The sequence below is a fragment of the Chiloscyllium plagiosum genome, unplaced genomic scaffold, assembly GCF_037043375.1.
Source record: "Chiloscyllium plagiosum isolate Xiang-an unplaced genomic scaffold, Cpla_swu_hap1 HiC_scaffold_35, whole genome shotgun sequence".
Lineage (NCBI taxonomy): Eukaryota > Metazoa > Chordata > Chondrichthyes > Orectolobiformes > Hemiscylliidae > Chiloscyllium > Chiloscyllium plagiosum.
Window position 1 is genome coordinate 55,854,731 of NW_028270173.1, and position 144,175 is coordinate 55,998,905.

A 144,175-nucleotide genomic window follows, 5' to 3' on the forward strand; every position below is an offset into this window, starting at 1 on the left:
GAATGTGGCTGGTGGGGGGGAGGAAGAGAGACTTGGGGGATGAAGAGAGCCAGACTGGGGAGGGACAGAGATTGGGGAGGGACAGAGATTGGGGAGGAAAAGGGCTTGGGGAGGGACAGAGATTGGGGAGAGGCAGAGACTGCGGAGGGACAAAGACTTTGGAGGGACAGAGACAGGGGAGGACAGAGATTGGGGAGGGACAGAGACTGGGGATGGACAGAGACTGGGGGAGGACAGAGAATGGGGAGGGACAGAGACTGGGGTGGGACAGAGATTGGGGTGGGACAGAGACTGGGGAGGGACAGAGATTGGAGAGGGACAGTGACTGGGGAGGGACAGAGACTGGGGAGGGGCAGAGATTGGGGAGGGACAGAGACTGGGGAGGGACAGAGACTGGGGAGGGACAGAGATTGGGGAGGGACAGAGACTGGGGAGGGACAGAGATTGGAGAGGGACAGTGACTGGGGAGGGACAGAGACTGGGGAGGGGCAGAGATTGGGGAGGGACAGAGATTGGGGAGGAAAAGGGACTGGGGAGGGACAGAGATTGGAGAGGAACAGAGACTGGGGAGGGACAGAGATTGGGAGGGGGCAGAGGCTGGGAAGTGACAGGGGCTTGGAATGGAAGATAAATACTGGGGATGGGGGAAGAGAGAGACATTGGGGAGGAACTGGGAAGTGAGGGAGACTGGAGAGCATGGAGGAGGGACACTGAGGTGTGGGGAGATATTGTGGAGGGTTTGGAAATGAAATAAGGAAAGTCAGAGGTGAAGAGGATGTGGACAAGAGACTGGTATCTGGAGGAATAGAATGGGAGAGGTTACACATCGGGAAGGAGGAGAGACGGGTGTAAAAGGCAAAGGTATTGCAGGGGAGGGAAAGGGATTGGGAGGAGCAAAGGGAGTGATGAGGGGGAATAAAGACTGTGAAGGAGGGGGAGAGAGAGATTACACAGGACAGAAAGAAACTGGGATGGGGAGCAGGGTGGAGGGGTTGAGACCAGGGAGGGAAATGAGACTCTGGGGAAGGTTGGAGGGGATGGGAAAGAGGCTGAGGGTGAGGGGGGGATAAGAGCTAGGAGGAGATGGAGAGACTCAGGAGGAACAGAAAGGGAGAGAGAGAGGGAGAGGTAAGAGAGAGAGAGCAGTGGGAAGGAAGAGAGAGAGATTATCCGGAAAAAGAGAGAGATTTGGAAGTTTGTTCAATAATTCGGTTGATATTTCGTAGTTCTGCCATTGGATGTTAAAAATGTCCAATTTCGCTTCATTTATCCCTGTCATTTAAACAGGAGCTGTGCCACATCATTTCATTCGGTATTCGAACTGGGGTTTGCTTCATTAATCCATGCATTGTTTTAATTCTACTGGCCGATCACACAGCTCTGAAACACTCACATCAATCCCTCTTCTAACACTGCAGTGTGTTCTCCAGGAACACTTTATTGAGGAGAAGACAAACTGCCTACAGATGTGTGTCTCTCAGGGTAGAAGACACATGATCAGAGCAAGTAGGAAGGACATTTCTACATTGTTTAATCCAAACAAATGGGATGGGGTTTGGTAAAATATGTTCATGGTTAAAGGTCTGTTATTTCAATATGAATTTGATATTCTGTTTTCATTGTATGGGTGATACACTGGAAATAAAGCACCACTACTCCCAGAGCCATCACAACAGTTAAAGGGTTTTTTAAAACAAAATGGGCAAAAATCACCAAATGTTCAGTCCCAGATTAATTGCGATCACAGTCCAGGTTTCTGTACTTACCAAGAATGACCAGTATTACTGTTCATTATGTTCTCGCTGCAGGTAAGCAATTAAACTAAAGCCAGGAAACTCTTCAAACTGAAGCTTGAAAGCTCCTTGAACGCCTCCTCGCTATCTCTCTCTCTCTCTCTCTCTTTCACTATCTCTCTCACACACACGCACACACAGACACACACACACAGACACACACATGCGCACACACAGACACATGCACAGACACACACAGACACACGCACACACAGACATAGACACACACACGCAGACACATGCACAGACACACACACGCGCACACACAGACACAGACACACACGCACACACACACAGACACACACAGACACACACACACAGACACACACATGCGCACACACAGACACATGCACAGACACACACAGACACACGCACACACAGACATAGACACACACACGCAGACACATGCACAGACACACACACGCGCACACACAGACACAGACACACATGCACACACACACACGCACACATAGACACAGACACACACACATAGACACAGACACACACACAGACACACATACACACACAGACACACACAGATACACAAGCACATGTGCACACACACACAGACACACACACATAAACAGGAAAGAAGCACACAGGCAGAGTGAAAATAGTTCAGTAATGTTTTGCTCACAAGATCTATTGGGTTCGTTTTTGCTGAAATGAAGCTTTCCCCTCAAACATCCCTTTCTCAAATGCAGCTACTGGTTTACATATGAGAGCTCTCGGACATATTCAATTAAAGACCACAATTTGCACATTTTGCTGAAGGAAATATAAGGTGGTTTTCTTCGGGTTTCAAGTGGCTTACTGCAGAGAACTGAGAGACAGAGGCAGCTGCAGACCTGCTGGCCTCTCTTGTTCTCTGAACTGGCTTCACTCTGGAATCCAAGTATGACCTTCACAGAGCCATGAAGACAGCCAAGGACCAATACCAATCCAAACTAGAGACCCAGACAGACACCCAGCAACTATGGCAAGGACTGAATGATATCACATGTTCTAAAAAGATAAAAATCACACAACATGAGGTTATAGTCCAACAGGTTTAATTGGAAGCACACTAGCTTTCGGAGCGACGCTCCTTCATCAGGTGATCTCCGAATCAGTTCTAAAAAGAGACAGTTTAAGTTAGTAGACATTGACACATCCCTCCCAGATTGTCTCAACACCATCTATGCTCGCTTTGAGCAGAATTTCGGGAGAGAGGTAACACCTACCTGACAAGTCCTCACCAACCTATCCTAACAGTCACTGTATCAGAGGTCAGATCAGTTTTCCTTCATGTGAATCCAATGAAAGCGATGGGACCAGACAGAGTACCAGGCTGTGCATTCAGAGCATGCGCAGATCAACTGACAGAGGTCTTCTTGGACACCTTCAACCTCTCCCTGGAGCAGGCCACTGTCCCTGCCTGTTTCAAGAGGGCCAACATCATCCCTGTGCCTAAGAACACTCATGCTACATGTCTCAGTGATTACCGCCCAGTGGCCCTAACTTCGGTGATCATGAAGTGCTTTGAAAGTTTGGTCATGGCATTAATCAACTCCAGCCTCCCCACAATTCTTGACCCACTCCAATTTGCCTATCGAACCAACAGATCCACATCAGATGCCATATCACTTGTCCTTCACTCCTCCCAAGAACATCTTGACACCAAGAGCAGCTATGTAAGAATCCTACTCATTGACTACAGTTCAGGCTTCAACACTATTATCCCCTCGAGACTGATGACTAAACTTACTGATCTCGGACTAGGCCTCACTCTCTGCAACTGGATCCTCAGTTTTCTGACCAACAGGCCACAAACAGTGAAGATTGGGGACAATATTTTATCTTCACCAACACTCAACACTGGAACCAATACCCCACACCCCCACACCTCCCCCCACAACACACACACACCCTAACCTCAGGGGTGCATACTCAGTCCCCTACACTACTCACTGTATACCCATGACTGTGTCGCCAAATACCAGACTAATGTCATTTACAAGTTCGCTGATGACATCCACCATAGTCGGTCGAAACTCAGATGGCAATGATACAGACTACAGACGGGAGGTGGAAGACCTGGAAAAATGGTGCACTGAGAACAGCCTAGCTCTCAATGCCGGCAAAACCAAGGAACTCATTATTGACTTTTGGTGGGATGTTACTCATGCCCCCCCTACACATTAACAGCACAGATGTGGAACGAGTGGAGAGTGTCAAGCTCCTGGGAGTGGTCATCCACAACAAGCTTTCTTGGACTCTTCATGTGGACACACGGGTGACAAAGGCCCAACAACGTCTCTTCTTCCTCAGGCAGCTGAGGGAATTTGGCATGACGCTCTGCCAACGTTTATAGGTGCGCCACTGAGAGCATTATGTCTGGATGTATCACTACCTGGTATGGCAACTGTACCATTCAAGATCGGAGACGGTTACAGAGAGTGGTGAACTCAGCCCGGACAATCACAAAGGTCAACTTCCCATCTATGGAATCCATCTACCAGGCCCGCTGTCAAGGAAAGGCCACCAGCATTCTTAAAGATCCATCCCACCCTGGCAATGTTTTTCTATACCCTCTGCCATCAGGGAGAAGGTACAGAAGCCTGAACACATTCACCAGCTGGTTTCAAATCCGTTTCTACCCGACTGTTGCTAGAATACTGAATGGACTCACAAACTCGTAGCATTTGCCTGTACCTGTGTTTTTGTTTTGCTGCTGTTTTAATTATTATTTGCTTATCTATGCTACTTAACTCTGTGATCTGCCTGTATTGCTCACAAGACAAAGCTTTTCACTGTTCCTCAGTACACATGACAATAAATTCAATACAATTTTGCTGTCAGCCCTGAGCTGTTCAGTTCCCTGACAACCAATCACCTTGCTGTTGGCGGGCAGAGGACCCCTGTCATTACAACCGGCTATGAGGCCACAAACCAATCAGCTTCACTTTAAACCACCCCTCAGCCCCAGTTTACTGGTGTACTGATCCGTATGATATCATTCAGATTTACCTCATCGAATATGAGTTCCCTGATTATGGCTGTTAACTTAATCCAATCAGGGAACCCCAGCTGACAGATATAAACAGGAGGGTTGCCACCGGGCGGTGGGGATCCCCAGTGGAGGGCTCTCTACGCGGGAGTCCTCCCCCTTTCTCTCAGGGATCTGGGGTGGAGGGTGCTGCACGCAGCAGTCCCCTGCAACCGCAGATTACGGTGGTTCACAGACTCCCAGCCCAACTGCTTGTTCTGTGGCGCTGTGGAGTCCGTGGACCATGTGTATATTGGGTGTGGGCGTTTGCACTCCCTTTTTGATTTCCTGAAAAACCTTCTCCTCTGTTTTTGGCTGCACTTCAGTCCCACGCTCCTGATCTTTGGGCACCCGGTACGGAGGAAGGAGGGCAGGTCTGAAGACCTCCTCGTGGGTCTGCTCCTGGGCCTGGCCAAACTGGCCATCAACAGGTCCAGGCAGCGGGCCGTGGAGGGGGTCGTTAGGGCCGACTGCCTGCCCCTCTTCCGCGGTTATGTTAGAGCCCGAGTGTCCTTGGAGAAGGAGCACGCGGTGTCCACCAACACCCTGGAGTTGTTCAGGGAGAGGTGGGCGCCGCAGGGAGTGGAGTGCATTATTTCCCCCTCCAACTCTATTTTGATTTAGTCCCTACCCTCCCCTTCACTGTTTTTGATCACACAGCACTGCCCTTTGATGCGAAGGGCAGTGTTTGTCACTGGCCACCCGGGTGTTTTCCTATCTTCCTGGTGGTGGAAATTGAATAAAGATTGGTGCACTTTGTGTCTTCCACTGTGTCTCACACCTGCACACACACACCATGGGTGCTGGGGATAAAATAAGCTCTACCGCACTTAGGTGGTAGTGTGGGGGTTAACAAAGATATGGGGATAAAGAAAAGAAAAAAATAAAATAAAAAAAAAAAATAAATAAATAAATAAATAGGGAAAAAAAAAATAAAAAAAATAAAAAAATAAAAAAAAAAGATAAACAGGAGGGTTGCCACCGGGCGGTGGGGATCCCCAGTGGAGGGCTCTCTACGCGGGAGTCCTCCCCCTTTCTCTCAGGGATCTGGGGTGGAGGGTGCTGCACGCAGCAGTCCCCTGCAACCGCAGATTACGGTGGTTCACAGACTCCCAGCCCAACTGCTTGTTCTGTGGCGCTGTGGAGTCCGTGGACCATGTGTATATGGGGTGTGGGCGTTTGCACTCCCTTTTTGATTTTCTTAAAAACCTTCTCCTCTGTTTTTGGCTGCACTTCAGTCCCACGCTCCTGATCTTTGGGCACCCGGTACGGAGGAAGGAGGGCAGGTCTGAAGACCTCCTCGTGGGTCTGCTCCTGGGCCTGGCCAAGCTGGCCATCAACAGGTCCAGGCAGCAGGCCGTGGAGGGGGTCGTTAGGGCCAACTGCCTGCCCCTCTTCCGCAGTTACGTTAGGGTCCGGGTGTCCTTGGAGAAGGAGCACGCGGTGTCCACCAACACCCTGGAGTTGTTCAGGGAGAGGTGGGCGCCGCAGGGAGTGGAGTGCATCATTTCCCCCTCCAATTCTATTTTGATTTAGTCCCTCCCCTCCCCTTCACTGTTTTGATCACACAGCACTGTCCCTTGATGTGAAGGGCAGTGTTTGTCACTGGCCACTCGGGTGTTTTCCTATCTTCCTGGTGGTGGAATTTGAATAAAGATTCGTGCACTTTGTGTCTTCCACTGTGTCTTACACCTGCACACACACACACACCATGGGTGCTGGGGATAAAATAAGCACGACCGCACTTAGGTGGTAGTGTAAAAAAAAAATTTAAAAAAAAAATAAACAGGAGGGTTGCCACCGGGCGGTGGGGATCCCCAGTGGAGGGCTCTCTACGCGGGAGTCCTCCCCCTTTCTCTCGGGGATCTGGGGTGGAGGGTGCTGCACGCAGCAGTCCCCTGCAACCGCAGACTGCGGTGGTTCACAGACTCCCAGCCCAACTGCTTGTTCTGTGGCGCTGTGGAGTCCGTGGACCATGTATATATTGGGTGTGGGCATTTGCACTCCCTTTTTGATTTCCTTAAAAACCTTCTCCTCTGTTTTTGGCTGCACTTCAGTCCCACGCTCCTGATCTTTGGGCACCCGGTACGGAGGAGGGAGGGCAGGTCTGAAGATCTCCTCGTGGGTCTGCTCCTGGGCCTGGCCAAACTGGCCATTAACAGGTCCAGGCAGCGGGCAGTGGAGGGGGTCGTTAGGGCCGACTGCCTGCCCCTCTTCCGCGGTTACGTTAGGGCCCGGGTGTCCTTGGAGAAGGAGCACGTGGTGTCGACCAACACCCTGGAGTTGTTCAGGGAGAGGTGGACGCCGCAGGGAGTGGAGTGCATCATTTCTCCCTCCAATTCTATTTTGATTTAGTCCCTACCCCTCTTTCACTGTGTCTTTCACTGTGTCTCACAAAAAAAAAGAAAAAAAGAGAAAAAAAGAAAAAAAAGAAGAAAAATAAAAAAAAAAATAAACAGGAGGGGTCCAACTCTATTTTGATTTAGTCCCTACCCTCCCCTTCACTGTTTTGATCACACACCATTGCCCTTTGATGTGAAGAGCAGTGTTTGTCACTGGCCACCCGGGTGTTTTCCTATCTTCCTGGTGGTGGAATTTGAATAAAGATTCGTGCACTTTGCGTCTTTCACTGTGTCTCACACCTGCAAAAAAGAAAAAAAAAATTAACAGGAGTGTCACCGTGGGCGGCACGGTGGCACAGTGGTTAGCACTGCTGCCTCACAGCGCCAGAGACCCGGGTTCAATTCCCGCCTCAGGCGACTGACTGTGTGGAGTTTGCACATTCTCCCCATGTCTGCGTGGGTTTCCTCCGGGTGCTCCGGTTTCCTCCCACAGTCCAAAGATGTGCAGGGTCAGGTGAATTGGCCATGTTAAATTGCCCGTATGTTAGGTAAGGGGTAAAAATGTAGGGGTATGGGTGGGTCATGCTTCGGCGGGTCGGTGTGGACTTGTTGGGCCGAAGGGCCTGTTTCCACACTGTAATCTAATCTAATCTAAAAAAAAAGAAAAAAGAAAAAAAAGAAAAAAAAATAAACAGGAGGGTCAGGGGTTCTGTCCACTCTTGGAGCTGGCTCCATGCTAGCTGAGTCACTGTCATGTGCTATGTACCTGTAAATAAAGGGTGACTCCCATTTGGGGGGAGAAAGTGGAGTCCCACACCAATGTTCTAGAATTAAACATAGGAATTTACATAGGCATGAGGACAGGTTTGGCCCATGTAAAGATTGGGTGGGAAGGCTAAAAAGTAAGACAACGGATGAGCAGTGGCAGTTGGTTTATGAGCCACTCAATTCCTCACAACTAAAATATATCCCAGTGAATAAGAAAGGTGGTAAGGGCGGTGTGGGGGAGGGGGGGTGGGGGAGTCAAAAACATCCATGGCTAAAAAAGGAGGTCAAGGACAATATAAAGTCAAAAATGAAGGTCTACCATATTTTTAGATTTTTAGATTACATTACAGTGTGGAAACAGGCCCTTCGGCCCAACAAGTCCACACCGACCCGCCGAAGCGAACCCACCCATACCCCTACCCCTACATTTACCCCTTACCTAACACTACGGGCAATTTAGCATGGCCAATTCACCTGGCCCTGCACATCTTTGGACTGTGGGAGGAAACCGGAGCACCCGGAGGAAACCCACGCAGACACGGGGAGAACGTGCAAACTCCACACAGTCAGTCGCCTGAGGCGGGAATTGAACCCGGGTCTCTGGCGCTGCGAGGCAACAGTGCTAACCACTGTGCCACCGTGCCGCCCACGGTGGCCCATTTCAAAGGCCAGTGGCAGGCTGGAAGCTTGGGAAACTGTCAAACATAAGTAAAGGGATACTAAATAATTCATAAAATGAGCTAAGGTAAATGATGAAAGAAAATTGGCACAAAAAACCAAAAAGGATAGCAAAAGCTTCTATAAGTGTACAAAAGGGAAGAGAGTCGCTGATGTGAATGTTGGTTCCCTTGGAAGGTGAAACTGGAGAGTTAATCGTGGGGACAACTGAAATGGCAGAGATGCCAAAGCAATGCTTTGCCCCAGTTTTCACAGTGAAGGACCATTCTTATTGGTTCGAGTCAGAGGCAATAGAAAGGGTAGAACATAAAACAATCAGCATTGATCAGGAAAAGGTACTCAGCAAACTATTAGGATTGAGGGCAGACGAGTCCCCCGGGCCAGATGGCCGAGAGCCGAGGGTATTAAAGGAAGTGACGGTGGAGATCATGGATCCATTCATTACAATATTCCAAAATTCCCTCGACACAGGAAAAGCTCCCATGGATTGGAAAAATACTAATCTTGTTCAAAAATTACAGACCAGTTAGTTTAATATCTGTTGATGGGAAAGTGTTAGAATCAATTATTAAGGAAGCAACATCAGGACAGGTGGCAAGTCAGAATGCGGTCCATCAGAGTCAGCATGGGTTTATGAAGGGCAAATCATGTTTGACTAATTTGCTGGATGGCTTTGAAGATGTGAGGAGCAAAGTAGATACTGGGGATCCTTTAGGTGTAATGTATCTGGACTTTTGGCAGACATTTGATGAGGTGCCGCACAAAAGGATAATTCACAAAGTTGGATCATATGGGATTATGGGTAATTTATTATCTTGGGCAGATGACTGGCTAATGGACAGAAGACAGAGAATCGGGATAAATAGGGTTTTTTTTCCGGATGGCAAGAGGTTACGAGTGGGGTGCCACAGGGTTTGGTCCTTGGGCCCCAGTTTTTGACAATCTATATTCACGACTTGGAGATAGGGAAGGTTGCCAAAAATAGGCGGGATGGTAAATTGCAATGAGGAAACAGGAACCTTACAACAGATAGGGTAGGGGAGTCAGCCAAAATGTGGCAGATGGAGTTTAATACGGATATGTGTGAGGTCATGCATTGGGGTCAAGCAATGGGAAGGTGACCTTTTATCTACATGGGAAGAGACTTGTGATGCTGAGGTACAGAGGGAGGTGGGTGTCCTCATTCATGAGGTACAGAAAGCTCGCATTCAGGTCCAGCAGATAGTAAAGCAAGTGAATAAAATATCAAGGGAAGGCCATAATTTTGCAGCTATACAAGGCATTAGTGAGACCGCACCTGGAGTATTGTGCACAGTTTTGATCCCCTTATTTGAGGAAAGATGTAATGGCATTGGAGGCAGTTCCCAAGAGGGTTCATGAGATTGACCCCAGAGATAAGGGGTTTGTCACATGAAGAGAGATTGACCAGTGTAGGCCGATACTGTCTGGAGTTTCGAAGAATGTGGGGAGATCAAATTGAGGTTGTCAAGATGATAAAAGTCATGGATAAAATGGATCGGGAATGGATGCTTCCCCTTGTGGGGCATCCTCGGACGGGAGGTTGTAGGATGAGAGGGAGCAAATTTCAAACAGAGTTGGGGAGAAGCGACTTCTCCCAAAGGGTTGCGAATCGGTGGGATTCATTCCCCCAAAGTGCGGTGGATGCTGGGACAGTGAGTAAATTTAAGGAGGAGTGAGACAGATGTTTAATTGGTAATGGGGTGAAGGGATATGGGGAGAAGGCAGGAAAATGGGGGTGAGGAGCAGAACAGCCATGATAGAATGGCAGAGCAGATTTGATGGGCCGAATGGCCTAATTCTGCTCCTAGATCTTATGAACATGTGACTTGGTGACAGGATCCCAGCCTTGGTGGAGATATTTCAGCTGAAACCAACAGCTACACAAACAGGGTTCACAAAAGGTATCGAATTCCTTACTTCCAAAATGTGCAGCCATCCTTGTAAATCCCTGCTGGAAAACAGGGCTTTCCCATTTCAGTCCACAATATTAAAAATCACAATAAAAATACACTGTTTTTACACATTTCAAACTGAGGGCCATCCACACCACAGCTCACATTTTATTATTGACAGAGACAAAGAAACTGCAGGTGCTGGGAATCCAAACCAGAGAGGCAGGAGGCTGGAAGAACACAGCAAGCCAGGCAGCATCAGGAGGTGGAGAACTTGTCGTTTTGGGGATAACCCTTCTTTAGGACTGGGGGTGGGTGTGGGGGGAGCTGCAGATAAAGGGGGTGGCCCCTCTTGTCCTCACCTACCATCCCACCAGTCTCCACATCCAGCACATCACCCTTAAACACTTCTGCCAACTCCAACTTGACCCCACCTCCAAGAACATCTCCCCCTCCCCAAAGAACATCTTCCCCTCCCCACCCCTCACTGTTTCCAACAAGGACCATTCCCTCTGCCAGACCTTGCTTTGCGCCACTCTCCCCACCGAACCCCCCCGAACCCCCAGGTACCTACCCCTGCAACCAGACAGGATGCAAAACCTGCTCAACACACCCCTCACCTCCATCCAGGGCTGCAAACCCTCCTTCCAGGTGAGATAGAGATTCACCTGCCTCTCTTCCAACCCAGTTTACTGCATCAGGTGCTCCCGGTGGGGTCTTCTCTACATCAGAGAGGCCGAATGTAAACTGAGGGAACGGTTCATCGAGTATCACAGCCGGGTCTGTAGGGGCCGATCGGACCTCCCAGTCACCGCCCATTTCAATTCTCCCAACCGCTCCCTTTCCAACATGACCATCCTCCCAGTCACCGCCCATTTCAATTCCCCCAACCACTCCCTTTCCAACATGACCATCCTCCCAGTCACCGCCCATTTCAATTCCCACAACCACTCCCTTTCCAACATGACCATCCTCCCAGTCACCACCCATTTCAATTCCCCCAGCCACTCCCTTTCCAACATGACCATCCTCCCAGTCACCGCCCATTTCAATTCTCCCAACCACTTCCTTTCCAACATGACCATCCTCCCAGTCACCGCCCATTTCAATACCCCCAACCACTCCCTTTCCAACATGACCATCCTCCCAGTCACCGCCCATTTCAATTCCCTAACCACTCCCTTTCCAATATGGCCATCCTCCCAGTCACCGCCCATTTCAATTCCCCCAGCCACTCCCTTTCCAACATGACCATCCTTGGCCTCCTTCATTGCCAAAACAAACCACAGCTCCTATTGGAGGAACACCTCATCTTCCGCCTGGCACCCTACAGCCCAGAGGACTCAACATTGTATTCTCCAATTTCAAATAACCTCTCTCCCCATCCCCCGACCCCCTTCCCAACCCCTCCCCCTCCATTCCACTGCTCCCTGCCACCAACCGGATAGATTTCTCCCATTGACCAACCAGGTCTTTACCTATCCCCACTTCATCACCCTGCCCCCACCACCCCTTTTATCGGCAGGTCCCCCCACATCCACCCCGAGTCCTGAAGAAGGGTTATACTTGAAACATCAACTTCTGCACTTCCTGAAGCTGCCTGGCTTGCTGTGTTCTTGCAGCCTCCTGCCATCTACTTTGGATTCCAGCATCTGCACTCTTTTTTGTCTCTAACCAATGTTTTAGCCAGACATGGCTCATCCACTAATTCTCAGCCATTTACAATTTGAGTATTTATGTCATCTACCTTGTTGTGAACATTTCGTGCATTCAAGCAGGATACCCTTAACTTTGCCATTTTGATGTCATTCTGCTATTTAGATTAGTGAATGACTGGGTTATGTTCCCTGCCTTCTAATTTGCCTTCCAAACTTTCTCCTTTCCATTCACATCTTCTGTCCTTCCAGTGTGAGCTACTTTTCAGTTCACAATCTATTGATAAATTAGTATAAAACCAGCACAACACCAGTAGAAAATCCCCCTGAGGATGTCAGTCAGGGTTTTGGAAGGTGTAATCTGGCCAACCTTTGTAACTGTTACCCCATCCCATGATATGTCCCAATGCTTTAGAAATCTGATGTCATATCACATGCACCTTTCCTTCAGCTATGTTCAATCGATCACCTCCTTCTCCTATGTTTATGAACATAGGGAATTGGGATTAATCCTGATTTTGCTTCTCTTGAGGTCCTATCTTTTAATGTCCTCCCTTATGATGTTCCATGAAATCCTGAGAAAATCTGTACACAGTACACCATTTGCAGACTTAGCTAAGTGCTTATCGTCCATTGTTATGCGCCACACCTTGCAAGGACAGGACTGCATTTGATGCTCCTTCCAAATTACTTGCTATAACAGGAGTTAACATTTTTGTTTCATCTTCAGGGAGACCAAAATAAAAGCTGCTTCACATAGTTTAAGCTTGAAAATGGCCAAGTGTTTTCAAAGAATGATTGTGGATAAAAACAATACTCATGAAAAAGTATGAGTTTAATTAAATACAACTGGCTTGTAATTATTAAATCAAAATTATATTTCACAAATTTCATAAATTTCTTGAAGAGCTGATGCATTTAAAGCTACTCAATTTAACCATGGAGCGGAAATGACGAACAACTATCCTTGGCTGAGGGAACTGCACAAGCTAACACTTCATTCTCAATGAATCCCAGTCGGTATTTATGGGGTCATATATCTTTTTAACCTGATTTTTTATCATGTTAAAATTAGCTGTATATAAAAGGCGAGGTATGAGATTCTGGACAAACATATCAGTTTAACTCAGGATACTCCAAACACTGAGAGTACACATTCTGGATTAATGGTGCTGGAAGAGCACAGCAGTTCAGGCAGCATCCGAGGGGCAGTAAAATTGACGTTTCGGGCAAAAGCCTTTCATCAGGAATCTGGTTTCCAGCATCTGCAGTCATTGTTTTTACCCACTGAGAGTACACAGTATATTTTTACAGCGTGTTTTGTGTGTGGAATGAAATTCCTGAGGAAGTGGTGGGTTGTGCGTACTATTACAGCATTTAAAAGACGCTTGAATAAGGCCATGAATAGGAAAGGCAGGGATATGGGCCAGGGCCAGGCAGGTGGGACTAGTTTAGATTTCGATTATGGTCAAAATGGCCTGGTTGAACCGAAGAGTCTGTTTCGGTGCTGCATGACTCAATGACTCTGTGACTTCCAGAGGTTTTTCTCATCCCAGTACAAAGCTTGAAGTGGAATTCCCAAGAATTCAATGTTCTAAATGTTTTTTACTTCTGATGACTGAAACTTTGGGTACATGGATCAACTTAAATGTTTGAAGATGTTATAAAAATCTAAAACACAAGGAACTGTGAGGAGAATTGTGTATGAATCTTTAACATGATTAAAATAATTTTGAGGACCGGCGAGAAGACTTATTGCTCGAGAGGACAGAAAAGGACAGTTTAACATAAAGGATAGATCAATAAGCAATGCTAGGCAGCATTCCCATGATGCTGATGTGAGGGTATGCTGAAATTAAAGCCCCATTATTCTGCAAGTGGTCAGAAATATGCACATAACCACATAATCTCTCATAGTTTAATGTGCTAGCAGTTGGTTATCATCTCAGTATGAGAAACTCACAAACATTTCACCAGCAAAAATAATCAATATTATTTATATTCACAAATTTATCAATTAACAAGTGGCAAAATGGTGTTTACTGATTAATATGTAAATTCACAGTGTATTAGGAATCCAAAACCCAAGTATAAGACAAAGTGCATGTCTCTTAGTTCTCAGGGGAAGAAATCGCCTTTGTTTTGATTATAGCAGTTCTTCAATTCTCTGTTTGGTCAAACAGGTGTCGATCTTTGCTTGACTTTGAAGAACTTTCCCCCTTCCCTTCAATGTCTTTTAGTGCTGGTTTAGAGGGAGGGAGAAAAACAGAGACCGATTTTGGTTTGGGGTTTCTTGTGCTGCAGAGGGAATGTCCCGAACTGAATTGAAGTTTAACTTGCTCTGGTAGGTCTGTAGTAATACCTTTGAACAAGTTGATGAAAAATAGCTATTGTTTTTTTCTAAAAAGTAAAATAAAAAGTTTGCATTGTCAGAGACAATATACGAGTTTGTTTCAATTGAAGCATTCAAATGGGAATGACATCAGGTATTTGATAAAATGGAAAAATGCAACATCATGGGGAGTAGGCCCAGGAATATCACTAAGTGAAATGGCAATTTGCACAGATGGTGCAGTAATGAGGGGACAAATCTCCTGTTTCTCCATTGCAACAGGCTTGTGATTCTGTCGGAATGAGCAGAGATGTGCTGAATGAAAGTTCATGCAGGGAGGATGAAGCTTTTTTTGTGGGAAGAACACAACAGATGTAACTTTACACATCAAAAGAGGGGGGCAAAGAAGGGATCTGGTTGACTACTCTGTATAAATAGTTAAAGATGCCAACGTGGGCTGAGAAAGCAGTCAATACCATGTGCAAAATCTATCCTAAGAGTTTGAAGAAGACAGGGAACCAAATTGTTTAAACATTGGATACAGCTCTGATTCAGACTTAATTGCATATTTTATGTAGTCCTGCTGCTCCAGTCCAAGCAGAATTTGAAGGCTGCCGTTAAGAATTGTTTCAGGGACGAGGAGCTTCAGGAACAGTTCGGCTTGTTTATGCTGGAGAAGGGAATGTTAACAAAATATTAGTGAGTCACATTTGACATCATGAGGAAATATGAACAGAGTCAAAAGGGAGCAAATCTTCCCATTGCTGGAGGGATGAAGAACCGATGGCACTCTGATGGAATGGAATTGGCAAAACTAGCTGTGGGGAAATTCGAGAAAAAAACAATTTATGCAGCAATTGGGAATATTGAATCAAGCATGCAAGATAAATTTAGATTAATATTTGCAAGCTTATAACAGGTAGAATTAATTGGAGAAGGTGGGGGAATTTCCCTAGTGAGACCCAGCCCAAACATGACTGAGAGAATGGGCACTTCCTGTGCCATAGCCATTCTGTAGTTATTTGATTTCACAGATCTGAAGCAATTTAGCTCAGTAGGAACAGCTTGGTTTCATTTCTGAGTTGATGGGAGGTGAACAAGTCGAGCGATAGGAGTTGGAGGAGTGAGCAAGTCTCTTCATTCAATGTGGTGGGGGCTGAGATATAGGAGAAAGTGAGGACTGCAGATTCTGGAGATCAGAATCCAGAGAGTGCTGCTGGAAAAGCACAGCAGGTCAGGCAGCATCCGAGGAGCAGGAGAATTGACATTTTGGACATCAGCCCTTCATCAGGATTCCGCCCATTCCTGATGAAGGACTTTTGCCTGAAACGTCGATTCTCCTGCTCGTCGAATGCTGCCCAACCTACTGTGCTTTTCCAGCACCAGACTCTCGGGCTGAGATATAGGTCCTGCATCTGTTGTTTCTGGACTTGCAAATGTTGCCTTTTGCCCTACAGCACAGAAGTTTGGTTTGTTGGATTCTTCTTGCTTGTGTAACTCGTGCTCCAGATACATTTCTGTCATTCACAGCTCTTTTGGGTTTTGTACACATGTACACAATTTCCTTCTTCTTCCTCAGCGGCCACCTCTTGTCTCATAGGCAAAAGTGTGGACTGCAGATGCTGGAGATCAGAGTCTAGATTAGAGTGGTGTTGTAAAAGCACAGCCAGTCAGGCAGTATCCGAGGAGCAGAAAAATTGATGTTTCGGGCAAAAGCCATTCATCAGGAATGAATCTTGCCTCTTACTTAGTTATCATATTCTCCAATCTCAGCTCATCAATTCTTTCTGGTCTTTAACTTGTCAGATCTTGCTCCTCATACATTGGATCATAGGATGCTCTAAGATTTCTGATAATTAATTAAACGAGTGATAGATTTAATTGGATATTTCATTGCAGTCTTGAATTGATGTCTGAACTTGGACTGAGTCACCACATAAATAAATGTGTTCGTGCAGCAGCTCAGGTTCCGCAGCATATATCCACATTGCTCAAAGATATAAAAAGAATTGTAATCAAAGTGATGTGTAATATTAAAGAAATACAAAACATTTACAAACCACAGAAATATGAAGCTGCCAGATATGGTGAAGAGTAACACAATTGATTTCCTTCTACTTTCTATCTCTGGATCACCGTGATTCTGCCCATTAGTCTGACTCCTCAGTGCCACACGGGCTTGATTGGCCAGTAAAATATATCTGACTGTCAAAACGTTGAGCAACAAAATTAAAGTGAATGGGATCAATGGGGTTAAAAGTTTATCGATCATCTTAAAACCAATCCATCCAGGGTCACTAAAATAGTTTGGCTTATTCGAACAGAACCATGGCACGTTGTTGATGAACATTTTAGCTTCAAATCTAAAGTAAAAGGGAACATTTTTGGAACAAAGCAGAATGCAGGTTGTCGCTAGTACTGTAAATGAAGTTTTCTGGTGGCAATACTTGATTGTAAACTTTCTACAACAAATAGCTACAAATCGGTCAAAGGAGAATGTGACAGTGAACCAGACAGAACAATCAATGGCTGCACGATGCAGGACATAGAGAACACTGCACAGAGGAGTAATGTCCAGGAAATGCAGGATTAAACCACCGTTCCTGTAATAATAATAACGAAAACGCCTCAGTATAATCTCGGTCAGAATGACCATGAGATCCGCTGTCGCCATGGCCACCAGATAGCAAGTTGTACAGTTCGAGAGGCCACACTTTCTTCGGGACAGGATGCCTATCGCCATTAAATTAACTGTAAGACAGAAATGTCAGCATAAGCTTAAAAATACTGATCACATTTTCTCAGTGTCCATACACAGCCATTGGAGCTGTTTATTTACTACTCAAAAATTATTGATTGGAATGATTTCTGAGTTTGCATAATCACAACCATAATATTCATCCATGTCTATTCTGTTCCTTTCCAATGTTAACAAATGGGAGAGCAGGGAAGTTAGGTTATTAATATTGAAACAATGCTGAGAGATTTGGATGAAACACTGAATGCTAGTAAAGACCAATTGGATTCTTAGACATGGTGCAATAATATGCAAGAATAATGACCAATCTGCAACAGGATAATGGATTGTCTAGTCATAAAATTGTAATATTATACAGTACATAAATGGCTGTTCAGCCTATCGATTCTGGACCTTAAAAAATTTCTAAACCTGTACCAGTAACCAGAGCCACAAATTTTATGTGTTGCCTGTGAACCACCAAGTTTGAACTATCTGCACCGTGCTACGTCTCAGCCATAGCTCTGCCAAGGATTGAACACTCCCACACCATCTAGATTCTGCACAATGTCCAGGGGAGGCAATGGCCTAGTGGTGTAATCGCTGGACTATTCATTCAGAGACACAGGTGGTTTGAATCCCACCATGACAGATGGTGGAATTGGAATTCAACAAAAACCTGGAATTCAGATGATCATGAATCCATTATCGATGGTTGGAAAAACCTATCTGGTTCACTAATATCCTTCAAGGAAGGGAACTGCCATCCTTGTCTGGCCTGCATATGACTTTAGACCCACTGCAATGTGGTTGACACTTAACTACCCTGTGGGCAATAAATGCTGGCCTAGCCAGTGATGTCCTCATGCCCTGAATAAAAAAAAGTCACTTTCCTTTTGCAATCTTCTTGTCCCTCATGTTGCTTTTAAATCTTTCCCTTCTCGCCTTAAGCCACTGCCTTTGTGTTTTGGACTCCCCAACCACGGGGAAGAGACCTTGGCTGTTCGCCTTATCTATGCCCCTCATGATTTTATAAACTATCATAAGGTCACCTCAGCCTCCTATGCTCCAGAGATGAAAAGAACTTCCCTGCGTATCCAGCCTTCCCTATAACTCATACCTTCCAGTCCCGGTAACATCTTTGTAATTTTTTTTGGACCCTTTCCAATTTAATAACATCCTTCCCAGAAAAGGGTGCCCAGATTTGTACACAGTACCCCAAACGTGGCCTCACCAATGCCTTGTACAGCTGTCTTGTACAGCTTTAAAGTTGGACTGTACTGTCTGAGAACACAGCTGTGGATGGTAAAAGTAAAACGCTGTACTGAGCCGCAAGGGAATCCAATTGAAAAAAAAATGAACATACAGAGAATTAACAAATCACTCAACAGTTTGGGCAACTTTTTACAACAGAAAAAAGTATCTGATAATAATGACAGGAAATGTTAGTAAAGGCAGTTTCAAGCTAATCATACAATCAGAGAAACAAATAGAGGGGAAGGAAAGAACGGCGGTGATTGAAAAGCCCAACCCTAACACGAACTCAATAACAAAACAAGAAGAAGGAAAACTATAATGGGAAAGTCGACATTGTCCTACCAGGCTGTACTCTCACTCAAGACAGAACCGATGGTGGTTTAACCTGAGGGTCACCACACCTCAGACATGGATAGAGGTTCCAAAGGAGAGTCCTTCATGGGAACTCAGCTGGTGTGAGAATAGAATTCAGGACGTTGGAAGTACTCTGCTTTTCAAAAAACTTAATATGACTGTGAAATAAATAAAAAATGAAGTTGTAAATGCTGACCCAAGAGCAGGTTGGGGAATTCTGGGAAGCCATGGGTACCCTGGCCAAAAGGAGAATGCTGCTGTATGACAGAGAACGTTGGGTCGACCCCAAATGGTCTTGGTCGGCCTGTCAGTTGTGCTGCAACTGGGGCTTCACCCTTCCAAATGCAGCCTGTGCCAACCCCACTGGCAATCATCCTCTCTGACCTCACCCAGATTCACTGAAACATGCCATCGAGTGAATTCGGAGCAATGGTTGTAAACTGAAGCTTTTATTCTCGTGCTGTGTCCAGCAAATATCTGATGACAAATGGATAGTTATTCTTTATTGGGTTTAAAGGTTACATAGTTTCAGAGGCTGAGGAGATGGAGGACGTATTTAAACTTACAAGGAAAATGCAACAAAAGTAAAGGCTGATAATTGCAATTAAAGGAAGGGTTCAGCAAAACAAAAATCATACTATCCTCAGAATACAACAAAGTGAATTGTGGGTATTCAATATGCTCACGAAATATGAAGAAATGAACCAAATTACTGTTTATCTGAAAAGACTGTTTCAGCCTCTGAAAGTGGACAGAAATATGGGATCAGGGGTGTCTTGTACTTCCTTTCATGTATTGGACTGAATTTGGAGAGTGAGAGAATAAACCAGGATGTTGCATCTTGATGTGGACAGAAGGCAAGGTGTGGGCTGGTGCCTTTAGCTGAAAGTGGTGTATTGCATGAGGAAGCGACTGGAGTGAGTTCAATAGAATCAATGACATCAAGTTGGCAATGGAGGAGATTGATTGAGAGGACAGGCACCTGGAAACTGGCATGCTGGGCAACCAAGCAACTATACTCCCTGGGAATAATCGGTGACAGTTAAAAAAGAAACACTCAGCTATATGTCAGAAAGTAACAAAATATGTGAATGGCAACGTGCTTCTTGATCAGAAACGTAAAACTAAATTGAATTAGGAACACGATTAGAAAACTGTTTAAAATTAATCAAAACACAGCAAGCTAAGATTGACTTACCTACAGCCACCTGACATATATGAGAAAGGATATCAAGATAATGGAGAAGGCTGTCATTTGATTTTTGTTTGCAGTAATTAAACCAGAATTGCGAGATTATAACGATCAGTTATAAAATGGAATATTGTTGCCCACGAAGAACCCAGATATCTAATGAAATGTTAAGGCGACTTTCCAAGAAAGTGAGACTGAAAACAAAATTTCTCATTGGGTGGAAATGAGAATATTTATCTAAAGTACCTGACCCTTGTTACTTGATAACTACGTAATTGATTAATATAGAAATCTCCACAGAAAAGTCGTGTAAATTGTCTTGTGAGAGGCAAATCTCGTTCAGAAATGCAATGATCTCCTCACAGTTGAAAAGGGATGACCCTGCCATACTGTTAGTTAGCTGCAGATGCCTTAAGGGAGAGACAAGGTTTCAAAATCTCCCATGCTGCCCTGGGTCTCGTTATGTCATGGGGTCATACAACACGGAATCAAACCCTTCAGTTCAACCAGTCTGTCTGCTCCTGGTCCAAACTCACGTATTTATCCAAGTGCCTTTTAAATGTTGTAATTGTACCAACATCCACCAATTTCTCAGGAAGTTTATTCTACAATAGAACCAACCATTGTGTGAAACATTGGTCCCTCATGTGTTTACTAAATCTCTCTCCTCTCACCTTATCATTTCAGTTAGTTCCAAAACTGAGAACAGCAGTTCCTGCCAATTCTGCTCTGTATGGGACATTGGATGTTACAGGCCAAACCAATGAAACTCTTGGTCTTAATTTATATGTTGGTCATTTTACTTTCCCACTTCGGATCCAGGAAGCTCGAACTGCAGCCCAAAAAATGACCTACCTATGTTGACCGTGGACTGCAACATTCCAAAAATGTCCTTCAGCATGAACTTTGAAAGTTCAAGTAGCGAATGAGAGATGTTAATGTTTCATTAATGCCTGACAAACAGTGAGTAGATACAAACAGTAAAATTGGGTCAGTTGTGTTGGGTGGCTTGCTTCAGTTCATAAGCTCCACTCAGTAGAACTTATAATGACAGGTACAATCAGTAACAGTTGGGCACAGGGTAAATGTTTCAATGCTGGATTTTTAGCGTAAGAAATGCTCAACTTACTCCAATACCTGTATGAAGTTGTTTGAAGCTTTCTTAACATTATACGACGACCCATCAAAGATGATTGGCTCTAATCCAGGGTATTATTAAACTGAGATATGATAAAGCATCAGCGATAACTCTGGACAGTTGCTTTCAGAAAATGATATCGGCCTCTGTATAACCGTCACTGCTGTTTCATTGTGATATACCATCAGCCCCAGATCCAATCCAGATGCAGATAAAATTACACAATCCTATGGTGAAAGGCACTTACCAGGGACACCAATGGCAGCTAGAGCCGTATAGTATGTCTTCCTGATGCTGTTAAATGGTTCAAGCATTTCCACTGTGAAGTGATTTGCTTATTCGTGCTGAAGAGATCTCTCGAGTACAACTCCGAGACAGTTTATTATCAGAACTCTTTAATTTATTCTCGACAGGATCTCCACTGGGACACTGATGTTACCACATTGTTCGCACTTATTTTTAAAGGAGAGCATGCAAATGACGACACCAAATTGAGTCCAAATTCTGACAGAATATATTTTAGCTTTTTGAGACTGAATTGCAATACTTTAATCGCTGATACTTTGGAAACTACTGAAGATATATATAGATGTTAAAAATACATTTTATTCCCTAAAGAAAAGATCGTTAAATATGCACAATAACCACGTAACATAAGGCCCAATTTTGTTTTGTTGATGTTCTTACCACAATTACAACCATTGAAAACATCGAGTGTCACAATGCCTCTCTGATGTTTTCGGAATCAGGCTGCACATTACAGAGTAAAATGTTTCTCTTTCCCTCTTATGTCTCTCTTTCTCTTCCTCTTTCACCTCACATTTCCCTTGCTCCATGGGGATCCATTCTCTCACCTGTGTTGCCCAAAGGTTTGCACCACCCCCAAATTGTGCTTCCCGCAGTTTTACATCCCAGGTTTTTACCCCCTAATTTTGTCCCACCCCATCACAGTTGCCTGTCTGATGCTCCCTGACCGGCCTCCATTGATACACAATCCATGGGGACACCCAGTCCACAATGCACTGCCCTATCATATACTTTGGATTCTCATGCTCTCATAGTGACCTTGACAAACTCTCCCTTGTCTCCCTCTAGCCCTGAGATACACTTCCTGTTCAAACCCTCTTTCCCCTCTCTCTCTCTTCCTGTCCGACTTACATCCACACTCTGACCAACTCTCTCCCCTTTCTCTGTCCCTTCCTAAATGAACCCAATCTCATCACAGTCAGACAAAATATGATTCCAGTCTCATCAGATTCTCACTCAGTCTCATACTCCACTCCTCAGACTCACATTAACAAAGATCCCAGTCTCAACAGAAACTGAGTGATTACTATCTAGTTAGATTCACACTCGGCGATTCCCTTCTAGTCAGATTGAGATAAAGAATGATTGCAGTCGAGCCGGGCTCACAGTCAGAATCATTTTGTGCTCATCAGATTGACTTTCAGAATATTTTTGGTCCAGTCAGATTTCCACTCAGAATGATGCTGGTCTAATCGGATTCAAATTCAGAATGCTCAGCGTGTACTCACATTCACACTCACTAGGATTCACACTGTCTCGTGTACTCACATTCAGAATAATTCCTGAACTAGACAGATTCAGACACAGATTGATTCTGGTCCACTCAGATTCACATTCAGGATGACTGCAGTTTTCCAATCAGAGTCAAATTCAGAATGATTCCAGTGTAGTCAGATTCATACTCGGAATAATCCCGGTCAAGTCGTATTCTCCCTGGCACATTCCAGAAGGAGGTGTGTGACAGTCTTGTCCCCCCCGCAGCCGCTTCGAGGGCAGCGTGCAGTGCGGCTGGGTCCGGGCGTGCATAAAGGATCTCACAGGCAGAGCCCTTCTCACCACCAGCCAAGCCATGTCTTGGGGCTTGTTGGAAAGTTCTGGTGATGAGGCATTCTGCCAAATGGCTTTGACAGTCTGCTCAGGGAACCGCTCGATAGGATCCGCCCTCTCCTTTTCCCGAAGGGTCTCAAGGACACTACGTGCTGACCACTTCCTGATGGACTTGTGGTCAAAGGTGTTTTTCTTCATAAACTTCTCCATGAAGGACAGGTGATACGGAACGGTCCAACTACTCGGAGCGTTCCGCGGCAGCGAGGCCAGGCCCATCCTTCGCAACACCGGGGACAGGTAGAACCTCAGTACGTAGTGACACTTGGTGTTTGCGTATCGGGGATCCACGCACTGCTTGATGCAGCCACACACAAAGGTGGCCATCAGGTGAGGGTGGCATTGGGTGTGTTTTTTCCCTTGTTGTCCAGATCTTTGTATAGCGAGTCCCTTTGGACCCGGTCCATCTTTGACCTCCATATAAACTGGAAGATGGCCCGGGTGACTGCAGCGGCACAGGTTCTGGGAATAGGCCAGACCTGTGCCACGTATAACAGCAATGACAGTGCCTCACACCTGATGACCAGGTTTTTTCCCGCGATGGAGAGCGACCGTAGCTTCCATCTGCCCAGTTTCTGCCTCACTTTGCTGATACGCTCCTCCCAAGACTTGGCGCACGCTCCGCCCCCCCGAACCAAATACCCAGCACCTTCAGGTGGTCGGTCCTGACGGGGAAGGGGATCGAGGATTGGTCGGCCCAGTTCCCGAAGAGCATGGCCTCGCTCTTGCCTCGGTTTACCTTGGCCCCCGAGGCCCCGTTCGAACTGGTCATATATGCACATGAGTCTGCGCACGGACAGCGGATTCGAGCAGAAAATGGCGACGTCATCCATGTACAGGGAGGCGTGGACCTGCAGGCCCCCGCTGCCAGGAATAGTCACCCCTCTCAGGCTCGCATCCTTCCTGATGGACTCGGCAAATGGCTCTATACAGCACACAAACAAGGTGGGAGAGAGAGGGCAGCCCTGTCTGACTCCAGATCTGACTGGGAAGCTATCTGATTCCCACCTATTGATTGAGACTGCACTGACAATGTTGGTGTAGAGCAGTCTGATCCAATTGCAGATTCCCTCCCCAAAGCCCATTTTGGAGAGAACATCTCTCATATACCTGTGTGATATCCTGTCAAAGGCTTTCTCCTGGTCCAGGCTGATCAGGCAGGTGTCCAACCCTCTGTCCTGCACATAGGCGATCGTATCCCTGAGGAGTGCGAGACTCTCAGCGATCTTCCTGCCCGGAACAGCACAGGTTTGGTCAGGGTGAATCACCGACCCCAGAGCAGACCTGACCCGGTTGGCGATTACCTTTGACAGAATTTTGTAATCCGCATTCAACAGTGAGATTGGTCTCCAATTTTTGAGTTCCTCCCTCTCCCCCTTCCGCTTGTAGACGAGGGTGATGATGCCTTTCCTCATGGATTCACTCATGGTACCTGCCCGAAGCATACTGACATACACCTCTGGCAGGTCCTGGCCAATCAAGTCCCACAGAGCGGAATAGAGCTTGACCGGTAAGCCGTCGCTTCCGGGAGTTTTATTCTTTTCGAAGGACTCGAGGGCCTTGGTCAGCTCGTCCAGAGATAGCCGCTGGTCCAGCCTCTCCCGTGTTCTGTCGTCTAAGACCTCCGTGATAGAGGACAGGAACGACTGGGAGGCCGCGCTGTCGGTCAGCTTTGCTTCATACAGACTGGCATAGAAGGATTTACTGATCCTCATGACGTCAGCCTGAGATGACGTTACCGAGCCATCTTCTTCCTTCAGGCTGCTGAGCACAGAGATCTCTTTGTGCACCTTCTGGAAGAAGAAACATGAGCACGTCTCGTCCTGCTCCACCGAGCGGACCCTGGACCGGAAGATTATCTTGGAGGCCTCCGAAGCAAAGAGCAAGGCTTGCTGGCCTTTCACCTCCTTGAGGTCCTCCATGGCATCCACCCCCCTTATCTGCAACAGGAGCAGGTTCTGCATACTTTCCTGGAGCTGGGACAGTTTTCCCCGCCTCTCTCTCGCCTCCTGAACACCTTTGAGGATGAAGAACCTCTTGATGTTCCCTTTTACTGTTTCCCACCAGTCCGCTGGGGACTCAAAGAGGGGCTTCACGGTTCTCCAACCTGCATAGTCCCTCTTGAGCTCCTCAATGTTTCCTGGGGTCAACAGCTTGGTGTTCAACTTCCACATTCCCTTACCAGCCCGCTGCTCGTCCTGTAGGTGACAGTCGGCCAGCAGGAGGCAGTGGTCGGAGAAGAACACCGGCTTGACGTCGGTGGATCTGACCGAGAGCGTTCGGGACACAAACAGGTAATCTATCCTTGAGCGGATAGACCGTCTGCCCGTGACCAGGTGTTTCACACTTAGGGTGATTCTAGTTTCCTAATGTTCCCATTTCAAATGCCAATCGCCTGGTCAGACTCATACTCAGAATGATCCCGGTTGAATCAGATTCAAACACGGCCTCAGACTGTCCTGGTCGGATCACGTTCAGAATTATTCCAGTGTCGACAGATTTGTACTAATCACGGCTGGTCACATTCACACTCAGAATGATTGTGCTCTGGTCTGATTCACACTCAATCATTCGGCACTAGTCAGACTCACTATCAGAGTGATTCTAGAGGAGTCACATTCACACTCAGAATGGGAACCATCTCATCAGATTCACACTCAAACTTCATCCAGTTTTATCAGACTGAGCCGAAGAGTGATTCCAATCTGTCAGAGTGCCATTCAGCATCATTCTGTGATCCTCAGATCCACTCTCAGGATGCTGCAGGCCTGTCAGATTGACACACAGATTGGTTTTCTGTTCAGGTCATAGTTAATCCAGTGAATCAGATTCACATTTGGAATGATTCCAGTCTACTCCGATTCACACTCAGCTTGATTCGGACCAAGTCAGACTCACACTCGGAATAATTTTGCCCAAGTTATATTCTCACTGTGAATGTTTCTGCTGGAATCATGGTCTCACTGAGCATGATTCTGGATGAGTCAGAGTGAAACTGGGAATGTTTCCGATCCAAAAAAAACAAGTTGGAAACCTGAGACAAAACCAGAAATTGCTGGAAGATCTCAGCAAGTACTTCAGCATCTGTGGAGAGAAATCAGAGTTAATATTTTGGGTCCAGTTACTCTTCTTCAGAACTGACAGTAGTTGGGAAACAGACCCTTCCTTTCAACTCATCATGCCAACCAGATACCCTGAACTGATCTAATCCCATTTACCAGCATTTGACCTGTATGCCTCTAAACCTTCCTGCCCATGTGCTGGTCCAGATGCCTTGTAAATGTTCTATTTTCACACATCTCCATCACTTCCTCTGGCTGTTCATTCTATCCACCGAACACACACTGAGTGAAAATGTTGCTGTTCAGGTCCCTTTTCAAGCTTCCTACTCCTCCCTTAAACCTATGCACCTCGAGTTATGGACTGCACCAACTTGGGGAAAAATTACTTTGGTTATTCATCCTATCCAAGTCTCTCATGATTATATGAGCCTCCATAAAGTCAATCCTCAGCCTCTGACTCTCCAGTGAAAAAAGCCTCAGCATATTCAGCCTCTCCCTGTATCTCAAAGCCGCCTCAATCCTGGCAACATTCTTGTAAATCTTTTGTGAACCCTTTGATGTTTGATAACATCCTTCCTGCAGCAGGGAGACCAGAATTGAATGTAATATTGTAAAAGTGGCCAAGCCAATGTCCTGTACTGCCACAACATGACCTCCCAACTCCGATACTCAATGCTCTGACCAATAAAGGAAAGCATACCAAATGCCTTCTTCACTATCCTATCTACCTGCGTCTCCACTTTCAAGGAGCTATGAACCTGCACTGACAGCATCCTTCCTATAGCAGGGAGAATTGAATGTAATATTGTAAAAGTGGCATAACCAATGTCCTGTACAGCCAGAAAATGATATCCTAACTCCGAAACTCAATGCACTGATCAATGACGGCGGGGTCTCCCAGTGCCTTTTCCACCACCCTGTCTCCTCGTGACTCCACTTTTAAGGAACTGAACTTCCAGCCCTCAGTCTCTTTGTTCAGCAACACACCCCAGGGCCCTAACATTATCTGGATAAGTTCTCTGCTGATTTGCCTAAGAAAAATGCAACACCTCACATTTACCTCAAAACGACCTTGTCATTTGTGAGGACAGCGTGGAACAGGCGGATACACTTGAACAGGTTGGTGTAAAGACTGAGGATATGCTGGAAAGTTTGAAAAACATGAGGCGAGGTAAGTCCTCTGGGCCAGACGGGATATACCCAAGGTTACTAGGAGAAGCAAGGCAAGAGCTTGCTGTTCCTTTGGCGATGATCTTTGCACCCTCACTATCCACTGGAGTAGTGACAGATGATTGAAGGATGGCACAAATTATTCCCTTGTTCTAGGAAGGGAATAGGGATAACCCTGGGAATCAAAGAGCAGTCAGTCTTATGTCGGTGGTGTGGAAAGTATTGGAGAGCATCCTGAGAAACAGGATTTATCATTATTTGGAAAAGCACAGCTTGGTTAAAGATGGTTAGCATGGTTTTGTGAGGGGCAGGTCATGCCTCACAAAAATAATTGAATTCTTTGAGGATGTGACAAGAATGAACCAGGCCAGGTGTTAGATTTGGAAGTAGGTGAGCACTTTGGTGATAGTGACCACAATTTATTTACATTTACATTAGCGATGGAAAGGGATAGATATATAGCGCAAGGCAAGCGTTATAGTTGGGGGAAAAACAATTATAAGGAGATTAGACAAGATTTAGGATGTATAGGATGGCGAAGGAAACTGCAGGGGATGGGCACAATTGAAATGTGGAGCTTATTCAAGGAACAGCTACTGCATATCCTTGATAAGCATGTACCTGTCAGGCAGGGAGGAAATGGTCGAGCGAGGGAACTGTGGTTTACAAAAGAAGTTGAATCTCTTGTCAAGTGGGAGAAGGAGGCTTCTGCTAAGATGAGGTGTGAAGGCTCAGCTAGGGTACTTGGGAGATACACGTTAGCCAGGAAGGAGCTAAAGAGGGAGCTAAGAGGAGCCAGGAGGGGACAGGAGAAGTCATTGGCAGGAAAACCCTCAAGCTTTTCAGAGGTATGTCAGGAAGAAAATAATGACTAGAGTTAGATTAGGGCGAGGTGAAAATGAGGACAGCAGATACTGGAGAATAGAGTCGAGGGTATAGTGCTGGAAAAGCACAGCAGGTCAGGCAACATCCAAGGATGGGCGGCACGTGGGCGGCACGGTGGCACAGTGGTTAGCACTGCTGCCTCACAGCGCCAGAGACCCGGGTTCAATTCCCGCCTCAGGCGACTGACTGTGTGGAGTTTGCACGTTCTCCCCGTGTCTGCGTGGGTTTCCTCCGGGTGCTCCGGTTTCCTCCCACAGTCCAAAGATGTGCAGGGTCAGGTGAATTGGCCATACTAAATTGCCCGTCGTGTTAGGTAAGGGGTAAATGTAGGGGTATGGGTGGGTTTCGCTTCGGCGGGTCGGTGTGGACTTGTAGGGCCGAAGGGCCTGTTTCCACACTGTAATCTAATCTAATCTAATCAGGAAAATCGGCGAAAACAATTAATCAGGACTGAGGCTGGGAGTCTCGGGGCTGGAGAAATAAATGGGAAGGAGGGTGGGGCTCAGGGAATGGTAGCTTACAGTGCAATTGGTGGATGGAGGTGGGGTTAATGGTGACAGGTCGGAGCAGAGGGTCGAGCAGATAGGTGCGAAAGAAGATGGACTGGTGGGACAGGTCATAGGGTGGTGCTGAGCTGGAAGGTTGGAACTGGAGTAATGTGGGGGCAGGGGAAAGGAGGAAATTGGTGAAATCCACCAAGGCAGAAGATGAAGCGTTCTTCCTCCAGGCATCGGGTGGTAAGGGAGTGGCAATGGAGGAGGCCCAGGACCTGCATGTCCTTGGTGAAGTGGGAGGGGGAATTGAAGTGTTTGGCTGCAGGACAGTGGGGTTGGTTGGTGTGGGTGTCCCGGAGATGCTTTCTGAAGCGTTCTGTGACTTGGCGTCCTGTCTCCCTAATGTAGGGGAAAGCACATTGGGAGCAACAGATACAGTGAATGACATGTGTGGAAGTGCAGGTAAAACGCTGATTGATGTGGGGCCTTGGACAGGGGTGAGGGGGGAGGTGTGGGTGCAGGTTTTGTACTTCCTGTGGTGGTAGGGGAAGGTGCCAGGATGGGAAGGGTGGGTTGTTGGCGGGCGTGGACCTGGCCAGGTAGTCGCCACGGTTTTTACAAATCCATTAAGGACAAAAGGGAAACTGGGGAGAGAATAGGGCCCCTCAAAGATCAGCAAGGTGGCCTTTGTGTGGAGCCGCAGGAGACGGGGGAGATACTAAATGAGTATTTTGCATCAGTGTTTGTTGTGGAAAATGACATGGAAGACATAGAACGTAGGGAAATAATTGGTGACATCTTGAAAAATGTCCATATTACAGAGGAGGAAGCTCTGGATGTTTTACAACACATAATAATGACCCGATTAGGTGTGTCCTAGAGCTCTGTGGGAAGCTAGGGAAGTGATTGCTGGGCCTCCTGCTGAGATATTTGTATCATCGATAGTCACAGGTGAGGTGCTGGAAGACTGAAGGTTGGCAAACGTGGTGCCACTGTTTAAACAGGGTGGTAAGGACAAGTCAGGGAACTACAGACCAGTGGACTTGACGTTGGTGGTGGGCAAGTTGTTTGAGGGAATGTTGAGGGACAGGATGTACATGTATTTGGAAAGGAAAGGACTGGTTGGGGACAGTCACATGGCTTTGTGCGTGGGAAATCATGTCTCACAAACTTGATTGAGTTTTTGTGAAGAAGTAACAAAGAGGATTGGTGAGGTCAGAGCGGTGAGCGTGATCTATATGGACTTCAGTAAGGCATTCAACAAGGTTCCCCATGGGAGACTGATTAGCAAGGTTAGATCTCATGGGGTACATGGAGAACCAGCCATTTGGATACAGAACTGGTTCAAAGGTAGACGGCAGAGGGTGGTGGTGGAGGGTTGTTTTTCAGACTGGAGACCTGTGACCAGTGGAGTGCCACAAGGATCGGTGCTGGGTCCACTGCTTTTCATCATTTATATAGATCAGTTGCAGATAGGGGTGAGGAATGGTAGATGGAGTTCAATCGAGGTAAGTGTGAGGTGATGCGTTTTGGGAGATCAGATGTTAAGGAACAGGATACAGTTAATGGCAGGACTCTGAACAGAAGGATCTTGGGGTTCAAGTCTATAGCTCCCTGAAAGTGACCACCCAAGTAGAGAGGGTGGTAAAGAAGGCGTATGGCATACTGGCCTTTACAGTCGGGGAATGGAGTAAAAGAGTCAGGATGTCATATTGCAGCTTTGTAAGATTGCTGCACTTCGGCCACACTGAGAGTATTGCATTCAATTCTGGTCGTCACATTACCAGGCCCCTCTCCCTGTTCAGGCCTTTCCTGCACCATTACATCAAACAGGGTGTCCGTTAACTGAACTTTAACTCCTTCATCTTTCTCTTTAGTTTTTCCTTCGTGCTATGAATTATGATGGTGGGATCTTGTTACTACACAGTCTGGGAAGTTTCCAGGGTATTTTTCTTTTAACTCCTCAGTTCCCTGGTCTTCCTTTGGTTTCTCCACAACAAGGGGTGTCACTCCCACCTTGGATCCTGCTAGATCGTTCCCAAGAACAATCTATATTCCTGGAACTGACACTCTGTCAATCACTCCCACTGTTACTTCCCCAGTCTTGATTTGGCTCTCCAACCTGATCTTACACTGGAGAACACGAAATGTCCATCTATTCCACAAATTACCACTGTCTCAGGTCACATGTCAGAAAGAGCACAAATACAGTCATCTCTTTCTATTAGAGTCTGATTGAATTCCTTATCTTTCAAAATTTTAACATCTTTGCCTTCTCCCCCCTTCTTTCTGAATAAACTTTACCCATGGAGGTGATGTCTTTATAGAGATCAGGCACTAACTCAGTCCCCAGCCCGTGCCTAGGCCGTGCACTCTCCTGCAGATCCTCGACTTCTCTTGGGGTTTCCTTCACTACTTTCACTAATGCCACTGGCTTCGCCTCCTTTACCACATTTTTTCCCACAGTGCCTTCCTTCAACAAACAGCACTGTGACTTTCCATGTCCCACCTTCCCATGTCCCGCCTTTCACCTCCTTTCCACCCTTTTGGGCTTCTTTTTTCACCTGTGGTAAACTATTCCCAGTGTGCTCTACTCTTTGTTGTGTAGTGTCGGATCTCCCCTTCTCCCAGTTTCTATCCCTCACAGGATGAAATGCTTGCTGGAAGCTGAAATTTGTCGTATGTACCAACGTACATTCATCTGCCATCTCTGCTGCTCTTCTCACTTTTTGCACTCTCTGTTCATCCACATAAATTCTTATCATCTCTGGACATGAGCTTTTAAACTCCTCCAGCAAAATAATCTCTCTTACAGCCTCACAGGTCTTATCTATTTTTAAGGCCTGCACCAATCTATCAAAATGACCATATTTAATTATTTTGAACGCAGTGTAAGTCTGACCTGGTTCCTTCTTTCTGTTTCTGAACCACTGTCTATATGTTTCTGGTACCAATCCATGACCTCTCAAAGTAACCTGTTTGCCATCTGCATGATCTCTTGACCCATCATCTGACAGCGTTGCCTATATCTCACTCAAACTGCCTACCAGCTCAGTCTGAACTAGCATTACCCACAAGTTCTCTGACCACTCCATCCACCACACTAATTTTTTTTAATGAAATAAAGACAGCTTCAACATCTTTCTCACCAAAATGTAGCAATGTTTAAACACTTTTTAAAACTCCATTTGCAGGATTTGGGTGTTGCTGGCTGGGTCAGCATTGATAGCTCATCCCTATTTACCCTGGAGAAGGTAGTGGGGAGCTGCCTTCTTGAATCGCTGCAGTCCACGTGCTGTGGGTTAACGCACAATGTCGGTAGGGAGGTAATTCCAGGATTTTGACCCAGTGACTGTGAAGGAACGGCAGTATATTTTCCAAGTCAGGATGGTGAGTGGCTTGGAGGGGAACTTGCAGGTGGTGGTGTTCCCAAGTACCTGCTGCCCTTGTCCTTCTCGATGGAAGTGGTCGTGGGTTTGGAAGGTGCTGTCTAAGGGTCTTTTGTGAATTTCTGCAGTGCATCTTGTAGATGGTACACACGCTGCTACTGAGCACTTGTGGTGGAGGGATTGAAGGTTTGTAGATGTGGTGCCAATCAAGTGGGCTGCTTTGTCCTGGATGGTGTCAAGCTTCTTGAGTGTTGTTGGAGCTGCACCCATCCAGTACAAGTGGGAGGATCCCATCACACCCCTGCCTTGTGCCTGTAGATGGTGGATCGACTTTGGGGTGTCAGGAGGTGAGTTACCTGCTGCTGTGTCACTTGTCTCTGACCTGCTCTTGTAGCCACTGTGTTTATGTGGTGAGTCCAGTTGTGTTTCTGGTCAATAGTGACCCCAAGGATGTTGACAGTAGGGGATTCAGTGATGGTAATACCATTGAATGCCAAGGGGCAGTGGTTAGAGTGTCTCTTATTGGTGATGGGCATTGTCTGGTATATTTATATGATTTCGGTTACTTGTGGTTGGTTAAATTAAAAGTGAGGGAAATGGCTCTTAAGAATTGCAGAAGAGGTTTGTCCTTCCACTATCTTTCTAAATGGTGCGAATGTTACTTGTCACTTGTCAGCCCAGCCTGAATATTGTCCAGGTCGTGTTGCATTTGAGCACAGACTCCTTCAGTACTTGAGGAGTCGCGAATGGTGCTGAACACTGTGCAACCATCAGCGAACATCCCCCCTTCTGACCTGATGACAGAGGGAAGGTCATTGATGAAGCAGCTGAAGATGGTTGGGCCGAGGACACTACCCTGAGGGACTCCTGCAGAGATGTCCTGGAGCTGAAATGACTGACTCTCCACAACCACAACTCCATTTGTATGTATCACTACCTTTTCTCTGCATCTCCATCCTTTTAATTTGATTTTCCTAATTCGCAACTTCTGAAGTTCAAATTCTCTCTCCTTTCTCTTCCTCTTTGCTCAGCTCTTTCTTTCTTTTTCCTCTCTCTCTCTCTCTCTCTCTCTCTCTCTCTCTCTTTCTTCTCTCATGGCACTTCTTCTCTTCCTTTATCATCTAACTCCATTTGTCTCAATTGCAATTTAAGTTTTTCTAACTCTACTGCACTGGTCTGTTTCTCTGAGACACCAAAGTGCTTGACCAACTCCATGACAATTTCAGCCTAACTTTTGTCCCTGGTTAAACCCAATTCTAACCTACTTGCTAATTTTTAAAATATGTCCTTCCACTATCTTTCTAAATGTTTTTGGCAAATTTGGGAAACAAGTTTTCTTCAAACCCCAGAACCTCCTCTGCAATTCTTAAGAGCCATTTCCCTCACTTTTAATTGAACCAACCACAAGTAACCAAAATCACATAAATTGCCTCACGTACCATTTATTTAAAAATCCAGGAGATTTTTAATCCAGCAAGTGGTTAAATCTGCTGGGATCTTTCAAACCCCAAATCTGTTCAAATCTGTCCTAATCTCAGACTGGATTTGTCTAAACCTGTCCAAATCACAGACCCAAGCCCCCAGACTGTTAGGACATGGGGTAAACTCTTCTGCTAATTAAACCAAACACACAGAAAAGCTCATCTCACCCTGTAATCTGTTAAAATATGAGTGACAGAGAACTCACAAATTTCACTATTTAAAGAAAATAACGTCAGTTTATTTTTTTAATTCTAAAAGTGAACATTAACCAACAACTGTTCACAACTCTGAGCCCCCCTTTCTCATATCTGTTTATTACTTGTTTCCAACTGTATAACAATATACTGTCCCAGTAAGACACTTATTAAAATTACATCAACTTAATTTCAAAACCACACAACAGCTGTCGTCATCGGTGTCTTTCTTCTTCTGGATGAAGATCTCCCTGGGTCATCATCTTTCTTTATCCTTTGATCATGCTTCATATGAAAAGGTACCTTTGATAGATAGTGTTTCTGAATTTCTTGGATCTGTGTTGATGGCAGTTGCTCTGTCTGATTTTCAAAATGCCTGCCTTTTTTATATTCCCAACATTGGATCGTCTCATTGGGTCAACGTTCGCAAGACATTAAATTGAAATTTGATTATGTTTTAGTATCCTGGGGCATAATTTAAACTGATTGGTTAAATTCAAATTGCTGTCAAAACAGCAATCGCACAGCTAATTGATGCATGTTTCAATTTGAGAACTGCCTGTAATATGCATCTGCTTATTAACTTGGTCTCTGTGTTAAACGTTAAGCTTAGATAAGCACTTTATCTCTTAAAGGGACCACGCACTCTTTTCTCCTATCATTTTAACAAACAAATTCCATTCCACTTCAGGAGAACTCTACACAACTTCATAACAATATATTTGTAATTATTTCTGATACCGGCACTTGGAATTCAGACGATCTGCCTAATTTTGTCCAAAGGCCTGAAGGCACAGGACCAGAACTAGATCATCCAGCTCATTAGTTCCTGCTCCATGATTTGATTAAATCGTGGCTGATCTGATAATCTTACAGCTGCATTTTCCTTCCTGACCCTGACTGATTAAAATCTGTCTGTCTCAGCCTTGAAAATGCTTAATAAACAAGCCTTGAAAGCCCAATGTGGTACAGAATTCCAAGGTTCATCCCCCCAAAAAACACTCCTTAAATAGCTAACCCCTTACTCTGGGTTTCAGCTCTCTTGTCTTCAACTCTTCTACAAAAAGAAATAATCTTTTCCCATCTCCCCGTCTAATTTCTAAAAACATTCTGGTGATCTGACTACTGACTGATGCCAGTGCCATTCCTGAAGGACATTCTTCATTTGGCCAAGCACTGTCAGCCTGGAGATTTCCTGACTGCTTTCTGAGATCTTCCCCGGCCATGGCATACAGGGGACATTTTGTGTCCCACTTTGTGGACAGGTACCTGGAGGCCCTACTGAGCAGGGTGATGCAGAGGAGGGGTGTCCTCTTTCCTCAGGACCACAGAGAATGCTATGGGAACAGATCCTGCCAGTCTGCCCTGACATTGCCAGTCAGGTCAGTGCAGTGTCGGCTGATTGGAGGAATGTCCAGCAGTGTAGGAAGGGGGTCAGTGACAATGTCCACTCAGACAGTGTGGGGGTCACCATTTCACTCCAACACCTCACATTCACTCTATCTCTGTAACTGGACCCAGCTCCCACCAAGGCTAAATTCCACCCACCCTCACTTTTGCATGCAACATCTTCCCCCAGTCATTCCCACCGACCCCAACATCAGAAACCCTGAATGCCTCCTCTGCGCTGCCTGCTCAGTGCTTGGGACAACTGCCCACTTGCCCCCACCTGCACCAGCACCAAGAGCTGTACAACCCCCTTCTATCTCCTTTAATAACTCCCTTTCTCCCATCCCCAGGGTAAAACGCCCACTGTCGGGCAGGAAGAACCGAGACAGGCAGTGGCCTGTCTGACATTCAGTTCCTCACCCTTCATGAGGAAAGTATCTGACGGACTGAGTATACTTCACGGGGAAATCAGGAAGGCAGAAAGGGGACATGAGGAAGCTTTGGCAAACGGGGGTTAATGACAATCTAAAGGGGTTCTGGAAATACATTAAGGAGAAAAGGAGAGAACAGAGTCCCTCAAAGATCAGCAAGGACACCTATGTGTGGAACCACATGAGATGGGGGAGATACTAAATGAGTTGTATCAGTGTTTATTGTGAGGAAGGATATGGAAGATAGGGGACATGAGGAAATAAGTAGTGACAACTTGAAAAATGTTCATATTATATCCTTCCGACAGCAGGGAGACCAGAATTGCACACAGAATTTCATAAGTAGGCTAACCAATGTCCTGTACAGCCACAATGGGACCTCCCAGCTCATGTACTCAATACTCTGACCAACACGGCGAACATACCAAATGCCTTCTTCACTATCCTATAAACTTGCAACCCCACATTTGAGGAACTATGAACCAGGACTCCAAGGTCTCTTTGTTCAGAATCATTCCTCAGATCATACCATGAAGTGTATAAGTCCTGCCCTTTCCAAAATCAGCACCTCGTATTTATGTAAATCAAGCTCCATCTGCCACTCCTCACCCCACTGGCCCATCTGATCAAGACCCCATTGTACTCTGAGGTCACCTTCTTCACTGTCCACTCCACCAAAACTGTTGGGGTCATCTGCAAACTTACTAACCACACCCTGCGATGTTCTCTTACCATTTTGGGAATACTCGACACACCCCTTTTTCCTGACAAAGTGGGTAACCTCCCATTTTCCACATCCCATTCCTTTTCCTTCTGACTTTCCTCAGATATTCCCATTCCCAGTCATGGTTGCCATGTAATCATTGTTTCCGTCATTTAGGTCATTCCAAAGCCTTCAGTTGAGCCTTCCGTTGTTTACCTCATTGTGAGTGTTACATACATCCAAGTGGGGACACCTGAACTTGCTCTTTTTGACACCATTCCATTTCCCAAGCACACTGGATGCTCCACTTTCTTTCCTCGGCCTTCTAGACTTCCTCATGGCTTTTTAACTCACTGTCACCAACTTTACTTCCTTCAGTTTGGTTCCCATCCATCTGAACTCATCTCATCAGCATCAGTAAATCTCCACACAGGCATTTCACTTCCAGTCCCAATAGGGTGTAACCAAGTGGTAGTGTCCCTACGCTAGACCGCGAGGCCTGGTTCCAGTCCTACCTGCTCCAGAGGTGTGGAACAACATTCATTAGGAAAATGGGTAAAATAAAACAAAAGTTCCCCTTGGCAAGTCTCACCTGCCCCAGGATTAGATTGAATTCCTCGGAAGTCTCATGCCGTCCCTCAGCATTGCTTCTCTCACCATGGATTGAAACAACTGATCCTCCTGTTCTTATAATCACTTCTTACTTTGGATTGTTTCATGTCCTATTCTTTAATCAGCCGAAACCTCATGCTACAACGATCACCGTCCTTTAAACATTCCCAGCTAACTTGGTGCCTCCCTCATTCCTGAGAACAAAGTCTCACAGTGTCTCCTCTCTGACTGAACTGGAAGCAAGTCAGAGTCAGAGAGTCACAGAGATGTACAGCCTGGAAACAGACCCTTCGGTCCAACCCGTCCATACTGACCAGATATCCCAACCAAATCTAGGCCCACCTGCCAGCACCCGGCCCATATCCCTCCAAACCCTTCCTATTCATGTACCCATCCAAATGCCTCTTAAATGGTGTAATTGTACCAGCCTCCACCACTTCCTCTGGCAGCTCATTCCAGGCTTGATGTGAATTTGTATTATTTTCTCTCGTTATTTGGAGATAGAATACAGTTGTGTTGTTTAATCATTGTGTATGAATGCCAAAAGGAAATCAATAGCTAACTGTTGAAATAAATAGACACTGTACCAGTCTTCTGTGTAACACAGACAGGTAAAACAAAATTTTAACATTTGTACAGGGCTATTCAAACAGATTTATTAACATTTTACAGGTCTTATGTTTTCTCCAAATTAGTTTGCAGATTATCACTGATGTCACGAGTGCCCAATAAGTGGACAATATGTGACCTGTGACAATGTTATCTTGTTAACCTCGGAAATCATTATGCAAAACAATTTGACAGCAATTATTCAAAATTCCAATTCCAGTCAACAAATCCTAAATGGCTACAATTAGTTAAACATTCTATAAGATTTACAGTCAATTTTCTGTGTCCTCTTAGTTACTGAAACGGAATTAATTTTATTCAGTTGACAATAAAATAGCTTATTTCATTCAGTTTATTTTGATCTTTGCAAACAATTGAATTCCTGAATAAAGCAATGCAGAGTCAGGCTTGTGGTTTTGGGTGAGTCAAAAATGATCAACTAACAACTATAATAACTCTTTTTTTTATTCAGACTGTTTAATTGGCCAGTTTAATTTTTTACTAAATATAGTAATTGGTTTCCTCTGTGGGCAGTATCTACATAGACAGAAAATCTATTGAAATTATGTTTAAAATTATTTAATGAACCAACTTTGATTCTACAGGTATTGAACAAGAATCTTACCAAAGGTCCTCACTAAATGTTTAGATTTTTTTTTAGATTAGATTACAGTGTGGAAACAGGCCCTTCGGCCCAACAAGTCCACACCGACCCGCCGAAGCGAAATCCACCCATACCCCTACATTTACCCCTTACCTAACACTACGGGCAATTTAGTGTGGCCAATTCACCTGACCGTGCACATCTTTTTGGATGGTGGGAGGAAACCGGAGCACGCGGAGGAAATGTGCTGAGGGGCTCGGGTGAGGATTGAAAACATTGGAGGGCAGAGGAGGTGGGAGCCATAGCATTTGCAAGGGAGTGAAGGAGTGCAGGCTTAGAAAATCAGCAAATACAATCAATAAAGTTGAAAGTTAGGAATATGAGGATAAGGAAAGGAGATGAAGGAGCAGCGGTCGAAAGCTAGTGCTTCCAAATATACATGTTGGACGATAACCTGGTGTTGTGCAATCTTTTAGAATGGGTTGCAGGTTTCAGAGGGTCCCAGACTGTGGGCCACAAAATCTTCTTGATGGAGCAACACCACCACCTGCTGCCTAACAACGGGACTTCATGTGTTTGTTCATCTCCTGCATTACCGGCGGTGGACAGTTGGTGGTGGTATTGTCCATCTTCCACCATCCAAACCCACACAATGGAGTTAATGTACTTCTTTCAAGCCACCGCGCTGCCATCGTTGATTACGATGCATCTCTCTAAACACAATTTGTCAAATAAAAAACTTTTCTGTTCTACAGACATGATCCTGAACTTCCAGTCACATTGTTTTAATGAAGGACTGGGCCTGTCGTTCCAGGACAGTGGGAATGTGAGCGCTGGAATTCTGACCCGGATCAGAGAGCCCGTTCCTTATCTGCTCCAGGTTGAGGGGTGAGGCAGCCACTGGAGAAAGGGGCAGTGCTGCCTGAGTCTGGGACCCTCTGACTGCACAGGCCCTGGGGATTAGCACCATGTGTCACCCCCCTCACCCTGGGCCTGATACAGGATCCCCATTCACCTTTGATCATATTGTTTCGCAGTTTCAGTTAAGAATTAATTATTGATCATTGATTCTTATTGGGTTAGTGACAGGAATTCACATCTTTCAATGGTTTATTACTGTTGAGGTCAGTGATGGTGGCTCTGTGAAGGGATCGATGAGATTTGGAGCCAATGGAAAGGATTATATCAGTTTAGACCCAGACAGAATGAGATGGATCGTAACCAATCACTTTGCAGTGAAGACAAAAGAGGAATGGGATTCCGATGAATCCTGGAACAATTACTGGGAAACACAGCTGCATGGACAGTTAGTTGAGCATTTAAAGAGGTATCTGGAAGCTGGAAAGGATTATTTCACAATGTTTCTGTCTTGTCCAGGATTCTAGCACCAGATCTTTCACAGCCCCAGAAATGGGATCTTCAGGAATGACTCTGAAGAGTGAAGTCAGGTGTGGGTCAAACCAACATTTCAACCAATTCCATCAATTCCCGGTGGGCAAGGCCAGTTAAAATTGTCCCCAAATAACACAGACCTGGGAATGGATTTGGGAACAGAGACAATCTTGATGTTATTCGAATATGTTTCAGAAATCCCAGAAAACAATGTGGGACATTTCCATCTCTTACCTGTGCTTGTATTAGACACTGCAATGGCTGCAATATTTGGAATAATTATCTGGAAAAGGCCGTGGAGAGGTAAGAAACAAGGAGTGGAAAATGTCAAACTGAGGGGTCAGGGTGGTTGAGGGGAATATCCAGGATACAAAACAAAGTGAATGAGTTGAGTTTGTAGCTCAGGTTGAAATCAGTAGGTATATGGTTCTGGGCATCATAGAGACATAGTTACAAGGAGATCGGGGTTGGGAATGAAATATCCCAGAAACAAGTCCTCCCAATAAGATAGACAGGTGGGCAGAGGAGGCAGGATTGCCTTGTTAATAAGAAATGAAATTCAATTTACAGCAAAAAGCAACATATGGACAGAAGGTGTCGAATCTGTCTGTATACAGGTCAGGAACCACAACGACATAATAACCCTGATGGGAGTTGTGTACCGTTCCCAGCAGGAATCAGGGTGTGGGGCAGAAAATAAATCTAGGGATAGAAAAGGTCTGTAAGAAAAGGCACTATTACAATAATCATGAGGGACTTCAATAAGAAGGTGGTCTGGGAAAATCAGCTCGGCAGTGGAGCCTCAGAAATGAGCTTGTGTGGAATGTCTATGAGATGTCTTTTGCAGCAGCTGGTGGTGGAGCCCCCAGGGAACAGGCCGTTCTGGGTTTGATGATGTGTAATGAGGCAGACCTGAGGTGAAGGTGAAGGAACCCTGAGTCGTCAGTGATGATAATATGAAAAGTTTCACCTTGCAGTTTGAGAGGGAGAAGCTTGAATCAGATGTTACAGTATTACCATTGAGTAAAAGGTAACCACAAAGACATGAGGGAGGAGCTGGCCTGAGTGAATCGGAAGGGGAGCCCAGCAGCAATAAGAGGGGTTTCTGGGGGGGAGGGGGGGGGGGGTGATCCAGGAGATACACCTAAAACTCATCCCAGGGAAGAAGAAACATACTAAAGGGAGGATGAGGTAACCACGGCTGACAAGTGAAGTCAGGACAGAATAAAAGTCAAATGATAAAGGATAGAGTGTGGTGAAAATTGGGATAACTTTAAAACCCAGCAGAGGACAATTGAAGAAGCAATAAGGGGGAGAAGCTGAAATTTAAGTGAGGCTAACTAGTAATATGAAAGAAGGTTGCAAGAAATTTTTTGATGACTAAAAATGTGAGAGACAAGAGTGGCCTTTGGATCACTGGACGCTGAGGCTGGAGAAACAGTAATGAGGCACAAGGAAATGGTGGGGGAACTGAATAGATACTTTGCATCAGGCTTCCCAACGAAAGGCTCGACCCTCTCCACCTCAGCTCTGTTAATGTAGATAAGGGCATGACCTCCTCCCTGCTTCAGGAAGTCAATGATCAGCTCATTAGTTTTGCCAACATTGAGAGAGGGAATGTTATCATTGCACCATGGCACTGAGCACTCTAACTCCTTCCTGTGTTCGGACTCCCCACTGTTTGATACCCATCCTACCACGGTGGTGTCATCAGCAAATGTGCAGATGGTGTTTGTTGGGAATTTGGCAACACAACTATGGGGGTACAGGGAGTATGGTAGAGGACTGAGTACGCATCATTGTGGGGTGTCAGTGTTAAGGATTATCATGGAGGAGGTGCTGTTATCTATCTTCACTGATTGCTGTCTGTAGGTCAGGAAGCTGAGGGTGGGGGCGAGACCTAGGTCTTGGTGTTTTGAGATCAGACTGAAGCGGGTTATGGTGTTTAAGGAGGAGCTATAGTCATAGGTGTCCTTACTGTCCAGATGTTCCAGGGATGAGTGTCGGGATACGGAAATGCATCCGCTGTGGATCTGTTTTGCTGGTAGGAAAATTGGAGGGGATCAAGGGGAAGACTAGAGTTGGTGTGAGTCATGACCAGCCTCTCGAGCACTTCATGATGATGGAGGTCAGAGCCACTGGGAAGTCCACATTAAGGCACATTGTGTGGGTTTTCCTTGGCACTGGGATGATGGTGGTCTTCTTGAAGCAGTAACATGGGTTCGGAAATGGTTAACAGTCCACACGGCTGCAGGGTTCCCAAGCAGAAAATGAAGTGCTGTCCTTCAAGCTTGTGCTGAGCTTCACTGGTGCACTGCAGCAAGCCTGAGACAGAGATGTTGGCCAGGGAACAGGGTGATGTGTTGAAGTGCTAGGAACTGAAATCTCCAGGTCGTTTCTGCGACACGAGCATGGGGTTGTGTGGAGCAGTCACCCAGTGTACGCTTTGTTTCCCCAATGGAGAGGGGACCACAGTCTCAGCAGTGAATACAGTCGCCGGGATTGAGTGGAATGCTTCACCTGGAAGGTGTGTTTTGATTCTGGGATACGGAGGACAGTGGAAGTAAATGGGTAGGTGACACACCTTCTGCCATTGCAGGGAAAGGTGCTGTGTGGCTGTGGGGAGAAGGGGATGCGGAGGTCAGTGGGGAGATTGGGGAGGGGGTTGGGAGTGAAGAAGGAATGGACCAGGGTTTCCCAGAGGGAATGGTCCCTGTAGAAGGGAGGGAAGGGTCAGGCAGTGGAATGTGGGTTTGGTGCTGGCATCCTGCTGGAGGTGGAAATGGCAGCTAATGATCCTCCGGATGTAGATGTTGGTGGGACGGTGGGTGAAGACAAGGGAGACCCTATCACTGTTGTGGGAAGAGAGGGGGGGTGAGGGCCAATGTGTGGGAGATGGGTCAGACCCGGCCAACTGCCCTGTCAACCACGGTGTTGGGAATTCCTTGGCTGAGGAAGAAGATGGACATTTCTGAGGCCATCTTATCGAAGCTGGCATCATTCAAACAGATGCAGCGGAGACAAAGTCGCTCAGAGAATAGAACAGTGTTTACAGGAAGCAGGATGTGAGGATGTCCAGTCAAGGTACCTGTGGGACTCGGTCGGTTTGTAGTGGGTATTGTCACCAGGCTCTCCCAGAAATGGAAACAGGTGTTAAGGAAGGGAAGGGAGGAGTCAGAGGTGGACCAAGTGAGGGTGACAGCAGGGTGGAAACTGAAAGGGAAATTGATAAACTTGATAAACCAATTCTGGACAAGGGAGGGAAGCAGCATTGGTGATATCATTGACCTACCGGAGAAACAGTTGTGATGGAGGCCAGAATAAGAGTGGGACAAGGAATGTTCCAAGAGGCAGGCATGTGGATATGTCTGGTACGCATACCTTTGACCTGAAGAAAGAGTTGAGAGAAGTTGTAAGGATGGGCTTGGCCAGGAGGAGGGTGGTGATGGATGGAGATGGTTCAGACCATTTTACCAAGAAGATGGGGAGAGCCCTGAGACCATCCTGACTGGGGATAGATGTGTAAAAGGGGATAATACATCCAAGGTGTAGAGGAGGTAGCCAGAGCCCATGAACTGGAAATTCTAAACTGACATAAAGCAGAGGAATGGCAGGTGTAAGGGGGAAGGGACTGGACAAGGGCAGATCACAAAACAAAGTTGAGGAAGGATAAGATGGTTCCTGTGCAGCTGGAGCAGTGAATCTGCCCAGGCAGCCCTGTGTGGGGATTTTGGGAAGGAGGTAGAAGTGAGATGTATGGAGTTAGGATACTATGAGCTGGGATACACAGAGGGTGAGATTCTTGGATGAGATGAGGTTGGTGCCCAAAGTGGACACAATGCACTGTTGTGCCAATGGTAGGGTCATGGGTCAGGGGGAGATAGGAGGAGGGACCAGAGAGCTGGTGCTCATCCTGTGCAATGTAGAGATCAGTATACCAGGCAACAACCACAGGTCTGAGCCAGCATGAGGCGCTGCTGTTGGACAGAGGTTGAGAATGTGCATATGACGATGTATGCCACTGAGTGTGGATCTCAAGAAATGATGAGAACAGCTGTCAGGGGCCCGTTGAACAGCACAGAGATCCCTGTGATGCTGGATGGATTCAACACAAAGGATGGAACTGGAGTTGGAATCCACGTGGGGGGAGTCTGAGCCGGAGGCAGTCTCTGAGAAATATGATGTGATTGTGGATAGAGGTTTTCACAAATACCTTGTCAAACACCAGGAGTGACAGCAAAATTAACAGTGGTGAACAAGAAATAAGAAAGATTGGAATGGAAATCCTGTCAGAGAGAGGAGCAGCACTTCTTCAAATTGGCCACACCCAGAAGAGACGTGGCAGTGAGTTAAACAGTTAACAAAAACCTGAATTAACTGTGTGCGGATGCTGGAAATCCAACAAAAACAGAAATTGCTGGGAAAACTCAGCAGGTCTGACAGCATCTTTTGAGATAAATGTTATGGGGGATGGGGATGGGGAAACAAGAGGTGGAAATAGTCTAAAGAGAGAGTTATACAGTTAGACAAACAAAGGAGTGGATAATGGTTAGTCCGGGAACATTAATAGCTGCTACTGGGACTATTTGCATCTGACAAAGGATTATGTTCAATAGCAGCTGATGTGATAACAAGGCCTGGTATGTGGGGGTGGGGAAAAGTGACATTTAGCTTGGATCCATTTATGTATCTGAGACATTTTCACTCTCAGAACCCTGTTTCACCCTCCCAGACTCTTAAACCTCTCAAAATAATTCCCCCCGAAGTGATTGCCTCGTGTCTGTCCAGGCTGGTTGATGTATTTTTTTTGTCTTTACTGCACATTGACAGAATGCATACTGGCTGCAAGTTATGTGACAGTCCTTTAATGACTGTCCATTGCTTATGTAGAGTCATGCCGTTTATTGTATTTTTCAACTTCACCAAAACTAATTTGGAACTCAGGTTTTCATAATTTGCTTTATGTGAAAAATTAACAACCTTGCTAGAATGCTACCATGATTTTAAAGATTATATAACATTCTGTCGTTTTCAGATCACTCATTCTTGAAGTTTTTTTTAAAATAAAAACAAGATTATTAATTAATCATTTCTTCTTACAAAATACTAGATCTAGAATAACACATCCTCTCATTGGCCCTCCAACACTGTGTTTGAGAAAACCATCCGATAAAGACTCCACAATCTCGTTCTTCACAGCTTCGGCGTTCAACTGTGTTGTGTTTTCTCATTATATATGCGGATAGAAGTCACCCTTGGCAACTTAGATGTCCATGTGACATAACACTCTCATGTCCTGATGAAAATCATGCCACACACCCCCACCGCTATTTGGTGGCCTCTAAATGAATCTAACTAACGTCTGCTGCCCCCCTGCTATCTTTTAGCCACGTCTGAACAGATTCCACATACCGCTCCTGATCCGAGCTATTCCCTTGGTAATCCATTCATCGCATCCCGTAACACTGTTCTAACACAACCTCCCTTTACAACTCATCATCTGTTCCAAATCTTCGAATTTCCTTGACTATTCACTTCCCAGTTCTGCTAAACATGTGACCTTTGTTTGTGTAATAGCAATTAGCTCATAGTGAGCTCTATTCGAGCCTTTTGCTTGGTTGCCTTGCTGGGAATGTTCCATCCATTCAGGGGGAGTGCTGTTAACTTTATCTTTTTGACACCATTTCACTTTCAGACCATGCTCGATGTTCAGCTCTCTGTCCTGCCTTCTCGTCTTCCTTGCCTTTGTTCTGCTTCCTGTTATCAAACTAACTTCCTTCCAATTAGGTTTGTATCCCCTAATGAGCTGGTTTAAACCCACACCAACAACTCTCGGAAATCTCGCTTTCGGGATATCAGATCCGGCACTGTTAAAGGAGTAATCCGCCCAGCAGCTGCTCGCGGAACATTTACACTTCATTGTTCTTTACACTACCGCTATTCAAGTATAATTTGGTTCCAAATTTTATTAATTAAAAACCACCATCTCCCTGCCCACACTCCATATCCAACGAAGAGAAGTTACACAGCAATGGCTGGTCTACCTACCCAGAAATCCCCGCGGTTGAGAACTTCCCCTATACAGGCCACAACAGGGAAGTACGCAGACGCAGTAACGCCCTCACTCTGGAGCATGCGCATTGTGACAGAGGGCTGGGTGATGCTGGTGGTGAGGATGTGGGAACGAGAAGGTGAACCTTGGAGCCGGAGGGTGGATGGGGAAATGGTTCAAAACATTTATTAAAGGCTGCAAACCTCGATTAAAGTCCTGCCTCCGACCGAAGGAAGGGCAGGAAAAAGGAGTAGACCCTGAATGGTCACTGTCAGGGGAGCACGGGAGCTCAGTGGTTAGCGCTGCTGCATTACAGCTCCAGGGACGGAGGTTCGATTCCACACTCGGGACCATTGTCTGTGTAGAGTTTCTCTGTGGGTTTCCGACCACAGACCAAAGATGTGCAGATTAGCTGAATTGGCCATACTTTAAATTACCCACAGTGTTCAGGCCGTGGGGAATGTGTCTGGGTGGGATGCTCTTTGAAGGATCAGTGTGGACTAAATGGATTTCTATGAGTTTGAAAAGTCAGCAAAAGCTGACAGTCTCTGGGAATATTCAAGTTTCCAAAGAATCAAGTTGTTCCAGTTAAAAGTTTATTTCTTACCTTTTTTGTTGTATTTGAATAAAGTGTCTGCATGCTTCACTTATGGTTGGCTGCTGGTGTGTCGTCCTTTCCTGATTACACTGAAAAATACCTGGATAAGTAAATTTTGCTAATTTTTCCCAAGACCTTGAACAATTGGGGCATTGAGTTAATTGCTTTTGCCATCTTGAAATATTGTTAATAGTTTTTGATGGCTTGCTAACAGTGACCTGATTGAATTGTTTACTTTGGGGACTGAGTGTCCACTTTTGAAACCAGAGTATGAACCTAATCTTTTTTATTGAGGCATATCTGCCCCATGTGGTGACTTGTTTGAAAGGAAATATTGAGTTGCCCTTTACACTCTGTAAAGCAGTCTTGAATCTCTCTACTTTTGAGTTGTCTGGGCTTGAATCTTTGCAAGGACCTGTTTGGGCAAAATTGTCTGTGTCTTGGCTGAGGTGTTGCCACCATACCTTGCTTTTTGGCCAGTGTTTCTGCCCTGTTTATTTCAGTTGCTCTGATTGTATTTCTGGCTTTCTTTTTTAATGACTTTAGTTTTCTTGAACAATAGCAGGCTACTACATCTAAGATGGACAGATTTTTATTGAGCAAAAGTATCAAGATTTTAGTATATAGATTTAGGCCATAGGCCAGCCATGTTTTATTGAAAGATGGGGCTGAATGGCTTCTCCCTGTCCTCAGTTTATATGAGCTGCAGATTTGGAAATATTTCATTTGATCCTTGCCTCCAAATCACTGATGTATATTGTGAAGAGTTGGAACTAAATACAGATCTTTGTGTTATCCCATGAAGCACAACCTGCCAACATGAGAATGACCTGTATCTCTGATTCTGTCTGTTTGCCAATCATTAATCTGTGCCAGTCCTATCCAATATATTTAATCTTTCTAACTAGCCTGCTCAGAGGACTTCATCAAACATATTCTAAAAATTAAGTTTATTCACATCATTGGCTCTCTTAAAATTCTGTTTTAAGGAAACTCCAACGATTTTGTCCAACACAATTTCTCTTTTGCAAATCCACACTGACTATGCCTAAACCGATCTTCAACACCTAGGTGTGTATTATCCCATCCTCCACAATAGATTTATATGGTGTGGAGGTGCCGGTGTTGGACTGGGGTGAACAAAGTCAGAAATTAGACAACACCAGCTGATAGTCCAACAGCTTTATTTGAAATCACAAGCTTTCAAAGTGTAGCCCCTTTGTCAGGTGAAGTGAGTGAGAAAAACACAGAACACAGTTTATTGGCAGAGAAATCAGATCATAAAAATGGTGTGAGTCAAGTATTACACAATAAGACTCTGCAGGTGACTAAGAGTAGTATACAGTGGGAGTAAAGTGTCAACAGCTGAATAACAACTGAAAGGATAACCTCTAATCAGTTTAAGTGAGGCAGAGAGATAATTACAAAAAAAATGAAAATAAAGTGGTGCTGGACACAGCCCAATTGACTGGAGTAACAGGGAACACAAACGGAAGCTACTGGAAAAGCACAGCAGGCCCAGCAGTATCTGGGAAGAAATCCCAGAGGAAGGATCACCGGACCCAAAACGTTAACTCTGAATCTTTTTCACAGATGCCGCTAGACCCACTAAGCAAACCCCCTCCTGGTTTACAGTATCCGTAATTCTTTTGGTTTTGTTTGACTGGAATAATATGATCGGTGTAAGAATCACATGTTACAGGTCTCACAAAAGTAATAAATCTAAAACTATATGATGTAATTAAGATAGAGAGATCATAATTTATCAAGGTGATTGTGTTAAAACAGGACAGAAAGGAAGGTTTTACAGATACAGAACTGTGTGGTGGGCTCACATGTAAATGACATGAACCCAAGATCATGGTTGAAGTCATCTTCATGGGTATTGAACTTGACTATCAGTTTTTGCTCATTGATTCTGTAGATTTGTAGCATTTTTTCCCGTTACTGATGTAGGCCTGACATGTTTGTAATTCCTTATTTTCTCTCTGGTTCCCTTCTTAAATAATAGTGACATTCATTAATTTCCAATCAGCAAGAACAGATAATAAAAATGCATCAATTATCTCTATAGCCATCTCCTTCAACATGTTGGGATGAAGACTATCAGGTCCGAGAGATTTATCCATTTGCAGCTGCATTAATATCTCCAGTATAACCATATCATCTCTCAAATTTCAAATATATATAAAGCTTCTCTGCCATTTCTATATTCATCAGTATAAATTTTCTGTAACATATCAACTTTATTTCAGTCGTGTTTTCCATTTACATCTCTATGTCAGCTTTTACAGTCTATTTACATAGTTAAGTTGCGAAATTATGTTAAAGTTCTATTAGTTTATCAGACACTCGGGCCTCTGTCATTGTATTCTATGAACCTTGCAAACCTGAGAATTGCTGCTATTTCTGGCAACTTTACAGATCATTCCTTTTAGTGCAAGGCAACTCTGAACTTCATTTGTTAACCTCCGTTGACTGGCTTTTTTTTCCAGTTTTTGCAGCATGAACAAATGGATAGTTGCTGTAAGTCATGTGACCAAGCTTTTCAAACAAACCCATCCATTACTTTGTACAGTCATGCCTTATAAAGTATTTTTCCAATTCACCTGAACCATTTGTTACTCTTGCCTCCTTCATTTCCTTAATTAGAATGAACTTCTTCACTTTTAAACATAATGTAACAGTGTCTGAGTGACAACTCACTCCATTTGGGTCTTGAAGAATGAGATTACTAATTAGCATTTTTGCGTTACAAAATACTAGATCAAAAATGACACATGATCGAGTTGGTTAACCAAGATATTGCTTGACAACCCCATCCCAAAAACATTCCAGTGAGGTGAGGATTAGCGCACCGAGTAACTTCTAACTTCCCAAAGCCTAGCCACTATCTGCAAGGCACAAGTCAAGAGTGTGATGGAATACTCTACACTTGTCAGGATGAGAAACGCTCAAAGAACACACAAGGAGCTTGAAGCCATCTCTCATAAAGCAACCAGCTTGATTGGTACCTGATCCTCAAATATCCACACTCTCCACCACCCACTCAGGTGCATCACTGCATACTAGCGATAAGATTCACTACGGGAATTTGCCAAAGATCCTGAGACAGCACCTTCTGAACCCATTACCACTTCCTTCCAAAAGGACAAGAGCAACAGATACATTCCAAGCAACAGATACTTAGGATCACCACCACCTACAGTTTCCCCTCTAAGCCATTCACCATTCTGTGTTGGAACTATATCACCGTTACTTTATTGTTGCTGAATCAAAATCCTGTAATTCCCTCTTCAATGGCATAATGGCTGTAACTAGAGCAGATGGACTGCTGATGTTCAAGAAGGCAGCTCACAGCTATCTTTTCAAGGGTAGCTAAGGACGGGCAGTAAATTCTGGCCCAGCCAATTTCACTCTCAGCCATGAGCGAATTGAAATAAAATATTGTCCTTCCCTGAATTATGCATAATTAGTTTACCCATTGCATATGCAGATTGAAGTCACCCAGCTGTATTGCCCATGTTAGAACATAATTTCATCTCCAGATTAATACCACACCCCACACCATTACTACTGTTGATGGCAAATAAACAAATCCAGCTGATATTGCTGCCCCTTCTTGTTTCTTAGCTCCACCCAGACAGCTTACACACATTTACTCTGCTGAGCTGAAATCCTCCCTCATTACTGTATTGATACCATCTATTATTATCAGTACAACACCACTTCCTTTTCCTTATATCCATCTTTAAATACTGCATTCCCAGTCCTGGTTACCATGCAGCCATTGTTTCAGCAGCAACATTAGATCATACCCATGATCTTTATTTGTGCCTTTAAATTGATTATATTGCTGTGAAAGCAGTGTGCTTTTAGGTCAAGTGCTTTTAACTCTGGATTTTTAACATCATTCTATTTTCAAACCTTAATCAGTGCCTCTACTTTGTCTCCTACCTGCTATTCTCCCAAGAATCTTTTTGCTATACTTTTACCAACTTCACTGCTTTCTAATTTGGGTTACCCCTCAAGTTTCCTTTCCCTGACAAGGTGGTTTAAACCCACCCCTATCAGCAGGAACAAATCTCTGAGAGAATATTGGGTCAGGTCCCATGAAGCTTTCACCCATCCAGCTTGACCAGGTTCCACGTGCCACAGAACCAGACTGAATTCCTCAGAAATCTGAAACAAAGACTGAAATATCAACCCTGGCTGATACTTTTGCATCATTGTTAGCCATGGGTGAGGTGCTGGAAGATTGGAGGGTCGGTATTCACTAGTGTTGACATAACCTCCAAAGCTGAAAACTTAGACTTTTGTTCACCATCAATATTCCATTCCATTTCTGTTGAAAGGTAATCAACACCATTAGTAAATGTTGTTATTCTTCCTCCACAGATCCTGTTGACTTCAGCTGAACATATCCAATATTTTCTATATTTGTTTCAGATTTCTAGTGTCGGGGTGGAATGACCAAATGATTCACTCTGCACCCAGGAGTTCACTGCCAGCACCAAAGAGTTTATTCCATTGGGGAAGAAAAACAGCTGAAAATCCAAAGAAGTCTTCACTAACAAAGGACAATGTACATTTTTATACATTTGTTTCATCCGGCCTTTAACGCTTACAAACTAATCATTAATTAATTACATATATTTTCAATTAAGGTAATTGTCTGTCTAAACAGCTACAGATGGACATGCTTGTGGTCAGCCCCCAGTCCTCCATGGTCTCATGATGTTTCCCAGACTCTCCTCACTCCCTTCTTGGGACTTTTCACAATGGGCACTGTATTCAAGTATATTCCCGCCCAAATAACTGAAAATTAATTGGATATTCACCTTAAGGACTTTTTAAGTTCCTCATTAACCTCATTACATGAAATGCAAAAAACAATCTTTACTAGATGTTATAATATCAGTTCCAATGAAGTTATATGGTTTCCACCTAATGTTAGAATTCTTTAGCTACTGAGTTGTGAGCAGTTTCTTTCTCACCGTGTTTATGAGACACCCTGATCTTTACCCTTGGGTGTCTTACAATATGTTCATTTAACCTGCATTCTAGTTTCTGTACCTGTTCTCCCTGTAATGATATAGAGGCTGCTTTTACTCTCTGACACTGGTTTTCCCTCATGATTTTATTTGGATCTTTCCCCTTAATGTTTTCAGTGTTTTTTTGGTATATAGATGAATATACAACCACCTCAGAATCCATACCGATGATTATTTGAAGGATCTTAATGAAAACCTACTATTAGTATTGTAACAGATTGATTAAATAATTCAAGACAGACTCACTAATTAAATGTAGTGTTAAAATTTCTTATCTATGTCTTATGGTTAAACAACTGCAGCTGCATATTCTATCTCAGTTCTGGTACCTTGGGTCCACAGAGCGACGAGGTTGTGCAGGCTACATTCAGCAAATATTTTTCCAAGCTCTAAGACAACTGTCAGTCATGTTCTGCTGTTTCACTCAGGTGCAGTCATTGGCTGTTTTGTGCTGCTCAGTCATGGCTACCCGAACAATCCCCCTTTTGATAAGAGCCACCATCCAAAGACTCTTAAACCCAATTTTGTGAACAATTTATCACTTGGTATTACTCGCCTCATTTGTGCTCACCACTCATGTGATTTGAAGAATCCAGGTCACTTAAATCAAATCAAATTGCCTGGGTGTAGATGTCTTCCACGGTTTTTATTGTTCCTTTACTAAGTTGGAAGCATTTTCTTCAGCTAGACATGCCAAGTGAGTGATCTTGGCACTGGATACCATCGCAGTTTTATGCCCAGACAATATTCCAGCAACAGCAGTGAAGACTAAGCCTCCAGAATGAGCCATGCACCTAGCCAAGCTGATCCAGTGCAGCTACAACATTAGTATCTACCAAGAATGTGGAAAATCATCCAGGTAGGTCCTGTACACAAAACTCCACCCTGTTTCCACCCTGTAATTCTACTCTCAATCATCAGCAAAACTATAAAATGTGTCATTGACAATGCCATCAAGTGGCACTTTCTCCACAATAACCTTATCACTCAGTTTGGGTTGCACTTGGCCCATTCACCTCCTACTGTCATTACAGCCTTGGTACAAAATGGACAAAAGAAAATTCAAGAGGGAAAGTAAGGATGACTGCCAATGATTTCAGTGTTTTATTTGACCAAGTGTAACCTTAATGAGTCCTGTAAAACTAGTCAATCGGAATCGGGGAAAACTCCCCACTGGTTGGAGACACATCCCGCACAATAAATAATGACTGTAATTGTTAAGAATCACTCACCATATCCAGAAGACATCACTGTATGAGTTCTTCAGGGTGATGTACTTCGCCCAACCATCTCCCGCTGTTTTGTCAATGATTTCCCCCCATCATAAGGACAGAGGTGGGGGTGCACAATATTCAGCACAATTCATGACCTTTCAGATACTGAGCAGTCAAAATGCAGCAAAGCCTGGACATGATCCCAACATCTACTATTAAGTAGCAAGTATCATCCAGCTGACACGTGTTAGACAATGACCATGCAGCTCGTCACCCCAGCTCCAAGCCTGCTGACTGCTGTCCCACCTCACTCTGGGCCGGTAGCCAGTGGACCCAGAACAGGGGCAACTAGTGGGCCCACAGTGGGGAAGCCAGCAGCCCAGAGTGAAGCGGGGACAGTAGCCAGTGGGCCCAGGGCAGGGGCAACCAGCCTCTCTGGAGTGGGGAGGCCAGTAGTCCAAAGCAACGATGGGTACTGGTTGGTAACCAGTGGAAAGCCCTTGTGGAAAGGCTAATGTCTATCTTATTAGCTTTGTTTTGTATTTTCCTGATTTATATTATGTATATCTCTAATGGAGTATAACTTTTTTTTATTTTCTCTTTTTTGTACTAAGATTTGTACCTAAGCTGGCGCAGTGTGTTGGTGACATTGTACACTTTACACTGAACCCCTGGTCTTTTGTAACTTGAATACACAGGACAATAAACCTAATTCTAGTCCGATTGAAAAGACACAATGTAAAATCCTTAAGGAACAGTAAGATTGACTTTTCAAAATCTCAATCTAAAACCTGAAACTGTACTTTCCCTATTCAAATGCTGACTAGCCTATCATGTATTTGTACTATTTTAAATTTGTATCTGTTTTATTTTAGCTTCAGAGAAGAAATTTATTTAATAATTCCATAACAATTTTCTTATTCTTGAGTTATCTGTCCATACTGCACACAGCGATGATCAGTACCATGGATAGGGCAAGGAGGAAGGTCATGAATGTATCTGAAGAACTGACTTCAGAAACAAATAGTAACGATCACACATTCCTAAAATATCAGTTTCGGGAGGTTAAACACTACATTAACATTTCTACTCAGTTATTCCTATCGTTACATGTTATGATTTTACTCTTTCAAAAATGTTTCTGGCAATGTTGTCCTTTTGTAGGATTTTATAATCTACGATAAATAAATTGTTTAGAATGTTAATTTCATGGTGAACAAAGGCTTGAATTCTGTTTGAAAGTGTTTGAACATAATTGGATTTCCCATAAAGTCTGAACATGTGGTCCTCCCTTCCATTAGTTAACTAAACTTTATCAAGCAATCGGGTTTGAAACTGTACAAAATTTAATCAGCAATTAATCACTTTACAAAAAAAAAGATTTAATCCAACTTCATGTAACCTTTAATAACAACTAAATTCTTGGTTAAATCTCCGCAAAGAGTAACTGGAGGATGGGTGTCTCACTTTACCAAGTAATGTTTCACAATACTATTTGAATATTATGAGTTTTAGTATGTTTCAAACTCATGCTTCATGCCAAACATCACTTCATTAGTGAACATCTTATTTCCCCGAAAAGACCACTCCCTCTGTGACTCCCTCGTCAAGTCCACACCCCCCACCAATCCAACCTCCACTTCCGGCACCTTCCCCTGCAACCGCAAGAAATGCAAAACTTGCGCCCACACCTCCCCCCTTACTTCCCTCCAAGGTCCCAAGGGATCCTTCCATATCCACCACAAATTCACCTGCAGCTCCACACACATCATTTATTGCATCCACTGCACCCAATATGGCCTCCTCTATATTGGGGAGACAGGCCACCTACTTGCGGAACATTTTGGGACACCTGGACCAACCAACCCAACCACCCCATGGCTCAACACTTCAACTCCCCCTCCCACTCCACCAAGGACATGCAGGTCCTTGGACTCCTCCATCGCCAGACCATAGCAACACGACAGTTGGAGGAAGAGCGCCTCATCTTCCGCCTAGGAACCCTCCAACCACAAGGGATGAACTCCGATTTCTCCAGTTTCCTCATTTCCCCTCCCCCCACCTTGTCTCAGTCAAATCCCTCGAACTCAGCACCGCCTTCCTAACCTGCAATCTTCTTCCTGACCTCTCCGCCCCCCACCCCCACTCTGGCCTATCACCCTCACCTTGACCTCCTTCCACCTATCGCATTTCCAATGCCCCTCCCCCAAGTCCCTCCTCCCTACCTTTTATCTTAGCCTGCTGGACACACTTTCCTCATTCATGAAGAAGGGCTCATGCCCGAAACGTCGATTCTCCTGCTCCTTGGATGCTGCCTGACCTGCTGCGCTTTTCCAGCAACACATTTTCAGAACTTATTTCCCCACTCCACCTTGGTGACTGGGCCATGATCGCTCCCAGTTAAACAATGCCTTGATTTTGAAAATTTTCATACATGTTTTAAAATCCCTCCATGGTCTCACTTCTCTCTGTCTCCATAACACCCTCAAGCCCACAACTCTTCAGGGTCTCTGTACTCCTCCAACTCTGGCTTCTTCAAGTTGCCTCTGTCTTAATTCCTCCACCAACAAAGTGTGTCTCTCCAACTCACTGGACCCTGAAGTAGGGAATGCCCTTCCAGAACATCTCTATCTCATTCAATCTTGTTTTAAGATGCTCTAAAACCACCTCTTTGACCAAGTGTGCAGTCACCTGACCTTTTTTTTAAAAAGCTTCATTCACAGGATGAGGGCATCAACAGCCAGGCCAGCATTTATTGGCCATTCCTAATTGGAATAATTCAGAAGCATTCATCAACAATGGTTTCATGGACATCACCTAGTAGCTGCTTAAGTGATTTGGTGTTAAATTGTGTTTGCTAATTATTCTTCTGAAGTGTCTACTTCATCAAAGATACTATATAAATGCAAGATATTGTTGTTGCTTAGATATATTTTCGAGGGTGTGATGTGCTTACCATTGCTGAGACAAACAACAGCTGGATTGTAAATCAGACGCTGCCCCTAAGCTAATGTGAAAGGTGATGTTTCGAAGTTAGGTATGTAATTTGCGTCACCCTATTAGTCTTCAATAATATGGAGGATGCATACTATGTATATTATAAAATATAACCGATAATTATAAATGTAGTAAGGCAGCTCAGAGAGCCACAGACTGCACTGGAAGGATGTGACTGACTTTGTACTTTGTGTCATGCAAATTGGATCCAATGTGGAAATTTTTTTTACAATTTTTAGACAGTAAATATGCAAATAGGAAAACAGTCTTTTCCTATTTATATCATTAAGCTGACTATAAATGCTGATAATTGTGGTTAGTCATCAATAAATAATTGTTCGTTGTTGATTGAATTCATTGCTAATAATTTCACGAGATTTTCACTCAGCAGCTTGTGGGTCCTCGTATCAGCAGTTGTTGAGGGTCAGTTCAATGTGAACTGGGAGAGTTAAGGCTATTCATGGGTCACAGGTCAGTATCAGTCACTGCTAACCCTGGGCTGGCTGGGAATCCCATGGACCCCAGTGTTCTTCCTGGTACTGAGTCTAATTCAGGACACAGTCACAGGGGAGACACTCAGACCCTGGGGGAGGGAGGGGAGTGCAGAGAGAGAAACGAAGAGTGTGGTGTGGAGTCTTCATGGAGTGGATTAATGACAGAGAGTGGTGTGGGACGTTTAGTTCCAGAGGATCCAGTATGAGAGTTGATGGTGAGAGTCTGGTACAGAGAATCCAACATGGAGATTCAGCTGGTTCCCTGCAGTCATGGGAGAGCCCATCTCCCCAGTGATCCTCATGGAGCATTCCATGTGCTGGAGGCAGACCCACAATGTCATTAGGGAGGGAGGGAATTCCAAGATTTGGAGCCAGTGACAGTGAAGGAATGGATGGTCAGGATGGTGAGTGGCTTTGAGGGAACTTGCAGATGATGGTGTTCCTCGGTGAAGCTACAGAACAGGACGAGGTGTGCAGAAACAACAGGAGCAGCAGAGACAGAGCTCAGTGATTCCACAACCAACAGATCAGATCTGCTGTCCTACCACATCCAGTCATGATCATTCAACAACTCAATGTAGGAGGAGGAGGCTCCACTTGGGTTGCTGGATTCCTGCTCCAGGGACAATCCCGATGTACCGTCACCTCTCCCAGTTGGAAGGACTGAGCCATATGTTTACTGTGAGAGGGGGATCCCAGGGTCCTAGTGCTGTCCTGATACTCCTGAGCTGGTGGGGGAGGCCTCTTCTCAGCCCCAGCCTTACTGGCTCAGAGCCTGAACCTCAGCCTGGCTGTGCTGGAGCTTCCCTGTCACTAGGACCGAGTGATCACTTAGCACTTGTTCCATTTTTCTGCTTCTGCAGCTTCACATCAAACAATGGATCAAATTTCTCAACAAATAGGGTGCAGTCTCCAAAGATTGTTGTATTACTGGTTTTTCCAGTTTGTAAACAGAATCAGTTTCCCCTCAGTATGTTTAATTCCCAGTCCCTGATTGGAATAGGGACAGTGTATTCCCAGAATGTTGCTGATCCTTTCCTTTCCCTCCCAGTGTTTTCCCTGAGTCCCTCCCGATGAGTGCAGAATTCAGCTTTCCATTCTGTCTCTCAGTTCTGCAGCTCAGGGTGAGCACAGGAACTTTCCTGGGATTTTACGTGAGGGGGTTAGCAGTGTTTCATGAGGGAACTGGTCTCTCACCAGTCTGGGCCTCTCACCAGTGTAACAATCCCTGAGAGACTGGGAGCTCAGGTTGATAGCTGTCCCTGGAAGGCAGGGAGATGAGCAGATTCTTCATCATCTCCGGACTGCTATTGAAAGCAACCAGGAAGATGGTAAAAGGGAATAGGCTCCCAGTAATGGACTCCCAGTGGGAGCAGGGTGCCAGATGAAAGGGTGATGAGTGATTGTGTTGGTAAGCAGTATTCCCAATGAGGGGCAGGGTGCTGACAGGCAGCATTTATATAGCAGCCAAGGACTACACTGTGCTCATTGCTGTCTGGCCTGTGTTATACAATGTTCACTGACACTGATCCTGAGAGTGAATGAAGCTCAAATCTATAAAAAGAGAGGTTAAACAATCACAACTACAGCCAGTACGTCTGGTCAAGCAACATGGCCAGCATCACTGGCATCACAATTAGCATTGCTGGCTGCATGACTGGTATTGTTGGTACCATGTATTACTGTCACCACAGATATTGTGACTGATCATGCCCAGTCACACAGATACCATGGGCCGTATTTCCAGTGTTACATCCTTTATTACTGATATACTGCCACCCATGACCACATCCATCTCAAAGGGCAAGGGTAATAGATCGATGGTAACACTATCATCTGCAAGTTCCCCTCCAGGCTACTCATCATCCTGACTTGGAAATGTATCTAGGATGAGGAGGAACCAGCGTGGGGCGGGGATGGACAAAGTTAAAAATCACACAACACCAAGTTATAGTCCCAAGTTATAGGTTATTTGGAAGCACTAGTTTTCAGAGCGCTGCTCCTTCATCAGGAAATAGATCACCGTACCTTCCCTGTCACTGGGTCAAAATCCTGGAATTCCCTCCCAAGAGTATTGTGGGTCTACCTATCGCACATAAAACATGGAACATAGAACAGTACAGCACAGTACAGGCCCTTCGGCCCATGATGCTGTGCTGAACATTTATCTTAATCTAAGATCAACCTTAAAAATCACACAACACCAGGTTAGAGTCCAACAGGTTTATTTGGAAGCACTAGCTTTCGGAGCGCTGCTCCTTTAAATGGTGGTTGTGGAGCAGGACCAGAAGACACAGAATTTATAGCAAAAGGGTTACAGAGTCACGGAGTTGTACTGACATATTAAACAAACTTAGATTAAGTCTTGCATCTTTTAGGAGGGGACATGTTGGTTTCAGCTCTTTGATATACAAATTCGAAAACTTTGAAGGTACATTCTCAAGGTAGCTTCAGTTTATCTAACAATAGACGTTATCCCAGCTCAGACAATGTATTAAAGGTGTGAACTTAAAGTCTGTCCCAGTGTTGAGTCAGTTTTATTTCTAAAGTGGGACTTTTAGATTCTGACATGGATTTATGCAGTTTTTGAACAAAAAAAAATGTAATTCTGCAACTGCAGATCCACTCCATAAATGTATATGTGCGCACATGCAGGAGAGAGAGTGGGTGTGTATATGTGAATGTGTGCATGTGGGTGTGAGTGTATGTGAAAGACTGTGTGTATATGTGTGTGTAGGTTTGGTCAAGTGTGTGTCTGAGTGTGAGAGGGTGTGTGCATGGGGCTTTGTTTGGAGGAAATGTTAGATTTTCACTCCCCTCCCCCACCCCACCCCAACCCCCAGCAGCCTGGGCCAGGCATTAAGTGAAAGTGCGATATCTTCGGGGTGTGGGTACATTTTATTTTGTTTCAAAACTGCAGACTTACAGACATTGTCAACCATCCAATTCTTAACACACATTGATTAAACCTAACTTTGTGCTTCCTGGTTAGTTTGGGGAAGGCTTGTTGGGGAGTTGGATGGTCTTAACTCCCCAGTTCACATTGAATTGAAGCCCAACATCTGCTCATTCCAACAGCCACAAGCTGCTGAGTGAATGAATTAAACCTTTCTTGTGAAATTCATTAATGAAAAAAGTGGACAAATCAACCACTGACAATTATTTATTAATGACACACTACAATGATCAGTATTTGCTGACACTGACTCCCCCCTCCTCCACCCCTCCCCCAACCCCCTCCAGCCAGTGTGTCCAAAGGCAGCACCTGTCAGAAGGAAACATTGACAATGCAGGTTCCTCTCCATCTGTCCCAGCCCAGAAGCTTGTATGCTCAGCCCTGGGTGAAACATTCAGCTGGTGAGCCTGCCCTCTCCTCCTCCAATAGCTGCTGGGACACCAGTCAGTGCAGTATTCCTGACTCCCAGCAGCTGCCCAGCCCCCTCTTCACACTCATTCAGATCCTTCGAAAAGGATGCACAGAAGCACGGATGGTGTTTCCATGTTCACACTGGAACACGAGAATCCCGCTATTCCTTAATGAGACTCCTGGAATGTCCTGGAGTGGATCCCAGGAAACCCACGAGGTCAGGAATGGACAGAAACAAGGTAATTGCTTCAGGGAGTGAAGGGGAGGGGAATTAGACTGGCAGGTATTAACAGTGTCCGGGAAGGTGAGGCAGGGCCAGGAGGAGACTGAAATCAGTCTGACAGCATTTAACAGTGTCTGGGAAGGTGGGACAAAGTCTGGAGGGGAGTGAAATGGGACTGTCAATTGGACTGCTACAGCAGTAACAGTATCTGTGAGGGTGAGACAGGGCAAGGAGAGGGATGAAATTAGTCAGACAGGTTTTAAAGGTGTGTGGGAGGGTGTGACAGGGTCAGGAGGGGAGGGGAATTAGTCTGACAGGGTTCAACAGTGACTGGGAGGGTGGGACAGGGTCAGGAAGGGAGGGGAATTAGTCTGACAGGGTTTAACAGTGACTGGGAGGGTGGGACAGGGTCAGGAGGGGAGGGGAATTAGTCTGACAGGGTTTAACAGTGACTGGGAGGGTGGGACAGGGTCAGGAGGGGAGGGGAATTAGTCTGACAGGGTTTAACAGTGACTGGGAGGGTGGAACAGGGTCGGGGGGAGGGGAATTAGTAAGACAGGGTTTAACAGTGACTGGGAGGGTGGGACGGGGTCAGGAGGGGAGGGGAATTAGTCTGACAGGGGTTAACAGTGTCTGGGAGGGTGGGACAGGGTCAGGAGGGGAGGGGAATTAGTCTGACAGGGTTTAACAGTGACTGGGAGGCTGGGACAGGGTCGGGGGGAGGGGGATTTGTCTGACAGGGTTTAACAGTGACTGGGAGGGTGGGACAGGGGCAGGAGGGGAGGGGAATTAGTCTGACAGGGTTTAACAGTGTCTGGGAGGGTGGGACAGGGTCAGGAGGGGAGGGGGATTAGTCTGACAGGGTGAAACAGTGTCTGGGAGGGTGAGACAGTGTCAGGAGGGGTGGGGAAATAGTCTGACAGGGTTTAACAGTGTCTGGGAGGCTGGAACAGGGTCAGGAGGGGAGGGGAATTAGTCTGACAGGGTTTAACAGTGTCTGGGAGGGTGGGACAGGGTCAGGAGGGGAGGGGAATTAGTCTGACAGGGTTTAACAGTGTCTGGGAGGGTGGGACAGGATCAGGAGGGGAGGGGAATTAGTCTGACAGGGTTTAACAGTGTCTGGAGGGTGTGACAGGGTCAGGAGGGGAGGGGAATTAGTCTGACAGGGTTTAACAGTGTCTGGGAGGGTGGAACAGGGTGAGGAGGGGAGGGGAATTAGTCTGACAGGGTTTAACAGTGTCTGCATGGGTGGGACAGGGTCAGGAGGGGAGGGGAATTAGTCTGACAGGGTTTAACAGTGTCTGGGTGGGTGGGACAGGGTCAGGAGGGGAGGGGAATTAGTCTGACAGGGTTTAACAGTGACTGGGAGGGTGGGACAGGGTCGGGGGGAGGGGAATTAGTCTGACAGGGTTTAACAGTGACTGGGTGGGTGGGACAGGGTCAGGAGGGGAGGGGAATTAGTCTGACAGGGGTTAACAGTGTCTGGGAGGGTGGGACAGTGTCAGGAGGGGAGGGGAATTAGTCTGACAGGGTTTAACAGTGACTGGGAGGGTGGGACAGGGTCGGGGGGAGGGGGATTAGTCTGACAGGGTTTAACAGTGACTGGGAGGCTGGGACAGGGTCGGTGGGAGGGGGTTAGTCTGACAGGGTTTAACAGTGTCTGGGAGGGTGGGACAGGGTCAGGAGGGGAGGGGAATTAGTCTGACAGGGTTTAACAGTGTCTGGGAGGGTGGGACAGGGTCAGGAGGGGAGGGGAATTAGTCTGACAGGGTTTAACAGTGTCTGGAGGGTGTGACAGGGTCAGGAGGGGAGGGGAATTAGTCTGACAGGGTTTAACAGTGTCTGGGAGGGTGGAACAGGGTGAGGAGGGGAGGGGAATTAGTCTGACAGGGCTTAACAGTGTCTGCATGGGTGGGACAGGGACAGGAGGGGAGGGGAATTAGTCTGACAGGGTTTAACAGTGTCTGGGTGGGTGGGACAGGGTCAGGAGGGGAGGGGAATTAGTCTGACAGGGTTTAACAGTGACTGGGAGGGTGGGACAGGGTCGGGGGGAGGGGAATTAGTCTGACAGGGTTTAACAGTGACTGGGTGGGTGGGACAGGGTCAGGAGGGGAGGGGAATTAGTCTGACAGGGGTTAACAGTGTCTGGGAGGGTGGGACAGTGTCAGGAGGGGAGGGGAATTAGTCTGACAGGGTTTAACAGTGACTGGGAGGGTGGGACAGGGTCGGGGGGAGGGGGATTAGTCTGACAGGGTTTAACAGTGACTGGGAGGCTGGGACAGGGTCGGGGGGAGGGGGTTAGTCTGACAGGGTTTAACAGTGTCTGGGAGGGTGGGACAGGTCAGGAGGGGAGGGGGATTAGTCTGACAGGGTTTAACAGTGTCTGGGAGGGTGGAACAGGGTCAGGAGGGGAGGGGGATTTGTCTGACAGGGTTTAACAGTGACTGGGAGGGTGGGACAGGGTCAGGAGGGGAGGGGAATTAGTCTGACAGGATTTAACAGTGTCTGGGAGGGTGGGACATGGTCAGGAGGGGAGGGGGATTTGTCTGACAGGGTTTAACAGTGACTGGGAGGGTGGGACAGGATCAGGAGGGGAGGGGAATTTGTCTGACAGGGTTTAACAGTGACTGGGAGGGTGGGACAGGGTCAGGGGGAGGGGAATTATTTTGGCAGGGTTTAACAGTGTCTGGGAGGGTGGGACAGGGTCAGGAGGGGAGGGCAATTAGTCTGACAGGGTTTAACAGTGACTGGGAGGGTGGGACAGGGTCAGGAGGGGAGGGGAATTAGTCTGACAGGGTTTAACAGTGTCTGGGAGGGTGGGACATGGTCAGGAGGGGAGGGGAATTAGTCTGACAGGGTTTAACAGTGTCTGGGAGGGTGGGACAGGGTCAGGAGGGGAGGGGAATTAGTCTGACAGGTTTTAACAGTGTCTGGGAGGGTGGGACATGGTCAGGAGGGGAGGGGAATTATTCTGACAGAGTTTAACAGTGTCTGGGAGGATGGGACAGGGTCAGGAGGGGAGTGAAGAAGTTCCAAATAAGTCTACAGAGAGAAATTGACATATCATTTACTAAATTATGAAGAAGCTGGAACAGAGATGTCTAAGGCTGAGAAAATAAAAAAAGAATGTTCGAAATGGAAAGAAATATAAAATGACACACTCTGAAACATTCACTCACTCATTGGACCCAGGATTCATTCACCCTCAGCATTAATGAACCACATTCACACAGCACAGTGCAGAGGGAGTCAAGGGTGAAGGAGTCATAGAGTCATCGTGATGTACAGCATGGAAACAGACCCTTCGGTCCAACCCATCCATGCCAACCAGATATCCCAACCCAATCTAGTCCCACCTGCCAGCACCCGGCCCATATCCCTCCAAACCCTTCCTATTCATATACCCATCCAAATGCCTCTTAACTGTTGTAATTGTACCAGCCTCTACCACTTTCTCTGGCAGCTCATTCCATACCCGTACCACCCTCTATGTGAAAAAGTTGCCCCTTAGGTCTCTTTTATATCTTTCCCCTCTCACCCTAAACCTATGCTCTCTAGTTCTGAACTCCCCGACCCCAGGGAAAAGACTTTGCCTGTTTACCCTATCCATGCCCCTCATAATTTTGTAAACCTCTGTAAACCTTTTTACTCAGAGAGTAGTAAGGGTATGGAATGCTTTTCCTGCAACGGTAGTAGATTCACCAACTTTAAGTACATTTAAGTCGTCATTGGACAAGCATATGAACGTCCATAGAATAGTGTAGGTTAGATGGGCTTCAGATTAGTATAACAGGTCGGCGCAACATCCAGGGCCGAAGGATCTGTACTGCGCTGTAATGTTCTATGTTCTATGTTCTATAACGTCACCCCTCTGCCTTCAACACTCCAGCAAACACAACCCCAGCCTGTTCAGCCTCTCCCTATAGCTAAAATCCTCCAACCCTGGCAACATCCTTGTAAATCTTTTCTGAACCCTTTCAAGTTTCACAACATCTTTCCGATAGGAAGGAGACCAGAATTGCATGCAATATTCCAACAGTGGCCTTACCAATGTCCTATACAGACACAACATGACTTCCCAACTCCTGACCAACAAAAGAAAGCATACCAACACCTTCTTCACTATCCTATCTATCTGTGACTCCACTTTCAAGGAGCTATGAACCTGCAGTCCAAGGTCTCTTTGTTCAGCAACACTTCCTATGACCTTACCATTAAGTGTATATGTCCTGCTAAGATTTGCTTTCCCAAAATGCAGCACCTTGCATTTAGCTGAATTAAACGCCATCTGCCACTTCTCAGCCCATTGGCCCATCTGTTCAAGATCCTGTTGTAATCTGAGGGAACCTTCTTCGCTGTCCACTTCACCTCCAATTTTGGTGTCATCTGCAAACTGACTAACTGTACCTCTTATGCTCACATCCAAATCATTTATGTAAATGACAAAAAGTAGAGGACCCAGCACCGATCCTTGTGGCACTCCACTGGTCACAGACCTCCAGTCTGAAAAACAACTCTCAACCACCACCCCGTGTCATCTACCTTTGGGCAAGTTCTGTATCCAAATGCTAGGTCTCCCTGTATTCGGAGAGATCTAACCCTGCTCACCAGTCTCCCATAGGGAACCTTGTCAAAGGCCTTACTGATTACATCTACCGCTCTGCCCTCATCAATCCTCTTTGTTTCTTCCTCAAAAAACTCAATCATGTTTGTGAGACATGATTTCCCACGCACAAAGTCCCTAATCAGTCCTTGTCTTTCTAAATGCATGTGCGTCCTGTCCCTCAGGATTCCCTTCAACAACTTGCCCACCACTGAGGTCAGGCTCACCAGTCTATTGTTCCCTGGCTTGTTTTACCACCCTTCTTAAACAGTGGCACCACATTAGCCAACCTCCAGTCTTCCGGCACCTCACCTGTGACTATCGATGATACAAATATCTCAGCAAGAGGCCCAGCAAAAACTTCTCTAGCTTCCCACAGAGTTCTCGGGTACACCTGATCAGGTCCTGGGGATTTATCCACCTTTAACCGTTTCAAGACATCCAGCACTTCCTCCTCTGTAATCTGGACACTTTGCAAGATGTCACCATCTATTTCCCTACAGTCTATATCTTCCATATCTTAAGTATACTCCTACTGCCTTTATACTCTTCTAAGGATTCACTCGTTGTTGAAACTTTATTGCTGGAACAGCACAGCAGGTCAGGCAGCATCCAGGGAACAGGAGATTCGACGTTTCGGGCACAGGCCCTTCTTCAGGCCTTCTCACAGGCCTGTGCCCGAAGCGTCGAATCTCCTGTTCCCTGGATGCTGCCTGACCTGCTGTGCTGTTCCAGCAATAAAGTTTCAACTTTGATCTCCAGCATCTGCAGACCTCACTTTCTCCTTAAGGATTCACTCGATCTATCCTGTCTCTACCTTACATATGTTTCTTTCTTTTACTGAACCAAACCCTCAATTTCTTTAGTCATCCAGCATTCCCTATACCTACCAGCCTTCCCTTTCACCCTGACAGGAATATACTTTCTCTGGATTCTCGTTATCTTATTTCTGAAGGCTTCCCATTTTCCAGCTGTCCCTTTACCTGCGAACATCTGCCCTCAATCAGCTTTCGAGAGTTCTTGCCTAATACTGTCAAAATTGGCCTTTCTCCAATTTAGAACTTCAACTTTTAGATCTGGTCTATCCTTTTCCATCACTATTTTAAATCTAATAGAATTATGGTCGCTGGCATCAAAGTGCTCCCCCACTGACACCCCAGTCACCTGCCCAGCCTTATTTCCCAAGAGTAAGTCAAGTTTTGCACCTTCTCTAGTAGGTACATCCACATACTGAATCAGAAAATTGTCTTGTACACACTGAATAAAGTCCTCTCCATCGACACCCTTCACACTATGGCAGTCCCAGTCTATGTTTGGAAAGTTAAAATCCCCTACCATAACTACCCTATTATTCTTACAGACAGCTGAGATCTCCTTACAAGTTTGTTTCTCAATTTCTCTCTGACTTTTAGGGGGCCTATAATACAATCCCAAAAAGGTTATCATCCCTTTCTTATTTCTCAATTCCACCCAAATAACATCCCTGGATGTATTTCCGGGAATATTCTTCCTCAGCACAGCTGTAATGCTATCCTTTATCAAAAATGCCACTCCCCCTCCTATTCCTGCCCTCACTTCCCCGTAGCACTGGGAGTATTCCAGATATAACTACTTTGAGGACCTCCTTTTTAAATTTCTGCTTAATTCTCTGTAATCTCCCTTCAGAATTGCAACCATTTCCCTTCCTATGTCATGATTCCAATGTGGACAATGATTTCTTGCTGGACCCCTGTCCCCCATGAGAACATTCTGCACCCTCTCTGAGACATCCTTAATCCTGGCACCAGGGAAACAACACACCATTCTGATTTTTCGCTGCTGGCCACAGAAACGTCTGCCTGTACCTCAGACTACAGAATCCCCTAACACAATTGATCTCTTGGAAGCCGACGTACCCCTCGTTGCATTAGAGCCAGTCTCAATACCAGAAACTTGGCTGTTCGTGCTACATTCCCCTGAGAATCCATCACCCCCTACATTTTCCAACAGCATACCTGTTTGAAATGGGTATATCCATAAAATACTCCTGCACTAGGTGCCTACCTCTCTTACCTTTCCTGGAGTTAGCCTATCTATGTGATTGTATCTGAGACGTTCCCTCCTTCCTATAACTGCCATCCATCACATACTGTTGCTGTTCCAAATTCCTTATTGCTTCTAACTATCTCTCCAAATGATACATTCTATCTGATAAGATTCGCAGCCAACAGCATTTATGGCAGATATACTCCTCCATAAACTCTCTTTATACTCCCACATCTGACAAGAAGTACTTATCACTCTATTAAAGGCCATTTTTGCTCCTTCGCAGTCTACAGACACAGAAAAATAACACCGACTTATTCCTCTACAAACACTGCCCGGGTTAAATTAATAGTTATGGCTTATATTTTAAGTTTAATCAAGAGACATATCTCCAAAAACATATAATCAAGAAAAAACCACTCTACTCATTACTGCAGATTCTCTGTCAGCCACACTTAAAACAACGATTAACTTATCTGATTCTGTGCTGTAAACTTCGCTCAACAGATCCTCCAAGATTAGTTGGGAATCTCACTGTTTGATCATTTTCCCAGATGCACTTTGATGTCCAGCGATACACAAATTCAAACATCAAAGGCACTAACTGTGCAGGTTCTCTCTCTCTCTCTCTCTCTCTCCTGCAATGTCCTCACCATGTGCTTCCTTTGTATGTTCTTCTCCCTTTTAAGTTCAAGTCTTAGATAGATAGTGTTGTGATTAGCTAGGGAGTCAAAAGTTATGAGGAAATGCAGATTATCCATCATCCTGTTGAATGGAGACAAGGCCAATGGGCCCAACAAGTCCATCCCTACCCTCTAAACAGTAGCATGCACAGTCCCCTATCCTATTACTGACTAACACGCCTACACATCCCTGAACACAAGGGGTCAATTTTACATGACCAACTCACCTAACCTGCACATCTTTGGACTGTGGGAGGAAACCGGAGGAAACCCACACAGACACGGGGAGAATGTGCAGACTCCACACAGACAGTCGCCCGAGGCTGGGATTGAACTCAGGTCCCTGGCACTATGAGGCAGCTGTGCTCGCCACTGAGCCACCCACATGAACATCAGCCCACATTGGGGGCTGTACCTTCAGTTAGCTGGGCTCTCACCAACTCCCTCCCTACACCTTTCCATCTGTCTCTCATAAGCTCGTTCTGAAAAAGGGTCATTGGACATATCCTAAACATTGTTCTCTCTCCAAAGTTGCTGCCAGACCTGCCGAGTTTCTCCAGCAATTTCACCTTTTGTTGATCCCACTCTCGTAACCTGCCCAAACATGTTGTTTCTCAGCCCATCAATCTTCCCAATCCACCTGATGGCAGTCTGTGAGAGAGGGGAACCCTTCACAGTGAGGACATCCTGCAGAAGGCAATGTCAGAGCACTGCAGCCTTTTCCCCGGGAGTAACCAGGGACCCTGTTCATCCTGTGGCTACCCCTCAGCAACACGGAGGGTGGACAATGAGAAAATGTGGCTTGGTAGCATCGTCTGTTCGGTAAAATATCCCCTGAAGAGACAGGAGATGTTTAGCACTGCCTGAAGGGGACAGTATCGATGTGTGTAGTTGTTACTGACTGTAACCTGACTGAGAGACATCTTCCCAGAAACTGGTGACGAGTGACTGCTTATCTCTTTAATTGGATGTCCCTCTGAGACTAACCAGATCTCTGCTTCTGCAATCAGGAAATGATCGAGGATCGACATGAAATGCTGCTTCGAGAAAGTTGTCTTTGATGATTTCCGGTTTATTAACAGCTGTTGAGCTATTTCTCCTCGCAGGAATCAAGTCCCTGTTTAGGAAACAGGGTCACTATATTCCCAGAATGTTGCTGATCCTTCTCTCCATCTCCCTGTGGTTTTCCCGGGTCTCTCCCGGTAAGTACAGAATTCAGCTTTCCATTCTCTCTCTCTCTCTCTCTCTGTGTCTGGGGTGAATGTGAATCTCTTGGTGAGAGTTTGAAATGGGAGATGTTTGATCAGCCGCCTGTTACACAGCCAGCCTGATCTTTCAGACCACCAGGAGGCTGGAAGAATACAGCAAGCCAGGCAGCATTAGGAGGGACACAAGTGGACGTTTAGGGTGTAATCTTTCTTCAGGTATGGAGATAGAGATGGGGGGAGCTGCAGGTACAGGAGGGAGGGTTATGGGTGGGGAGAGGGGCAGAAAGGTGAGGTGAATACAGGTGGTGGGTATGACCTGGTTGGTCGATGGGAGGGATGAATCTGGTTCGTAACTGGAAGGAAGGCTGAGGTTGTTGAGTCCTCCTTGGCTGTGGGCTGCCCCAATGGAAGTGTCGTTCCTCCAGTTTGTGGTCTGATTCACTGTGGCAATGGAGGAGGCCAAGGGTAGACATGTTGGAGAGGGAGTGGGAGGGGGAACTGAAATGGGCAGTGACTGGGAGGTCAGTTCGGCCTTTACAGGCCTGGCTGAGATGCTCCACCACCAAGAATATCTTCCCCTCCCCACCCTTCTCTGTCTTCCATAAGGACCATTCCCTCTGTCACTCCTTGGTTTGTGCAACTTCTCTCCCCACCAACTCCCTAACCTCACCGCCCCATACCTTCCCCTGCAACCGTACAATATGCAAAACCTGCCAGTACACTACTACCTCCATCCAGTCCTTCGGCGTGAGACAGAGATTCACCTACCTCTCCTCCAACCGAGTTTACTGTAAGGAGTGCTCCTGCTGTGATCTTCTATACATTGGCAAGACCAAACGTAAACTAACAGCACAATTCACCGAGCATCTCAGCTGGGCCCATAAGGACCAGCCTGACCTCCAGGTCATTGCCCATTTCAATTCCCCTTCCCACTCCTTGTCCAACATGTGCATCCAGAGGGAAAAATAGTAGCCTGGAGTTCTGACACTGTGAGGTACGAGGCCAAGAAAGAGAAGAGGAGGAAAGAAAGGCTAAAGGTGAGAAAAAGGAAAATGAACAGATGAAGCTCTGGCTGAGGTATCCCACTCTGCCGCCATCTTACTTAGAATGTTGTGGATGTAGTGCCAATCAAGCAGCTGCTTTGGATGGGGTTATGGACCAGACCAAATCCCCCCAAAATATTTTAAGAAGGTATCCTAGACCCCAGCCTTTTCTTATTTTAAATGGAAATATAACATGTTGTGTTCCAGATGAAACTTGATTGATCAATCTACTCAATGTTAAGCAAAAGGCTTTGGTTAAAATACGACAAAAGAAAGATGAATTTTGAGTAACAACTCTATTGGAAAACTTCACAGAATAATAGATACACTATCTATTACTAATTAACTATTCCAATGTAGTAGCATCCCATACACACACCCCTTGGCAAAAAGGCAAATTACCTGTCTCCCAGGTAACTCAGCAGCAGAGAGAAACCCCAGCTTTCAGCTGTAACTGAGAGACAGAAAAGATATCTGCTACTTCTTCAAAACTCCAGCAGCCTCTGTCAAATCTAAAAGCTAAAAATAACTAGCAATCTTGGTCTGTGACAGCTAGCCACACCCAGCCAGGCTGCTTCTATTGTTCCAACTTTTAAAAAACCCAAGGCCCCCCAAGTTGTATAGTTTATGGATCTTCACTAGCCAGCTTTGTACCTGTGCCCTAAAGCCTCTCTTAAAAAAAAAAGCAAAATAACCTCTTAAAGCCACAGTGTCATCATAATGGTGTCAAGCTTCTTGAGTGTTCTTGGAACTGCACTCATCCAAACAAGTGGGGAGTATTCCATCATACTCATGGCTTGTGTCTTGTAGATGATGGACAGGCTTAGGGGAGTCAGGTGGTGAGTTACTCACCAAAGTATACCTTGCCTCTGACCTGAACTTGTAGCCACTGTGTTTATATGGCTGTGGTCAATGGTAAGCCCCAGGATGTTGATGTGGATGATTCAGGTGAGGGTAACACCATTGAATCTCAAAGGATCGTGTTTAGATTTGTATCTTATTGGAGATGGCATTTGTGTGGTGTGACTGTTACTTGCCACTTGTCAGCTCAAGCCTGGATATTGTCTAGATCTTGTGGCACTTGAACACTGACTGATGAACAAAAGCGTAATCAGCTGTGAACATCCCCACTTCTGACCTTCTGATGGAGGGAAGGCCATTGATGAAGCAGCTGAAGATGGTTGCCCCTGGGACACAACCCTGAGGAACTCCTGCAGAGATGTCCTGGATTTGAGATGACTGACCATCAACAACCATATCAATATTCCTGTGTGCCAGGTCTGACCCAAACCACTGATACACATTGATTCCAGTTTTGCTAGGGCTCCTTGATCTCACACTTGGTTTAGTGCAGCCTTGAGTTCAAGGGCTGTCACTCTCACCTTCCCTCTGGAATTCAGCTCTTTAGTCCATGTTTGATCCAAGGCTGTAATGAGGTCAGGAGCTGAATGGCCCTGACAGAACCCAAACTGGGTGTCACTGAGCAGGTTATTGCTGAGTAGGTCCTGCTTGATAGCACTGTTGATGACCCCTTCCATCACTTTACTGATGATCGAGAGGAGGCTGATGGAACGGTTATTGGCCAGGTTGGATTTTTGTTCACTCTGATTTTTGGGTGTCGGACATACCTGGGCAGTTTTTCACATTGTCGATAGGTGCCTGTATTGTTGCTGTACTGGAACAACTTGGCTCGGGGAGCACACGTCTCCAGTACTATTGCTGGCATGTTGTCATAGCCTTTGCAGTATCCAGTCCCTCCAACCATTTCTTATTATCGCATGAAGTAAATCAAACTGGTTGAAGTCTGCGATGCTGGGGACGACTGGAGGTGGTGAGATGGAACAGCCACTTGGTATTTATTGCTGAAGATTGCTGTGAGAGCTTCAGCCTTACCTTTCGCACTGATGTTCTGGGCTCTTCCATCATTGAGGATGGGGCTATTTGTGCAGCGTCCTCCTCCGGTGAGTTGTATAATTGTCCACCATCATTCACAACTGGATGTGGCATGAATGCATTATGGCTGTTGATTGTGGGTCACTTAGCTCTGCTGATCACTTGCTGCTCATGCTGTTTGGCGCAAGGAGACCTGTTTGGTAGCTTCACCATATTTGGCATGCAAGGAGACCTGTTTGGTAACTCCACTATAATTGGCATGCAAGGAGACCTGTTTGGTAACTCCACTATAATTGGCATGCAAGGAGACCTGTTTGGTAACTCCACTATAATTGGCATGCAAGGAGACCTGTTTGGTAGCTTCACCAGGTTGACACCTTTATTTTTAGAAATGTATGGTGCTGCTCCTGGCATACCCTCCTGCACTCTCCATTGAACTAGGGTTGATGCCCTAACTTAATGGTGGTGTGACAGACCAAAGAGGCTGCAAATTCTGAGTAGGTGTGGAATACAATTCTGATGCTGTTGATGGCTCACAATGTCTCCTGGATGCCCAGTTTGAACTCTGTCCCATTTAGCTTGGGGATATTGCCACACAACATGATGGAGGTTATTCTCAACATGAAGTCTCCACAAGGAGTGTGTAGTGGTCACTCTTACCAATACTGTCAAGGACAGGTGCATGCACGGCTGGCAGATTAAGGTCAAGTATGTTTTTCCCTCTTGTTGGTTTCCTCATCACCTGCCTAATAGCTATCTCCTTTGGGACCTTAACCAGCTCAATCAGTGGTGCTGCTGCCAAGCCACACTTGGAGGTGGACATTGAAATCCCCCGCCCAGAGGAAATTAAGTACGCTTACCATCTCAGTGCTTCTTCTATATTGTTCAATGTGAAGGAGTATGGATTCATCAGATGAGGGAGGTAGGGATGATGTTAATCAGCAGGAGGTTTCCTTTCCTGTACTTAACTTTAAACCATGAAACTTCATAGGATCCAGAGTCAATATTGAGGACTCCCCATGGCAACTCCCTGTCACATACGCTTTCCTTTATTGATCAGAACATTGAGCATATGGGTTGGGAGGTCACGTTGCTGTTGTATAGGACATTGGTTAGACCAATCTTGGAATATTGTGGGCAATTCTAGCCCCTCCAATAGGAAGGATGTTATGAAATTTGAAAGGGTTCAGAAACGATTTAGAAGCATGTTACCAGAGTTGGAGGATTTGGGCTATAGGGAGAGGTTGAATAGGCTGGGGCTGTTTCTCTGGAGTGTTGGAGGCTGAGGGGTGACATTATGGAGGTTTATAAAATCATGAGGGGTATGGATAGGGAAGATAGGCAAGATCTTTTCCCTGGGGTGAGTGAATGAAGAGCTAGAGGACATTAGTTTAGGGTGAGAGGGGAAAGATTTTAAAAGGGCCCTAACAGGTATCTTTTTTACTCAGAGAGTGGTACGTGTATGGAATGAGCTGCCAGAGGAAATGGTGGAGGCTGGTACAATGGCAACATTTAAAAGGCATCTGGATGGGTATAGGAATAGGGAGGGTTTAGAGGGATAATGGCTAAATGCTGGCAAATGGGACTGGTGTAATTTATGATATCTAGTCAGCATGAACAAGTTGACTGAATAGTCTGTTTCTGTGCTGTACATCTCTATGACTCTACAAGTGTAAACCTCTGTTGAATCTCTCCAGTCAGTGAGACAGGACATATCCAGTAATGGTAATGATAGTGTCTGGGACATTGTCTCTAAGGTATGATTCCGTAAGAATGACTCTGTCAGGCTGTTGCTTGACTAGTCTGTGAGACAGCTCTCTCAATTTTGGCACTAGCTCCCAGATGTTAGTGAGGAGGAATTTGTAGGGTTATTGAAGAAAGGATAGGGAAGGTGATTCAGGAGATGAGTGACAGTAATAGGGTGGTTGTTATGGGGGACTTTAACTTTCCTGATATTGATTGGGAAAGCTATAGCTCAAGTTCGTTAGATGGGTCAGTGTTTGTTCAATGTGTGCAGGAGAGTTTCCTGACACAATATGCAGACAGGCCAACAAGAGGTGAGGCCATACTGGATTTGGTTCTGGGTAACGAACCAGGCCAGGTGTTAGAATTAGAGGTAGGTGAGCACTTTGGGGATAGTGACCATAATTCGGTGATTTTTACTCTCGTGATGGAGAGGGATAAGTGTGTACTACAGGGCAAGAGTTATAGCTGGGGTCAGGGAAATTATGATGCGGTGAGGCATGACTTAGGATGTGTGGCTTGGAAAAGTAGACTCCAAGGCAAGAGTGTAAATGATATGTGGAGCTTGTTCAAGGAGCAACTATTGAGTGTCCTTGATAATTATGTACCTGTCAGGCAGGGAGGAAAGGGTCGTGCGAGGGAGCCGTGGTTTAATAAGGAATTGGAATCCCTTGTTAAATGGAAGAGGGCGGCCTATCTCAAGATGAGACGTGAAGGTTCAATTGGGGCGATTGAGAGTTATAGGGTAGCCAGGAAGGACCTGAAGAGAGAGCTAAGAGCAGCAAGGAGAGGACATGAAAGGTCCTTAGTCGGTAGGATTAGGGAAAACCCTAAGGCTTTCTATAGGTATGTTAGGAATAAAAGAATGACTAGGGTAGGAATAGGTCCAGTCAAGGATAGTAGTGGGAAGTTGCGTGTGGAGGCGGAAGAGATTGGGGAGACACTGAATGAATACTTTTCTTCAGTATTTACTCAGGAACAGGGCATTGTCGTCGATGTGAATACTGAGTCACAAATAAGTAGAATGGGTGGCTTTGAGGTATGTAGAGAAGAGGTGTTGGAAATCCTGGAAAAGGTGAAAATAGATAAGTCCCCTGGGCCTGATGGCATTTATCCTAGGATTCTCTGGGAAGCAAGGGAGGAGATTGCAGAGCCATTGGCCTTGATTTTTATGTCCTCTTTGTCTACTGGAGTAGTGCCAGAAGACTGGAGGATAGCAAATGTGGTTCCCTTGTTCAAAAAGGGGAGTAGGGATAACCCTAGTAACTATAGGCCGGTGAGTCTCACTTCTGTTGTGGGCAAAGTCTTAGAGAGAATTGTAAGGGATAGGATTTATGCACATCTGGATAGGAATAATGTGATCAAGGATAGTCAGCATGGTTTTGTGAAGGGCAGGTCGTGCCTCACAAACCTTATTGAATTCTTTGAAAAGGTGACGAAGGAGGTTGATGAGGGGAAAGCGGTAGATGTGGTATATATGGATTTTAGTAAGGCGTTTGATAAGGTTCCCCATGGTAGGCGACTGCAGAAAATACGGAGATATGGGATTGAGGGTGAGTTGGAGGTTTGGATTAGGAATTGGCTGGATGGAAGAAGACAGAGGGTAGTAGTTGATGGCAAAGTTTCTTCATGGAGTGCCGTCACTAGCGGTGTTCCGCAAGGATCTGTTTTGGGACCATTGCTGTTTGTCATTTTTATAAATGACCTGGAAGAGGGGTTAGAAGGTTGGGTGAGCAAGTTTGCGGATGATACGAAAGTCGGAGGAGTTGTTGACAGTGAGGAAGGATGTGGCAGGTTACAGCAGGATATAGAGAAGCTGCAGAGCTGGGCAGAAAGGTGGCAAATGGAATTCAATGTAGCTAAGTGTGAGGTGATTCACTTTGGGAAGAATAACAAAAAGATGGGGTACTGGGCTAATGGTCGGATACTTGGTAGTGTGGATGAGCAGAGGGATCTTGGTGTCCATGTACACAGATCTCTGAAAGTTGCCACCCAGGTAAATAGTGCGGTGAGGAAGGCATATGGCGTACTGGCTTTTATTGGTAGAGGAATTGAGTTCCGGAGTCCTGAGGTCATGATGCAGTTGTATAAGACTCTGGTGCGGCCGCATCTGGAATATTGTGTGCAGTTTTGGTCGCCATACTATGGGAAGGATGTGGAGGCACTGGAACGGGTGCAGAGGAGGTTTACCAGGATGTTGCCTGGTATGGAAGGAAGATCGTATGAGGAAAGACTGAGACACTTGGGGCTGTTTTCATTAGAGAAAAGAAGGTTTAGGGGTGACTTGATTGAGGTGTACAAGATGATTAGGGGGTTAGATAGGGTTGACAGTGTGAACCTTTTCCCGCGTATGGAGTCGGGTATTACAAGGGGGCATAGCTTTAAATTAAGGGGGGGTAGATATAGGACTGAAGTTAGGGGTAGGTTCTTCACTCAGCGAGTCGTAAGTTCATGGAATGCCCTGCCAGTAGCAGTGGTGGACTCTCCCTCTTTATGGGCATTTAAGCGGGCATTGGATAGGTATATGGAGGATAGTGGGTTAGTATAGGTTAGGTGGGCTTGGATCGGCGCAACATCGAGGGCCAAAGGGCCTGTACTGCGCTGTATTCTTCTATGTTCTATGTTCTATCATTGCTGTGTTTGCCATTGCCATTTATGGTGCTGAGGACAATGCCTTGTGGTCTGTCCAGTTTCATTTCTTTGTTGAGAATTTGTAGTGATTGAAATGACTAAATGGCTTGCTAGACCATTTCAGAGGGTGTCTGGAGGTGTGTGTAGTTTAGACCAGGTGAGGATGGCAGAATTCCTTTCTTGAAGGGCATTAATGAACCAGATGGATTGTTCCAAACAGCCAACAATGGTTTCATGGTCATCAGTAAATTCCAGTTAATTCCAGTTTTTTTAAATTCAAGTTTTATCAACTGCCATCGCAGAATTTGAAACAGGGTTCTCAGACTAGCTGAGTTTCTGGATTAGCAATATTACCACTTCCATCACCTTCCCTTAGGTATGAACGAGGTGTGCCCCAGGTCTATTCCAGGCTGACAGACTGCATGTGTTCCAGGTTAGTAATAGACCCGGTGTGTTCCAGGTTACTGTTCCAGGTTAGTAATAGACCCGGTGTGTTCCAGGTTACTGTACCAGGTTAGTAATAGACCGGGTGTGTCCCAGGTTACTGTTCCAGGTTAATGATCTTCTGTTTAATATTCCAATCCTTGGATTGTGTCCCATACTGACTCCATCGAGTATCTGAGTGAGTCTGTCCTGTGTTTACTCCCTGTTCTGAGAGGCTGCAGCAGCTAATTCTGACCCAGTTGAATCTGATTCTGTTTATTATATCAGACAGGATTTTGACAATGGGATAAAGTGGCGACTTATTGAAGATTGTCGCTATTTGGATGCAGCCTCACCTTTTGCTGATGTTTATTAGCCTGTCCCTTAAATGTGCCTTCCAAACATTAACATGTTTAAGATGGTTTTCAAGGTAGTCTGACATTAGTGATTTTCCTGAGTTTTGCGGTGTTATTATTGTCAGTGGAGCCTGTTAATATGATGTTGTTTCTGTCGGTGATTAGTAATCAGTTCCTTTCTTTGATTTACAGCTACAAACAACCATGCTATGATTTACACAATTGTTTCTGGAATTAATGATTTTCCTGAAGCTACAAGCACTGCAATGGTCAATGGAGTTACAATAGGTTATCGTGACAGCAAAACCCATCGATGCATCCCCAGGCAGCAGTTCATAAAAGAATATGTTGACATGAAATTCTGGGATTACATCACAGACCTTGTGATAGAGCATACAGAAATGGCAAACAAAACTCTGAATGTGATAACGAAGAGGACAAACCAGACATCGGGTAAGATCAGGCATGTCGGAAATTCCCTGTTTGTTGTCCCTTTTCATCACAAAACCTAATCCATTCCCCAGCACTGACTGCTGGGCTCCAGGGCTGAGAAGGACATGTATTTGTGCTTCTCCTGTTTCCTTGAATCTTTTCTCCATCACCTGCTCAGCCCTGACATTTACCCCACTCCTCACATCCTTGGGTATTGAAGAATGGGAACCAATGTTACAGAAGAGCCAAATTGTTTTACGTACTTTCAGCAAAACTTCTTGGCTTTGGTGCTGCATTCCTGTATTTAAAACACTCATTAGAAGCTTAGGTTTCAGTTTGACTCACTTTATCACCACAGCCGAGTCAGACAGTGACACAATTTCATAGAAACATTGAAGGTAGGTGCAGGGATAGGCCATTTGTCCCTTTGAGCCTCCAGCACCACTCAATATGATCATAGATCATCATGCAATCTCAGTGTCCAAATCCTGTTAAATTACACTCTGCATTGTGTGATAAATATTTTCTCATTTCAATTTGAACAAATCAGATTTACAACTGCCACAGGGACATGGAATAGGACAGCAAATTATTGCAGATACTGGAATTCTGAAATATAAATTCCAAATTCTGGAAATCCCCAGCAGGTCAGGCAGTATCTGTAATGAGAAAAAGAGAGTCAAAGCTTCAGGTTCAAGATCTGCACCAATCCTGAAGAAGGGTCTTGCTTCTCGCTGCACAGATACTGAGAGACTTGCTGAGCATTGTCAACACTTGCCATTTTCTCCTGGAGCAAAACAACCTCTTTGTCCATCCTGCAAAAAGCCATCAGAGCTCCTCATTCTCCAACAGCAAGAAACCCAGAGGCAGCTGCTTGGGGTCTCGTTTAGCACAACTTTAAACTTTAATTTTATATCATGTTAATGTATGAAGTAAACATTCACAACTTGCTCAGCAATCAAACTAGACAAAGCAATCCATTGACAGCTTGTTACAAATTGAGTAATTGATAAAAATAACCAAAGAAATGTGTGAAGGTGCAGAGCGAACTAAAACTCTTGTCTTTTTGCTTAAGAAGCAGAGCTGGAAGGGGACAGCCTGAGGCTCAGATCTGGGTCATCAGGGAGGGGGAGGAGATTCAATAAGGAGTTGGGTTTAAGTAACACTGAGTTTACATTCTCCTCTGGTGGTGCTCTCTCTGAGCTGCTGTAGATGGAATTCATACAAAAGAAGGTGTAGGAAGTGGGTTTCCCTCCCAACTGGGTTTTCTTCCCCTCCTGGTCCAGGGTTCACACAGTGGGTCACACACCAACAGTCCCCTACTCCCACATTATACCATTGTGAAGGAGAAGGTTGATTTGGGAGATGGTTGACTCAGACCCTCACACCAGCCAGAAACAGTCCATTGTTAATTTTCTTGAAATAGTGTACATGTGGTCAGGTCAAGTTCAAATGAAAAAAATAGTTTTGGTAACTCACTGGAAATATGTTTGGTAAGAGCATTCTAAGTGTATCACAGAAATATAATACTCACCAAAACAGAGAAAATTAGTTTGTAAATGAACAGAAAGTGAAGAATGAAGAAATATAAAGAGATCATAAAGAAGTTGATAGGGCAATTATTCATGAACTGCATACTATTTGTAGTTCAGACATTTCCCAATCAGTAATCATACAACCAGTGAATTGAGGATAGGAGGACATCAAAGAGAAATATTTGAGTGGTCACTGTCCATTCATGGAGGCTGACAGGGTGGTAACGGACAGATATTGACTACATTCCCCCAGAATGCAGCCTGTGATTGAAATAAATGACAACATGGACTAGAACAATGACTCCAGGACAGTGGGAATGTGAGCACTCGAAGCATGTTGCATATTTGCTGCAGGTTGAGGTGTGAGACAGCAGCTGGAGAAAGGGTCAGTGCTGTCTGAGTCTGGGACCCTCTGACAGCACAGGCCCTGGGGATTAGCACCGTGTGTAACCCCCTCTCCCTGGGCCTGATACAGGATCCCCATTCACCTTTGATCAGATTGTTCCTCTGGTTAATTATTAATTTTGTTTAACTGTTTGATCACCGATAGGAATTCACACTTTTCAACGGATAACTACTGTTGAGGTCAGTGATGACGGCAGCATTAAGAGATCGATGAGATTTGGATTTGATGGAAAGGACTTTATCAGTTTAGACCCAGACAGAATGAGATGGATCGCATCCAATCCCATTGCAGTGATGACTAAAGAGAAATGGGATTCTGATGAATCCTGGAACAATTATTGGAAAGTACATCTGGAAGAGGTACTTGTTCAACATTTAAAGAGATATCTGGAAGCTGGAAAGCAGTATTTTGGAAGGAAAGGTGTGTATTTCAGTTCTGTTCCATGTTCTGATCTAACCTCACTGATCTCTGAAACCGTTCTCCCATTCCATTCAGTATCTGTCTGTTGTTTGTGATTTCACCCTTTCCCATCACAGTTCAGCCTGAAGTGTTCATCTCCAGGAGGGAGCCCAATGGTCAGGACAAGCCACTCACTCTCTCCTGCCTGGTCACTGGGTTTGATCCTGTAGACATCGAGGTGACCTGGCTAAGGAATGGAGAGGTCATGTCTGAGACCCAATCCTCGGGGGTTCGACCGAACCACGATGGGACCCATCAGATCCAGAAAGAGATTGAGATCAATGCTGGGGATGAGGATCAATACTCCTGTCACATTGAACACAGCAGCCTGGCAGAGGCCCAGCTCTATCAATGGGGTAAGGGACTGGAGTGTGTCTGTGTGTGTGTGTGTGTCTGTGTGTCTGTGTGTCTGTGTGTGTGTGTGTGTGTGTGTGTCCTGTCTGTTCCACCATTCATTGAGGTTGCTCTGATCTGTCCCTCATTCCCTTTACCCATTCCTGCTCCATGTCTTTTGCTGCACTTCCCCAACAACACCCTCCTGATCTCAGGCTGGAAATATTCAATTGATCCTCAGCGCTGTTAAAAATGGGGTAAAGTGTTGTTTTTGCAGATATAGAAAAAGCACACAGAAAAGGGATACAGCAAGAGAACTATTAACCCTGCAGGTATTTAGGGACTTTTCAGTGTATAATTGTGGTTAATTAAATACTAACTTTGGTGTGTAATTACTATAACAAAAAGTTCTTTTTGTAAAATTATGCTTTCAGCAAAAAGCTGAGATAACCGCAATGCTTGAGCTATACAAAATGATCCAAGTTAATGAAATGTCCGAGGATGGAATGTACCAGCAGAATTGACACAAAATGTTAAACCAGATCCAGATGTACTGTCGACAAAATAAATGTATGTGTCAGCACTTACAGAAAGGAAGGTTGCCAACCTGGGGAAGGGGGAAGTAATAAGGGTGGAGCACAGCTGGGCAGTGGTCTGGCACAGTAAGAGAGATTGGGTAATTAGGAGTCTGGAGAGATGACCTCACTCAGCTCAAAGGGTATAACTGGACACTAACCTAAATTCTAATTTGCTCATTTGCTTATGCAATTGAAGCCCTTACTTGCAAGTTTGTAATAAATTGTTTTGTTTCCAGTTTTGGTGGCCTCGTCTAAATTTTATTGAATTTTGTTTCTAACAGCGCTCACAGCATTTTGGTTAGAAAACTCCAGATTTCCATTAGCGAATTTCTGAGGTAGTGTTTCTTGATTTCTCTCTTAAATAATTTCGCCCTAATTTGAAGGTGGGTCCCCTTGTCCTGGATTCCAGCACCAGATTATTCCTGTAGTGATTATACCAAGGTCAGTCAGCTGCATTGTGTCAATAAGAGGTCTCAGATTGGGCCGTTAACCTGATCCAATCAGGGAGTCCTGACTGACATTAAAAAAAGGGTGAGTGTCAGAGGTATTGAGGGTCTGGCGGCTGACTCTGAATGAGGTGCTATTAACGTCAAGGACGGGTCATGTGTAAATAAAGGGTGGCTTGCGAGGTGAATACTAGCTTCTGTAGGGTTATTTCAGTGGCGATGGGGGTAAAGCACGATCCTGAAGAAACTTGCTCACAACAGGCACCTTTCAGTCAGGGAAGCATTTGTTTGGGAAACTTGACTCGTCAATCCTGCGATCAAGGACTGGGCCCAGTTTGTGAAAATAATGCGGCACATTGTCTGGGCAAATGACATTGTGGCAGACGAAAAGCAACAAGTAATTCTCCTGACAGCCTGTGGAGCCGCAGCTTATTCTGTTATTAGGATCCTAGCTTTTCCTGAGGCACGAGATACTAAACCTTTCAAGAATTAAAGGAGATAATTCAGGATTATTATGAGCAAAGGTTTCCTCTGATTCAGAGATAATATCATTTTTATTGTGCAATTCAAGAACCAGGAGTATCCACATCGGGATTCCTGACTCGGTTAAAAAGACTGACAGAAGCATGTGAATTTGGTTTAACCTTTAGTGAGATGTGTAGAGAATGATGTGTGGAATTAATGATAAAACTATGATGTAATTAATGATGTAATTATGCAAAAACACTTACTGGCTGAAGCCCAACTGGACTTCAAGCAGGCACTACAACTGGCTTTATCATTGGAAAATACAGCAAATGGAGCTCATGAGTTACAGGATATTCCAATGGAAGTGGATCCCTCGACAATCCGACTGAACTTGGGGAACACCGCCAGAGTGCAGGCAATTGCATAGCCTCACTCAGGACACATCAATCAGAGGGACTTGAGGTTGGCTCACAGCAAAACTCCAAGCCAAGCCCCGGCAAATGGTTAGAATTTTCTTCAAGATCCTGGCCATCAAGCCATTGTGGTTTCTGTTGGTACATGGAATTGAGACAGCAAAACAGCCCTATTGGGCTTAAACTGAGTGAGATAACTTATAGGCCAGTATCCTGGAGGGTAACCTGAAAAATCCATCCATATCTGGTTTGGAACAGTTAAATTGCTTCTTAACATCAAAATCAGAACCAACCAATTTAAATGTCTGGTGAAATGATCATTCTGTTCTGATGGAGGTCGATCCGACTGCAGCTGTATCAGTGATCCCAGAACCAGCCTTTAATATGATTCACTCTGAACTCCAACCTTTAACTTTGCACAAAATCTTGGCCAGACTGAGAACCTAAACTGAGGAAGCTTCAGAGAATAGGGGTACAACTTCAGTTCCGCTCTTTCACGGAAGGCAGCTGGTTCAGTGACCAAATAATTGTGCTAAAAGCTTCAAATCCAAGCTTAATGGGGAGAAATCAGTTGTGAGAGATTCACCTGAATGGCTCAATATGTTTCAATTAGAAAATGGCTGCTTGAGTGAAATTCAATTTAATTACCTGCAGGTCATCCAGGAAGATCTAGGGGTTATCAGAGGAGCCAGGCCACCTGGCATGTTGACCAGGAATCAATCCCATGATGCTGTAAGGCCTGCCCAGTGCCATTGGCCTTACAGGCAAAAGTCAAGGCAGAAATTAAAAGGCTGGAAAGTGAAGGAATTATCAAACCAGTCCAGTTTGTGGAATAGGCAGCAGTGATTGGAATGGTTCTGAAGCCCAGTGGGTCGGTTTGCCTTGGTGGGGATTTTAAACAAAGTGTAAACTGCTTTTGACAGCAGAATAGATAACCAGCCCCTCAGGATTTGTGCACAACGTTGGTGCAGGATGGGAGTTCTCCTTCACAAAGCTGGACATGAGCCATACTTACTTGCAATTGTGATTAGACCAGGTTCCCAGACATATGCTCCAATTAATATCCATCAGGGATTGTACCAAGATACAAGACTGCCATTTGAGGTATTGTCAGCCTGTTTGATCTTTCAGTGGACAATAGAGAACATCTTGTATGGTCTACCCCAGGTCGCCATTTACTTAGATGGTAAATTAGCCAATAACAGGGAAAACTAATAAGGAGCAGTCAGAGAACTGGATATAGTCCGAAGGTGGTTTTTCAAGGCAGGCATTTGCCTAAGAAGGGAAAAATATGTATCCCAAATGATCTACTGGGATACAGATTCGACAACTCTGGGTTACACCTGTTGGAAGATAAAGTGAGGGAGATCAAAGGTGCTCTGGTTCCTACGTCTGTCCAGGAACTTACGTCATACCTTGGGCTGGTAAATTATTTTGGAAAGTTTGTACATAACCTGGCCTCCGTCCTGGCAACGTAACATCAACTCGTGGCAGAAAGGATCAGCCTGGGAAATGGTTGCAAACATAAGACCGAGCTTTCAATGAAGGAACGATACAACTGTCATCCTCGAAGGATTGGCACTCTATGATCCCAAGAAAGATCTAGTGTTGACATGCAATGTCTCCCCACACATTTCATTTTAGAGATCCCTGGTGGAGTTCAGCTAGAGTTTGAAGTAATGATACAACTGTCTTCCTCGAAGGATTGGCTCTCTGTGATCCCAAGAAAGATCTAGTATTGACATGTGATGTTTTCCCGCACAGCATTGGAGTTGTATTAACTCATGGTGGCTCAGTGGAGAGGAACATCCAAGAGCATATATACATTTAGGACTTTGGCCAATGCAGCACGTAAATACACCCAGATACAGAAGGAAGAATTGATGGTCATATTTGGAGTCAGGACATTCCACCAATACCTTTGTGAATTAAAATTTGTGATAATCATGGACTACTTGGTGTGCTTAGAGAGGACAAGGCAGAGCCACCCTGTAATTTTGGGCCACCTTCAATGGTGGGTTCTAATACTAAGTGCTTACAATCGCAAGCCAGAACACCGCCTGGGAGGCTGAGTAGCGAATGTGGATGCATTGAGCAGCTACCATTAGCAAATGGTAGCGCACACAATGGAAAAGTCTATAATGGTATTAAACTTTCTGGACAAGCTCCTAATTAGAGCTAACGATCAGGCTTTGGACACAGAAAGATCCAATCCCTTCAAAACGGAAATAACTTGTATTTATGAGGGAAACCAAAAGGCACTTGAAATCCTTTGAATTGAAAAAGTTTTGGACCCAGAGATACCAGCTCACGGCAGAGGATGGAATATTGTTAGAACTTGTTAGAGAAAGTGTGATTATCCTGAGTAAAGGCCGCTGCCAAACTCTAGCTGAACTCCACCAGGGATCTCTAAAATGAAATGCGCGGGGTGACATCGCATGTCAACACTAGATCTTCCTTGGGATCACAGAGTGCCAATCCTTAGACAATGACAGTTGTTTCATTACTTCATTGAAATCTCGGGCTTATGTTTGCAAGCAAGTTAAAGTGGTCAGCTGTAGTGCATCTTTACAGCATTTCAGAGAACATCTCTGACACACACACACCACCCTGTGGCTGAACACTTTAACTCCCCCTCTCACTCTGCCAAGTTCATGCAAGTCCCTGGGCCTCCTCCACTGCCAAACCCTAACCACCCGATGCCTGGAGGAAGAACGCCTCATCTTCCACCTTGGGACCCTCCAACCACACAGGATCTTTGTGGATTTCACCAGTTTTCTCATTTTCCCTCCCCATATCTTAATCCCAGAAGCAACCTTCCAACTCAACACCACCCTCTTGAACTGTCCCACCTGTCCATCTTCCTTTCCACCTATCCACTCCGCCCTCCTCTTCGACCTATCATCTTTACCCCCACCTTCATCTACCTATTGCATTCCCAGCTACCTTCCCTTCACCCAACCCCCCCTCCCATTTATCTTGGGCCACAAGCCTCATTCCTGATGAAGAGCTTACTCTCAAAACGTTGATTCTCCTGCACCTCAGATGCTGCCTGACTGGCTGTGCTTTTCCAGTGCCACATTCTTCGACCCTGACCAATGAAGGCAAGATGCCATACGCCTTCTTTACCACCCTCTCTACTTGGGTGGTCACTTTCAGGGAGCTATAGACTTGAACCTCAAGATCCTTCTGTCTATCAATGCTGTTCAGAGTCCTGCCATTAATGTATCCTTTTCCTTAACGTGTGATCTCCCAAAGCACAGCACCTCACAATTACCTGGATTAAACTCCATCTACCATTTTTACGCCCATATCTGCAACTGATTTATATAAATGATAAAAAGCAATGGAGCCAGCACCGATCCTTGTGGCACACCACTGGTCACAGGCTTCCGGTCCAAAAAGCAACCCTCTTCGACCAACCTTTGTTTCCCACCTTGAAGCCAAGTTTTATATTCAGTTAGCTAGCTTCCTCTGGGTCCCATGTGATCTAACCTGACTAACCAGTCTACATGCAGAACTTGGTCAAACACTTTGCTGAAGTCCATATGGACAACATCTACCCCTCTACCTTCACCAATCTTCTTTGTTATTTCTTCAAAAAACTCAGTCAAGTTACAGAGACACAATTTCCCATGCACAAAGCCATGTTGACTATCCCTAATCAGTCCTTGCTTTCCAAATGCATATAAATCCTATTCCTCAGAATCTCCTCCAACTATGTACCCACCACTGACATATGGCTCATTGGTCTATAGTTCCCTAGCTTTTCATGACAGCCTTTCTTAAATAGTGGCACCACATTAGCCACCCTCCCGTCTTCTGGCACCTCTCCCTTGGCTATTGATGATCCAAACATCTGAGCGAGGTATGCAGAAATCTCTTCCCGAGCTTCCCACAGAATTCTGGGTAACACCTGATCAGGTCCTGGGGATTTATCTACCATTATACATTTTAATCTTCAGTACCTCCTCTTCTGTAATGTGCACTGTTTTCAAGACATCACTATTTATTTTCCCAAGTTCCCGTGCTTCCATGCCCTTCTCCACGATACGCCCTGACACAAAATATGTGATTAGAGTCTGACTAATCTCTTATGGATCCACACATAGACAGCCACATTGATCTTTAAGGTGCCCTATTCTCTAACTATTTACTCTTTTGCCAAAATGTACTTTTAGAGTCTCTTTGGATTCTCCTTAACTGCATTTGCTAAAGCTGTCTCATGTCCCCTTTTTGTCCTCCTGATTTCCCTCTTAAGGATACTCCAACTGCCCTTATACATTTCTTGGGATTTACTCAATCCCTGCTGTCTATACCTGTCTATGCCTCTTTCTTTTTCTTGACCAGAACCTCAATTTCTCAAGTCTTCCAGCATTCCCTACATCTACCAGCCTTGTCCTTCTATTATCATGCCGTGGTCAAACCCCTCTATTATGTATAAAGAAAACAATTTATTTTCCTAACTCTAATAGTGAACATTAAACCAAAATAAATTCACAAGTCCAAACCCCTCCCCCCCCCCCCCCGCTTCTCTTAATTTCTTACGATCTGACCTCAACTCTACAAAGAAAAGCTATTCCAATAACACACTTATTAAACATTACATTAACTTAATCTCAAGACCACTTACTCTCTGTCTTCTTCGGTGTCTTCAGTCTTCCCTCTGCTGATCTCCCTGGGGTTGTCTTCTTTCTTTGTTACTGCGAGGATGTTTCACATGCAAAGGTACCTTTGATAGACACTGTTTCTAATTTCTTTGAGAGCAGGATGTCAGATGGGCAGTTGCTCCGCGGTTTGATGGCAGTTGCTTTCTGATAAATTTTCAAAACTCCCATGTTTTATAGCTTCCATGACACAGTAAATTCTTATAATTTGATTGGTTTCCAGGTGTCAAAACAATGAACACAAACTCAGTTGGGTTTTTAGTATCCTCGGCACAATTTAAACTGATCAGTTAAATTCGAGTTGTTGTCAAAACAGCAAGCAAACCTCAGGGTAGACAGGCAGGAGGCTGGAAGAACACAGCAGGCCAGGCAGCATCAGGAGGTGGAGAAACCAACATTTCAGGTGTAACCCTTCTTCAGGTTGGGGGCTGGGTGTAAGGGGAGCTGCAGGTAACTATTTAACAGCCAGTTGCTGCTTGTATCTATTTTGGAACAGCTCGTCTCCCAGTCTTTCCATTCAGGCAGCTGAGCCTGCACTTGAAGTTTACTTCAAACTTCAGAAAACACTTTCTATTTTAAAGTGAACAGACAGGCTTTTGACTTTGTAACACTTCACACTAACAGGAACATACTGTCTCTGGACCCTCATTATCTTATTCTTAAAGGCCTCCCACTTCCCATTCATCCCTTTACCTGCAAATAGCCTCCCTCCAATCACCTTTTGCAAGTTCCTGTCTGTTACTGTCCAAATTAGTCCTTCTCCAATTTAGAACTTTAACTTTTTGATCAGTTCTATCCTTTTCCATCACTACTTTAAAACTAATAGAGTTATGATCACTTGCACCACAATGCTCCCCCCCGGACACCTCATTCACTTGCCCTACAATTTTTCCCAACAGAAGTTCAAGTATTACTCCTTCTCCAGTTGGTACATCCACATATTGAAGAAGAACGTTTTCTTGGACATACTTAACAACTTCCTTCCAATCCAAGCCTTTAACACAATGACAGCCCTAGTCTATGTTTGGAAATTAAAGTCTACTGTTACCATCCGAATATTCTTACAGATATGAGATCTCCTTACACATTTGGTTTTCAATTTCCTGCTGCCTACTGGGGGCTATAATACAATCTCAACCAGCTGATCATCTCCTCCTTATTTCTCAGTTCCACCCATATAACTTCACTGGTCAATCTCCCAATATATGCCTCCCTAAGTACAGCTGTAATGTTATCCTGAACCAAAATCTTGTCCTCCTCTCTTGCCCTCCCCCCCTTTCTAACCTTCCTGCAGCATCTATACCTTGGAACATTGAGACACCAGTCCAGTCCATCTCTGAGCTATGTCTCTGTAATAGCGGTGATACCCTAGTCCCATGTTCCCAACCATGCCCTAAGTTCATCTGCCTTACCTGACAGACCTCTTACATTGAAGTAAATGCAGTTTATCATTCTGACCTTGGTCACTGCCAAGCTCTTGCCTGTTTTGACTATTTGAGCTGTTCCCCTTACCTGCTGTACCAGCCTCAGCCCTTTCTCTTTACTCACTGTTACTTTGATTTGAGCCATCCCCTTACTAGTTTAAAGCCTCTGCAGTAGCACGATAAAGCCTCCCAGGTAGCACAAGTAACAGACCACAATTTACAAACCAGAAATTTTGTCATGTTTTTAAAATGGGATGAGATTCTTCAGGTAAGGACAGCTTCATACCACCCAACATTGAATGGCCTGGCAGAAAAACTTTAAAGGCTGGCTTGAAAAACAGCCTACCCTCTTGATAGTTACCAAGGTATCATGGTTCTTATTTGATTATGGGATTACCCCACATGCAACAGCAGAGTTGGGACCAGCAGAGTTGCTAATGGGTAGAAGACTCTCCACCAGGTTGAATCTGATCTTCCCAGACCTGTGGGAGTCGGGTGTAATGGCCTCAGGAACACCAATGCTAGACACAAGTCTCCGCCAAACAAGAGAAACTGTTTGATGCAGGGAATTAAGGATCAGACCAGACCCCTGCAATATATTTTAAGAAGGCAGCCTGGAACCTAACTTTATCTTATTTTAAAGGCAAATGTAAAGTGCTGTGTTCCAGATGCAATTCGATTGGTCACACTACACAGCTTTAGGCAAAACACACTTTATCGATCACTAGAGCTAAAATATAACTAAAGAAAGTGGAATTTAGAATACCACAAATCTCAGAAAAATTAACAAATCAATAGATACAGTACCGATTACTAATTAATGATTCAATGTAGTAACATCCCATAAACACATCCCTTGGCAAAGTTCAGAAAATAGATTTGTCTCACAGGTAACTGCAGCAAGCCAGAAGGAAAAGCTTCAAGAGAAAGCTCAGAGAGAGGAGCAGCAAGGGGACATTTACTGTCATTCCAAGCCTGCTGAGACTCCAACAGTAACTGATGCTGAATCACAAAGCTAAAAAACTACAAACTACAAACTAGAAATCTAGGTCCGAGAGCTGGCCACACCCATCTAGGCTGCTTCTATTGTTCCTGCTTTAAAAAACCCAAGGCCTCATAAGCCAGTCACTTCACTGGCTTTCCAACCAGACAACTCGACACCTCTGCCTTACAACCTCTCTTTAAAAAGAAACAGGACAAAATAACCTCTCAAAGTCGCAGTATCATCACAGTAAGGGGAGGAGTTTTGGTGTAAGAATGATGGAAATGGCCCTATATGGGAAAGAGGCATGCTCCATGTGAGATCAGGACCAGTGATGTGGAAAGGTCAGGCAGGTGCGATGGTCCTGAACCAGCGCAAGGTCCATTTGAAAATTGTAAATTTGTAAACGATGCAGGAGCAAAACGTACACTGCCCCTTTGAGCAGTCAGAAAGGCTGCCAGAACCCATGGGTTCCCTATCTCTGTCAAGCATTGTTGAGAGTTTAGAATCTGAGATGGACATGACGGAAGGAGCCAACTCAATGCCTTTGCCACTGGAAGAAGAAAATAAAATCCTGCCAAGGCACTCCTGGCACAAGAGGCGAGCTCCTATGCATTCGATGCTGGCATTATTATCTGCTAAACACGGAAGAAGCTGTCCCAGTGTTAAAACGCCCCAGGATGCTCTCCAAGGAAAATGGCTGGCCTATGTTCTCGGACTCAGAGGGGGAGTGAAGTTGTGATGTAACATGGCTAGCCAGCAGGACCTCAGAGAACATGAATTCCCTGATTGATCCAGCCCCATTCAAGGAGCCCTGGCTGACAAATAAAAAGGGAAGTGTCAGAGATGATGACACTCTGCTACCTGACTCTGAAAGAGTCAATCCTAAAGTCAAGGACTGTTCATATACAAATAAAAGGTGACTTGGTGAAGGATACCATCCTCTGTGCAGTTATGACATCGATCCCATCAATGAGATCTGGAGTGCAAAATTTATTGAACCAAGTCCATCAATTCCCAATGGGTGGGTTAAACTAAACTGTCCCCAACCAACACAGACCAAGGATGGATCCAGGAACAGAGATAATCCTGATATTATTCCAATGTGTTTCAGAAATCCCAGAAAACAGTGTGGTACGTTCCCATCTTCTACTTTTGATTGGATTAATCGCTGCAATGGCTACAATATTTGGAATAATCATCTGGAAAAGGCCCTGGAGAGGTAAGATTCAGAGAGAGAGGAATGTGGAACTGAGGGGACTGGGTGAGTGTGGGGGAGTCTCCAGTACTGGGAGTACGGGGCACTGTGGGGAATGGAACTGAATAAACCCCCAACACACAGATACACACGTATAAACACATCTTGTTCCCTGTTTGATCGTCCTTTGTGTGATTGGACCCGACCAGACACTTCACACACACTTACATCCTCACTGACTGAATGTCAATGGGATGGGAGAGATCTCCAGAATCTCCATAAGGTGTAAGGATGGACGGGAGTGTGGGAATGAGGATTTCTGACACAATCTCCATTCCCTCACACTTGTCGTGTTCTCATTCTCTGAGAATGGATTATTCCCCATCCTAATGGACATTTATTTTGTTTCTGCAGGTTCACTGAGTGGGACCTACACAACAGCTCCCAGTAAGTGACTAAGGGGACAGAGTGTTGGGAATGATGGGAGAGAGATTGGAAGGTGTAGTGTTACATTCTCCTGGATGGGACAGTTCTTCATGACTCTCTTATCCTTCATGACCCTCTCATCCCTCTCTTCCCCAACTCCATACCCCCACAACCTCTCCTTCCAATCCTCACCCCCTATTTTCTCATTCCCTACTCCCTCTCCCTCCACTCCTTCACCCTTAATTCCTTCTGCACTGTGCTGTGTGAATGTGGTTAGTCAGTGCTGAGGGTGATTGAATCCTGGGTCCAATGAGTGAAAGAGAATATTTCTGAGTGTGTAACTTTATATTTCATTCCATTTCAAACATTCTTTTTTATTTTCTCAGCTTTGGATGTATCTATTCCAGCTTCTTCATAATTTCGTCAATGATATGTCAATTTCTGTCGGTAGACTTATTTGGAAATTCTTCACTCCCCTCCTGACCCTGTCCCACCCTCCCAGTCACTGTTAAACCCTGTCAGACACATTTCACTCCCATCCTGACCCTGTCCTACCCTCCCAGTCACTGTTAAACCCTATCAGACACATTTCACTCCCATCCTGACCATGTCCCACCCTCCCAGTCACTGTTAAACCCTGTCAGACTCATTTCACTCCCATCCTGACCCTGTCCTACCCTCCCAGACACTGTTAAACCCTGTCAGACTCATTTCACTCCCATCCTGACCCTGTCCTACCCTCCCAGTCACTGTTAAACCCTGTCAGACTCATTTTACTCCCCTCCTGACCCTGTCCCACCCTCCCAGACACTGTTAAACCCTGTCAGACTCATTTCACTCCCATCCTGACCCTGTCCTACCCTCCCAGACACTGTTAAACCCTGTCAGACTCATTTCACTCCCATCCTGACCCTGTCCTACCCTCCCAGACACTGTTAAACCCTGTCAGACTCATTTCACTCCCATTCTGACCCTGTCCTACCCTCCCAGTCACTGTTAAACCCTGTCAGACTCATTTCACTCCCATCCTGACCCTGTCTCACTGACCTTTAAAACCTTGTCAGACTAATTTCAACCCTCTCCTGGCCCTGTCTCACTCTCCCAGATACCGTTACAACCTGCCAGTCCAATTTCACTCCCCTCCTGACTCACCCTCCCAGACACTGTTAAACCCTGTCAGACTAATTCCCCTCCCCTCCTGACCCTGTCCCACCCTCCCAGACACTGTTAAACCCTGTCAGACTAATTTCACTCCCCTCCCCATCCTGAAGAGATTGCCTTGTGTCTGTCCATTTCTGACCTTGTGGGTTTCCTGAGCTCCACTAAAGGTCATTCCTGGAGCTTCATTTAGGAATAATGGGATCCTCCTGTTCCAGTGTGAACATGGACATCACCGTCCATCCTTCCATATCACAGCAGACACACAGAATTACAGCTCATTGCTCACACCCAGTTGATTCAGGATTGAGATTGACTTTTCCTGAAAATGTGTTTCCATAGATTGAGCAGTGGATCCCAGATCCGCACGTTTTGATCCTGATTCTGCAAGTGAGACCTTCTCACGTCGTGTTTCCATCCCGTCTCAGAAATGTGAGCAGTGTCACCGTCAGAGGGATCTTCATGGATGGTTCCTCCCTCACACTTTCTCATCCTCACTGTCTTCAGTGGGTCAGTGATTGACCTGAAATGTAGCAATGCCCTGAACTCCCTCTGAGCGAGTTTTTGTATTGTCGGACGTGAATCATTTCTGCACTTTATGCAACGAAATTTTAACTTTTATGTTAAAGTCTCTCTCTGAATTTTGTAACTGTCTTATTGTTATATTGATATCTCTCTCACTATTTAACTTCTACTCTTCCATTTTTATTCTCATCTATTTTATGCTGAACTGATGTATTTTGCACTTTACGTAAACAGCGTGATCAAATGTGAACTTTTATGTAAACTTCTTTTATTTTATTTGTTCACAATCATGTATTTATGGCAGCAAACATCTGTCATTATTTATCATCAACAATTAACTGCAGAGACTGATCATTGCAGTTGCCAATCAATAAATTATTGTTGATCATTGATTTGTCTGAATTTATTAATGATTTCACAGGAAAGGGTTAATTCATTCACTCTGCAGATTGTGGATATTGGAATCAGCAGTGTTTGAGCTTCAGTTCAGTGTGAACTGGGAAGGGGTTATGACCATGTAACTCCCCAGGAAGCCTTCCCCAAACCAAGCAGGATGTACACAGTGAACACCGACAGAACTGTACATGCTGTAAATCAGAGCTGAAATTGTGTTGCTGGAAAAGCGCAGCAGGTCAGGCAGCATCCAAGGAGCAGGAGAATCAACGTTTCGGGCATGAGCCCTTCCTCCATGATGTAAATCAGAAACAACAATGGAAATGGCTGGAAAAGCTCAGCAGGTCTGACAGCATCTGTGCAGAGAAATCAGAGTTACCATTTCGGGTCTGGTGACCCTTCCTCAGAACTGGTCTGATTTCTTTGATTTCTCTTCACAGATGCAGCCAGACCTGCTGAGCTTTTCCAGCAATCTCTGTTTTTGTTCAGGATGTACAAAGTGATGTTTATTTAATATGTGTGTTTCAGAGTTGGATGGTTGATAATGTCTGGGAGTGTTCATTCCCCGGGGGGGTCACGAGTGTCCTTTTGGAAGGATCTGAATGAGTGTGAAGAGGGGGCCAGGCAGCTGCTGGGAGTCAGGAATACTTCACTGACTGGTGACCCAGCAGCTATTGGAGGGAGGAAAGGGCAGGCTCACCAGCTGAATGTTTCACCCGGGGCTTAGCACACAAGCTTCTGGGCTGGGACAGATGGAGAGGAACCTTTATTGTCAATGTTTCCTTCTGACAGATGCTGCCTTTGAACACACTGCCTGGAGGGAGAGGGGGGGAGGGGGGAGTCAGTGACAGCAGCTGAGGCTCTGTCTCGCTCCCCTCTGTGAACCGGGTCTCAGTGCCACCTCCAGGTCCCCTGTCCACTCCTCAGCTGCTGTCACACCCACCACTCCCCCACTAGACACACACACACAATCACACACATAGAGACACACACACACACAGACACATACTCAGCAACACGGACACACATTCATACACCGAGAGACCATGTATTCAATGCTAACATCTGTCAGAAAAAAACATTGACAACAAATACTCCCACCTCAGTGAGTGATGTTTGTGTCATGCAGTAGTTTTTCAGTTTTATTGGTGAAACTCTAAGAAAAACATAAGTGGTCGTGTGATGATGGCAAGTCAGTGTTTACAATATAAAATTTGCATTTCACAAATGATATCTCTTTTTATCTAAAATACGTTAAATGTGTCAACTATCATTTGCAGTTAAAACTTAATTACTAGAAACAGTTCACAAAAAAATTTCATCAACAAAACTGTTCCTTGCAGTCTGTCCCACTTTCCCCTGAAACCTTCCCACCTGGTGTGGGCACAAGTTGGTGATCTTGGTTGTTTGAGCGAAAGCTGCTTCTTGTTCCTGCCCCAGTACCACTGGCCCTCCTCAGGAGTGAGCTTGTACATTGGTTCACAGTCTCATGACAAATTAGACAAGAACTTTCCTGTGTGGTTTATGTGACCAACACAACACTGCACACTTCTCACATCTGTTCATCCCCATGTCTTTGTTACAGCTCTCACCTTGTCAGGATCAGGGTGAAATCCTCTCACTGTCGAACATTTCCTGAGCACTCGACTTCAGTTTCCTTCACCTTTTCCTTTTTCAGCTTCCACTTCATCTGTCAGGACCCCTCCGCAGTCACATTACATTTTAATCAGAGTCTGTGCAATGGCTTCTTTCACTGTCTTTCCACATCTATATATGAGCAGCTAATCCACAATAATATCCACTGTCAGAAGATCCCTGATGTTCTCATGCTGTCTGCTTTGATGCTGTTCTGGAACAATCATTGAAATCCTTTGGATCTATGCAGCCTCTCAGATTTCCAGGTGTTTTTTCCCCATGGCCACGATGCTGCAAATGCATTCTGTCGGAGTTGCTTCTTTCTTGATAACTCCCTTTTTTCCCAGCTCGACTATCTTTCCTTTCAGGTTGGACAGGAGGGCAGCTGGATCTCTCCTCAGCAAATGCTGCACTGGTCTCACACTCTCATCCTCTTTGAGATGATATGTATTGCCAATCTAAGCTTTAGACTTGCTTCAGCTGGGATGAATGGATTGTTACTCAATGTCTACGATCTGGATCTGCTGGGCTTTATTGTGACAATCACATTGGTTTCTCAGCTTCATTTGTCCTCTTGGGAAGAGTGATGTTTCATTAGATGGTCTCAAATTTACCTTTGATGGATTCATTTTCAGGTCATCAAATAGAGCCACTTCACACGTGTCTGTGAAGATTATGATGTTGCATGAATCACTGGCGCCTGTCTGACAGTTCACATTCACCTGATGTTCTCTTTCTGCAGTCACCATTCTAACAAGAACAAACCATTTGTTACCTTGAGACCCAGTGATGCTGACAGGTTATATGGTTTAGAATGACCCGTTTAGAATCACCATCTGACATGTCTCCAGCAATAATCAGTTTGGGCCTGCTTTTCTGTTTTGAGCTGAAGACTCGTGTTTAAATTGAATCAGATTCTTGCATGTAGACCACAAATTTCCCAACACTTGATGTCCTTCCTTTTCTTTGCTGTGTTGTCCTCTGCAACATTGACATCCTGTCCACTGGGCTTGATGTTTCTGCTGGCCCTTCAGCAAATATTTCTTCTTGTTTTTCCCATTATGCTGTTCTTGTTTACTGGGACAGAGTCTCAGCATAATGCAAAACCTTGTCTTTGTCCGTTAATCCTCTCCAGCTTTGATTGACAACCTCAGAGCTTCTGCACATGGCAATAGATTTCTCGAGCAAGGTTTTCCTCTCTCAGAAGTTGCGCTGTCATGGTGGGACCTCTCAAAAGACATTCGTATCTCCAACAAGATTAGCTTTCAGTTATCCTGACTCTGGGATTCCAGCCAGATACCTCAATGCCATCACCGGACTGATCCTTATTCGTTGTCTCCTTCAGGGATCTGATGTCCAGCACATTTCCGTTCTGTATAATCAGTCATGGAGTGCTCAAAGAATAGCTTCAAGGCTTTCAAAATGTCTCCAGCCTGATATTTCTGTCCCCAGTGAGGTCTAGAATGTAATCCAGCTTGTAGCTGTAGCTGGACCTGATGGGATGCATCCCAGCATATTCAAGGAAGTAGCCAAAGAGTAAGTTGATGCATTGAATCTTCTGGAAATTATTCGATTCTGGAAAAATCCCAGAAGATTAGAAAACTGCCACTTATATTTAAAAAAAAGAAACAAAAATGATAACTTTTGGCTAGTCAGCTCAATACCTATTGTTGGGAAAATGAATCTAGAAATAAACGCATGACCAAGCAGAATCAGCATCGCATTGTGAAGGGGAAATCCTGCCCGAAAAATAAATAGAAATCTTTGAGGAAGGAACAAGCAAGATAGATACAGCGGAAGCAGTGGGTGAAATTTTTGGATTTTTGATAATGTCTCACATGAGGCTACTCAATAAGATAAGAGCCGATGATGCTGGAGGTAGTATATTAGCATTGATAGAGGATTAGCGAATGAATTAAAGAGAGAGAGTTCCAATAAAGGCAGTGTTTTCACAATAGCAGCCTGTAACTACTGCCACAGGGATCAGTGTTGGGGCCATAACTATTTACAAAAGATACTAATGACATGGAAGAGAAAAGTGAATATAATACAGTCTGGTTTGAGGATGATACAAAATGATGTGGGATGGCAAGTGATGAAGATGACATGAAGTGTCTGCAGAGGGATATGAAGAGATTGACTGAATGGGCCAACACTTGGCAAATGGAATGGAATGTGGGAAAATGTAGGTTTTGCACTTTGTCAGGACAAACTCAGGGAGTAAATATCATTCAAATGGAGAAAGCCACAGGAAAGAGGGATTTCAGGGTCTTCACCCCAGAATCACAAAAAGCTAGTGTTCAGGTTCAGCCGGAAGGCAAATGGAATGTTGGCCTTGACTTCAAAAGGATGGAGTGTAAAAGTAAGGAGGTTTTGTAAAAACTATAGATGGCACTGGTCAGACCTAGTGGGAAGACGGTGAACAGGTTTTGGCCCTTTATCTAAGGAAGGATATCCTGGTAGTGAGGGCAGTCTGAAGAAGGTTCACTCGGCTGGTCCCAGATATGGAGGTTCAGTCTGACGGGGAGAGCTTGAGTAGATTAGCCTGCACTCATTGGAACATAGAAACATGAGAGGTGGCCTTTCCCCAGAGGAGGGGAGTCCAAAACTAGAGGATAGAGGTATAAGAGGGGAAAGATTTAAAGGGACCTGAGGGGCCAGTTTTTCACACAAGGGGTGGAGGGTATATGGAACCAGCTGCCAGAGGATGTGGTAGAGGTGAGTACAATTACAATATTCAAAAGACATTTGGACAGGTACATGGACAGGAAAGGTCGAGGGGAATACAGGACAAACACAGACAAATGGGATTAATCTAGTTTAGGAAACCTGGTGGTGGGCATGGACGAGTTGGGCTGAAGGGTCTGTTTCCATGCTGTATGTTTCTACAACTCTCTCTGACTCTAAGCCTTTTTAAAAATTTTTATTTCAAAAATATACTTTATTCATAAAATATTTTGATAATCTGTACAATTGGTTGCCATACATACGTAAACATTTTCCCGAAGGGTCTCAAGGACACTACGTGCTGACCACTTCCTGACGGACTTGTGGTCAAACGTGTTTTTCTTCATAAACTTCTCCACGAAGGACAGGTGATACGGAATGGTCCAACTGCTCGGAGCGTTCCGCGGCAGCGAGACCAGGCCCATCCTTCGCAACACCGGGGACAGGTAGAACCTCAGTACGTAGTGACACTTGGTGTTTGCGTACCAGGGATCCACACACAGCTTGATGCAGCCACACACAAAGGTGGCCATCAGGGTGAGGGTGGCATTGGGTGTGTTTTTTCCCCCGTTGCCCAGATCGTTGTACAGCGAGTCCCTTCGGACCCGGTCCATCTTTGACCTCCATATAAATTGGAAGATGGCCCGGGTGACTGCAGCGGCACAGGTTCTGGGAATAGGCCAGACCTGTGCCACGTATATCAGCAATGACAGTGCCTCACACCTGATGACCAGGTTTTTTTCCCGTGATGGAGAGCGACCGTAGCTTCCATCTGCCCAGTTTCTGCCTCACTTTGCTGATACGCTCCTCTCAAGACTTGGCACACACCCCAGCCCCACGAACCAAATACCCAGCACCTTTAGGTGATCGGTCCTGATGGTGAAGGGGATCGAGGATTGGTCGGCCCAGTTCCCGAAGAGCATGGCCTCACTCTTGCCTCGGTTTACCTTGGCCCCCGAGGCCCGTTCGAACTGGTCGCATATGCACATGAGTCTGCGCACAGACAGCGGATCTGAGCAGAAAACGGCGATGTCATCCATGTACAGGGAGGCCTTACCTGCAGGCCCCCGCTGCCAGGAATAGTCACCCCTCTCAGGCTCGCATCCTTACTGATGGACTTGACAAATGGCTCTATGCAGCACACAAACAAGGCGGGGGAGAGAGGGCAGCCCTGCCTGACTCCAGATCTGACTGGGAAGCTATCTGATTCCCACCCATTGATTGAGACTGCACTGACTCGAGGCCTGCTCCAGAAGTAACTCTCAGACCATGGGCCCTTCAGGACCCCACTCTGGGGCTCAGGGACACCTGGTACTTGTCTTGCACCAGCCAGGTCACTGTGTGCAAGGATAAACAGTGTCTTCCATATCCAGACACACAGATCTTAACACATAACACTGGATACACGGGGAAATGTACAAGTTTAAACGGATGCAAAGAGGGATGCATCCACCCGGATAGAGATGAGAGTTCAGGGTCTCACATGACCAGCTTTTATAATTGGATAGGGATCACTGTCCTTTCTAATGAAGAGTGGGAGCGGGGCTGTCGGATGGAGAATGAGGATTTCCCTCCCAATTCAGGTGCAGCACACGGTCTGTGCTTTCACCTCCTGGAGCGATCCCTGTTCCTGATGTGGGCAGCGTCTCAAACCTGCAGCTCTTGGTGTCAAACCCCTGTGTGTCTGCCTTTCAGGCTCCCGGGAACTGGGGACAGGCTCACGGTTTCACATTTAATTGGGTGTTTTTTTCCTGATACGAACCAATCATTCCCCTCTCTGTTTGAGTTGGAGGAAATGATCACATTTCCATCGAACTTGGAGAATGGACTCACTACAGACGTTTTTCTTTGTCATTTCCAGTCCATTATCAGCAGCTTTTACCCCAATCCGTTTTTGATGGGAATAGGGAGAGTGGATTCCCAGAATGTTGCTGATCCTTCTCTCCATCTCCCTGTGTTTTTCCCGGGTCTCTCCCGGTATGTACAGAATTCAGATTTCCATTCTCTCTCTCTCTCTCTCTCTGTGTCTGGGGTGAATGTGAATCTCTTGGGGAGAGTTTGAAATGGGGGATGTTTGACCAGCCGCCTGTTATACAGCCAGCCTGATCTTTTACACATTGAAGGCAGCACAGTCTGGGAGACTCTGATGGGATTTGTGTCCAGGTCTCCTGACAGCAGGATGTCGAAACCCCGAGATCAGAGAAGCTCCGAGCAAATGGGAAATGGTTCCAACGGAGAATTTTAATTTTCACATCGATTGGGAGAAGCCAGACAGCTTCATCATTCCTGGTCTAAAGTCTTGTAAACCCTGCGGGGAGGAGAAGGATTCTCCATGTTTAACCCAGCCCAGGCTCAGGGATCCATGATGGAGGTGACTCAGCAAGTCTGAGTCTATAGTGCTCCACCACATCTCCTCCACTTCCCGCTCCTCCGCCCTTGAGCCCCGCCCCTCCAATTGCCACCAGGACAGAACCCCACTGGTCCTCACCTACCACCCCACCAAACTCCATATACGTCGTATCATCCTTCAACATTTCCGCCACCTCCAAACGGACCCCACCACCAAGGATATATTTCCCTCCCCTCCCCTATCAGCGTTCCGAAAAGACCACTCCCTCCATGACTTCTTCGTCAGGTCCACACCCCCCACCAACTCAACCTCCACTCCCGGCACCTTCCCCTGCAACCGCAAGAAATGCAAAACTTGCACCCACACCTCCCCCCTTACTTCCCTCCAAGGCCCTAAGGGATCCTTCCATATCCGCCACAAATCCACCTGCACCTCCACACACATCATCTATTGCATCCGCTGCACCCGATGTGGCCTCCTCTATATTGGGGAGTCAAGCCGCCTACTTGCGGAACGCTTCAGAGAACACCTCTGGGACACCCGGACCAACCAACCCAACCACCCCGTGGCTCAACACTTAAATTCCCCCTCCCACTCCACCAAGGACATGCAGGTCCTTGGACTCCTCCATTGCCAGACCATAGCAACACGACGGTTGGAGGAAGAGTGCCTCATCTTCCGCCTACGAACCCTCCAACCACCAGGGATGAACTCAGATTTCTCCAGTTTCCTCATTTCCCCTCCCCCCACCTTGTCTCAGTCAAGTCCCTCGAACTCAGCACCGCCTTCCTAACCTGCAATCTTCTTCCTGACCTCTCCGCCCCCACCTTATCACCCTCACCTTGACCTCCCTCCACCTATCACATTTCCAATGCCCCTCCCCCAAGTCCCTCCTCCCTACCTTTTATCTTAGCCTGCTGGACACACTTTCCTCATTCCTGAAGAAGGCCTCATGCCCGAAACATCGATTCTTCTGCTCCTTGGATGCTGCCTGACCTGCTGCGCTTTTCCAGCAGCACATTTTCAGCTCTGATCTCCAGCATCTGCAGTCCTCACTTTCTCCGCTATAGTGCTTCTCCCAAGACCGAGGCAAACTGGGCCATCCTCCTCCACCACACTCACAAAATCAATTAAAAATAGTTTTTATTTAATGTGATTATGGCTTGGCTGGTGGTGAGAAGGGCGCTGCCTGTGAGATCCTTTATGCACGCCCGGACTCTCAGCCACACCGCACACTGCCCTCGAAGCGGCTGCGGGGGAGACGAGACTGTCACACACCTCCTTCTGGAATGTGCCTACGCAGAAGAAGTCTGGAGAGGAATGCAGTGGTGTTTGTCGAGGTTCGTCCCGAGCAGCGCCTTGATCGGGACTCCGTGCTCTACGGCCTGTTCCCCGGGACGCACACCGAGACGAACATCAACTGTGCCTGGAGGATCATCAACTCAGTGAAGGACACTCTCTGGGCAGTCCAAAACCTGTTGATCTTCCAGCTGAAGGAGTTGACCCCGACTGAGTGTTGCAGACTGGCACATTCCAAGGTCCAGGACTACATGTTGAGGGACATGGGGAAAGACCACCGTGTGACGTCTGCCTGCCTAAAGAAGAACAGGGGCCCGCGCAGTCATTTGGGCTCTGCTGACGCCTCGGCTAAATATATGGACATATGATTGATAAACGTACAGACCTGTGTATAAAAATGATAAATTCTGATCTCTGTATGTAAATGTTTACGTATGTATGGCATGACCAACTGTACAGACCATCAAATTATTTTATGAATAAAGTGTATTTTTGAATTAAAAATATGTAATTAGTGGTTTAGTCCTAAATTTATACAGTTCAGTCTCCTGTAAAAATGACTAGGGGGAAAGGAGCCCCTCCCCAGCTGCAGCAGAGGCGTCCGCAGCTGCCCGGGGGACTTACCTACGGTGGTGAGCCTCGCGAAAATAATCTCCAAACTCGATGCGAAGATCGATGCTTTCATAGAAGAGTCCCGAAGGCAGTGGAATTCATTCTCGGCCGCGCTAGAAAAGCACGGCCAAGACATCGAAGAAATCGAGCGCCGAGTCGGAGGGGCGTAGCGAAAGGCCGCGACCTCCAAGGCCATTGCAGAATCGGCCCTGGATCGGGTCCGGACGCTCGAGCAGCGAGTCCGGACCTTAGAGAATCACATTGACAACCTCGAGAATCGAGGTCATCGATAAAATATTTGCTTGCTGGGCCTTCCCGAACGGGCATAAGAAGGCCGGCTTATAAGGTTCCTTGAACAGTGGCTTCCACAGTTATTGAATCTGGAGGCTGGATCAGGCCAGGTAAGGGTAGAATGGGCCTACCAGGTTGCAATACATGGGCCCGGCTCGAACCAGCGCCCCCGCCCGGTCCTGTTCCGGATGCAGAGCTGTAAGGTGAGGCAGATACTCTTGGAAGCCTCCAGAAATCTTGGGAAAGATCCACCAGCCATGACTCATAAAGGATCCAAGATTATGTTATTTCAGGACTTTTCCCCAGCTTTGGTCCGAAAGAGGAAGGTGTTTGATGAAGCAAAGAAGTGTTTAAGGGATTTAAACATTCAATACTCTTTGCGCTACCCAGCGATACTACGCTATAGCCATGAAGGGTCCGTGTTTAACTTCGGATCACCGGAGAAGGCCAAGGAACTTTTGGACTCTCTTCGACAAATTATAAGAGTTAGTCGATGTTGTTTTGCCCTACCCCACCCCGGTTTATCCCCCACCTTTTTTTTCCTTTTATTATCTTACTGTTTATTATTATCTCACTGTTTATTATTATCTCCGGGGGGTGGGAAGAAGGGCTTATTTATTCATCCTTTAATTAGCGATTTCCTTTCCCCCTTTTTTTTATATATGTATATTATATATATAGGCCAGAGTTTCTAGTTAATGTAGATGGGGGGAATGGTGGCTACCTTATCTTATTTTATCTTTGTCCTTGGGAGCGGGGTTGTTTTCCCCTGTTATTTTGTATTAATATATTTAATTATTATTTGCTGAGACTGTAATTTTATAGTCATATATGTTCATATATGGTATTAACATTACCAAATATATTCAGGTGTTGGTGTGGGTGGGGAGGGAGGTGAATAGGGTACTCACTGTTAGTTCTAATTCAATAGTATACTTGAATTTTCTTTATCCTATCGTGGGGTGCCTGGGTCAAGGGTGGGGCACTGGTTAGGAGAGGTTATGATGGGTGTTTTGGAAAGGAAGTGATGCCCCCTGGGAATAAGGGGGAAGATCTCCATTTAAGTATGTTTTATACTTTCTTTTACTATATAGAAATAGTTTTTTTTATATATTGATCTGAATGTACTGAAGAGCTTTTACTTTTGTGAATTTTATATGTTCTATGCTCGTGATGGTTTGGATAAATACAGGTTTTGTTGTGATCTGATGTTAACACATTCCGAGCAGGTATATCACTGCTCAATTTATGTTATATCCGTTGGAAATTTTTTTTCTCTTGAATAATGTAAGAATTTTAATGATACACTCTGGTTAGTTGTAAGTTAAATGAGTAGTTAGTTGAGTTTTGTCTTTTTTTTCTCTTGATATTTCTTTTTTCTTGTCTGATAGATTTTGGTTATCATTTATTTAAGATTTAACTGTATATCAATGTTTATACTTGGGTCTTTTTTTTAGTTTTCTTTTGTAAACTTGTGAAAAAAAAACCCAGCCCATGCTCAGCTGTGATGCCCTCATGGTTGAATAGGCCGGCTTATCTCAGACACCAACATCCTACTGACCGTGTATAAAGGGCTGATTAAAAAGCTCAGTGAAGGACAGTGAGGATCCTGCTCTGGATTGTCCACCCCCCTGTTTGACAGAGAGACTGTTCACACAGTAACTGTCCCCCATGGTCTCACACTTCATCCTCCCAAAATATTCCTGTTTCTCTTCATTTCAATCTGGATTCAATCACCGCATATCTTTCCTGGTTATGGTGATAAACCACAGACCTGCCCCTGGGTTATCCTGAATTCCTCACTCCAGATGGACCATGGGCAGGAGAGTCCCTTCAATATTTTTCTTCCATTTATGCCAGATTCCTGTTCCAGGTTAGTGATTTTCTGTTTAATATCCAATCACTGGATTGTGTCCCAGCCTCTCCCTGTGTCCACACTGACTCCATCGAGTATCTGAGTGACCCTGATTCTGTGTTTACTCCCTGTTCTGAGAGGCTGCAGCAGCTAATTCTGACCTAGTTGAATCTGATTCTGTTGATTATAACAGACAGGATTCTGACAGTGTTATAATTTGGTGGGTTATTGGAGATTGTCACTGTGTGGATGGGCCTCACTTTGACCAGCTGGAAGTGTGTGTAATTGTTTTCAGCCTGACCTTTACAGATATAACATGTTGAAAGTGTTTTTATGGGCAGTCTCTCACATTAGCGATGTCCCTGATATCTGTGATGTGATTCTAGTTTTGTAGCCCAGATATATTAATATGATGTTTATTTTCATGTTGAGTAACTTCCTGCTTTCATTGTTTGCTTTATAGAGACTAATGTAATCACTGTGATTTACACAGTTGTTTCTGGAATTAAGAATTTTCCTGAGGTTACAAACACTGCAACAGTCAATGGAGTTATAATAGCTTCTCGTGACAGTAAAACCCAACAGTGCATCCCCAGGCAGCAGTTCATGGCAGAATCCTTCAATGTGAATTTCTGGGATTATCTCACACACCGGGCAAAAATACGTGCAAACATAGCAAAGGAAACAATGAGTGCAATAATGAAGAGGACAAACCAGACATCTGGTAAGATGAGGCTGATTGAATTTCTCTCTTGGTTGTCCCCTTTCATCCTTTCATCATAAAACCTCATTCATTCCCAAACACTGACATTTGGTCCCCAGGACTGGGAGAGACGTAATAGACCTCGATGCTTCCCTTATCTCTGTGAGCCTTTTCCACCCACAGTGCACCACCAACATTCACCCCACTTCTTCCTATCTTTTGAGCGCCCGAAATAGGGAATTGTAGACACAGTGCAGTCAAAATGTTTTCCACGGGTTTAACAAACCGTCTTAGATTTTGTACTCCATTCGTCTATTTGCAAAGCCTATTGAAATCTCAGCTTTCAGTGCGACCCACCTTCCAACCATTGCTTTCTCAGATGTTAGACTATATCTTTGAGAGTCTGAGTCACGGAGCAGATTCAGGTAATCTTTAATGTGATCGACAGCTTCAGTTACAGCATGTGATGTTGAGTTATCCCTCTGTAATTGACTCTCTATACAGCATCTTACACAGTTCAAGTTTACCTCAATGTATTTCATCATATCACTGAACAACAAAGAGATGGACAGGTCATTGGCCCACCCGTGGTCCTTCATGATGTTTTCTCAGACTTTCTTATCTTTCTTCTTGAGGTTTTTCACAATGGATACTGTATTCCAGTGACATCTCCCTGCTGCACCATGTTAACTGCCATTTACTGGATACTTGCTTCAGGAATCTTTCACATTTCTCATCACAGGAAATACAAAAGAATATTGATTTTTAAATGGTCCCAACAAAGTTTGGTAGTTTCACCAAATGTTAGAATTCTTCAGCTAACAAACTGTGTCTTAAAGTGTTCATTCAATCCACATTTCAATATCTGCTGATCTCTGTTTTCATTCCTGTAGTAATGGGGAGGGTGAGGGGGGGAGAGCGGGGATTGTGTTTACTGTCTGAAACTGGTTTGAATCTTTTCCTCCAGTACTTTTATTGTGTTTTCTATATATATGTAGATTCACAACTACTTCAGAATCGATATCTATGATTATCTGAAGAAACATAAATGAAACCTACTCTTAATATTGTAACAGATTGATTAAATAATTCAAGAGAAACAACTAATTAGCGTGAAATGTTCTTATCTAAGAAAGCAACTGCAGCTGCACATTCTCTCTCAGTCAGTAACCTTGATTATACAGAGTTACTATTGTCCTACATGTGAAGGCTACGTGAAGCAAACATTTTCCTAAGTGCTGTAACTACTGTCAGCCACGTCCTGCTGCATTTACCATGGGCAGCCAGCAGCCATTTTGTGCCGCTCAGTCATGGGAGCCCTGACACCAGACAATGTCACACAACTTGGTTCTTCCTGTTATGTGAGTATCTCTGTTTCTTCAAACCTGGCCCGATGCAGTGACACCTTACAGGCACCCCGAAAGTAGAAATGTCACTGCAACATATCACAGGGTAGGAAAGTATCGCAGATGCTGGAAATCTGAAATTTAAAATGCTGGAAATTCAAAGCTGGCCAGGCAGCATCCATCGAGAGATAAGCAGAGACAATCAAGAGTTGTGTAAAGATTTGTAGCTTGGGTGCCGGTTGCCATGGGAAGGGTATGGTCGCTGAGCTAGAAAGTTGATTTGCAGACATTTCATCCCCTGTCTGAGTGACATCTCCAGTGCTTCAGAGCCTCCTGTGAAGCGCTGCTGTACTGTGCTTTCTGGAATTTATTTGGCTCTGTTCCTTCTGATTCCAGTTGTTCATTGGAGTGGTCAGTATAAAGGGCCTAGGTAATGTGTTTGTTGATGGAGTCTGTAGATGACTGGCGTGCTTCGAGAAATTCTCTGGCTGTTCTCTGTTTAGCTTGTCCTATGATGGTTGTGTTGATTCAGTCGAATTTGTGGTCCTTGGCTTCTGTATATTTGGCTATCAAGGTTAGATCCTAGGGAGTTAAAGGTAGAGTATTGGCTTGGATAAGGGATTGACTAACTGACACAAAACAGAGGATCAGGAAAAATAGATCCTTCTCTGGATTGTGACCTGTAGCTAGTCTTGTGCTGCACGGGTTAGTTGTCAGACTTCGAGTATTTACAATCTGTATAAATGAACTGCAAGCAGGGTCAGGGTGTATCATAGTGAAACTCATGGATGATACTGATATTGGTGGGAAACCAGGCTATGATGAGAAGATAATACGTTTCCAGATGGATATTGGCTGGGAGAATGGGCCAGACTCTGACAGGTGGAGGTTAATGTGGATAAGTGTGGGGTTGTTCATTTTGGCCGGAAAATAAGAAGACAAATTGTCATTTCATTGGGAAGCAGGTTCACAGTGTGTCAGTGCAGAGGGATCTGGGTGTTTTTTGGCCATGAATTGCAGAAAGTGGATATGCAGGTGCAGCATATAACAAGAAAGGCGAATGGAATACTGGCATTTATTGCAAAGAACATATGACAGAGGAGGAGGTGCTGGATGTCTTGAAATGGGTAAAGATGGATAAATCCCAGGACCTGCTCAGGTGTACCCTAGAACTCTGTGGGAAGCGAGAGAAGCGATTGCTGGACCTCTTGCTGAGATACTTGTATCATCGATAGTCACAGGTGAGGTGCCAAAAGACTGGAGGTTGGCTAATGTGCTGCCACTGTTTAAGAAGGGTGGTAAAACAAGCCAGGGAACTATAGACCGATGAGCCTGACCTCGGTGGTGGGAAAGTTGTTGGAGGGAATCCTGAGGGACAGGATGTGCATATATTTGGAAAGGCACGGACTGATTCGGTATAGTCAACATGGTTTTGTGCGTGGGAAATCATGTCTCACAAACTTGATTGAATTTTTTGACGAAGTGACAAAGAGGATTGATGAGGGCAGAGCGGTAGATGAGATCTATATGGACTTCAGTAAGGCGTTCGACAAGGTTCCCGATGGGAGATTGATTAGCAAGGTTAGATCTCATGGAATACAGGGAGAACTAGCCATTTGGATATAAGAACTGGCTCAAAGGTAAAAGGCAAAGGTTGGTGGTGGAGGGTTGTTTCTCAGACTGGAGGCCTGTGACCAGTGGAGTGCCACAAGGATCGGTACTGGGCCCTCTACCTTTTGTCATTTACATAAATGATTTGGATGCAAGCATAAGAGGTACAGTTAGTAAGTGGCAGATGACACCAAAATTGGAGGTGTAGTGGACAGCGAAGAGGGTTACCTCAGATTACAACAGGATCTGGACCAGAACGGGCCAATGGGCTGACAAGTGGCAGATGGAGTTTAATTCAGATAAGTATGAGATGCTGCAATTTGGAAAAGCAAATCTTAGCAGGACGTATACACTTAATGGTAAGGTCCCAGGGAATGTTGCTGAACAAAGAGACCTTGGAGTGCAGGTTCATAGCTCCTTGAAAGTGGAGTCGTGCGTAGATAGGATTGTGAAGGAGGTGTTTAGTATGCTCCCCTTTATTGGTCAGAGTATTGAGTACAGGAGTTGGGAGGTCATGTTGAGGCTATACAGGACATTGGTTAGGCCACTGTTGGAATATTGTGTGCAATTCTGGTCTCCTTCCTATCGGAAAGATGTTGTGAAACTTGAAAGGGTTCAGAAAAGATTTACAAGGATGTTACCAGGGTTGGAGGATTTGAGCTATAGGGAGAGGCTGAACAGGCTGGGGCTGTTTTCCCTGGAGCATCGGAGGCTGAGGGGTGACCTTATTGAGGTTTACAAAATTATGAGGGGCATGGATAGGGTAAACAGACAAAGTCTTTTCCCTGGGGTCAGGGAGTCCAGAACTAGAGGGCATAGATTTAGGACGAGAGGGGAAAGATATAAAAGTTACCTACGGGGCAACTTTTTCACGCAGAGGGTTGTATGTGTATGAAATGAGCTGTCAGAGGAAGTGGAGGAGGCTGGTACAATTGCAGCATTTAAGAGGCATTTGGATGGGTATATGAATAGGAAGGGTTTGGAGGGATAGGGGCCGGGTGCTGACAGGTGGGACTCGATTGGGTTGGGACCAAAGGGTCTGTTTCCATGCTGTACATCTCTATGACTCTATGACTGTAAGTGTTGTTACAATAATATAAGGCATTGGTGAGTCCACACCTGGAGAATGATGTCCAGTTGTGGTCTCCTTACCTAAGGGAGGATGTGGTGACATTGCAGGCAGTTCAGATGAGGTTCACCAGGCTGGTTCCAGGGATGAAAGGGTTATTGTACGAGAAGCAATTGTATAGCTTGGGCCTGGACTCACTGGAGATCAGAGGAATGAAGGAGGATCTGATTGAGAAATATAAAATGCTCCAGGTGAATGGGAAGGTTGATGTGAAATAGATGTTCCTCTGTGGGACAGTCTCGAACAAGAGGTCATAGACATAGAGAGAGAGGAGATAGATTCAAAACTCATTTGAGAAGAAACTACCCCTTTCAGGGGGTTGTGAATCTGTGGAACTCACTGACCCAGAGCGAGGCAGAACCAATCAACAAATTCAAGAAAGAAATGGCTACGTTTCTGATGGAAAGCAGGATAAAGGGGGATGGGAGCAGGCAGGAAGGTGGCGGTGAGACCAGGATAAGATCAGCCATGATCATGTTAAATGGTGGAGTGGACCCGAAGGGCTGACTTGCCCACTCTCCCTCTGAACTCCCATGTTACTAGAATTAACTAGGAATGTGTTTGAAAGCAGCATATCAAGTGTAGCACTGGAATCTATTACTTGTTGTCATTAAAATAGAAAAAAGAATTATAAAGCAAACAAAGCTAGGAATGAAGAAATATTTTAAAGATGCAGAAATTGATGGAATGATATTAATATTTTCATGTTAAGTTATGAGCCAATCAACAAACAGTTAGACAACTAATGAATTGAGAACATGAGGGACATGAAAGAGAACATTTGACTGTCACGGTCCATTCATGATCTGAGATATTTTTGAAAAACGTTGTGCAGATATCTTGTGACCCCTTTGGGGCAGCTGGGACCTGAAACAGGGCATTCTGGGAAACCACCACTGCCCCAAAAGAGGCCAACTCATTATGTTTAATTTGTGATGAATAGGTTAAACAATGAGAACAAAGTTTAAAAACACTGTAATAATTAGAGGAAATTGTACAGAAGGTAGATTCATAGAATCGTACAGCACAGAGAGAGACCCTCCAGTTCAATTCTTCCGTGCAGACCAGCTGTCTTAAACTGATCTAAGTCCCATTTGTCAGCATTTCGAGTCATAGAGATGTACAGCACAGAAACAGACCTTTTGGTCCAAGTCATCCATGCCGACCAGATATCCTAAATTAATCTGGTCCCATTTGCCAGCACTTGGCCCATATCACTCTAAACCCTTCCTATTCATATACCCATCCAGATGTCTTTTAAATGCTGAAATTGTACCAACCTCCACCACTTCCTGTGGCACCTCATTCCATACATGTACCACCCTCTGCATGAAAAGGTTGTCCCTTACGTCCCTTTCCCCTCTCTCCCTGAACTTATGCCCTCGAGTTCCGGACTCCCCCACCCCAGGAAAAAGACCTTGTTTATTTATCCTATCCATGCCCTCATGACTTTATAAACCTCTATCAAGTCACCCCAAAGTCTCCAATGCTCCAGGGAAAACAGCCCCAGCCTGTTCAGCCTTTCCCTTCAGCTCAAACCCTCAACCCTGACAAAATCCTTGAAAATCTTTTCTGGACCCTTCTAAGTTTCACAACATCTTTCCAATAGGAAGGAGACCAGAATTGCATGCAATATTCGAAAAGCAGCCTTTCCAATGTCCTATATAGTCACAACATAACTCCCAACTCCTGTACTCAATACTCTGACCAATAAAGGAAGGCATACAAAATGCCTTCTTCATTATCCTATCTACCTGCAACTCTACTTTCAGGGATGCTGTGGTTCTGTTCGCCGAACTGAAAGTTTTTGTTGCAAACGTTTGGTCCCCTGTCTAGGTGACATCCTCAGTGCTTGGGAGCCTCCTGTGAAGCGCTTCTGTGGTGTTTCCTCCGGCATTTATAGTGGCCTGTCCCTGCCACTTCCAGTTGTCAGTTTCAGCTGTCCGCTGTAGTGGCCGGTATATTGGGTCCAGGTCGATGTGTTTGTTGATGGAGTTTGTGGTTATGAAAGGCGAACTGGTCCTCACCCTTAACAATTTCTCCTTTGAATCCTCCCACTTCCTCCAGACTAAAGGGGTAGCCATGGGCACACGTATGGGCCCCAGCTATGCCTGTCTCTTTGTTGGCTACGTAGAGCAGTTGATCTTCCGTAATTACACCGGCACCACTCCCCACCTCTTCCTCCGCTACATTGATGACTGCGTTGGCGCCACCTCGTGCTCCCGCGAGGAGGTTGAGCAATTCATCAACTTCACCAACACATTCCACCCTGATCTTAAATTTACCTGGACCATCTCTGACACCTCCCTCCCCTTCCTGGACCTCTCCATCTCCATCAGTGACGACCGACTTGACACTGACACTTTCTACAAACCCACCGACTCCCACAGCTACCTGGATTACACCTCTTCCCACCCTACCTCTTGCAAAAATGCCATTCCGTATTCCCAATTCCTCCGCCTCCGCCGTATCTGCTTCCAGGAGCAGTTCCACCATAGAACACACCAGATGGCCTCCTTCTTTAGAGACCGCAATTTCCCTTCCCACGTGGTTAAAGATGCCCTCCAACGCATCTCGTCCACATCCCGCACCTCCGCCCTCAGACCCAACCCCTCCAACCGCAACAAGGACAGAACGCCCCTGGTGCTCACCTTCCACCCTACCAACCTTCGCATAAACCAAATCATCCGCCGACATTTCCGCCACCTCCAAACAGACCCCACCACCAGGGATATATTTCCCTCCCCACCCCTCTCCGCCTTCCGCAAAGACCGTTCCCTCCGTGACTACCTGGTCAGGTCCACGCTCCCCCTACGACCCACCCTCCCATCCTGGCACTTTCCCCTGCCACCGCAGGAACTGTAAAACCTGTACCCACACCTCCTCCCTCACCTCCATCCAAGGCCCTAAAGGAGCCTTCCACATCCATCAAAGTTTTACCTGCACATCCACTAATATCATTTATTGTATCTGTTGCTCCCGATGCGGTCTCCTCTACATTGGGGAAACTGGGCGCCTCCTAGCAGAGCGCTTTAGGGAACATCTCCGAGACACCCGCACCAACCAACCAAACCGCCCCGTGGCTCAACATTTCAACTCCCTCTCCCACTCTGCCGAGGATATGGAGGTGCTGGGCCTCCTCCACCGCCGCTCCCTCACCAGCAGACGCATGGAAGAAGAACGCCTCATCTTCCGCCTCGGAACACTTCAACCCCAGGGCATCAATGTGGATTTCAACAGCTTCCTCATTTCCCCTTCCCCCACCTCATCCTAGTTTCTAACCTCCAGCAACACGATCCCCTTGACTTGTCCGGACTTGTCCGACCTGCCCAGCTCCTTTTCCACCTATCCACTCCACCCTCTCCTCCCTGACCTATCACCTTCATCTCCTCCCCCAGTGACCTATTGTACTCTATGCTACTCTATCCCCACCCCCACCCTCCTCTAGCTTATCTCTCCACGCTTCAGGCTCTCTGCCTTTATTCCTGATGAAGGGCTTTTGCCCGAAACGTCGATTTCGAAGCTTTTCGGATGCTGCCTGAATTGCTGTGCTCTTCCAGCACCACTGATCCAGAATCTGGTTTCCAGCATCTGCAGTCATTGAGATAATGGCTATTAGAGTTGAAAAGATTGAGGTTAATAAGGAGGAGGTGTTATCAATTCTGAAAGGTGTGAAAGTAGATAAGTTCCCTGGGCTGGATGGGATTTTTCTGAGAATTCTCTGGGACACTAGGGAGGAGAGGGATGAGCTTTTGGCCTTGATCTTTGAGTCATTATTGTCTCTAGGTTTAGTACCAGAGGATTGGAGGATTGCAAATGTGCCCTTGTTCAAGAGGGCAGTAGAGATAACCCAGGTAATTAAAGACCAGTGAGCCTTATGTCTGTTGTAGGAAAATGTTTGGAAATGATTTTTATAGTTAGGATTTATAATCATCTAACAAGTAACAATTTGATTGGAAATAGTCAACATAGATTCGTCAAAGGCAGGTCGTGTCTCACAAATCTCATTGAGTTTTTTTCGAAGGTGAGCAAGCATGTAGATGAGGGTAAGGCAGTTGACGTGGTGTACATGGACTTCAGTAAAGTCTTTTATAAGGTTCCACACTGTAGGCGATTGGAGAAAATGCAGAGGCTTGGGATTGAAGGTAATTTAGCAGTTTGGATTAGAAACTGGCTTTCTGTAAGAAGACAAGAAGTGATGGTTGATGGAAAATGTTCAGCCTGGAGTCCGGTTATTAGTGGTGTGACATAAGGATCTGTTTTGGGACTATTGCTGTTTGTCATTTTTATTAAAGGCTTGGACACAGCCATAGGTGGATGGGTTAGTAAGTTTGCAGAAAACAGTAAAGTGGGTGAGTAGTGGACAGTGTGGAAGAATGTTGCAGGGAGTCGTGGATAAACTGCAGAATTGGGCTGAAAGGTGGTAAATGAGTTCAATGCAGATAAATGTGAGATGAACCACTTTGGGATGAATAACAGGAAGGCAGAGTACTGGGTCAATGGAAAGATTCTTGGTAGTGTTGATGTGCAGAAGGGCCTTGGTGTCCATGTACATAGATCACCTGAAAGTTGCCACCCAGGTTGATAGTGCTGTTCATAAGGTATACGGTATGTTAGGTTTTATTGGCAGGGGGATTGAGCCCTGGAGCCATAATGTCACGCTGCAACAATACAAAATGCTAGTGCGGCCACACTTGGAATATTGTCTACAGTTCTGGTTGCCCCTTTAGAGGAAGTGGAGGAATTGGAAAAGGTGCAGAGGAGATTTACCAGGATGTTGCCTGGTCTGGTGCAAAGGTCTTATGAGGAAAGGCTGAGGGACTTAGGTCTGTTCTCATTGGAGAGAAGAAGGCTAAAAAAAGATTTAATAGAGACAAACAAGATGATCAGAGGATTAGATCGGCTGGACAGTGATAGTCTTTTTCCTAGAATGATGATGTCAAATGTTCAAGGGAACATAGCTGCAAACTGAGGGGTGATAGATTTAAGAAAATGTCAGAGGCAGGTTCTTTACTCAGAGAGTGAGAATGCCCTACCTACCAATGTAGTTAACACAGCCACATTTGGGGCATTTACACAGTCCTTGGATAAGCATACGGATGATGATGGAATAGTGTAGGGGGATTGGCTTAGATTAGTTCACAGGTCGGCACAACATTGAGGGCCGAAGTGCTTGTTCTGTACTGTATTATTCTATGCTCTATGTTCTATCTTCTATGTTCTATTACCAAGCAGATGAAAGATATTGAGGAATGTAGCGTTGAGGCAAAGATCTGATCAAGCATGATTCTGTGGAATATAGATTAGATTGGAAGGGCCAAGTGGCCATCTCTTGTTCCTTGTTTATGTATTCATATGTTCCAATGAAAGCACAAATATAAATCAATACATGTAATCTGATCGGCATCTTAGAAACACGGCTGAACACTGACATAAATTGGGATGTGAAAATGAAGTGTACATGATATTTGAGGAAGGATGGATGATATGAAAATTATAGCATTATCACAACAAAGAGCAATGACCAAAGCTCATGAATCCAGTGCGTAGAAGTGATTTGTGTGATGATGTGTGTGATAAAGGAAAGAAGCCCTTTACGGGAATGATGTACAGGCCCCGTAATGAGTGTAAAGGAAGAAATAATGAGAACTTGTTAAAAAGGATGTGGCAATGTCGCAAGGCATCACTGAAAAAAATCCAATAGACAACAGAATCTAGATGAGGAGTTTAGAAAATGTTTTGGGGGTAGTTTTTTTCAGCCGTCACATTCTGCAGCCTACCAGAAATCAGGCTGGATCTCTTAATCTGTGAAGGATTAATACACGGCCTTGTAGAGACCACAGCACTCCCTAGTAGTCGTGATCAGAATATGATCGAATTTGCAATCAGTGCTGTCAATTATATACAGGTGACAAAGTGCAAAATGTCATTTTACAGGAAAACAAAACTCGCTTGAATTGCCAATGGAATCATCTCGATGTATCACATTGATACACCCATGAACTGAAGCGTTAGGATGGTCACTTTGTATCTCTCTGTGGTTTTCATTATTGGGAATGATTAACTTGAACAGTCTGCAGTCAGCTCGGTGAGGCCGTAGCCATTTGTAAGACTGAAAGCTGCAGAGAAGCTGTGAGTCTCAGAGCAGAGAGGGTATTTGGAAACACCAGTGCTTGTAATGTTTATACCATCTTGAAAGAATGTAATGAGGCCCCATGCTTGAAGCCAGGAGCCACAGATTTGGGACCTGAAAGGAGCATTGGAGGCATACTTAGCAAAAAGCTAATGGAAGGGTTTCCATGAATATCTTATACCATGGGAAGTGCTGAAATGCTGAGGAAAATTAAAGTGAATTCCAGAGAACATTTGCTTTTAGTTTAGACTTCCAGCAGCCACAGTATTTTACAATTTTTAAAATCAGTTTGTGATTCACCTACTTTGTTACGTGATGCAAAAATTCTTTACACTTTGTAATTCTTAAACTGAAAATGATCAACTGCAGCAAAGTAAACCTTTGTTTATGGAGTTACTGTAAACATTGGAGACATTGAACGACCACTCCTTGTTTTATTGGGATCATACCAGTAATAAGTTTCAGTGTTGTAAGTCTGTGTTAATTATTTACTTGATTGCACAACTTAGTATTATTCTGATCATTCTGACTGTATATACACATTATATCTTTGACAAGTTCATGACGTGTCAAAGATCCGCAATACCAGTGGAAGCTCTTGTGTTTTGGAGGCCATCCTGTAAGTGAGTATAACTCACTTCACCTTCTGCTAGAGTCGGTTCAGGGATGGCTGATAAACCCAATGACTGATCTGCAGACTCTTCCACACATGTTGTAGGCAGCAGATGCGGAGTTGGATTGTTGAGGTGTATGATTGGTCTCACCGATGTCTTAATTTCCCCTCTGCACACTCCTAACAAATACTCTCTATTTGCTTGGAACCTTCCCAAAGGAGCCATCTCCAATTCTGATGGCCACAAACCAGGCTGCCCCATGACCTACTGGGAGTATTTAACCTCTTGAGGCCTGCTTTGAGACCATCATTTAGGCTTAGCTGTCGACTTTGCAGGAGTCTCCTGCCAAGAAACTCATCGATGGATCAAGTACAAACTCTATCTCAGTGAAGACTTGGCTCAAACAAGGTTGTGATATTGCATCAACACTTTTGGACATTTTCCTCATTGTTATGTTGCATCATGCCTCCAGCAAATTGCACATAGTTGTGGAGAAAATTTATAGGAAACTCTTCAACCTACACCGACTTCAATCTTACACCAAAACCACTCCAAGCTCAGGAATAGAGTGTCTGTCTGTAATTGCCAGGTGTGAGTGAGCTCACTCAGAAACTGAGCTTCAGGTCATTGTCAATTCTTTCTCCAAACCAGAGGGGAACGTGGCCATAAGTAGAGATGGATGGACAGGTGATGTGCTCTCGCTGTATGATCTGGGAACTGGCTGATCCCATTGTGAACGGCAGTGACCACAATCTGCAGCAAGTGTTGGTTGCTGGATCAAAATTGATGATCTGGAATCTGAGCTTCAAACACTGTGGCACATCCAGGAGGGGGAGAGGTACCTGGACGCTTTGGTTCACACCCGGTGGATGGAGTAATTCAAATTCAGTTAGTGATCAGGGACAACAGGGTGTGACTGTAAGTGAGGCAGGTAGGGGGATGCTGAGTTCAGGAGTGGAGGAGTCTCGGCCCTTGACCTGGTCCAACAGGTTATGAGATTCTTGCTCCCTGTGTGGATGAGGGAAAGGGCTGTGGACAGGATGTCCAGCTGACCATGGCACCATGTTACAGAAGGCCATTCAAGAGAAGGGAGCAAAAAGCCACGTAGTTGTTATAGGGGATTCTTTAATTAGGCGGACCGATAGTATCCTTTGCAAGCCGGATCGGGAGTCCCACATGGAGGGTTACCTGCCCGGGTGCAGGACATCTCTGACTGGCTTGAAAGGATTTTGGAGTGAGAGGGGGAGGATCCAGTTGTTGTGGTTCACTTTGGGACAAACAAAGTCGGCAAGTCAAGCAGGGAGGACATGTTTGGGGATTATCAAGCACTAGGAAGGAAATTGAAGAACAGGTCCTCAAGGGCCATAATCTCCGGATTTCTGCCCGAGCCACGTGCCAATTGGCATAGGGATAAGAAAATTAGGGAAGTAAACACGTGGCTAAGAGATTGGTGTGGGAAAGAGGAATTCCATTTCATGGGACATTGGCATCAGTTTTGGAACTGGGGGGATCTGTACCGATGGGACGGTCTCCACCTGAAATGATCTGGGGGACTTTAAACTTGTGAATCGGGGGGAAGCGAAAGGTAAAGCAACAGGAAGTATGGAGTCAAGTAGAAAGATAAGCAGCAGGTTAGCCTGTGTGCAGGGTTTAATTTCAAGGCAGACTCGGAATGAAGCAAAAAGGAAGAATAACTTCGGATACATTACTAGAGATGTTGGAAATCATGAGGATAAGAAAATTAGCATTAAGGCACTTTATCTAAATGCTCGTAGTATTCGTAACAAAGAAGATGAATTAATGGCACAAATCATCGTGAATGATTATGATGTGGTAGGCATCCCAGAGACATGGTTGCAGGGGGTTCAGGGCTGGCAGTTAAACATCCAAGGATTCACAACTTATTGAAAAGAGAGGCAGGTGGGCAGAGGGGGTGTGGTTGCCTTGTTAGTTAAGAATGAATAACATAGGGTCAGATGATGTGGAGTCTGTGTGGGTGGAGTTGAGGAACCAGAAAGGCAAAACAGCCACAATGGGAATTATGTACAGGCCTCCCAGCAGTGGTCAGGACCAGGGATGCGAGATGTACCAGGAAAGAGATAGGGCATATCAGAAAGGCAAGGTCATGGTGATCTTGGGGGCCTTCATTATGCAAGTGGACTGGGTGAATAATGTTGCCGGTGGATCCAAAGAAAGGGAATTCATGGAATGCTTACAGGATGGCTTTTTGGAGCAGCTTGTGATGGAGCCCACAAGGGAGCAGACTATTCGGGACGTAGTGCTATGTAATGAGCCAGACTTTATAAAAGATCTTAAAGATTTCAGTCTGCAGTTTGAAAGAGAGAAGGCAAAATTGGATATAATGGTGTTATAGTTAAATAAAGGTAATCACAGGGGCACGAGAGAGGAATTGACGAAAACTGACTGGAAGCAGAGACTAGAGGGGAAGATAGGAGAACAACAATGGCAGGAGTTTCTGGGTGTAATTGAGGACATGGTACAGAGGTTCATTCCAAAGAAACGAAAGATTAAAAGGAGGTGTGTGGGGTTAGACAGCCATGGCTGACAAAGGAAGTCAGGAAATATATCACAGAAAAAGAGAGAGCCTATAAAGTGGCGAAGAGCACTGGGAGGTCAGAAGATTGGGAAGGCTACAAAAACAAACAGAAGATAACAAAGAGAGAAATAAGGAAGGAGAAGATCAAATATGAAGGTAGGCTAGCCAGTAATATTAGAAATGATAGTAAAAGTTTCTCTTCACACATAAGAAACAAATGAGAAGCAAAAGTATACATTGGGCTGCTCCAAGTTGATGCAGTAAGGCTAGTGCTGGGAGATAAGGAAATAGCTGAAGAACTTCATAAGTACTTTGTGTCAGTCTTCACAGTGGAAGACAGGAGTAATACCCCAATAATTAAGGAGAGTCAGGGGGTAGATTTGAGTAGGCGGGGAGACTAGGACCTGTGGGCACTGCCTCAGAATTAAAGGGGGTCAATTTAGAACGGAAATGAGGAGACATTTCTTCAGCCAGAGAGTGGTGGGCCTGTAGAATTCACTGCCATGGAGCGCAGTGGAGGCCGCGACGTTAAATGTCTTCAAGGCAGAGATTGATAAATTCTTATCTCGCAAGAAATTAAGGGATATGGGGAGAGTGTGGGTAAGTGGAGTTGAAATGCCCATCAGCCACGATTAAATGGCAGAGTGGACTCGATGGGCCGAATGGCCTTACTTCCACTCCTATGTCTTATGGTCTTATAGTCTTTCACTAAACAGCTGGAAAATGAAAGTCTTCTCCCACAACAAGCATCTAGCCCACAATTAAGGTCAATGGTTACTTCCTGGAAAATGTACATTATTTTCCATACCTTAAAAGTCTCCTCCTGATGAAAATCAATGATAGTTCAGTTATCTCGACGATTGTAACATGAAGATATGTGACAGTAAATATACATAGAGAAAGTTCTCTTAAACAGCAATGAAGATGAAGAAGAGCAAGTAGGTGTCTCCCTGTATTCTCACTTCCATCACTGTGACTCGTTCTTCTCTTTGTAGGGGTTGCTGGGGGGAGGATGGGATATGGTCAGCGTGACCAATGTGTCTCAGATTGGTGACACAAGATATATGATCTTTGTAGATCAAGTGGATTAGGGATCTGCTCCCTTGTCTACCTATGGCAGAGATCGTGAGACCATGACTCAGACCTGCCTTCAGCCAGAGAGAAGGGAGATCCAATCTGTCACACCTTGTACATCACTACAAGGCACAAGTCAGGAGTGGGATGGAATACTCTGCCCTTGACTGGATGAATGCAGCTCCAACACTGAAGAAGCTGAACAACATCCAGGACAATGTAACCTGCTGGATTAGACCCCCAGCTAACACATTCAGTATTCCCTCCTCCACACAATAGTAGCAACATGTACCATCAAAAAGTGGCCTTGAAACAATTCACCAAGATTCCTTTGATTGCACTTTCCAAACCCCTCACTGAGTACAACAAGGGAAAGAATATATGGGAACTCTGCACTTTCAAGATTTCCTCCAATCTCACATCACCCTGTCTTGAAATGGTCTGTCCTGCACTTTCAGTCAAAATATTACAATTTCCCACTGCAGAGCATCAACAGGATGTACCTCAACCCAAAGGACTGCAACGTTTCAAGATCATAGCCTTCTCCAGGGCAACTAGAGAAGGGGAATAAATGCTGACCCAGCTAGCGACAACAATGTGCCATAAAAGAAAGGAAAGGTTGTTCACAATGGTGATAACCTGTCCATCAAACTGCGTCGTGCTCAAAGTCCCAGTGCCTGAACGGTAGGTAGAGTTGTGACTCAGACAGAAAGAGAAGGAGCTCTGGGACCCACACTCATTAAACAAGCTCGACATCAGCAAACTCAACAAAGAAACCAAAGCAGGTACTTGGTGGATTCAGCTCTCCACAAGTTCCAAATGACACCACGTTGCACAATGGGCACCAACCTCTCAGGGCATGATTCATGGGCACCAACTGCACCCAACCCACTTCATAGATATTGGCGTTTGACATGCGCCAGCCTCCAAATCCTCAAAGCACATCTCTGATCCACTTACAGGACACTTCTACACTTCAAAGTTGCATTGTGGGCTGCACTGGGAGGTATGCTCAGGGACATACACCCAGCTCATGGACTGGACCAGGCTGTATCTCCGGGCTCTACACTCAATGTCACAGCACTCCCCCACTCTGAGCCTCCCTGGATACTCACAGCATTCCCTGCCTTGCATTGTCTTATCTTTATATGCTTTGCCCCATTACCCAGCGATACCAGACTCGTACTATGTTTGTCTTGCCTTGTTGTTGATCACAGACACAAAGCCAGGAAGCTTGTTCATTGTCTTCAGCAGCGTTCAGTCATATCAAGCGGGGATACCTTCACTCAGGGGGGCTCCCAGCTCAGTGAGCCAAAGGCAGTGTCAGATACCTGTCCAGGGCCTGCTCAGGGCGGTCAGAGTCAGGAGCCTCGCCTCATTGGGGGTTAGTAGCTAAATGACAGACAGCCCATCATCCACCTGGACTCTTCCTGCACTATTTTAGACTGTTTTCCTGCTGGAATGAGAGAGAGAGGCGAGTGTTAATTGAGGTGAAACTGGGTGGTCCAGCTGTTAATGCTGGTATTTGGGGGGAGGTATTCCAAGTGGGTGAGCAGGCAGCACAAAGGGCAAGCAGGGTGAGGGGTGTCAGGGATTGGAGTAGGGGGGGCAGTGAGTGAGGGAGGATGCTGCAGGCAATAGTGAGAGTGGGAGAGGGTGAGTTTCAGAAGGGGGTGGGTACAGTGTCAGACATGGAGTGAGTGTGAAATGTTGGAGAGAAGACGGTGCTCTGGGGGATGAGGAGGACCTGCCTGTGTACCATGCTGTTCAGCAGGAGTTCCAGGAGCCTGTCCACAGAGAGCGGCCCTGTCCCCTCCCTGTCTGTCAGGTCCAGGGTGAATGTAAGGAATTGTGTAGGACAGCTCCAGATGACGGGGATTGTCCGGGTGCACCATGTCCTTTCAACAGTTTCAGGGGCACAAGTTTCATAGTCTACTTATCCTATCCTGATTTTATGATTTTGTGATTTTATAAACCTGTATAACCTGCCCTTCATGATTTTATAAACCTGTATAAGGTCACCCCTCAGCCTCTGATGCCCCAGAAAAAATAGCCCCAGCCGATTCAACCTCTCTCCATAGCTCAACCCTGGCAACATCCTTGTAAATCATTTCTGAACCCTTTCAAGTTTCACAACATCTTTCCAATAAGAAAAAGACCAGAATTGCATGCAATATTCCAACAGTGGCCTAACCAATGTCCTGTACAGCCGCAACATGACCTCCCATCTCCTGTACTCTGACCAATAAAGGAAAGCATACCAAACGCCATCTTCACTGTCCTATCTATCTGCGACTCCACTTTCAAGGAGCTATGAACCTGCACTCCAAGGTCTCTTTGTTCAGCAACACTCCCTCGGACCTTCTCGTTAAGTGTATAAGTCCTGCTAAGATTTGCTATCCCAAAATGCAACACCCTGCAATTATCTAAATTAAACTCCATCTGCCACTTCTTAACCCATTGGCCCATCTGATCAAGATCCCATTGTAATCCGAGATAACCTTTTTCGCTGTCCAGTACACCTCCAATTTTGGTGTCATCTGCAAACTTACTAATTATACCTCTTACTCTCACATCCAAATCATTTATGTAAATGATGAAAAGTAGTAGATGACCACCGATCCTTGTGGCACTCCACTGGTCACAGGCCTCCAGTCTGAAAAGCACCCCTCCACCACTACCCTCTGTCTTTTACCTTTGAGCCAGTTCTGTAACCAGATGGCTAGTTCTCTCTGTATTCCATGAGATCTAACCTTGCTAACCAGTCTCTCATGGGGAACCTTGTCAAAAGCCTTCCTGAAGTCCATATAGTTCACATCTCCCACTCTGCCCTCATCAATCCTTTTTGTTACTTCTTCAAAAAACTCAATCAATGTGTCAATGTGACTTTAGCATCATTTTCTTTCTTGAAAGTCAGATGATAGGTTCTCTTCCATCACTTCAGTCAAATCCAAGCTTGTGTATGTATTTCCTCTTCCAAAACTGTGACTGGCAATCTTCCCACTTTTACAGCCCTTTTATGATGTCTGACAGCTGATTTTGGAAGATCCCTTTTAAATGTTGATTTCTTTTCCTATTTTCACTTTGCTTTATTTAAAAAAAATCATCCTAACCATTTTATTTTCAGTCGGGATCTCAATTCACCTGACTATGGTCACGAGTTCTGTGTGCTTTGGGATAGTTCAGGCAGACTGTGAAGTTGTGAATATGATGAAGCTGACAGACATAAACACAGTGGACTCAGGGATCGTGAAGGATCCAGTAAGGAGTGTTTTGGTGGACTCTGGACCCACGGAGACTGGAGAGTGAGAAGGCTGGAATCAGATTAAATTCGAACTTGCTTCTATAGAGAAACGAAACAAGGAACAAGCTTTGTGCTCAGAGTGAACATTAAACTTATTGAAAGAACAGTTTGAGAAATTTGTTTATTTTCTCAAATGTTTAACAGAGAGTTTTCTGCTGAACACTACTTGCCTATTAATGAGATACATCTATGTTCATTTTAATTAATTTGTTACAATAAAAGTTTTGGAAAGACACAATTTGTTCATCAGGCTTTCTTTGTTTGGGAGTTTTTAATTGGGAAATTTGAATCCTTCATGTTACTGGCCTCCATGAGATCACAGCAAAATCATGTGTTTGTGGAATTCTACAGAATTTAAACTAACAAGGTTTCACAGTTACTTTTGCTGCATTTGTCCGGGAGTCAACATGTTTACGACAAGGTCAAGGGCCGAGACTCCTCCACTCCTGAACTCAGCATCCCCCTACCTGCCTCACTTACAGTCACACCCTGTTGTCCCTGATCACTAACTGAATTTGAATTACTCCATCCATCGGGTGTGACTGCCTCCTGAACCAAAGCGTCCAGGTACCTCTCCCCCTCCTGGATGTGCCACAGTGTTTGAAGCTCAGATTCCAGATCATCAATTTTGATCCAGCAACCAACACTTGCTGCAGATTGTGGTCACTGCCGTTCACAATGGGATCAGCCAGTTCCCAGATCACACAGCGAGAGCACATCACCTGTCCATCCATCTCTACTTATGGCCACGTTCCCCTCTGGTTTGGAGAAAGAATTGACAATGACCTGAAGCTCAGTTTCTGAGTGAGCTCACTCACACCTGGCAATTACAGACAGACACTCTATTCCTGAGCTTGGAGTGGTTTTGGTGTTAGATTGAAGTCGGTGTAGGTTGAAGAGTTTCCTATAAATTTTCTCCACAACTATGTGCAATTTGCTGGAGGCATGATGCAACATAACAATGAGGAAAATGTCCAAAAGTGTTGATGCAATATCACAACCTTGTTTGAGCCAAGTCTTCACTGAGATAGAGTTTGTACTTGATCCATCGATGAGTTTCTTGGCAGGGGACTCCTGCAAAGTCGACAGCTAAGCCTAAATGATGGTCTCAAAGCAGGCCTCAAGAGGTTAAATACTCCCAGTAGGTCCTGGGGCAGCCTGGTTTGTGGCCATCAGAATTGGAGATGGCTCCTTTGGGAAGGTCCAAGCAAATAGAGAGGACTTGTTAGGAGTGTGCAGATGGGAAATTAAGACATCGGTGAGACCAATCATATACCTCAACAATTCAACTCCCCATCTGCTGCCTACAACATGTGTGGAAGAGTCTGCAGATCAGTCATTGGGTTTATCAGCCATCCCAGAACCGACTGTAGCAGAAGGTGAAGTGAGTTATACTCACTTACAGGATGGCCTCCAAAACATAAGAGCTTCCACTGGCATTGCGGATCTTTGACACGTCATGAACTTATCAAAGATATAATGTGTATATACAGTCAGAATGATCAGAATAGTACTAAGTTGTGCAATCAAGTAAATAATTAACACAGACTTACAACACTGAAACTTATTACTGGTATGATCCCAATAAAACAAGGAGTGGTCGTTCAATGTCTCCAATGTTTACAGTAACTCCATAAACAAAGGTTTACTTTGCTGCAGTTGATCATTTTCAGTTTAAGAATTACAAAGTGTAAAGAATTTTTGCATCACGTAACAAAGTAGGTGAATCACAAACTGATTTTAAAAATTGTAAAATACTGTGGCTGCTGGAAGTCTAAACTAAAAGCAAATGTTCTCTGGAATTCACTTTAATTTTCCTCAGCATTTCAGCACTTCCCATGGTATAAGATATTCATGGAAACCCTTCCATTAGCTTTTTGCTAAGTATGCCTCCAATGCTCCTTTCAGGTCCCAAATCTGTGGCTCCTGGCTTCAAGCATGGGGCCTCATTACATTCTTTCAAGATGGTATAAACATTACAAGCACTGGTGTTTCCAAATACCCTCTCTGCTCTGAGACTCACAGCTTCTCTGCAGCTTTCAGTCTTACAAATGGCTACGGCCTCACCGAGCTGACTGCAGACTGTTCAAGTTAATCATTCCCAATAATGAAAACCACAGAGAGATACAAAGTGACCATCCTAACGCTTCAGTTCATGGGTGTATCGATGTGATACATCGAGATGATTCCATTGGCAATTCAAGCGAGTTTTGTTTTCCTGTAAAATGACATTTTGCACTTTGTCACCTGTATATAATTGACAGCACTGATTGCAAATTCGATCATCTTCTGATCACGACTACTAGGGAGTGCTGTGGTCTCTACAAGGCCGTGTATTAATCCTTCACAGATTAAGAGATCCAGCCTGATTTCTGGTAGGCTGCAGAATGTGACGGCTGAAAAAAACTACCCCCAAAACATTTTCTAAACTCCTCATCTAGATTCTGTTGTCTATTGGATTTTTTTCAGTGATGCCTTGCGACATTGCCACATCCTTTTTAACAAGTTTTCATTATTTCTTCCTTTACACTCATTACGGGGCCTGTACATCACTCCCGTAAAGGGCTTCTTTCCTTTATCACACACATCATCACACAAATCACTTCTACGCACTGGATTCATGAGCTTTGGTCATTGCTCTTTGTTGTGATAATGCTATAATTTTCATATCATCCATCTTTCCTCAAATATCATGTACACTTCATTTTCACACCCTAATTTATGTCAGTGTTCAGCCGTGTTTCTAAGATGCCGATCAGATTATATGTATTGATTTATATTTGTGCTTTCATTGGAACATATGAATACATAAACAAGGAACAAGAGATGGCCACTTGGCCCTTCCAATCTAATCTATATTCCACAGAATCATGCTTGATCAGATCTTTGCCTCAACACTACATTCCTCAATATCTTCCATCTGCTTGGTAATAGAACATAGAACATAGAACATAGAGCATAGAATAATACAGTACAGAACAAGCCCTTCGGCCCTCAGTGTTGTGCCGACCTGTGAACTAATCTAAGCCCATCCCTCTACACTATCCCATCATCATCCGTATGCTTATCCAAGGACTGTTTAAATGCCCCTAATGTGGCTGAGTTAACTACATTGGTAGGCAGGGCATTCTCACTCTCTGAGTAAAGAACCTGCCTCTGACATTTTCTTAAATCTATCACCCCTCAGTTTGCAGCTATGTTCCCTTGAACATTTGACATCATCATTCTAGGAAAAAGACTATCACTGTCCAGCCGATCTAATCCTCTGATCATCTTGTTTGTCTCTATTAAATCTTTTTTTAGCCTTCTTCTCTCCAATGAGAACAGACCTAAGTCCCTCAGCCTTTCCTCATAAGACCTTTGCACCAGACCAGGCAACATCCTGGTAAATCTCCTCTGCACCTTTTCCAATTCCTCCACTTCCTCTAAAGGGGCAACCAGAACTGTAGACAATATTCCAAGTGTGGCCGCACTAGCATTTTGTATTGTTGCAGCGTGACATTATGGCTCCAGGGCTCAATCCCCCTGCCAATAAAACCTAACATACCGTATACCTTATGAACAGCACTATCAACCTGGGTGGCAACTTTCAGGTGATCTATGTACATGGACACCAAGGCCCTTCTGCACATCAACACTACCAAGAATCTTTCCATTGACCCAGTACTCTGCCTTCCTGTTATTCATCCCAAAGTGGTTCATCTCACATTTATCTGCATTGAACTCATTTACCACCTTTCAGCCCAATTCTGCAGTTTATCCACGACTCCCTGCAACATTCTTCCACACTGTCCACTACTCACCCACTTTACTGTTATCTGCAAACTTACTAACCCATCCACCTATGGCTGTGTCCAAGCCTTTAATAAAAATGACAAACAGCAATAGTCCCAAAACAGATCCTTATGTCACACCACTAATAACCGGACTCCAGGCTGAACATTTTCCATCAACCATCACTTCTTGTCTTCTTACAGAAAGCCAGTTTCTAATCCAAACTGTTAAATTACCTTCAATCCCAAGCCTCTGCATTTTCTCCAATCGCCTACAGTGTGGAACCTTATAAAAGACTTTACTGAAGTCCATGTACACCACGTCAACTGCCTTACCCTCATCTACATGCTTGCTCACCTGCGAAAAAAACTCAATGAGATTTGTGAGACACGACCTGCCCTTGACGAATCTATGTTGACTATTTCCAATCAAATTGTTACTTGTTAGATGATTATAAATCCTAACTATAAAAATCATTTCCAAACATTTTCCTACAACAGACGTAAGGCTCACTGGTCTTTAATTACCTGGGTTATCTCTACTGCCCTCTTGAACAAGGGCACATTTGCAATCCTCCAATCCTCTGGTACTAAACCTAGAGACAATAATGACTCAAAGATCAAGGCCAAAAGCTCATCGCTCTCCTCCCTAGTGTCCCAGAGAATTCTCAGAAAAATCCCATCCAGCCCAGGGAACTTATCTACTTTCACACCTTTCAGAATTGATAACACCTCCTCCTTATTAACCTCAATCTTTTCAACTCTAATAGCCATTATCTCAATGACTGCAGATGCTGGAAACCAGATTCTGGATCAGTGGTGCTGGAAGAGCACAGCAATTCAGGCAGCATCCGAAAAGCTTCGAAATCGACGTTTCGGGCAAAAACCCTTCATCAGGAATAAAGGCAGAGAGCCTGAAGCGTGGAGAGATAAGCTAGAGGAGGGTGGGGGTGGGGATAGAGTAGCATAGAGTACAATAGGTCACTGGGGGAGGAGATGAAGGTGATAGGTCAGGGAGGAGAGGGTGGAGTGGATAGGTGGAAAAGGAGCTGGGCAGGTCGGACAAGTCCGGACAAGTCAAGGGGATCGTGTTGCTGGAGGTTAGAAACTAGGATGAGGTGGGGGAAGGGGAAATGAGGAAGCTGTTGAAATCCACATTGATGCCCTGGGGTTGAAGTGTTCCGAGGCGGAAGATGAGGCGTTCTTCTTCCATGCGTCTGCTGGTGAGGGAGCGGCGGTGGAGGAGGCCCAGCACCTCCATATCCTCGGCAGAGTGGGAGGGGGAGTTGAAATGTTGAGCCACGGGGCGGTTTGGTTGGTTGGTGCGGGTGTCTCGGAGATGTTCCCTAAAGCGCTCTGCTAGGAGGCGCCCAGTCTCCCCAATGTAGAGGAGACCGCATCGGGAGCAACAGATACAATAAATGATATGAGTGGATGTGCAGGTAAAACTTTGATGGATGTGGAAGGCTCCTTTAGGGCCTTGGATGGAGGTGAGGGAGGAGGTGTGGGCACAGGTTTTACAGTTCCTGCGGTGGCAGGGGAAAGTGCCAGGATGGGAGGGTGGGTTGTAGGGGGGGCGTGGACCTGACCAGGTAGTCACTGAGGGAACGGTCTTTGCGGAAGGCGGAGAGGGGTGGGGAGGGAAATATATCCCTGGTGGTGGGGTCTGTTTGGAGGTGGCGGAAATGTCGGCGGATGATTTGGTTTATGCGAAGGTTGGTAGGGTGGAAGGTGAGCACCAGGGGCGTTCTGTCCTTGTTGCGGTTGGAGGGGTTGGTTCTGAGGGCGGAGGTGCGGGATGTGGACGAGATGCGTTGGAGGGCATCTTTAACCACGTGGGAAGGGAAATTGCGGTCTCTAAAGAAGGAGGCCATCTGGTGTGTTCTATGGTGGAACTGCTCCTGGGAGCAGACACGGCGGAGGCGGAGGAATTGGGAATACGGAATGGCATTTTTGCAAGAGGTAGGGTGGGAAGAGGTGTAATCCAGGTAGCTGTGGGAGTCGGTGGGTTTGTAGAAAGTGTCAGTGTCAAGTCGGTCGTCACTGATGGAGATGGAGAGGTCCAGGAAGGGGAGGGAGGTGTCAGAGATGGTCCAGGTAAATTTAAGGTCAGGGTGGAATGTGTTGGTGAAGTTGATGAATTGCTCAACCTCCTCGCAGGAGCACAAGGTGGCGCCAATGCAGTCATCAATGTAGCGGAGGAAGAGGTGGGGAGTGGTGCCGGTGTAATTACGGAAGATCAACTGCTCTACGTAGCCAACAAAGAGACAGGCATAGCTGGGGCCCATACGTGTGCCCATGGCTACCCCTTTGGTCTGGAGGAAGTGGGAGGATTCAAAGGAGAAATTGTTAAGGGTGAGGACCAGTTCGGCTTTCATAACCACAAACTTCATCAACAAACACATCGACCTGGACCCAATATACCGGCCACTAAAGCGGACAGCTGAAACTGACAACTGGAAGTGGCAGGGACAGGCCACTATAAATGCCGGAGGAAACACCACAGAAGCGTTTCACAGGAGGCTCCCAAGCACTGAGGATGTCACCTAGACAGGGGACCAAACGTTTGCAACAAAAACTTTCAGTTCGGCGAACAGAACCACAGCATCCCTGAAAGTAGAGTTGCAGGTAGATAGGATAATGAAGAAGGCATTTTGTATGCCTTCCTTTATTGGTTAGAGTATTGAGTACAGGAGTTGGGAGTTATGTTGTGACTATATAGGACATTGGTAAGGCTGCTTTTCGAATATTGCATGCAATTCTGGTCTCCTTCCTATTGGAAAGATGTTGTGAAACTTGGAAGGGTCCAGAAAAGATTTTCAAGGATTTTGTCAGGGTTGAGGGTTTGAGCTGAAGGGAAAGGCTGAACAGGCTGGGGCTGTTTTCCCTGGAGCATTGGAGACTATGGGGTGACTTCATAGAGGTTTATAAAGTCATGAGGGCATGGATAGGATAAATAGACAAGGTCTTTTTCCTGGGGTGGGGGAGTCCAGAACTCGAGGGCATAAGTTCAGGGAGAGAGGGGAAAGGGACGTAAGGGACAACCTTTTCATGCAGAGGGTGGTACATGTATGGAATGAGGTGCCACAGGAAGTGGTGGAGGTTGGTACAATTGCAGCATTTAAAAGACATCTGGATGGGTATATGAATAGGAAGGGTTTAGAGTGATATGGGCCAAGTGCTGGCAAATGGGACCAGATTAATTTAGGATATCTGGTCGGCATGGATGTCTTGGACCAAAAGGTCTGTTTCTGTGCTGTACATCTCTATGACTCGAAATGCTGACAAATGGGACTTAGATCAGTTTAAGACAGCTGGTCTGCATGGAAGAATTGAACTGGAGGGTCTGTCTCTGTGCTGTACGATTCTATGAATCTACCTTCTGTACAATTTCCTCTAATTATTACAGTGTTTTTAAACTTTGTTCTCATTGTTTAATCTATTCATCACAAATTAAACACAATGAGTTGGCCTCTTTTGGGGCAGTGGTGGTTTCCCAGAATGCCCTGTTTCAGGTCCCAGCTGCCCCAAAGGGGTCACAATATATCTGCACAACGTGATTCAAAAATATCTCCAGATCATGAATGGAACGTGACAGTCAAATGTTCTCTTTCATGTCCCTCATGTTCTCAATTCATTAGTTGTCTAACTGTTTGTTGATTGGCTCATAACTTAACATGAAAATATTAATAATTATTCCATCAATTTCTGCATCTTTAAAATATTTCTTCATTCCTAGCTTTGTTTGCTTTATAATTCTTTTTTCTATTTTAATGACAACAAGTAATAGATTCCAGTGCTACACTTGATATGCTGCTTTCAAACACATTCCCAGTTAATCCTAGTAACATGGGAGCTCAGAGGGAGAGTGGGCAAGTCAGCCCTTTGAGTCCACTCCACCATTTAACATGATCATGGCTGATCTTATCCTGGTCTCACCTCCACCTTCCTGCCTGCTCCCATCCCCCTTTATCCTGCTTTCCATCAGAAACGTAGCCATTTCTGTCCTGAATTTGTTGATTGGTTCTGCCCCGCTCTGGGTCAGTGAGTTCCACAGATTCACAACCCCCTGAAAGGGGTAGGTAATTCTCAAATGAGTTTTGAATCTATCTCCTCTCTCTCTATGTCTATGACCTCTTGTTCGAGACTGTCCCACAGAGGAACATCTATTTGACATCGACCTTCCCATTCACCTTGAGCATTTTATATTTCTCAATCAGATCCTCCTTCATTCCTCTGATCTCCAGTGAGTCCAGGCCCAAGCTATACAATTGCTTCTCGTACAATAACCCTTTCATCCCTGGAACAGCCTGGTGAACCTCCTCTGAACTGCCTGCAATGCCACCACATCCTCCCTTAGGTAAGGAGATCACAACTGGACATCATTCTCCAGGTGTGGTCTCACCAATGCCTTATATTGTTGTAACAACACTTACAGTCATAGAGATCTACAGCATGGAAACAGACCCTTTGGTCCAACCCGTCCATGCCGACCAGATATCCCAACCCAATCGAGTCCTTGTAAATCTTTTCTGAACCCTTTCAAGTTTCACAACATCTTTCCGATAGGAAGGAGACCAGAATTGCATGCAATATTCCAACAGTGGCCTAACCAATGTCCTGTACAGCCTCAACATGACCTCCCAACTCCTGTACTCAATACTCTGACCAATAAAGGGGAGCATACCAAACGCCTTCTTCTTCACAATCCTATCTACGTGCGACTCCACTTTCAAGGAATTATGAACCTGCACTCCAAGGTCTCTTTGTTCAGCAACACTCCCTGGGACCTTACCATTAAGTGTATACATTCTGCCAAGATTTGCTTTTCCAAAATGCAGCATCTCATACTTATTTGAATTAAACTCCATCTGCCACTTGTCAGCCCAATGGCCCATCTGGTCAAGATCCTGTTGTAATCTGAGGTAACCCTCTTCGCTGTCCACTACACCTCCAATTTTGGTATCATCTGCAAACTTCCCCAATATACCTCTTATGCTCGCATCCAAATCATTTATGTAAATGACAAAAAGTAGAGGACCCAGCAGACTGGAGACCTCTGACCAGTGGAATCCTTGTGGCATTCCACTGGTCACAGGCCTCCAGTCTGAGAAACAACCCTCCACCACCAACCTCTGCCTTTTATCTTTGAGCCAGTTCTGTATCCAAACGGCTAGTTCTCCCTGTATTCCATGAGATCTAACCTTGCTAATCAATCTCCCATGGGGAACCTTGTCGAACGTCTTACTGAAGTCCATATAGATCACATCTACCACTCTGCCCTCATCAATCCTCTTTGTTACTTCGTCAAAAAACTCAATCAAGTTTGTGAGACATAATTTCCCACGCACAAAACCATGTTGACTATACCGAATCAGTCCTTGCCTTTCCAAATACATGCACATCCTGTCCCTCAGGATTCCCTCCAACAACTTGCCCACCACCGAGGTCAGGCTCATCGGTCTATAGTTCCCTGGCTTGTTTTACCACCCTTCTTAAACAGTGGCACCACATTAGCCAACCTCCAGTCTTCTGGCACCTCACCTGTGACTATCGATGATACAAGTATCTCAGCAAGAGGCCCAGCAATCACTTCTCTAGCTTCCCACAGAGTTCTAGGGTACACCTGATCAGGTCCTCGGATTTATCCATCTTTACCCATTTCAAGACATCCAGCACCTCCTCCTGTGTCATATGTTCTTTGCAATAAATGCCAGTATTCCATTCGCCTTTCTTGTTATATGCTGCACCTGCATATCCACTTTCTGCAATTCATGGCCAAAAACACCCAGATCCCTCTGCACTGACACACTGTGAACCTGCTTCCCAATGAAATGACAATTTGTCTTCTTATTTTCCGGCCAAAATGAACAACCCCACACTTATCCACATTAACCTCCACTTGTCAGAGTCTGGCCCATTCTCCCAGCCAATATCCATCTGGAAACGTATTATCTTCTCATCATAGCCTGGTTTCCCACCAATATCAGTATCATCCATGAGTTTAACTATGATACACCCTGACCCTGCTTGCAGTTCATTTATACAGAATGTAAATACTTGAAGTCTGACAACTAACCCGTGCAGCACAAGACTAGCTACAGGTCACAATCCAGAGAAGGACCTATTTTTCCTGATCCTCTGTTTTGTGTCAGTTAGTCAATCCCTTATCTAAGCCAATACTCTACCTTAAACTCCCGAGGATCGAACCTTCAACAAAAGCCCCTTTACCCATCATGTGCAAGACTAAGGTAATTTACAAGATACCATGCAAAGACTGCATGAAACACTATATAGAACAGGCAGACAACGAGCAATCCACATCCATGAATACCAACTAGCCACTAAATACTTTGACCAGCTGTCCCTGATAGCCAAATATACAGAAGCCAAGGATCACAAATTCGACTGAATCAACACAACCATCCGAGCTGAAAATGTGTTGCTGGAAAAGCGCAGCAGGTCAGGCAGCATCCAGGGAACAGGAGAATCGACGTTTCGGGCATAAGCCCTTCTTCAGGAATTCCTGAAGAAGGGCTTATGCCCGAAACGTCGATTCTCCTGTTCCCTGGATGCTGCCTGACCTGCTGCGCTTTTCCAGCAACACATTTTCAGCTCTGATCTCCAGCATCTGCAGACCTCACTTTCTCCACAACCATCATAGGACAAGCTAAACAGAGAACAGCCAGAGAATTTCTCGAAGCACGCCAGTCATCTACAGACTCCATCAACAAACACATTACCTGGGCCCTTTATACCGGCCACTCCAATGAACAACTGGAATCAGAAGGAACAGAGCCAAATAAATTCCAGAAAGCACAGTACAGCAGCGCTTCACAGGAGGCTCTGAAGCACTGGAGATGTCACTCAGACAGGGGATGAAATGTCTGCAAATCAACTTTCTCGCTCAGCGACCATACCCTTCCCATGGGCAACCGGCACCCAAGCTACAAATCTTTACACAACTCTTGATTGTCTCTGCTTATCTTTCGATGGATGTTGCCTGGCCAGCTTTGAATTTCCAGCATTTTCTGTTTAAATTTCAGATTTCCAGCATCTGCGATACTTTCCTACCCTGTGATATGTTGCAGTGACATTTCTACTTTCGAGGTGCCTGTAAGATGTTACTGCATAGGGCCAGGTTTGAAGAAACAGAGATACTCACATAACAGGAAGAACCAAGTTGTGTGTCATTGTCTGTTGGTAGGCCTCCCATGACTGAGCGGCACAAAATGGCTGATGGCTGCCCATGGTTACTGCAGCAGGACATGGCTGACAGTAGTTACAGCACTTAGGAAAATGTTTGCTTCACGTAGCCTTCACATGGAGGACAATAGTAACTCTGTATAACAAGGTTACTGACTGAGAGAGAATGTGCAGCTGCAGTTGCTTTCTTAGATAAGAACATTTCACGCTAATTAGTTGTTTCTCTTGAATTATTTAATCAATCTGTTACAATATTAAGAGTAGGTTTCATTTATGATTCTTCAGATAATCATAGATATCGATTCTGAAGTAGTTGTGTATCTACATATATATAAAAAACACAATAAAAGTACTGGAGGAAAAGATTCAAACCAGTTTCAGACAGTAAACACAATCCCCACTCTCTCTACCCCCCCCCCCCCCCCACCCCTCCACCCACCCTCCCCATTACTACAGGAATGAAAACTGAGATCAGCAGATATTGAAATGTGGATTGAATGAACACTTTAAGACACAATTTGTTAGCTGAAGAATTCTAACATTTGGTGAAACTACCTAACTTTGTTGGGATCATTTAAAAACCAATATTCTTTGGTATTTCCTGTGTTGAGAAATGTGAAAGATTCCTGAAGCAAGCATCCAGTAAATGGCAGTTAACATGGTGCAGCAGGGAGATGTCACTGGAATACAGTATCCATTGTGAAAAACCTCAAGAAGAAAGATAAGAAAGTCTGAGAAAACATCATGAAGGACCAGGGGTGGGCCAATAACCTGTCCATCTCTTTGTTGTTCAGTGATATGATGAAATACATTGAGGTAAACTTGAACTGTGTAAGATGCTGTATAGAGAGCCAATTACAGAGGGATAACTCAACATCACATGCTGTAACTAAAGCTGTCGATCACATTAAAGGTTACCTGAATCTGCTCCGTGACTCAGACTCTCACAGATAAAGTCTAACATCTGAGAAAGCAATGGTTGGAAGGTGGGTCGCACTGAAAGCTGAGATTTCAATAGGCTTTGCAAATAGACGAATGGAGTACAAAATCTAAGACGGTTTGTTAAACCCATGGAAAACATTTTGACTGCACTGTGTCTACAATTCCCTATTTCGGGCGCTCAAAAGATAGGAAGAAGTGGGGTGAATGTTGGTGGTGCACTGTGGGTGGAAAAGGCTCACAGAGATAAGGGAAGCAACGAGGTCTATTACGTCTCTCCCAGTCCTGGGGACCAAATGTCAGTGTTTGGGAATGAATGAGGTTTTATGATGAAAGGATGAAAGGGGACAACCAAGAGAGAAATTCAATCAGCCACATCTTACCAGATGTCTGGTTTGTCCTCTTCATTATTGCACTCATTGTTTCCTTTGCTATGTTTGCACGTATTTTTGCCCGGTCTGTGAGATAATCCCAGAAATTCACATTGAAGGATTCTGCCATGAACTGCTGCCTGGGGATGCACTGTTGGGTTTTACTGTCACGAGAAGCTATGATAACTCCATTGACTGTTGCAGTGTTTGTAACCTCAGGAAAATTCTTAATTCCAGAAACAACTGTGTAAATCACAGTGATTACATTAGTCTCTATAAAGCAAACAATGAAAGCAGGAAGTTACTCAACACGAAAATAAACATCATATTAATATATCTGGGCTACAAAACTAGAATCACATCACAGACATCAGGGACATCACTAATGTGAGAGACTGCCCTTAAAATCACTTTCAACATGTTATATCTGTAAAGGTCAGGCTGAAAACAATTACACACACTTCCAGCTGATCAAAGTGAGGCCTATCCACACAGTGACAATCTCCAATAACCCACCAAATTATAACACTGTCAGAATCCTGTCTGATATAATCAACAGAATCAGATTCAACTAGGTCAGAATTAGCTGCTGCAGCCTCTTAGAACCGGGAGTAAACACAGAATCAGGGTCACTCAGATACTCGATGGAGTCAGTGTGGACACAGGGAGAGGCTGGGACACAATCCAGTGATTGGATATTAAACAGAAAATCACTAACCTGGAACAGGAATCTGGCATAAATGGAAGAAAAATATTGAAAGGACTCTCCTGCCCATGGTCCATCTGGAGTGAGGAATTCAGGATAACCCAGGGCCAGGTCTGTGGTTTATCACCATAACCAGGAAAGATATGCGGTGAGTGAATCCAGATTGAAATGAAGAGAAACAGGAATATTTTGGGAGGATGAAGTGTGAGACCGTGGGGGACAGTTACTGTGTGAACAGTCTCTCTGTCAAACAGGGGGGTGGACAATCCAGAGCAGGATCCTCACTGTCCTTCACTGAGCTTTTTAATCAGCCCTTTATACACGGCCAGTAGGATGTTGGTGTCTGAGATAACCCGGCCTATTCAACCATGAGGGCATCACAGCTGAGCATGGGCTGGGTTTTTTTTTCACAAGTTTACAAAAGAAAACTAAAAAAAAGACCCAAGTATAAACATTGATATACAGTTAAATCTTAAATAAATGATAACCAAAATCTATCAGACAAGAAAAAAGAAATACCAAGAGAAAAAAAAGACAAAACTCAACTAACTACTCATCTAACTTACAACTAACCAGAGTGTATCATTAAAATTCTTACATTATTCAAGAGAAAAAAAATTTCCAACGGATATAACATAAATTGAGCAGTGATATACCTGCTCGGAATGTGTTAACATCAGATCACAACAAAACCTGTATTTATCCAAACCATCACGAGCATAGAACATATAAAATTCACAAAAATAAAAGCTCTTCAGTACATTCAGATCAATATAATAAAAAACTATTTCTATATAGTAAAAGAAAGTATAAGACATACTTAAATGGAGATCTTCCCCCTTATTCCCAGGGGGCATCACTTCCTTTCCAAAACACCCATCATAACCTCTCCCAACCAGTGCCCCACCCTTGACCCAGGCACTCCACGATAGGATAAAGAAAATTCAAGTATACTACTGAATTAGAACTAACAGTGAGTACCCTATTCACCTCCCCCCCCCCCACCCACACCAACACCTGAATATATTTGGTAATGTTAATACCATATATGAACATATATGACTATAAAATTACAGTCTCAGCAAATAATAATTAAATATATTAATACAAAATAACAGGGGAAAACAACCCCGCTCCCAAGGACAAAGATAAAATAAGATAAGGTAGCCATCATCCCCCCCATCTACATTAACTAGAACCTCTGGCCTATATATATAATATACATATATAAAAAAAGGGGAAAGGAAATCGCTAAGTAAAGGATGAATAAATAAACCCTTCTTCCCACCCCCCGGAGATAATAATAAACAGTAAGATAATGAAAGGAAAAACAAGGTGGGGGATAAACCGGGGTGGGGTAGGGCAAAACAACATCGACTAACTCTTATAATTTGTCGAAGAGAGTCCAAAAGTTCCTTGGCCTTCTCCGGTGATCCGAAGTTAAACACGGACCCTTCATGGCTATAGCGTAGTATAGCTGGATAGCGCAAGGAGTATTGAATGTTTAAATCCCTTAAACACTTCTTTGCTTCATCAAACGCCTTCCTCTTTCGGACCAAAGCTGGGGAAAAGTCCTGAAATAACATAATCTTGGATCCTTTATGAGTCATGGCTGGTGGATCTTTCCCAAGATTTCTGGAGGCTTCCAAGAGTATCTGCCTCACCTTATATCTCTGCAGCCGGAACAGGACCGGGCGGGGGCGCTGGTTCGAGCCGGGCCCATGTATTGCAACCTGGAAGGCCCATTCTACCCTTACCTGGCCTGATCCAGCCTCCAGATTCAATAACTGTGGAAGCGACTGTTCAAGGAACCTTATAAGCTGGTCGTCTTATGCCCGTTCGGGAAGGCCCAGCAAGCAAATATTTTATCGACGACCTCGATTCTTGAGGTCGTCAATGTGATTCTCTAAGGTCCGGACTCGCTGCTCGAGCGTCCGGACCCGATCCAGGGCCTCGGAGGTCGCGGCCTTTAGCTACGCCCCTCCGACTCGGCGCTCGATTTCTTCGATGTCTCGGGCGTGCTTTTATAGCGCGGCCGAGAATGAATTCCACTGACTTCGGAACTCTTCTGTGAAAGCATCGATCTTCGCATCGAGTTTGGAGATTATTTTCGCGAGGCTCGCCACCGTAGGTCAGTCCCCCGGGCAGCTGCGGACGCCTCTGCTGCAGCTGGGGAGGGGCTCCTTTCCCCCTAGTCATTTTTACAGGAGACTGAACTGTATAAATTTAGGACTAAACCACTAATTACATATTTTTAATTCAAAAATACACTTTATTCATAAAATAATTTGATGGTCTGTACAGTTGGTCATGCCATACATATGTAAACATTTACAGACAGAGATCAGAATTTATCATTTTTATACACAGGTCTGTACGTTTATCAATCATATGTCCATATATTTAGCCGAGGCGTCAGCAGAGCCCAAATGACTGCGCGGGCCCCTGTTCTTCTTTAGGCAGGCAGATGTCACACGGTGGTCTTTCCCCATGTCCCTCAACACGTAGTCCTGGACCTTGGAATGTGCCAGTCTGCAACACTCAGTCGGGGTCAACTCCTTCAGCTGGAAGATCAGCAGGTTTTGGACCGCCCAGAGAGTGTCCTTCACTGAGTTGATGATCCTCCAGGCACAGTTGATGTTCGTCTCGGTGTGCGTCCCGGGGAACAGGCCGTAGAGCACGGAGTCCCGATCAAGGCGCTGCTCGGGACAAACCTCGACAAACACCACTGCATTCCTCTCCAGACTTCTTCTGCGTAGGCACATTCCAGAAGGAGGTGTGTGACAGTCTCGTCCCCCCGCAGCTGCTTCGAGGGCAGCGTGCGGTGCGGCTGAGAGTCCGGGCGTGCATAAAGGATCTCACAGGCAGCGCCCTTCTCACCACCAGCCAAGCCATAATCACATAATAAAAACTATTTTTAATTGATTTTGTGAGTGTGGTGGAGGAGGATGGTCCACTTTGCCTCGGTCTTGGGAGAAGCACTATAGAGGAGAAAGTGAGGACTGCAGATGCTGGAGATCAGAGCTGAAAATGTGCTGCTGGAAAAGCGCAGCAGGTCAGGCAGCATCCAAGGAGCAGAAGAATCGATGTTTCGGGCATGAGGCCTTCTTCAGGAATGAGGAAAGTGTGTCCAGCAGGCTAAGATAAAAGGTAGGGAGGAGGGACTTGGGGGAGGGGCGTTGGAAATGTGATAGGTGGAGGGAGGTCAAGGTGAGGGTGATAGGGTGGGGGCGGAGAGGTCAGGAAGAAGATTGCAGGTTAGGAAGGCGACGCTGAGTTCGAGGGATTTGACTGAGACAAGGTGGGGGGAGGGGAAATGAGGAAACTGGAGAAATCTGAGTTCATCCCTTGTGGTTGGAGGGTTCGTAGGCAGAAGATGAGGCGCTCTTCCTCCAACCGTCGTGTTGCTATGGTCTGGCGATGGAGGAGTCCAAGGACCTGCATGTCCTTGGTGGAGTGGGAGGGGGAGTTTAAGTGTTGAGCCACGGGGTGGTTGGGTTGGTTGGTCCAGGTGTCCCAGAGGTGTTCTCTGAAGCGTTCCACAAGTAGGCGGCTTGACTCCCCAATATAGAGGAGGCCACATCGGGTGCAGCGGATGCAATAATTCACCTGCGTGGAGGTGCAGGTGAATTTGTGGCGGATATGGAAGGATTCCTTAGGGCCTTGGAGGGAAGTAAGGGGGGAGGTGTGGGTGCAAGTTTTGCATTTCTTGCGGTTGCAGGGGAAAGTGCCGGGAGTGGAGGTTTGGTTGGTGGGGGGTGTGGACCTGACGAAGGAGTCATGGAGGGAGTGGTCTTTTCGGAACGCTGATAGGGGAGGGGAGGGAAATATATCCTTGGTGGTGGGGTCCGTTTGGAGGTGGCGGAAATGTTGAAGGATGATACGATGTATTTGGAGTTTGGTGGGGTGGTAGGTGAGGACCAGTGGGGTTCTGTCCTGGTGGTGATTGGAGGGGCGGGGCTCAAGGGCGGAGGAGCGGGAAGTGGAGGAGATGCGGTGGAGCACTATAGACTCAGACTTGCTGAGTCACCTCCATCATGGATCCCTGAGCCTGGGCTGGGTTAAACATGGAGTCTCCTTCTCCTCCCCGCAGGGTTTACAAGACTTTAGACCAGGAATGATGAAGCTGTCTGGCTTCTCCCAATCGATGTGAAAATTAAAATTCTCCATTGGAACCATTTCCCATTTGCTCGGAGCTTCTCTGATCTCAGGGTTTCTACATCCTGCTGTCAGGAGACCTGGACACAAATCCCATCAGAGTCTCCCAGACTGTGCTGCCTTCAATGTGTAAAAGATCAGGCTGGCTGTATAACAGGCTGGTCAAACATCCCCCATTTCAAACTCTCCCCAAGAGACTCACATTCACCCCAGACAGAGAGAGAGAGAGAGAATGGAAATCTGAATTCTGTACTTACCGGGAGAGACCCGGGAAAAACACAGGGAGACGGAGAGAAGGATCAGCAACATTCTGGGAATCCACTCTCCCTATTCCCATCAAAAACGGATTGGGGTAAAAGCTGCTGATAATGGACTGGAAATGACAAAGAAAAACGTCTGTAGTGAGTCCATTCTCCAAGTTCGATGGAAATGTGATCATTTCCTCCAACTCAAACAGAGAGGGGAATGATTGGTTCGTATCAGGAAAAAAACACCCAATTAACTGTGAAACCGTGAGCCTGTCCCCAGTTCCCGGGATCCTGAAAGGCAGACACACAGGGGTTTGACACCAAGAGCTGCAGGTTTGAGACGCTGCCCACATCAGGAACAGGGATCGCTCCAGGAGGTGAAAGCACAGACCGTGTGCTGCAGCTGAATTGGGAGGGAAATCCTCATTCTCCATCCGACAGCCCCGCTCCCACTCTTCATTAGAAAGGACAGTGATCCCTATCCAATTATAAAAGCTGGTCATGTGAGACCCTGAACTCTCATCTCTATCCGGGTGGATGCATCCCTCTTTGCATCCGTTTAAACTTGTACATTTCCCCGTGTATCCAGCGTTATGTGTTAAGATCTGTGTGTCTGGATATGGAAGACACTGTTTATCCCTGCACACAGTGACCTGGCTGGTGCAAGACAAGTACCAGATGTCCCTGAGCTCCAGTGTGAGGTCCTGAAGGGTCCATGGTCTGAGAGTTACTTCTGGAGCAGGCCTAGAGTCAGTGCAGCCTCAATCAATGGGTGAGAATCAGATAGTTTCCCAGTCAGATCTGGAGTCAGGCAGGGCTGCCCTCTCTCTCCTGCCTTGTTTGTGTGCTGCATAGAGCCATTTGCCGAGTCCATCAGGAAGGATGCGAGCCTGAGAGGGGTGACTATTCCTGGCAGCGGGGGCCTGCAGGTTAAGGCCTCCCTGTACATGGATGACATCGCCGTTTTCCGCTGTCCGTGCGCAGACACATGTGCATATATGACCAGTTCGAACGGGCCTTGGGGGCCAAGGTCAACCGAGGCAAGAGCGAGGCCATGCTCTTCAGGAACTGGGCCGACCAATCCGCGATCCCCTTCACCATCAGGACCGACCACCTGAAGGTGCTGGGTATTTGGTTCGGAGGGGCTGGGGCGTGCGCCAAGTCTTGGGAGGAGCGTATCAGCAAAGTGAGGCAGAAACTGGGCAGATGGACGCAACGGTCGCTCTCCATTGCGGGAAAAAACCTGGTCATCAGGTGTGAGGCACTGTCATTGCTATTATACGTGGCACAGGTCTGGCCTATTCCCAGAACCTGTGCTGCTGCAGTCACCCGGGCCATCTTCCAGTTTATATGGAGGTAAAAGATGGACCGGGTCCGAAGGGACTCACTGTATAAAGATCTGGGCAACGGGGGAAAAAACACACCCAATGCCACCCTCACCCTGATGGCCACCTTTGTGTGTGGCTGCATCAAGCTGTGCGTGGATCCCCGGTGCGCAAACACCAAGTGTCACTACGTACTGAGGTTCTACCTGTCCCCGGTGTTGCGAAGGATGGGCCTGGCCTCGCTGCCGCGGAACGCTCCGAGTAGTTGGACCGTTCCGTATCACCTGTCCTTCGTGGAGAAGTTTATGAAGAAAAACACCTTTGACCCCAAGTCCATCAGGAAGTGGTCAGCACGTAGTGTCCTTGAGACCCTTCGGGAAAATGTTTACATATGTATGGCATAACCAATTGTACAGATTATCAAAATATTTTATGAATAAAGTATATTTTTGAAATAAGAAAATTTTAAAAAGGCCTAGAGTCAGAGAGAGTTGTAGAAACATACAGCATGGAAACAGACCCTTCAGCCCAACTCGTCCATGCCCACCACCAGGTTCCCTAAACTAGATTAATCCTATTTGTCTGTGTTTGTCCTGTATTCCCCTCGACCTTTCCTGTCCATGTACCTATCCAAATGTCTTTTGAATATTGTAATTGTACTCACCTCTACCACATCCTCTGGCAGCTGGTTCCATATACCCTCCACCCCTTGAGTGAAAAACTGGCCTCTCAGGTCGCTTTAAATCTTTCCCCTCTTATACCTCTATCCTCTAGTTTTGGACTCCCCTCCTCTGGGGAAAAGCCACCTCTCATGTTTCTATGTTCCAATGAGTGCAGGCTAATCTACTCAAGCTCTCCCCGTCAGACTGAACCTCCATATCTGGGACCAGCTGAGTGAACCTTCTTCAGACTGCCCTCACTACCAGGATATCCTTCCTTAGATAAAGGGCCAAAGCCTGTTCACCGTCTTCCCACTGGGTCTGACCAGCGCCCAATCTATAGTTTTTACAAAACCTCCTTACTTTTACACTCCATCCTTTTGAAATCAAGGCCAACATTCCATTTGCCTTCCGGCTGAACCTGAACACTAGCTTTTTGTGATTCTGGGGTGAAGACCCTGAAATCCCTCTTTCCTGTGGCTTTCTCCATTTGAATGATTTTCAGTCCCTGAGTTTGTCCTGACAAAGTGCAAAACCTACATTTTCCCACATTACATTCCATCTGCCAAGTGTTGGCCCATGTCAGTCAACCTCTTTATATCCCTCTGCAGACACTTCATGTCATCTTCATCACTTGCCGTCCCACACCTTTTTGTATCATCCTCAAACCAGACTGTATTACATTCACTTTTCTCTTCCATGTCATTAGTATCTTTTGTAAATAGTTATGGCCCCAACACTGATCCCTGTGGCAGTAGTTACAGGCTGCTATTGTGAAAACGCTGCCTTTATTGGAACTCTCTCTCTTTAATTCCTTTGCTAATCCTCTATCAATACTAATATACTACCTCCACCATCATGGGCTCTTATCTTATTGAGTAGCCTCATGTGGGCCATTATCAAAAATCCAGACATTTCACCCACTGCTTCCGCTGTATCTATCTTGCTTGTTCCTTCCTCAAAGATTTCTATTTATTTTTCAGGCAGGATTTCCCCTTCACAATGCCATGCTGATTCTGCTTGGTCATGCTGTTTATTTCTAGATTCATTTTCCCAATAACAGGCATCAAACTGACCAGCCAAAAGCTATCATTTTTGTTTCATTTTTTTAGAATAAAAGTGGCAGTTTTCTAATCTTCTGAGATTTTTCCAGAATCGAATAATTTCCAGAAGATTCTGTGCATCCACTATCTCTGGTTACTTCCTTGAATACGCTGGGATGCATCCCATCAGGTCCAAGCTACAGCTACAAGCTGGTTTACATTCTAGACCTCACTGGGGACAGAAACATCAGGCTGGAGACATTTTGAAAGCCTTGAAGCTATTCTTTGAGCACTCCATGACTGATTATACAGAACGGAGCTGTGATGGATTTCAGATCCCTGAAGGAGACAACGAATGTGGATCAGTCCGGTGATGGCATTGAGGTAGCTGGCTGGAATCCCAGAGTCTGGATAACTGAAAGCTAATCTTGTTGGAGATAAGAATGTCTTTTGAGAGGTCCCACCATGACAGCGCAGCTTCTGAGAGAGGAAAAACTTGCTCGAGAAAACTATTGCCATGTGCAGAAGCTCTGAGGTTGTCAGTCAAAGCTGGAGAGGATTAACGGACAAAGACAAGGTTTTGCATTATGCTGAGACTCTGTCCCGGTAAACAAGAACAGCATAATGGGAAAAACAAGAAGAAGTATTTGCTGAAGGGCCAGCAGAAACATCAAGCCCAGTGGACAGGATGTAAATGTTGCAGAGGATAACACAGCAAAGAAAAGGAAGGACATCAAGTGTTGGGAAATTTGTGGTCTACATGCAAGAATCTGATTCAATTTAAACACGAGTCTTCAGCTCAAAACAGGAAAAGCAGGCCCAAACTGATTATTGCTGGAGACATGTCAGATGGTGATTCTAAACGGGTCATTCTAAACCATATAACCTGTCAGCATCACTGGGTCTCAAGGTAACAAATGGTTTGTTCTTGTTAGAATGGTGACTGCAGAAAGAGAACATCAGGTGAATGTGAACTGTCAGACAGGCGCCAGTGATTCATGCAACATCATAATCTTCACAGACACGTGTGAAGTGGCTCTATTTGATGACCTGAAAATGAATCCATCAAAGGTAAATTTGAGACCATCTAATGAAACATCACTCTTCCCAAGAGGACAAATGAAGCTGAGAAACCAATGTGATTGTCACAATAAAGCCCAGCAGATCCAGATCGTAAACATTGAGTAACAATCCATTCATCCCAGCTGAAGCAAGTCTAAAGCTTAGATTGGCAACACATATCATCTCAAAGAGGATGAGAGTGTGAGACCAGTGCAGCATTTGCTGAGGAGAGATCCAGCTGCCCTCCTGTCCAACCTGAAAGGAAAGATAGTCGAGCTGGGAACAAAGGGAGTTATCAAGAAAGGGACAACTCCTACAGAAAGCATTTGCAGCATCGCAGCCATGGGGAAAAAACACCTGGAAATCTGAGAGGCTGCATAGATCCAAAGGATTTCAATGATTGTTCCAGAACAGCATCAAAGCAGACAGCATGAGAACATCAGGGATCTTCTGACAGTGGATATTATTGTGGATTAGCTGCTCATATATAGATGTGGAAAGACAGTGAAAGAAGCCATTGCACAGACTCTGATTAAAATGTAATGTGACTGCGGAGGGGTCCTGACAGATGAAGTGGAAGCTGAAAAAGGAAAAGGTGAAGGAAACTGAAGTCGAGTGCTCAGGAAATGTTCGACAGTGAGAGGATTTCACCCTGATCCTGACAAGGTGAGAGCTGTAACAAAGACATGGGGATGAACAGATGTGAGAAGTGTGCAGTGTTGTGTTGGTCACATAAACCACACAGGAAAGTTCTTGTCTAATTTGTCATGAGACTGTGAACCAATGTACAAGCTCACTCCTGAGGAGGGCCAGTGGTACTGGGGCAGGAACAAGAAGCAGCTTTCGCTCAAACAACCAAGATCACCAACTTGTGCCCACACCAGGTGGGAAGGTTTCAGGGGAAAGTGGGACAGACTGCAAGGAACAGTTTTGTTGATGAAATTTTTTTGTGAACTGTTTCTAGTAATTAAGTTTTAACTGCAAATGATAGTTGACACATTTAACGTATTTTAGATAAAAAGAGATATCATTTGTGAAATGCAAATTTTATATTGTAAACACTGACTTGCCATCATCACACGACCACTTATGTTTTTCTTAGAGTTTCACCAATAAAACTGAAAAACTACTGCATGACACAAACATCACTCACTGAGGTGGGAGTATTTGTTGACAATGTTTTTTTCTGACAGATGTTAGCATTGGATACATGGTCTCTCGGTGTATGAGTGTGTGTCTGTGTTGCTGAGTATGTGTCTGTGTGTGTGTGTGTGTCTATGTGTGTGAGTGTGTGTCTAGTGGGGGAGTGGTGGGTGTGACAGCACCTGAGGAGTGGACAGGGGACCTGGAGGTGGCACTGAGACCCGGTTCACAGAGGGGAGCGAGACAGAGCCTCAGCTGCTGTCACTGACTCCCCCCTCCCCCCCTCCCCCTCCAGGCAGTGTGTTCAAAGGCAGCACCTGTCAGAAGGAAACATTGAC

General features: G+C 45.3%; 2 protein-coding genes across 5 annotated transcripts; both read left to right on the top strand.

Moving 5' to 3' along the window:
* Positions 1 to 67,820: 67,820 nt before the first annotated feature.
* Positions 67,821 to 91,961, top strand: LOC122546419 (class I histocompatibility antigen, F10 alpha chain-like). Of its 4 annotated transcripts, XM_087979706.1 has the most exons (7): positions 67,821 to 68,026; positions 76,314 to 76,574; positions 78,639 to 78,914; positions 79,031 to 79,309; positions 89,379 to 89,486; positions 89,877 to 89,909; positions 91,389 to 91,961. In XM_087979706.1, the coding sequence occupies exons 1-7, from the start codon at positions 67,885 to 67,887 to the stop codon at positions 91,391 to 91,393; spliced, it is 1,104 nt and encodes a 367-aa protein (XP_087835832.1). In that variant the 5' UTR covers positions 67,821 to 67,884; the 3' UTR covers positions 91,394 to 91,961. The 4 variants fall into 4 exon arrangements, with proteins under 4 accessions (XP_087835832.1, XP_087835833.1, XP_087835831.1 ...); XM_087979707.1 differs by lacking the exon at positions 89,877 to 89,909; XM_087979705.1 differs by lacking the exon at positions 91,389 to 91,961 and having other exon boundaries at positions 89,877 to 89,917.
* Positions 91,962 to 98,160: 6,199 nt separating this feature from the next.
* On the top strand, positions 98,161 to 121,426 carry LOC148140953 (uncharacterized). The gene is made up of 3 exons (XM_087979713.1): positions 98,161 to 98,303; positions 103,197 to 103,457; positions 121,028 to 121,426. The coding sequence occupies exons 1-3, from the start codon at positions 98,252 to 98,254 to the stop codon at positions 121,207 to 121,209; spliced, it is 495 nt and encodes a 164-aa protein (XP_087835839.1). The 5' UTR covers positions 98,161 to 98,251; the 3' UTR covers positions 121,210 to 121,426.
* Positions 121,427 to 144,175: the final 22,749 nt, after the last annotated feature.

What these genes read in the sequence shown, in the direction of transcription:
- LOC122546419 (XM_087979705.1), top strand. Translation starts at nt 67,885, where the DNA reads ATGATTTCCGGTTTATTAACAGCTGTTGAGCTATTTCTCCTCGCAGGA. An exon ending in GTTTTCCCGGGTCTCTCCCG is followed by an intron (nt 68,027 to 76,313) that starts GTAAGTACAGAA and finishes TTTGATTTACAG; the next exon opens with CTACAAACAACCATGCTATG. An exon ending in GCAGTATTTTGGAAGGAAAG is followed by an intron (nt 78,915 to 79,030) that starts GTGTGTATTTCA and finishes TTCCCATCACAG; the next exon opens with TTCAGCCTGAAGTGTTCATC.
- LOC148140953 (XM_087979713.1), top strand. Translation starts at nt 98,252, where the DNA reads ATGTTGCTGATCCTTCTCTCCATCTCCCTGTGTTTTTCCCGGGTCTCT. An exon ending in TTTTTCCCGGGTCTCTCCCG is followed by an intron (nt 98,304 to 103,196) that starts GTATGTACAGAA and finishes TTTGCTTTATAG; the next exon opens with AGACTAATGTAATCACTGTG. An exon ending in GAGGACAAACCAGACATCTG is followed by an intron (nt 103,458 to 121,027) that starts GTAAGATGAGGC and finishes TTTTATTTTCAG; the next exon opens with TCGGGATCTCAATTCACCTG.